Raw genomic sequence first — 144179 nt, forward strand, 5'->3', positions numbered from 1 at the left:
TCTCTCTCTCTACACCCACCTCCCTCCAGACACTGACCTCTCTCTCTCTCCCTTTATCCAGTCAGTGACCCTCTTTCTCTCTCTTTCCACATTCTGGGCGCTGATCCCCACCTCTCTCTCTCTCTCTCTCTCTCTGAATACTAATCCCCATCTCTCTTTCTCCGGACACTGATCCCCATCCCTCTCAGAACTCTGTACACACATGAGCCTCTTTTTCTCTATCTCCAGAAACCAACACCACCAAGCACCCCTATCCCTCTGACTGTGGCGCTTTCTGAGTCCAATGATCCGGGGGCGGTGGCCTGTGCCCCTCTGCTGCTGATTGGGAGACGCCGAGGCCGAGCCTCCTTAAGAAGCGGCTGTTTGCAGCCGCCAAGCCTCTGGGTGCCGCGGCTTTGTCTGTTCTGATGTGCAGTTTGCAGAGTGCCTTCCTGCGGTGGGCTGTGTTCCTGCTGCCGCCTCCTCAGCGGGATTCGCTGCCGCACGGCGGCTTCATCTTCTGGGATAAGCCTAAACCCCAGGATCCATGGAACGGCCCGGGCCGGGCCCCGCCTCGGGGCGGGCGGAGGGAGGTTCCCGGCAGAATTGGCCCGCCCTCGGCAGCATCATCCGGCCTGGGCCTCGGAGATACGGCTCCCCACCCGCCCTCTGCCGACCTCCGGAGCCTGGGGAACCCCGAGCGGTCGCTGATGGAAGACGCTACACTTCCCCGGCTGCAGGGGCCTGAGCCCCCGGGCTCCCAGCTCTCTCACCCCGGGGATGTGAGTCCTTCCCCCACCGTCCGAATTCAAGTGGCGCCGGCCGAGGAAGAGCTGCTTAGCCCCGAGAAACCGAGTCCCAGCCGCGGGGAAACTTCCCGGTGAGGATAGAGGGGATGGGACAGTGAGGTGCTGGGCTGGGCGGGGAGGGGATGGGGATTTGGGGGGGGAGTGAAGATGGAGCTGACTGAGTTAGTCGCTACTACAGAAACCACTCCGTCTTATCTCACACCCCCGCCTTTATCTTGCAAATTTTCTTCTTTTCAGATCTTCATTCAATTCTCTACTGAAAGCCAAAAATGAATCTGTACAAGGCGGTCCATTCTCGATCCTGGCCTATTGCTATGTTTGTTTTTAAAAAAACTTCCGCTGATTCTGCCAGCTCTCTGGCAAATGGATTGAAAGTGGATGAAAAGGTGTGGGCTTAAATGGAAAAGGTGGAATAGATAGTTCAAAACGAAAGGACAGTGAGAAATATCGCTTTTGATAGGAGGACGAGCTAAAAGATACAATTTGATCAAACAGGAGCGAAACATTTAAAGAATTGAGCGCGATCTTCGACACATTGCGGTCTGGATCCAAAAACCGCTGTTGCGCACAAACCTTGAAGGACCGCACAGTGGCAAGAAATGATGTAGGGAACGTGGGTTGAGAATGTTCTTCATATAAACAAAGTATAGGGAAGAAATTGAGCGAGTTGCAACCGCAAATTCACCTTCAAGGCGAGAACATGGTAACTACTACAGAGACGGTTTCAAAATGATCAGGTCTAGAAATTAAATATACCAGGAGAAAATTCAGTGATAAAAGGTAATTTAATAAAGAAGTAGAGAACCGAGGTGGAAATGATTTCGCACTCAATTAGGAAGTGCACTCAGTCCTCTAGTAAGTGTGCATTATGTAAGTACTTTAAAAAAAAACTTGTGCAACAACGTAGTAAAGGCTGCATAGTTTTTTAAATACTTTGCCTTTCCTATAGGATAGGCAGACCAGCACCTAAGAAAAATAGGACCGTGTGCGCCCAGGCTCTTCTGCACCAATATATCTGCAACTGTGTGTACGCTAATGAGTTGGAGAGAGGAAACCAATGTTTAGTAGTCCGACTTGCAGATGAGACGAATGTAGGTAGAAAGGCAAGTTGAGAGGGATACAAACAATTTGAGATATTAATAAGTTGAGTAAATGGGCAAAAAGTTGGTAAATGGAGTACAAACGTCGGAAAATGTGAAGTTACCTTTAGTCGAACAATATAACAGAACATTATTTAAAAGAAACAAGCTTCAGGAAGCTGTAACACAAAGGAACTTGATGTTACTTGTGTATGAAATAACAAAGCGCACAAGTGAAGCAGGTAATCGGAAAGGCTAATTGAAGTTGGCCCTTATTTCAAAGGGTTGGAGTGGGACATCTTGCTACAAATGTACGAGGTCAGAAATCACATGACACCAGGTTATAGTCCATAAGACATAGGAGTGGAAGTAAGGCCATTCGGCCCATCGGGTCCACTCCGCCATTCAATCATGGCTGATGGACATTTCAACGCCACTTACCTGCACTCTCCCCATAATCCTTAATCTCGCAAGGAATTAAGGGATTAAGAATTTATCAATCTCTGTCCAACAGGTTTACTTGAAATCAAAGCTTTTGGAGCACTGCTCCTTAGGTGAAATTACATAAATGGAATGTGATCTGTAGCCTTTCCAGGATAATCTCTGCAGACACTTTCTGTTGATATGTATGATCATCTTGGAGATCCCCTCCACCTGATGAAGGGGCTATGTTATGAAAGCTTGTGGTTTCAAATAAACCTGTTCAACTAAAACTTGGTGTCATGTGACTTCTGACTTGTCCACCCCAGTCCAACATAACATCTCCACATCATGGCTAGAGCTGTATGCTGATGAGACCAATGTGAAGTACTGTGAGCAATTTTGGCCTCCTTTTAAGAGACTTTCATTGGAGGCTATTCAGAGAAGATTCACCAGAATAATTGCTGGTATGGACAGATTGTCCTGTGAGCAAAGATCAAATAGGTTGGGATTCTAGTCACTGGAGTTTGAAGAATGACAAGTGATATCAATGAAACACCGGATTCTTCAGGGGCTTGACAGGGTAAATGCTGAGAGAATGTTTTCCATAATGTCTTGAGACCAAAGGGCCATGGCCTTAGAATGGCACCAAATTAAGACCGATGAGGTATTTAAGTGTTAGGAATCTTTTGGAACAACTTGTCAGGGAGCTGTAGGGGCAAAGTCCTCTGTATATTTAAGGGTGACAAATTCTTGATCAGTAGGGTAGTGGGGAAAAGGCAGGAAATTGGAAGAGAGGAGTGTTGGATCAGCCATAGGCAGGCTGAACAGCCTACTCCTGCTCGTTCTTACGGTCTTTAAAAGTCAACATGGTGGCATGTGATATTACAGTAATAAGCAATGGGCCAGATTTAGTTAGCAAATACTTAGAATATTTCACTATATGCTCACTTCAACTGGATTGGAGAAAGACTAAGTTAGGTAGGTAAATCTTTTGATGGGTAAAATTACTGCTCATTTGTATTCGGAACTGTTTTGGCATAACCGGAGTTCTATTTGACAAAAGCAGCAGCGGTTGCTCACTTGAAGAGGTGTAGGCCAATATAAACCAAAAAACATACAAATAACTCTTGGCAATTGGAAAAGCAGCAAAAATGCAAAGGATAACCAAATGATAACTGGTACAACAAATAGTATTAAGCTTTTGCTAATAGTACAACATCAACACCTTTTTATAACTAATTTAAATAAGAATATGGTCAGGGGAAATGTGACCACCTAAAATTTGTAACTTTGGTAGTTAATGAAAATGAGGAATTCTATATTTATAGTAAGGATGTCAATATGCTACATATCCAAATTTGTCCTCGAATACTGACAGCTTGGAAGTGATGGTTGGTTGTCTTTTGAAGCATCTCTAAATCCGTTAAAGTATAAAGTTGAATATTTAAGTGAAATAATTTGTTTTTAACTTAAAACAAATCCAAAGAACTACAAATATTGGAAATCAAACCAACAAATTGATGGGAAAACCAGGTCTGGCAGCATATGTGGTGCGAAAACACTATTATGACTCAAGACACTAATTCTACTTTCTATCCACAGATTCTGTCAGACTGGAATTTACCCAACAATTTTTCATTTGTATTTGTTTAACTCTGGTAAATTTATGTTCCATTGTTGAGTATATTACAGACTTAAACTCATTTTTTTTTGGATTGGAAGTTGAGGTTTGGGAAACAGGCAGAAAAGCAGAGTTGAGGTAGAAGTAGCCATGATCATATTGAAGTCACAGACTCAAAGGGCCAAATGGCCTCCTATTTATTTTCTCTCATTCTTGTGTGCTTCTCCAAGTGCCTCATTCAGTGGAGCAGAGGATGAACTGGACAGTGACTGGCGATCGCCTGAACCTGAGTTAATACAAAAACTAATTGCTCAGATTGAATATTACCTTTCCGATGAGAACCTGGAGAAAGATGCATTTCTTCTGAAACATGTGAGAAGAAATAAAATGGGATACGTCAGTGTTAAACTACTGACATCCTTCAAAAAGGTATGTTTCAATATTGGAGAATGGCTGAGGTAAAATAGAAAAAATTGTTTGTGATCAAAGTAGCGGTTTATTTTTGGTGATAAATACTGAACTGCAGTCCTTAGACTGAAATGGAATCTGTACACAGTACAAATGTAACTACTTGAATTAGGTTCAAGAGTCCAGCTCTCAGCTCAGGATGAATAATGTTGCATGCTATGTCACATCACCTCCACCATACAGGGAAAAAAATTCTTTAATCTCATCAAGTCTGTGCTGGTTAAAGACAAACACCTAACAATTCTAATCCCTCCTATGAATTAAGATTTTGGATTGCATTAGAATCTTAGAATTTTCTTATTCTTGACTAAATCATTAACTCTGCCTAAAACGAGTGGATGCTGGTGAATTTGTGTTCACAACTCTCTACAAATCAATGGGAAATGGTGGTCAGTAGTAATGTTATTAGGCAAGTAATTTAGACTAATGCTCCAGAAACATTAGTTCAAATGTCACCAATGAGGTGGGGGGAATTGAATTCAGTTAACACGGAAAATAAAGTTAGCCTTAAATGCCAAACTTATTTGAATTGCATTCACCCAACGATTTTTTCCATTCAAAAACACCATAAGACGGAGCAGAAATTAGGCCATTCAACCCATAGTCTGCTCAGCCATTCAGTCATGGCTGATAAGTTTCTCAACCCCATTCTCCTGTTTTCACCTTACCCTCCATCTCCTTGACAATCAAGAACCTATCTATCTCAATCTTTAAATATACTCAATGACCTGGTCTCCACAGCCTTCTATGACAATGAATTCCACAGATTCACCATTCTCTGGCTGAAGTTTCTCCTTATCTCTATTCTAAAAGGTGTTTCCTTACTCAAAGGCTGTGCCCTTGTGTCCTAGTCTCTCCTACCAATGGAAACTGTCCACAATATTCAGTATGTTCCAATTTGAACCCCTTCCCATCTCCATTGAATATAATGTTCAGGTTAAGCTTTTCATTCCTGGGCCATTCCCGTGAACCTCCTCTGAAAGTGCTCCAGGGCCAGTATATCCGTCCTGAGATATGGGGCCCAAAACTGCGCACAATACTCCAAATTTGGTCTGAGCAGAGCCTTATACAGCCTCAAAAGCTTTTATATTCAAGTCTTCAAAATAAATGTCATCATTGCATTTGCCTTCCCTAACTACTGATTCAACCTGCAAGTTTACCTTGAGAGAATCCTGGACTAGAACTCCAGTCTCTTTGAACTTTAGACTTCTGAATTTTCTCCCCATATAGAAAATAGTCCATGCCTCTATTCTTCTTACCAAAGTGCATGACCTCCGACTTCCCCATGTTGTACTCCATCTGCCACTTCTTTGCCCATTCTCCTAACCTGCCCAAATGCTTCTGCAGTCTCCCCACTTCAATGTTACCTGTCCCTCTACCTATCTTTGCATCATCTGTAAACTTAGCCAAAATGCACTCCGTTCCTTCATCTCGACCGTTAACGTATAAAGTGAAAAGGTGTGGTCCCAGCACAACCTTGTGGAACACCACTTGTCACCAGCTGACATCCTGAGAAAGACCCTTTTTATCCCTACCCTCTGCTTTCTGCCAGACAGCCAAGCTTCTAAGCATGCTAGCACCTCGTCAGAGGCCTTCTTGAAATCCACATAGATATTATCCATTGACTCCCCTTGGTCTAACCTGCTTGTCCTCAAAGAATTCTGGCAGATTTCAGGCATGACCTCCCCTTGATGAAACCATGCTGACTTTGCCCTATTTTGCCATACACATCCAAGTTTTCAGAAATCTCATCCTTCACAATGGATTCCAGGATTTACCAATGACTAGGGTTAGGCTAATTGGTCTGTAATTCTGACTTTTGCCTTACTCTTTTTAAACAAGGGCCTCATGTTAGTGATTTTTCCAGTCCTCTGGGACCGTCCGTAATTCTAGTGATTACTGAAAGGTCAGCTCTAACACCTCCACTACCTTTTCAGTTACCTCCCTTAGAATTCTAAGGATGTAGTCTATCTGGTCCAGGTGATTTCTCCATCCTTCGGGCATTTCGTTTTTTGAGCACCTTCTTGGTAATGGTCAATATACTTAGCTCTGCCCACCTCACTCTTGAAGTTTTGGGATATTACTCATGTCTTCTACTGTGAAGACTGGCACAGTTAAAACTCTAACTTCGAAAAGTAGTATTCTAAAACACAAACGATGAAGTCAATAAGTGCAACACTCTGCTCATGTAAAATGTTACTGCATATTTTCAATGGAGTTTAGGGGGCAGAACAAGATCTTGATTGCCATCTCCTACAAATATTCCTATTGAATTTCTTCAGCACTTTATCTGATTTTATCTTGATCATCCCTATACCAATTCAAAGTGGAAACATTTCAAATTCTCACATGAATGACTTATTAGTTGTAATCCTTTTATAAATTCAATGAATATTAATTGGTTCACAATGTCTTTATCCTTTCATTAGCCAGCATTTGTCACCCATCCCTAATTCCTCAAGGTGGCAAAATGCTACCTTGAATAGCTACTGTCTGTCTGGTGTAAGTACATCCATAAAGCTAGAGGGAAATCCAGGATTTTGACTTGGCAACTGAAGGAATATTAACAGTTATAGTTCCAAGACTGCATGGTGTGTGGCTTCCTGGGGAACTTGCAGGTGGTGGTACTGCCACACCTGCTGTTCTGTCCTCCTAAGTGGTAGAAGTTGTGGTGGTATGTATTGTACACAGTGAGCAGTTACAGCTATTAGGTGTGATCCTTAATTAGGAATATTTTAGTTACACTTCTGACCGTTTTTGGTGCTCTGATTTTGCAAATGATTCTCCAGTCCTGATGGAATTTGCGTAACATTACAAATTGACCTTCCAAATGTGTGTCAAATTACATTTGCGTGTCAAATGTAATCTGATTCCAATGTTCTTCTGCTAGTGCACGCCAGATTATTTAAACTCTAAAATAATTTTTCATCATTCCCTAATCCTCCAGTTACCATTTATTCCTACTTGCTCATTCATAACACTTCAATCTCATTAGGTATCCAAATGTTTCCTGCTCTGAATACCAGCTTCCCCAGTGCCTATGGCCTTGACAGCCATCCTAAGCTGATCTAGAATTGTACCCAATATCCAAGCTGACCCTTCAGAATCAGTAAATTTTGGGTTCCACTACAGAAATGAAACATTATCACTTCAAAAATTAAAGGTGTAAAGAAGTTGAGGGTATCTTCAGGTTGTGAAAAGTACAATATAAATAATTATGCTGTTGCAAAGCCTTAATGAATTGGACAGGTTCTCCAATGGTGCAGGTGCCATGACCTGTTTTGCAGTTGAAAGCCTAAGGTTACAAATATGTTAACTTTTTTGGAAATGAAATTTTCTAATGTAGAGGAGGCAATTAAAATTCTATGTTGACTGTTCAAGAATAGGAACAGAAATGTTCAAAAAGGATAGTACAGCACTGGACTTTTTTCTACAATAGAATAAAAAAGGAGTGAATTTAATTTGGCATTACAGGGCCCTGAGACCACAGCTGCAGTTCTGAGTACTTTTTATTCTCTCAGGAAACCTGGTTATCACTTGCTGACCAGTAATTATTGCCTGTCCTAAGTTGCCCTTGAAGGCTACTTCCTTGAACTGTTGCAGTCCACCTGGATCACATCTTCAGAAACACTTGGAAGTGCGTGTTGTGTAGATGACCAGAAAGTTACCTGGACTCCAAGGGTTACACCAAAAAACTTATAAAATCAAAATATAATGGGTTATAGAGACTTAAAATATAAACTGCAAATGCTGGATAAACTCAGGTCTGGCAGTATTTGTGGAAAGAGAAACAGAATGAATGTTTCAAATGATATGGCTCTTCAGACCTTTCTGAAACTATCAAATTCTTAACTGTCTCTCGACAGCTGCTGCCATACCTACTGAGTTTAACTAGCAGTTTGTTTATATTTGAGATCTCCAGCCTTTTGTTATTGATGTTAAAGTATAATTGCTGCTAGAAATTACAAAATGAGGGTGTATTGAGAAAGCGGTTTTCACTGCTCGGGAAGTCTAGGATGAGGATGTAGTCTCAAAATAATGGCCCCTTCGTGAATGAAATTAGACAACACTTTTACAATCAGTGGAATAATGGAACATTCTTCTTGAAACTGCATATTAATGCTAGGTCAGTTTTTAATTCTAAATCTGAGATGGAATTTGCAGTTAAGTATTAAAGGTGGGTGGAAAAGTTGTCTCCAGACACTCTCCTAATGCTAAATGAGTGAAATTCTTAATGAGTACTTTGCATTGGTATTCACCGATGAGAGGGAAAGGAGTGTTGTGGTTGGGGATTGATGTTTGATTACTCTAGGTCAAGTTGGCATTACAAGGGAGGAAGTGTTGGGTATTCTAAAAGGCATTAAGGTGGACAAGTATCCAGGTGGAATCTATCCCAGGTTACTGAGGGGGGTGAGAGAAGAATAGTTGGGACTTGAAAACTGTCCACATTTAGAGGAAGAAGTACTGGATGGCTTGAAACGCATAAAAGTACATGAGTCCCCCGGACCTGATCAGGTGTACCCTAGAACTCTGGGAAGTTACGGAAGTGATTGCTCGGCCTCTTACTGAGAAATTGGCACCTCACCTGTGACTATCGACGATACAAAAGACTGGAGGTTGGCTAACGTGGTGCCACTATTTAAGAAAGGTGGTAAAGACAAGTCAGGGAACTATAGACCAGTGAGCCTGACGTCAATGGTGGGCAAGTTATTGATGGAATCCTGAGGGACAGGATTTACAAGTATTTGGAAAGGAAAGGACTGATTAGGGATAGTCAACATGGCTTTGTGTGTGGGAAATCATGTCTCTCAAACTTGATTTGAGTTTTTTGAAGAAGTAACAAAGAGGATTGATGGCAGAGCAGTAGAAGTGATCTATATGCACTTCAGTAAGGCATGCGACAAGGTTCACCATGGGAGACTGGTTAGCAAGGTTAGATCTCACTGAACACAGGGATAACTCTCCATTTGGATACAGAACTGGCTCAATGGTAGAAGACAGGGTGGTGGTGGAGGGTTGTTTTTCAGACTGGAAGCCTGTGACCAGTGGAGTGCTAAAAGGGTTGGTGCTGGATCCACTACTTCATTTTATATAAATGATTTTGATGTGAGCATAAGAGGTATAGTTAGTAAGTTTGCAGATGACACCAAAATTGGAGGTGTAGTGAACAGCGAAGAAGATGAGACCCGGAGGCAACTTTTTCATGCAGAGGGTGGTACGTGTATGTAATGAGATGCTAGAGTAAGTGGTGGAGGCTGGTACAATTGCAACATTTAAGGCATCTGGATGAGTTTATGAATAGGAAGGGTTTGGAGAGATATGGGTCAGGTACTGGCAGGTGGGACGAGATTGGGTTAGGATATCTGGTTGGACCAAAGAGTCTGTTTCCATGCTGTACATCTGACTCTAACTGTAGCAGTGATAATCAAGGTAATTATAGACCAGTGAGTCTGATGTCAGTGGTAGGAAAGCTCCTGGAGAAGATATTGAGGGATAGAATGTTCCCATTTGGAAAACAATGGGCTTATCTGTGATAGGCAACATGGTTTTGTGCAGGGAAGGTTATGTCTTACCAACTTAATGGATTTCTTTTGCGGAAGTGACAAAGTTGATTGAGGGACAGGTTGTAGATGTGGACTTCAGTACAGCATTAGATAAGGCTCCCATGTTAGACTGACTGTCGCACAGGGTCCAGAGTGTACTAGCTAGATTGATAAAACTGGCTGGGCAGGAGGTCAGTATTGAAAAATTATAGGCTGATAATCTCTAAATTCTTGGAAGCGTAGGGTTAGATTAGAACAAGTCAGCATGGATTTAGTAAAGGGAGCTTGTGCCTGACACACTTTTATTAGAATTCTTTGAACAGAAAACAAGTAGTTTAGACCAGGGAAAACCAATGGATGTTATCTATCTGATTTCCAAAAGGCCTTTAAGGTGCCTCATGGAAGGCTACTGAGTAAGGTGAGCACCCATGGTATTCAAGGTGAGCTACTGGCATGGATTGAATATTGGCTATTTGGCAGAAGACAATTGGATAAAAGGTTCTTTTTTGGAATGGCAGCCAGTGACAAGTGTTGTCCCACAGGGTTCAGTGTTGGGGCTACAGCTGTTCACTTTTATATATAAAATGATCTGGATGAAAGGACTAGGGGCATTCTAAGTTGACAGGCAGGTGGTACTGAGGAGGTGGGGAGGCTGCAGAAAGATTTTGACAGTTTGTGTGGTCCAGGAAATGGTTAAAATTTAATGTGAGCAAATGCAAGGTCTTGCACTTCGGAGGGGGGGGGGGGGGGAAAGAATCTGGGAATGGACTATTTTCTAAATGGTGAGAAAATTTCATAAAGCCAAAGTACAAAGGGATCTGGGAGTGCTAGTCCAGGACACTCTAAAGGTTAACTTGCAGGTTAAGTGATTAAGTAAATGTAATGCTGTCATTTATCTCTGGTTGGAATATAAAGGCAGCAATGTGCTTCTGAGACTTAAATTTTAGTTAGGCCTCATTTAGAATACTGTGTCCAATTTTGGGCAACACACCTCAGGAAGGATAGACTGGTACTGGAGTGTGTCCAGTGGAAATTCACATGGATGATCCCTGGGATTGTATTCATTTGTGTTTATAAGGTTGAGGGGAGATCTAATAGAAACGTACAAGATGATAATGCATTGCTTAGAAAGGGTGGATGCTGGGAAGTTTTATTAGGTGCAGAGACTGTGCCTCACAGGCACAGCCTTAGAATTAGAGGGGGTCAATTTAGAAAGGAAATGAGATGTTTCTTCAGCCAGAGTGGTGGGCCTGTGGAATTCATTGCCACAGAGCACAGTGGAGGCCAGGTCGTTAAATGTCTTCAAAGCAGAGATTGATAAATTCTTGTTCTCTCAAAGAATTAAGAGCTATGGGGACAGTGCAGGTAAGTAGAGTTGAAATACCCATCAGCCATGATTAAATGGCAGAGTGGACTCAATGGGCTGAATGGCCTGCCTTCCAATCCTATGTCTTATGGTCTAAGGGAGTTTCTGAAAATGGAGACCTATGACCAATGGTGGTCCACAGGCATCCATGCTGGGACCACTGTTGTTTGTGATATGTAAGTGATCTGCAGGAAGGTATAGGAGGTCTGATTAGCAAGTTTGCAGATGGCACTAAGATTGGAGCAGCAGACTGTCAGAATACAGATTGGAGTGTTGGATGGAGAAATGGCAGATGGAATTCAATCTGCACAAATGCAAGGTGATGCATTTTGGAAGATCCAATTAAAGAGCAAACTATACATAAATGGTAAGGTCCTGGGGAAAATTGATGTACAGAGATCGGTGTTCAGGTCCATTATTCCCTAAAATTGACAATGCAGATCAATAGTGGTCAAGAAGGCATACGGTATGCTTTCCTTCAACAGATGTGGTATTGAGTACAAGAGTTGGCAGGTCATCTTAGTTGTATAAGACTTTGATTTGGCCACATTTGGAATACTGTGTACAGTTCTGGTTGCCACATTAACAAAAGGATGTGGATGCTTTGCAGAGGTTTCATAGGAGGTTTACGAGGATGTTTCCTAGTATGGAAGGTGCTAGCTAGGAAGAGATGTTGAGTAGGTTAAGATTATTTTCATTAAAAAGACTGAGGTTTGGGGGGGGGGGGGGGGGGAAACCTGATTTGAGGTCTACAAAATCATGAGTAGGATAGACAGGGTAGATAGCAAGGACCTTTCCCCCAGACTGGGGGACTCCATTACTAGGGGTCATGAGTTCAAATTGAGGGAGGAAAGGTTTCGGAAAGATAAGCATGGAAAGTTCTTTACACAGAGGGTGTTAAGTGCCTGGACCACATTACCAGTGGTAGTGGTAGAGGTGGGTACGATAACATCATTTAAAATGTATCTAGACAGATACATGAATAGGCAGAAAGATACAGACCCTTCAAAAATAGACAAGATTTGGATAGACTATCTGGATCAGCACAGGCTTAGAGGGCCAAAGTTCCTGTGCTGTAACTTTTTTCTAGTTAAACTACAGTATTGATATAGGTTTCTCTATCCTTGTAAAGCTGCAATTCTAGCTGCAGTGGAATCAGTAAATGATATAGTAAATTGTAACCTTTCCACGTCTCACTAAACGTTCACCTTTTTGTAGGTGAAGCATCTCACTCGTGATTGGCAAACCACTGCTTTTGCTTTGAAGCACTCAGAGCTACTAGAACTAAATGAAGAAGGAAGAAAGGTAAGAAGGAAGACTGCTGTTCCAGTGTTTCCTAGTGAAAACCTTCCCAGTCGAATGCTGTTGATACATGATTTACACATGTGTCCAGAATTTCAATTCTTAAACCAAAATCACGAATCTGAACATGGAGGATCGCAAGAGAAGGTAATGGAGTATATATTAAAAGTATTTGGCTCGTTTGGTACGATTTCTTCTGTTCGAGTTCTAAAGCCTGGAAGGGAGCTTCCTGCAGATGTGAAACGATTAAGTAATCGGTATTCCCAGTTGGGAGTGAAAGAATGTGTAATTATAGAGTTTGAAGATGTTGAATCTGCAATCAAAGCACATGAAACACTTGGAAAAACTGAGGGCATGAAAGTGGTGCTGATAGGAATGAAACCACCAAAGAAGAAAGTTGTCAGAGAGAAAACCAAAGAACCTGAAGATGTTGACAAAAATGGGTCAAAAAGCAAATCCACCAATAAGCGTGTTGAGGAGCTGCAGTACATGGGTGAAGAGTCCTCTGCATATAGCTCATCTGAAGCTGAAAGCAACCCTGCATCACCCATGCTGAGCCGTAAGCTTAAACCTAATAATCAGCTGAGCCCTAACTTCCATCAAAATCATCTGAGCCCCAACGTGTCACCTCGATCTAGCCCATGGAATAGTCCACGTTCCAGTCCTTCAATACAGCGTAAAAACACAATTCCCTGTAAATCTACACTTGGTGTCGATGCAAAACTCAATGTTGTAACTTCTGAAGTTGCAAGTAAGTGGACTGACTATTCATCCGACAGTAGCAATACACCATCAGGCAGTCCATGGGTACAGAGACGAAAGCAAGCACATGCACTATCACATGAGAACAGTCCTGTAGACAGCCCTATGCTTACCCGAAAAATGCATAATGCAGGTGGACTACCACGAGGAGTAATGCGTTTACCCAGAGGGCCAGATGGTACAAAAGGATTCCAAACTCATGCTGAAAGAAATAAGCCACTTGTAATCTGATGTGCTATTTTGCTTCTGTTCCCTAAAATGTACACCTTGCTATCCTTTAGAATAACTTGAGATATGTACACTATTATTGAAAACGTTATACCAAATGTAATGGGATCAAAATGAATTTCCTAAAATTTGTACCTTTTGCAGTAGTGAACTGCAGTTGTATTATTTGCCAGTATTTTGGAAAGTATTCTAACTTTTTGTTTGAACTTTTGTTCTGCAAGACAAGTGGAAGCTTTCTAATTCGAGATGAAACAAGAGTGGAGGAAGCAGGATGAGCTTGCAACACAAATTAAAGGAGCCACAAAAAAAGTTGGCTAACTTGACATGAGAAAGTCAGCTTCTGGCTGGTTAATAGCTTTAAAACCTGAGCTGTACTTTGAATAAATACAGTTTTTGCCTTGTGGTGTGTTGGTAGTCACATTTAGACAAAGGCTGTGTTACTGTTACAAATAAATGTAGATTAAGCAATTTATTCTGTTTATACATTTTAATTTGTGAAAAGTCAATTTTTTTCCCCCTAGTACTCTGACCTTCGTTTGAATTCCATGCCACTGTTTCTCACTACTTTAAGCCAAGTGGCTCTACCTGAGTCTGATCGCAGCAGCCACTATTTACTTGTGCTTGTAAGCATTAGCAGAAACTAGAGCTTGTACCTGGAAATATAATGTAGATTATATGTAGATGTGGTAAATTAGGAATTAAAACTGGAACAAGGAAGATAAAAGCAGAGTTGTGAAAATTGGGCTGAATCCAAGTGAAGTATCTTTTTCTTGCTTGTCAAGTAGGAACAAGGGTAGACAGCCATGAAATATTTTTCTAGATAGTAGTTTTTCAATGATTTTTTTTCCTAATTTAATGGAATTAAGATCTTGACGAGAAACCAAGCAGTGATCCAATTAGGAAAACTGTCAAAGGCACAACTGACTACATAGGTGTACACATGCCCTGATTATGACACCTTTCTTCTGAATTGGCACTAACTGCATTGCCTACAACTTACTAAACACCATATTGACTCAAAGGTTATCAGAATTGCATATTCAAAAGTGTTTAATAATGCTCTTCAAATGATAATGGTAAGCAAGCTGTAATACAGGAACCTCTTATTCAGATAACAATTATCTGACTTTATTGAAAGACCATCTTAAGGTCTTGCAAAAACATTACATCAAAGTGTATTGTGTATTGTGTATTCTGATGACCTGTACTTACAGAACATGTGAAAGTGCTGGTTGGCAAAGACACAAGCACCAAGATCAGTGTCTAGAAATTTTTTTTAGATAAAGGTTAGTTACACAGCCCCTTGCAAAAGTAAGTGTTTTACAGGGTATTACCATCACTTTACTGAAAAAAAAATGGATGAGAATGTAAATGCATGTACAAGGCCCTTCTGAGAAGGGAGCACAAGTGAGTTGCATATCAACTTTCTCTGTTAAGTTCACAGATTGTCAGCCTGTAGAAATTTAACACCTTTTTTAAAAAAAATATATAAATGCTAAGAAAATAAATCCATGCATGAGCTGATGCTTTTGTTTTTCTATCATAAGTGTTCACAGAAACTGACAAATGCTCATGTGATTGCAGCAGCTGTTTGGGACCTTACTTAATGCTGGGATTTCATACACTTTTGAGGGGGTAAGGGTTTAGTTCTCAGTTTAACTTGCAGTTTGCAGAATGCCAAGATTACTTTGTTTAAATAGCAGATTCATCAAAAGTATAAATTTAACAACTTCTTTGTTTAAGGTCAAATTGATTATCTGAATAATCAATTATTCATATGAAGGTGCCCACCCATCTTGTTTGGATAATCAAGGTTCCTCTGGAGCTTGGAGGTGTGTAGGGCTTGTGCACCATTTAATTGGCAAGCTGTACACACTTTGGTTGCTTAGAAATATGGGCTGGGTGCTGGTAGGTGGGACTAGATTGAGTTAGGATATCAGGTTGGCACAGACTGGTTGGACTGTTTCCATTCTGTACATCTCTATGACTCTAAATGAACATGAGATTTCATTATGATTCTGAAGAAAAATCTTCAATTCAGCTGCTTAAGTGCATCTGCTTAACAGTCACAAACGTTCAGAAACATTTACAGTCTAGTGAGGGGATGAAAAAGGATGTCCACGTAAGGCATTTAGCAAAAAATCAAATGTACTGCTGACCGAGAATCCAGTGTGATAACTAAGGGAGGCTGAGTTGAACCTGTCACATGCAATTACTTTGTATATCAGAGGTTGCCTAGCATGTACAATGAATCGCACTGGAAGCGGATAGTCAACCTGATTCCCCAAGGCACATCAGAAGCTGCTGTCATGTCACAGCAATCCTGGAACACCCAACAATATTCCCTATGTGCCCAAATGATTTGCAATCTTGCATAATTAAAACCATCTATATTAACATTCCACTTAAAGAATACTACAGTGCTAAACATTTTAGCTGTTTATATTTCACAGTATTCCATATTTTGTCAAATTCCACTTTGACAGCTTTGTTACTTTTAATAGCTTTTTAAGGAAAATATTGAATCCATGCCATATTAAATTGTCTACAGCCCTCCACAGAAGGAAATAATCAGGAAAAAGCAACAAACCACCGCAGGTTCTAAAGGATTCCTTCATTAATCATTTCAATGATCATCATTATAGCCACTGTTAGCCTGCAAATCCCAAAAGATTGCATTCTTGCTGAATTGTCTGCAAACCCTCGCCTTGGCAAAGGCAGGCAAAAATGATCCTGTACAAATATTGTACACAACAGCAGCAGATTTTCCGACTTATCAGCAACTAGTGTTCCATAATTCAACATGGTGCCGTCACTTATTAATTCAGGGCCATCATAAAATGAAGCTTCTTGGATAGTTCAGATGTAGAGAGAGCCATCTGCAGGTCCAACATACCCAATCCCAATCAGCAGAACATCAATCAAGGTCCATATTCCAAGCCCTCCGAAGCTGAAGAGTTTACCAAGACCTTCTTTCCATTGGCCCAAATAGAAGCGGTCAGCTCCAAACCCTCCCAATGTGATGCTGAAATCAAAATTAGAACTTCCATTAAGTAAGCAGGAAATGTTAGTCTGTGAGCAGTGTGATCTTGGCTTTCTTGTTCTCACTGCACATGCAAGAAAACTCATTTTATTAATTCAGCCAAAGCAAAATCAAAAAGTGTTTCTACTAAAGTTTCCACTTGAGCTCAAAAACACAGGTACAGGAGTAGGCCATTTAGTTCCACCATTCAATATGATCATGGCTGATTGAACACTTTTATTCATTCCCTTACCAACCCAATAACCCTGTACATCATTTGTAATCAGAAATCTATCAATTTCTATATTGAACATACTGAAAGATTGAGCTTCCACAGCCTTGTAGTACAGAATTCCAAAGACTGAGATCCCCTCATTTTTAAATTAAATTTTTTAATGGTTGAAGACTCCCCAACATACACCTGCCCTGTCTATCCCTTTAAGTATTTTATAAGTCTTAAATTCGTTTACCTCTCATTTCAAAACTTGACAATACAGGCCCAGTTTCCTTAATCCCTCCACAGGAAGCTGCCAAATTTCAGCAGACAATGCGCAAGTGACCTGTGTTCTGGGGTTAACATTTCTGGATTATGAATGAAAGAAAAATCAGCTCAAGTTCCTGCCATCAATCACTGTCCACTAACTTTTAGAACACACATGAAAGGACATGGGTGAGCTGAATCCGGTTCATTCCGCAGTTTAATACATAGAACAGTGCAGTACAAGCCCTTCAGCCTGTGATGTTGCACCAACCTGTGAAACCAATCTGAAGCCCATCAAACTTACACTATTCCTTTATCATCCATATGTTTATCCAATGACCATTTAAATGCCTTTAACTTTGGCGAGTCTACTACTGTTGCAGGCAGGGCGTTCATGCCCTTACTACTCTTGAGTAAAGAACCTACCTCTGACATCTGTCCAGTAACTATCAGCCCCTCAATTTAAAACTACCTCCCCTCGTGCTAGCCATCACCATCTGAGGAAAACGTCTCTCACTATCCACCCTATTTAATCCTCTGACCATCTTTCGTGTCTCTATTAAGTTATCTCTCAACCTTCCTCTAATGAAAATAGCCTCAAGTCTCTCAGCCTTTCCTCGGAAGATCTTCCCTCCATAACAGGCAACATCCTGGTAAATCTCCTCTGCAGCTTTTCCAATGTTTCCACATCCTTATATAATGCAGCGGCTAGAACTGTACACAATACTCCAAGAGCAGCCGCACCAGATTTTTGTACAGGTGCAGCATGACCTCATGGTTCCAAAACTCAATCCCTCTTCCAATAAAAACTAACACGGTACTCCTTCTTAACAACCTATCAACCTGGGTGGCAACTTTCAGGGATCTATGCACATGCACTGAGATCTCTCTGGCCATCCACACTACCATTAATCTTACCACTAGCTCAGTACTCTGTATTCCTGTTACTCCTTCCAAAGTGAATCACCTCACACTTTTCCACATTAAATTCCAATTGCCACCTCTCAGCCAGCTCTGCAGTTTATCTACGTCCCTTTGTAACCTGCAACATCCTTTGGCACAGACCACAACTCCACTGACTTTCATATCACCCGTAAATTTACTAACCTATCTTTCTATGTCCTCTTCCAGGTCATTTATATAAATGATAAACAGCAGTGGCCCCAAAACAGATCCTTGCAGTACACCACTAGTAACTGAACTCCAGGATGAACATTTCCCAGCAACCACTATCCTCTGTCTTCTTTCAGCTTGCCAATTTCTGATCCAGCCGCTAAATCACCCTCAATCCCATGCCTCTGTATTTTCTGCAAAAGCCGACCAGGAGGAACCTTATCAAACACTTTACTGAAATCCATTTATACCATATCAACCGCTTTACCCTCATCCATCCGTTTGGTCACCTTCTTAAAGAACTCAATTAGATTTTTGAGATATGACCTACCCTTCTCAAAACTGTGTTGACAATCCCTAATCAAATCATTCCTTCTAGATGATTATAAATCCTATCTCTCATAATCCTTTCCAACACTTGACCCACAACCGAAGTAAGGCTCACCGATCTATATCATTACCAGGGTTGTCCCTACTACCCTTTTTGAACAAGAGGACAACATTTCCTATCCTCCAGTCTTCTGGCACTATTTCTGTACACAGTGACAGCATAAAAATCAAAGCCAAAGGCTCTGCAATGTCCTCCCTGGTTTCCCATAGAATCCAGGATAAATCCCATCTGGTCCAAGGGACTTATCTATTTTCACATTTTCCAGAATTGCTAATACCTCCTCCTGATGAACCTTAATCCCATCTAGTCTAATAACCTGTATCTCAGTATTGTCCTCAACAATATTGTGTTTTTTCTGTGTGAATACTGATGAAAAAAATATTCATTTAGCTTTTATCCTATCTCCTCCGACTCCATGCACAACTTCCCACTACTGTCCTTGACTGGCCTTAATCTTACTCAAGGAGAAAGTGAGGACTGCAGATGCTGTAGATCAGAGTCGAGAGTGTGGTACTGGTAAAGCACAGCAAGTCAGGCAGCCTCAGAGGAGGAGAATCGACGTTTCAGGCAAGAACCCTTCCTGATGATTCTCCTGCTCCTCGGATGCTGCCTAACTTGCTGTGCTTTTCCAGCACTACACTCTAATCTTGCTGTAGTCATTCTTTTATTCCTGACATATCTATAAGAAAACTTTAGGGTTTCCTTTGATCCTACCTGCCAATGACTTCTCATGTCCCCTCCTGGCTCTTCTTAGCTCTCTCTTTATGTCCTTCCTGGCTAACCTGTAACTCTCAAGTGCCCTAATTGAGCCTTCATATCTCATTTTCATAAGCCTCCTCCTTCCTCTTGACAAGAGATTCAACTTCTCTCATAAACCACGACTCCCTCGCTCAACCACATCCCCCTGCCTGCAGGTACATACTTACCAAGGACACGCAATAGCTGTTCCTTGATCAAGCTCCACATTTCAATTGTGCCCATAACCTGCAGTTTCCTTCCCCATCCTATATCTTGCCTAATTGTGTCATAGTTGCCTTTCCTCCAGCTATAACTCTTGCTGTGCGGTATATACCTACCCCTTTCCATCGTTAAAGTAAACGTAACCAAATTGTGGTCACTATCACCAAATTACCCACTACCTCCAAATCTAACACGTGGCCAGATTCATTACCCAGTACCAAATCCAATGTGGCCTCGCCTCTTGTTGGACTATCTACATACTGTGTCAAGAAACCCTCCTGCACACAGTGGACAAAAACTGACCCATCACAAGTACTCAAACTACACAGGAACCTCGATTATCCGAAGTCCATGGGCAGGCAGGTTTTCATTTGGATAATTCATTATTCAGTTAATTGATTTGACCTTAAGCAAAGGAAGCCGCGCTGCCTAGAAGTGCAATAAAAAGCATGTTTACAGAGTTTTTATTTCACTCAATCGCTAAAATTTGTACAAACACTGGCTATCTTGTAACAGTGTATCTCCCAAAAATGCAATTGAACAAAGTCAGTGTCATTGATATCAAGTAGTGCACCAGCTGCAGAACCAGAAGTAATGTGCCTGTTCTTGGTGCTGCTCCCCACTGCCCTGCAGGCCATGCCATTAGCTACTGGATGCCCAACCATCTCCCTTGCTGCTGGCCACCTCAGCTGTGTTGTTGGCCAGTGCCTGAATCACCATTTTGCGAAGGTAGTGGGGCAGCGAGTGCGCTGGCAGGCAATGCACGGGTCAGCAGTATTGAAATCGATCTTCAGGGCAGCAGGATGCTATAAGGATGTAAGGATTCCAGAAGTTCTACAGCATTGCTTGAAGTGATGTCACAAGCACTGGGACCACATGGCTGTGAGTATGTTCTATGCAGTTGTAATACTAAACTTAAGCCCCTTTAAATTCCACTCAAAATTGCACAGACATAGAAACATATGAAATAGAAGCAGGAATAGTCCATTTGGCCCTTCAAGCCTACTCAGCTATTCATTACAACATGGCTGATCTTTCAACTCGCCAAATCCCACTTTTCCCCCATATCCTTTGACCCCTTTAGTTCCAAGTATTGTATACAAATCCTTCTTGATATCATACAATGTTTGACATAGCCTCAAATTCATACAACCCATCTGTATTAGTCTTTAACTTCATATCCTCTTTGATGTATCTTCCTACCCATCTTTATGTCATCTCTAAATTTAGTTATCAGATCTTTGTTCCATTGTCTAAATTATTGACATAAATTGTAAAAACTGAAGCTCTAGCACAGACGTTTGCAGAATTCCTGCCAATCAGAAAAAAGGCCCATTTATGTCTACTGTCTATTTTCTGCCAGCCAACATCCTATCCAGGTCTCTACACCACTGGCTTCTACTTTGTGCAATAACCTTTTTCTAAGTACAGAACATCAATGGGTTTACACTTAGCTATAGTGTATGTTCCTTCTTCAAAAAATTGGTTAAAACACAATTTTGCTTTCATAAAACCATACTGATTCTTCCTAGTTACCTTGAATTTTTCCCAAGTTCCCAGCTATAACGTCCCTCATGATCAATATTGATGTCTTCCCAACAATGCGACCCTTTCTTCAATCAGTATCCGGGTTCACTTCAGCCAGCTCAGCTTTCATGCCCACATAGTTGCCCTTATTTAAGTTTAAAATGCTAGTCTTCAACACACTCTTCTCCTTTATTTGAGGTAAATCAGTGTATATAATCAATTACCTAAAACTTTTATTCAAAGGCTTAATTTCCTTTTTTATATCCTTTATTAGTCTTAGGGCAAGACTAATGGTAAGCTGAACAAAGAGATTTTGGAGTGCAGATTCATAGTTCCTTGAAAGTGGAGTCGCAGGAAGAAAGGATAATGAAGGCGGTGACATTTGCTATGCTTTCCTTTATTGCTCAAAGCATGGAGTATAGGAGTTGGGAGGTCATGTTGCAGGTGTACAGACATCAGTTAGGCCACTTTTGGAATACTGTGTGGAATTCTGATCTCCCTCCTATTAGAAGGATGTTGTGAAACTGGAAAGGGGTTAGAAAAGATTTACAAGGACATTGCCAAGGTTGGAGGTTTGAGTTATAGAGAGAGGTAGAACGGCTGAGGTTGTTTTCCTTGGAGCGTTGGAGGCTGAGGGATGACCTTATAGAGATTTATAAAATCATTAAGGGTATGGATAGGGTAAACAGACAGGGTCTTTTCCCTCGGGTGGGGGAGTTCAGATCTAGAGGGCAGAGGTTTAGGGTCGGAGGGGAAAAATGTAAAAGGGACCTAAAGAGCAACTTTTTCCACACAGAGGGTGGTGAGTGTATGGAATGAGCTACCAGAGGAAGTGGTGGAGGCTGGGACAATTCTAATATTTAAAAGACATCTGGATGGGTATATGAATGGGAAGGGTTTAGAGGAATTGGGCCCAATGCTGGCAAATGGGACTGGATTAAGTTAGGATATTTGGTCATCACGGACAAGTTGGACCAAAAGATCTGTTTCCATGCTGTATGTTTCTATGGCTCTCAACTAAACAGTTAGCTTCTTCCCCTGAGTAAGAACCAATACTTGGAGGATGACTAAGTTGAGAAAAAATCACAAACAAAACAGCATCACCCTCCCCTCCATAGACAATGCTTCTAATCAGCAAATTCTCAGCACTCTGTTCAAAGCCTGACTTAGTGTCAAGTCACACTAAGATGCAGGACTTTATATATTTCTGAAAAGGAATGATTTGACCCCAGTTTCAACTGCTTTCCTTAATTACCTCACTTCAACTGCTCTTACAGTGGAGACTTTGTAAAACACAGTTTTGTAAACTTAGAATTGAAACAGTATTTTAATTAAATATTAAATAAACAAATTTCTTTTCTAAAATTAAGAGATTTAGACTCATGTTCCAGAACCTGGGGCAGCACGGTGGCACGGTGGTTAGCACTGCTGCCTCACAGCGCCAGAGACCCGGGTTCAATTCCCGCCTCAGGCGACTGACTGTGTGGAGTTTGCACATTCTCCCCGTGTCTGCGTGGGTTTCCTCCGGGTGCTCCAGTTTCCTCCCACAGTCACAAAGATGTGCAGGTCAGATGAATTGGCCATGCTAAATTGCCCGTAGTGTTAGGTATGGGGTAGATGTAGGGGTATGGGTGGGTTGCGCTTCGGCGGGGCGGTGTGGACTTGTTGGGCCGAAGGGCCTGTTTCCACACTGTACGTAATCTAATCTAATCTAATCTAAAAACCTGCCCAGCTGTAGCAAAGCTGTTCCAGTAATTCTAGAACACTGACATTATTGACAATATAGAACATTATCCATACATGTCCTCTCACAAAAGACAAGACAATTCCAATCCAGCCAATTAAGATCCCAGTCTACTCTATTATCAGCAAAATGATGGAAGGGATCATCAACAATGTAAGATGGTTGTGATTTTTGGTGGTCAATCATCTCAGTCTCAAGACATCTTTGTAGAAGTTTGTCAGGGTAGAGTCCTGGACCCAACCATCTTCAGTTGCTTCATTAATTCCCTCTATTATAAAGTCAGAAGTAGGGATATTCACTCATGACTGCAGAATGTTTGGACACTTGCAACTCAGTTGTTGGACCAGAAATAACAATAGATTCAGCAAATATCACTATTGTAGCAAGAGCAGAGTTAGAGGCTAAAAATTTTGTGACAAGTACTTTGCTTTTGATTCCCAAAGCCTGTCCAATAACTAGAAGGCATAAAATTAGGAGTGTGACTTTGCATTTGCCTGGATGACTACAACATCAACAACACAGAATCTCAAAATCAAACAATGCACTGTAACAACTCATCAACGATCCCTTAAACAGCAGCTTCCAAACATGGAACTTCTGCCACTAAGGACTGCAAATTCATAGGAACACCACCAATTGCAAGTTTCTCTCCTAGCATTTCATTCTAAATTGGAGCTACAAAAACAGTTTCTTTTAAGTCACTCAGTCAATATCCTGGAACCCCAATAAAAGGATTGTGGGTGTACCTACACTCTGTGGACTGCAGTGGTTGAAAAAGGCAGTTATAATTAAGATATTTCAGGATAGGCAATACATTTTAGCTTAAGCCAATAAAGCCCACATCAGTGAAAAAATAAATAACATGTTTCAGATTATTTAAACTATCAAATGCTTCAATTGAGAGATACTCTCCCCTCGAATGGGAGAGTCCAAAACAAGGAAGGAAAACATTATAAGAGAGTAGCAATTCAAGAATCATGCATGGAAGACTTCTTCACACAAATGGCAATGTAAGACAGCAACTCTGCCTAAAAGGCTACTGAGGTCAACTGAAAATGTAACCAAGTCAAATTCATAGATTTTTGATCGCCAAGTTTCCACTGGGTCTTAGAACTGAGGTTACTAGATGGAGTTAGAAATTAGATCAACAATGACCGAAATCAATGTTAGAACAGATCTGGGAGTCACTTTTATGAGTTCACAGTTCAGAATTGCTGAATACATTTGGGATCTTGAAAAGTCCTATCAAATGATTGGAACTGATGAAATACAATAAATGACACAAATGCAGTGATTTCCATTAAAGAAATCTGCACCAATTCCAGAAATAACCATTATATGGTTAACATGAGACTCAACAAATAGTTACTTTAAATCAATGTGTTCAACAATGCTATTATACACCTCCAGGACAGATAGGATTTGTACTCAAATCCTCTGGCCCAGAAGTTACCACTGCATTACAACACCCCCAAGACTCAGGAAATATACTGAGCTCAATCACCTAAACGAACGACTGCACCTGGAACCAAGCCTTAATACCCATTAATTGTCTCTAGGAGCCACTACAGATGGAGAATGGGAGGAAAGAAAGGGCAGATTAGGTCATACAAATGAATAAATACTTCTTTGTGAAAGTGAAACTATCTACAGAGGAACCTCGATTATCCGACATTGATCATCCAAACATTGGATTATCCGGCAAAATTCCAAGGTCCCCATGTTTGGCAAAACTATTTTATCCGGCATTCTATTATCCAAAATTCGATTAACCGAACGAAATACTGCCCGCTAGTGTCCTTTGGATAATCGAGGTTCCTCTGTATAAGCTGTAGATAAGTACAGGGCGTTATCATTCAATTTAAAGCAAATGTTTTTGTGGTACCATTGTGGGTACTGAACATCACAACTGCCTGTCAGCATTTAACAATAGTATGAAAAAGCTTTAGAAAAGTTTTCAGATAGAAGCTTAAATGCCTCTCCTTCTTCAGGCAGCTGAGTAAATTTGGCATGACGGTGAATACCCTTGCCAACTTTTAAAGGTGCACCATCGAGAGCATTCTGTCTGGATGTATCACTACCCCGTATGGCAACTGTACTGTTCAAGATCGGAGACAATTACAAAGAGTGGTGAACTCAGCCCGGACAATCACAAAGTCCAACCTCCCATCTACAGAATCCATCTACCAGGCCCGCTGTCAAGGAAAGGCCGCCAGCATTCTCAAAGATCCATCCCACCCTGACAATGTTTTCTTACAACCTCTACCATCAGGAAGAAGGTACAGAAGCCTGAATACACGGACTAGCCAGGTTTCGTAACAGTTTCTAGCGTACTGTTGTTAGAATACTGAATGGACTCACAAACTCTTAACATTCCCCAATACCTGTGTTTTTGTTTTTACCACTGTTCACCTATTATTTACTTATCTATGCTCCTTAACTATGTGATCTACCTGTATTGCTTGCAAGACAAAGCTTTTCACTGTGCCTCAATACACGTGACAATAAATTAAATTCAATTAAACCAAAAAATAACATATCATCACAAGTTCTCACCTCAGAGCTAATGCAGTTGACCACTTGTAACCTCCTGTCCAATTGCAATACATCTTCTTTTGAAATGTACGATTTCCTGAGGAACAATCATTTCATTCTGAGAATCAGACTTTACACATCAATTTCTCTCAGGTTAGCCTTCATCAATATGGTTGATAAATCATTGACAAAGGCATGGTTTACACTTGAAAAAAGTTAAATAAAATATATTATAGAATAACAGTCACAGAAACACACAGTCACCATCCACTTGTACAAAGCCTTCACATGACAGCTATCAGTTGCTCTAGTAACCATGTATACATCACAGAAAACTAAACTGACAAATCAGAAATTGCTGGAAAAACTCAGCAGATCTGGCAGCACCTGTGGAGAGAATGCAGAGTTAATGGGTCCAGTGATTATTTTTCAGAAGTGATTGTAGCTAGAAAAAGGTTGGTATATATGCTAGAGAAAGGGTTTAGTAGTGGGGGTGGGGGTTGGGGGTGGTGTGGAAGTGTAAATGATAGGTGGAGATGAAGCCCAGATAGAAAGAAAAACACTTGGGCAGATAAAGGAATGTGTAAAAGGTCAGCCTGGGAAAATAAACAGCTGCTAATGGAGACCGATAGCAGCTGACAGTGAGTTGTTTGTGCTAGCAGTCAATGTAATGACCATGCCTGGTGTAAGATGAGAGAAGATGCTCAGATTCTAAAATTATTGAATTTGATATGAGTTCAGAAGGTTGCAGAGTTCCCAATCAGAAAATGAAGTGGTGTTCTCCCAGGTTGCACTGAGCTTCGCTGGAGTACTATCGCAAGCTCTTTGTCTAGTCCCTTCCCACTTACATGCGCTTTATGCCAGTTTCAGAATTTCCAGTTTGTAGGCTCCAGCCACTACATCTTCACCATGGGTATGCAAACTCTTTTACGTGTCCATCCCTTATCAGGCTGGTCTAAGGGCTTGTGTTTCTTTTTGGAAAAAAGGCCTGAACCATCCTCATTCACCACCACTCTCCTCCACTCAACCTCACTTTGAACTTATCCTTTACATCTTCTCACTTTCTTCAGGTCAAAGGGGTGGTCTTGGGTAGTGTAATAAGCCCAGCTATTCTGGTCATTTTGTCTCTCTCTCTCTCTCTCTCTCTCACACACACACACACACACTTCCAATTTCGAATTCGCTGTCACCTTCACCTGATCCATCTCTGACTCCTCTCTTCTCTTCCTTGGCATCTATTTCCACTTTAGGGGAGAGGCTGGCCATCAATATCAACCATAAATGCTCACTGACTCCCACACAGTTACCTGAACTATACATCCTCACACCCTGCTTCCTGTAAAGACTCTTACTTCATTCTCCCAGGTCCTCCATTTCTGTCAATCTGTTCCAATGATGCCAATTTCGAGGAGGGTGCCTCCAAAATGATCACGTTCTTCCTCAACCAAGGATTCCCACCACCATGATTGATGGGGCCCTCAGCCATGTCCGACCTATCTCCCATACTTCAGCCCTCATTCCCTTCACTTCCTCCCAAAACAGCTTTAAGGTCCCCCTTGTTCTCACCTACCATCCCACCTGCATCTACATTCAAAGGATCATTAGCTGCCATTTCCTCCACTACAAGACACATATTCCCCTCCCGCCCCTTGTCATCTCTTTACCCCAACCTTCACACACCAGGCCCTGTCATCACATGGACTACCACCACAAAAAAATTTATTGTTAGCCACTAACAGTCCTCATTAGCAGCTGTTCATTCTTCCCAGCTGACCTTTACCCAGTCTGTTGTCTGCCCAACTGTTTTCCTCTGTATTGGGACTCCATCTCTGCCTATTGTTTACTCTTTTCCCCTCCCCCACCCCTTCTCGAACATATATAGAACAACCGCGATTATCCAAACGACACAGGCCAACAGTATTTTGTTCGGATAATCAAGTGTTCTGATCTGATGGCCGCGGGAATCGGCCTAAGCACGGGGACCTTGAGATTTTGTTCGGATAATCGATTTTCGGATAACGATGATTGTGCTGTATACCGATCTTTTCCTTGCGACAATCAGTTTCGAAGAGGAGTCACTGGACCTGAAACATTAATTCTGTTGTCTCTCCTTAGACACTGCCAAACCTGATGAACTTTTTCCAGCAATTTCTGATTTTGTTTCTGATTTCCAGTTTTTGCAGTTCTTTGATTTATTTTTGTTCTTAAAACTAAACAGACAAGCCAGCCAGCTTTTATCTCAAGTCTCTGTTGAATTAATTGACCTTAATGAACGGCACTGCTAAGTTTAGGATTGGTAATGATAGCTAGGGGAATCAAGGGGATAAAGCAAACTAGACATATGTCTTGTTGCCAGCATGACTACTATTTGTTCTAACTTTCTCAGCATAAAACTCAGCATGCCAGTTTTAAATTGATTTTCTGTATTTGTCTTAAAATGTTAATATCAACCCAAGTTATTCTGGGCTGTTTCTATCACATTATTCCAGTCAATAAAAAAGTGGAAACTAACTAGTTTTATTTGTAAGGACTGCCACAATTTAATCTCTCTCTCCATATATCTTTCTGAATACACTCACAACACCAACTGTCTATAAAAGGTCACTTACCAAGACAATGCACGTGCTCCAGAGCTGTGCAGTTGAAAATAAAATGTTTGCGTGGGCACTGTACCGTCTTGCATTTGGTCGTGTTTTTGCACCGGTATTCAGTAGGTGGCAGTTGCCAACAGAATTGACAGATCATTGCAATTTGAAATGTTTTCTGTTTCATCTTATTTTCATCCTGAGTGTGAAAACAGTATCATACAGAAACATAAGAGGTGAAAAATAATGATATAAAGGTTCCTATGAAGTCCCCAAGACCAAAAGAAATAGGAACAAAAGAAGGCTGTTCAGCCTCATCATTCAATTGCATCATGACTGATCAACACTCCTCACTTCCACTTTCCTATCTTATCCTCATAATCCTTGATTCCTCCGACTGGTCAAGAATCCATCTATCTCAGTTTTAAATATACACAAGGACTTGGCCCCCACAGCATTCTTGCAAGGAGTTTCAAAGACTGTCAACGTGCAGAGAAAAAATTCCTCCTATCTCAGTCTTAAATTAGTTCAGACTCTGGTCTCTGGTCTCTGGTCTCTGGTCTCCCATGAGGGGAAACATCCTCTCAAGCCCCTGAAGAATCCTACACAGAAAGCACGAGAGAGTGTGCACACCAGTGAGAGAGAGCACGCACGGAGAGACAGAGAGAGACCGCGCGAAGAGAGAGGGAGAGAGAGTGAGAGAGCGCACAGGAGAGGGCTCACAAGAGCACGAGTGAGAGAACGCAAGAGCAAAACAGCGAGAGAGACAGCGCGGGAGACAGTGAGCGCAGGAGTAAGCATGTGGGACAGACAGCAAAGCGTGAAAGCGCGTGCAAGAGAGCGTGAGTGCACGAGAGAGAGCAGAGAAAGAGCGCGAGAGATCGAGAACGCAAGAAAGAGCCAGCACACAGGACAGAAATAGAGAGCACGAGAGAGAGAGAGCACGCAAGACAGAGCGAGAGCGCGCGCGAGAGAGAAAGCGCTCTCTCTCTCGCACGCTCGCTTTCTCTGTCGCATGCTCTCTGTGTCACGCGTTTGCTCTCTCTGGCGCGCGTTCGCTTTTCCTGGCAGCGTTTGCACTCTCTGGCGCTCTCTCCGTCCCCCGCGCGCGCTCTCACTCTCTGTCACGCGCGCCCTCTCTCTCTGTTGCACACGCACGACAGAGAGCGCACGCGCCCGAGAGCGAGCGCGCACGGGCGAAATAGAGAGAGCATGCAAGAGAGAGCGCAAGTGGGGAGAGAGAGAGTGCGCGCGAGAGAGAGTGTGCGTGCGCGCGGAGAAAGAGCCCGTGCGCAGAGAGAGAGTGCGCGCACGAGTGGGAGAGAGCGCGAGAGAGAGAGCGTGCGCGTGGAGAAAGAACCCGCGCGCAGAGGGAGAGAGAGAGCGCGCGAAGGTAAGAGCATGCTCTCTCTGTCACGTGCTCTCTGTGTCCCGCCATTTCTCGCGCGCGCGCACTCTCTCTCTCGCACGCAAAGAGCATGGGGAGAAAGCAAGAATAGGGGGGACCGATTTGGAAGATCAGCCATACTGAATGATCATACTGAGTGGCAGAGAAACGTGAAGGAGTTAAAGACCTTTTCCTGCATCTATTTTCTATGTTTGCATGTATTCCAGTAAGAGTTAAGGGACTGAGTTGCCGGGTTTTGTTCCTAATGTTTTATTTTCACTTCCAGAATGATTTTGGAATAGCAAGTAACTTTGACAGAAGAAAGTTAAGTCCAAAAGCACCAAATGTGACAGATGAATGTTTAAACGTCAGTGGCAGATACATTCATGTCTGTATCCTTCAGATACAGTATAGAAAAAACTACTGTCAGCAAAGAGGAAGAGTGACAATTTTACTGAAGGCAATAACATCAAAGGAGGGCTTGGACAAATTGAGAGAAACATAACGTAAAATATTGTATCTTTTTATTCACTGACTGGTCTACAGTGCATTCAACCACTTTCCCACCTAACCCCCAATGATAACAGAAGCTCTGATGCTCTGTACATTACTAGTTCCACCCTAGGTACAAATGGCCTGCATTTCACCTATAGTCATCACACGTAATTATTCTACTAATATACATTGTCTCTTTCTAATGTGAAATATCAGGTAATTTTAACTTTTTTAAATATCCTATATTAGTAAGTTAAAACAACCTTCAAACAAAACTAAGAAGTTGGCACAAATTTAATAATCTATATCATCAAAATCTCCAGGCACTGTAGAAAATGTTTACTCACAACACACTGTACACCTGGCTTGACTGTACAGTTGAATAACGTTTCCTTTCCATAGATGCAGTTCCAATTCAGTGAACAATTCATGCAAACTGGAGGCAATTTCCCACAAAGTCCAGCACTGGGACAGTTTGACAGGTAGGACAGTTCTGTGGTTACTGCTAGAAATAGAGACAGAGTTGCACAGTTAAGATTAGATACTTTCTACTTCAGAAAATATTGTTACAATTAATCGATAGCAATAAACGTTAATAGAAGGAAAAAGATATAAGATGCACTTTATTGTATATATCCTTACAGTCTGCACGATAAGCAGGGGTAGTGCCCAGGGTGGCAGCCAGGCTAGTAGATGGAAATGCAGCATCTTTTGGTGACAGCATCCCGTCAGGTTCCTGTGTACCTTGAGAATCTGTTGGAAAATGTTTATACTGCATTCAGGCTGAAATATGTGTATCATACACCAAAACACCAGCAATAACTGAAAGAGGCCACAACGTTTAATAGTAAAGAAATGCAATCGTCTCAGTTAGATGTTCTTGATGATTAGGTGAGAGAGTCAGAAGGCTCTCGTGGTGCGATGGTAACATCTCGCCCTCAGGGCTAGAGAGGCCGGGTTCAAAGTCAGGAAGAGGAGACGGAAATGGAATCTGAGGCAGACGGTGGATTGGGGGAGTGGGGGTAGAAGTTGGGGGGCTGTGGGGTGGGAGGGGTGTGAATGGGGGGGGGTGGAGTGGACGCGGGGGGGTGGAGTGGAGTGGACGCGGGGGGGGGTGGAGTGGACGCGGGGGGGGGGTGGAGTGGACGCGGGGGGGGGTGGAGTGGACGCGGGGGGGGGGTGGAGTGGACGCGGGGGGGGGGTGGAGTGGACGCGGGGGGGGGGTGGAGTGGACGCGGGGGGGGGGTGGAGTGGACGCGGGGGGGGGGTGGAGTGGACGCGGGGGGGGGGTGGAGTGGACGCGGGGGGGGGGTGGAGTGGACGCGGGGGGGGGGGGGGGGGGGGGTGGAGTGACGCGGGGGGGGGTGGAGTGGACGCGGGGGGGGGGTGGAGTGGACGCGGGGGGGGGGTGGAGGTGGACGCGGGGGGGGGGTGGAGTGGACGCGGGGGGGGGGTGGAGTGGACGCGGGGGGGGGTGGAGTGGACGCGGGGGGGGTGGAGTGGACGCGGGGGGGGTGGAGTGGACGCGGGGGGGGGGTGGGAGTGGGCGCGGGGGGGGGGTGGAGTGGGCGCGGGGGGGGGTGGAGTGGGCGCGGGGGGGGGTGGAGTGGACGCGGGGGGGGGTGGAGTGGGCGCGGGGGGGGGGGTGGGAGTGGGCGCGGGGGGGGGGGGTGGAGTGGGCGCGGGGGGGGTGGAGTGGCGCGGGGGGGGGGGTGGAGTGGGACGCGGGGGGGGGGTGGAGTGGACGCGGGGGGGGGGTGGAGTGGGACGCGGGGGGGGGTGGAGTGGACGCGGGGGGGGGGTGGAGTGGACGCGGGGGGGGGGTGGAGTGGACGCGGGGGGGGGTGGAGTGGACGCGGGGGGCCGGGGGGGGGGAGTGGGACGCGGGGGGGGGGTGGAGTGGGCGCGGGGGGGGTGGAGTGGGCGCGGGGGGGGGTGGAGTGGGCGCGGGGGGGGGGTGGGAGTGGGCGCGGGGGGGGGTGGAGTGGGCGCGGGGGGGGTGGAGTGGGCGCGGGGGGGGTGGAGTGGGCGCGGGGGGGGTGGAGTGGGCGCGGGGGGGGGTGGAGTGGGCGCGGGGGGGGGTGGGAGTGGGCGCGGGGGGGGTGGAGTGGGCGCGGGGGGGGTGGAGTGGGCGCGGGGGGGGGGTGGAGTGGGCGCGGGGGGGGTGGAGTGGGCGCGGGGGGGGGTGAGTGGGCGCGGGGGGGGTGGAGTGGGCGCGGGGGGGGGTGGAGTGGGCGCGGGGGGGGGTGGAGTGGGCGCGGGGGGGGTGGAGTGGGCGCGGGGGGGTGGAGTGGCGCGGGGGGGGGTGGAAGTGGGCGCGGGGGGGGTGAGTGGGCGCGGGGGGGGGTGGAGTGGGCGCGGGGGGGGTGGAGTGGGCGCGGGGGGGGTGGAGTGGGCGCGGGGGGGGTGGAGTGGGCGCGGGGGGGGTGGAGTGGGCGCGGGGGGGGGTGGAGTGGGCGCGGGGGGGGTGGAGTGGGCGCGGGGGGGGGTGGAGTGGGCGCGGGGGGGGTGGAGTGGGGCGCGGGGGGGGTGGAGTGGGCGCGGGGGGGGTGGAGTGGGCGCGGGGGGGGGTGGGAGTGGGCGCGGGGGGGGTGGAGTGGGCGCGGGGGGGGGTGGAGTGGGCGCGGGGGGGGTGGAGTGGGCGCGGGGGGGTGGAGTGGGCGCGGTGGGGGTGGAGTGGGCGCGGGGGAGGGTTGGAGGGACGGGGGTACGGAGGGGTGGAGTGGACGGGGGGACGGAGGGGTGGAGTGGACGGGGGACGGAGGGGTGGAGTGGACGGGGGACGGAGGGTGGAGTGGACGGGGGGACGGAGGGGTGGAGTGGACGGGGGGACGGAGGGGTGGAGTGGGACGGGGGGGACGGAGGGGTGGAGTGGACGGGGGGACGGAGGGGTGGAGTGGACGGGGGGACGGAGGGGTGGAGTGGACGGGGGGACGGGAGGGGTGGAAGTGGACGGGGGGACGGAGGGTGGAGTGGACGGGGGGACGGAGGGGGTGGAGTGGACGGGGGGACGGAGGGGTGGAGTGGACGGGGGGACGGAGGGGTGAGTGGACGGGGGGACGGAGGGGTGGAGTGGACGGGGGGACGGAGGGGGTGGAGTGGACGGGGGGACGGAGGGGTGGAGTGGACGGGGGGACGGAGGGTGGAGTGGACGGGGGGACGGAGGGGTGGAGTGGACGGGGGGACGGAGGGGTGGAGGTGGACGGGGGGACGGAGGGGTGGAGTGGACGGGGGGGGACGGAGGGGTGGAGTGGACGGGGGGACGGAGGGGTGGAGTGGACGGGGGGACGGAGGGGTGGAGTGGACGGGGGGACGGAGGGGTGGAGTGGACGGGGGGACGGAGGGGTGGAGTGGACGGGGGGACGGAGGGGTGGAGTGGACGGGGGGACGGAGGGGTGGAGTGGACGGGGGGACGGAGGGGTGGAGTGGACGGGGGGACGGAGGGGTGGAAGTGGACGGGGGGACGGAGGGGTGGAGTGGACGGGGGGACGGAGGGTGGAGTGGACGGGGGGACGGAGGGGTGGAGTGGACGGGGGGACGGAGGGGTGGAGTGGACGGGGGGACGGAGGGGTGGAGTGGACGGGGGGACGGAGGGGTGGAGTGGACGGGGGGACGGAGGGGTGGAGTGGACGGGGGGACGGAGGGGTGGAGTGGACGGGGGGACGGAGGGTGGAGTGGACGGGGGGGACGGAGGGGTGGAGTGGACGGGGGGGACGGAGGGGTGGAGTGGACGGGGGGACGGAGGGGTGGAGTGGAACGGGGGGACGGAGGGGTGGAGTGGACGGGGGGACGGAGGGGTGGAGTGGACGGGGGGACGGAGGGGTGGAGTGGACGGGGGGACGGAGGGGTGGAGTGGACGGGGGGACGGAGGGGTGGAGTGGACGGGGACGGAGGGGTGGAGGGGGGGGGAGGGAGGGTGGACGGGGGGACGGAGGGGTGGAGTGGACGGGGGGACGGAGGGGTGGAGTGGACGGGGGGACGGAGGGGTGGAGTGGACGGGGGGACGGAGGGGTGGAGTGGACGGGGGACGGAGGGTGGAGGCGGGGACGGAGGGGTGGAGTGGACGGGGGGGACGGAGGGGTGGAGTGGACGGGGGGACGGAGGGGTGGAGTGGACGGGGGGACGGAGGGGTGGAGTGGACGGGGGGGGGGACGGAGGGGTGGAGTGGACGGGGGGGACGGAGGGGTGGAGTGGACGGGGGGGGACGGAGGGGTGGAGTGGACGGGGGACGGAGGGGTGGAGTGGACGGGGGGACGGAGGGGTGGAGGTGGACGGGGGGACGGAGGGGTGGAGTGGACGGGGGGACGGAGGGGTGGAGTGGACGGGGGGACGGAGGGGTGGAGTGGACGGGGGGACGGAGGGGTGGAGTGGACGGGGGGGACGGAGGGGTGGAGTGGACGGGGGGACGGAGGGGTGGAGTGGACGGGGGGACGGAGGGGTGGAGTGGACGGGGGGACGGAGGGGTGGAGTGGACGGGGGACGGAGGGGTGGAGTGGACGGGGGGACGGAGGGGTGGAGTGGACGGGGGGACGGAGGGGTGGAGTGGACGGGGGGACGGAGGGGTGGAGTGGACGGGGGGACGGAGGGGTGGAGTGGACGGGGGGACGGAGGGGTGGAGTGGACGGGGGGACGGAGGGGTGGAGTGGGACGGGGGGACGGAGGGGTGGAGTGGACGGGGGGACGGAGGGGTGGAGTGGACGGGGGGACGGAGGGGTGAGTGGACGGGGGACGGAGGGGTGAGTGGACGGGGGGACGGAGGGGTGGAGTGGACGGGGGGACGGAGGGGTGAGTGGACGGGGGACGGAGGGGTGGAGTGGACGGGGGGACGGAGGGGTGGAGTGGACGGGGGGACGGAGGGGTGGAGTGGACGGGGGGACGGAGGGGTGGAGTGGACGGGGGGACGGAGGGGTGGAGTGGACGGGGGGGGACGGAGGGGTGGAGTGGACGGGGGACGGAGGGGTGGAGTGGACGGGGGGAACGGAGGGGTGGAGTGGACGGGGGGACGGAGGGGTGGAGTGGACGGGGGGACGGAGGGGTGGAGTGGACGGGGGGACCGGAGGGGTGGAGTGGACGGGGGGACGGAGGGGTGGAGTGGACGGGGGGACGGAGGGGTGGAGTGGACGGGGGGACGGAGGGGTGGAGTGGACGGGGGGACGGAGGGGTGGAGTGGACGGGGGACGGAGGGGTGGAGTGGACGGGGGGACGGAGGGGTGGAGTGGACGGGGGGACGGAGGGGGTGGAGTGGACGGGGGGGTGGAGGGGTGGAGTGGACGGGGGGGTGGAGGGGTGGAGTGGACGGGGGGGTGGAGGGGGGGTGGAGGGGTGGAGTGGACGGGGGGGTGGAGGGGTGGAGTGGACGGGGGGGTGGAGGGGTGGAGTGGTCGGAGGGGTGGAGGGGTGGAGTGGTCGGAGGGGTGGAGTGGACGGGGGGGCGGAGGGGTGGAGTGGACGGGGGGGCGGAGGGGTGGAGTGGACGGGGGGGGAGGGGTGGAGTGGACGGGGGGGCGGAGGGGTGGAGTGGACGGGGGGGTGGAGTGGACGGGGGGGCGGAGGGGTGGAGTGGACGGGGGGGCGGAGGGGTGGAGTGGACGGGGGGGCGGAGGGGTGGAGTGGACGGGGGGGCGGAGGGGTGGAGTGGACGGGGGGGTGGAGGGGTGGAGTGGACGGGGGGTGGAGTGGACGGGGGGCGGAGGGGTGGAGTGGACGGGGGGGCGGAGGGGTGGAGTGGACGGGGGGGTGGAGGGGTGGAGTGGACGGGGGGGTGGAGGGGTGGAGTGGACGGGGGGGTGGAGTGGACGGGGGGGCGGAGGGGTGGAGTGGACGGGGGGGCGGAGGGGTGGAGTGGACGGGGGGGCGGAGGGGTGGAGTGGACGGGGGGGCGGAGGGGTGGAGTGGACGGGGGGCGGAGGGGTGGAGTGGACGGGGGGCGGAGGGGTGGAGTGGACGGGGGGGCGGAGGGGTGGAGTGGACGGGGGGGCGGAGGGGTGGAGTGGACGGGGGGGCGGAGGGGTGGAGTGGACGGGGGGCGGAGGGGTGGAGTGGACGGGGGGGCGGAGGGGTGGAGTGGACGGGCGGGTGGAGGGGTGGAGTGGACGGGCGGGTGGAGGGGTGGAGTGGACGGGCGGGTGGAGGGGTGGAGTGGACGGGCGGGTGGAGGGGTGGAGTGGACGGGGGGGTGGAGGGGTGGAGTGGACGGGGGGGTGGAGGGGTGGAGTGGACGGGGGGGTGGAGGGGTGGAGTGGACGGGGGGGTGGAGGGGTGGAGTGGACGGGGGGGGGAGAGGGGTGGAGTGGACAGGGGGGGGGGAGAGGGGTGGAGTGGACGGGGGGGGGGAGAGGGGTGGAGTGGACGGGGGGGGGGAGAGGGGTGGAGTGGACGGGGGGGTGGACGGGTGGAGTGGACGGGGGGGTGGAGGGGTGGAGTGGACGGGGGGGTGGAGGGGTGGAGTGGACGGGCGGGTGGAGGGGTGGAGTGGACGGGGGGGTGGAGGGGTGGAGTGGACGGGGGGGGTGGAGTGGACGGGGGGGGTGGAGTGGACGGGGGGGGGTGGTGGAGTGGACGGGGGGGGTGGAGGGGTGGAGTGGACGGGGGGGGTGGAGTGGACGGGGGGGGTGGTGGAGTGGACGGGGGGGGTGGAGGGGTGGAGTGGACGGGGGGGGGGGTGGAGGGGTGGAGTGGACGGGGGGGGGGGGTGGAGGGGTGGAGTGGACGGGGGGGGGGTGGAGGGGTGGAGTGGACGGGGGGGGTGGAGGGGTGGAGTGGACGGGGGGGTGGAGGGGTGGAGTGGACGGGGGGGGGGTGGAGGGGTGGAGTGGACGGGGGGGGTGGAGGGGTGGAGTGGACGGGGGGGGTGGTGGATGGGGGGTGGATGGGGGGGTGGAGTGGACGGGGGGGGGGGAGTGGATGGGGGGTGGAGGTGGGGTGGTAGGGTGGATGGGGGTCTGGGTGAGGTGCAGGGATGGATGTGGGTGGGGGTGTGGGAGTGGGGGGGTGGAGTGGTGGGGTGAGGGGGTGGAGTGGGGGGATGGATGGGGGAGTGGGGGGGGGGTTGGATGGGTGGATGGTGTGGGGGGAATGGGGGAAGGTTAGACGATGACACAATGACAGTTTATTTCGGCTGCCGGATGTGATTCCCCGCAGGCGAACAGCTCCCGAAGACCAGGCACTGGCAGCGAAACTTGACACTATCTGACAACCCCTTCAGCCTTCCGCCGACCCGCACTCACCGGCCTTTAAGAACCCGAACAACTGCCACAAAACCAGGGCCCAATCGAGAACCTTCCACACCGCCATTGCACCCAACCATCGACTAATCGGATCACGGGAACCACCAGCCAATCGGATCACGGGAACCACCAGCCAATCGGATCACGGGAACCACCAGCCAATCGGATCACGGGAACCACCAGCCAATCGGATCACGGGAACCACCAGCCAATCGGATTATCTAGTGATGAAGGGGCGGTCCTACTATTTCCAACAAAAACTGAAACCGAAACCAACAGCAGAAACGGGAAGAGAAATTGCTGGAAAATGTCTGTGGAGTGAAATCAAAGGTAATGAATCGGGTCGTAGACCCTTGTTCAGTTTTGAGGATCGGCTCAGCTTTTCCAGCGCTTTCTGTTTTTGTTTCTGATTTAAAGCATCTGTAGTTCTTTCAGTTTTTATTTAGAAACTCAGCAATTACAGTCATAGAGATGTACAGCACGGAAACAGACCCTTCGGTCCAACTCGTCCTCGCTGACCAGAGATCCTAAATTAATCTAGTCCTATTCGCCAGTTTCAGTAGCATCTGTAGAGAGAAAATAAAATTCACATTTCGGGTTCAGAGACTTTTTTTTCAAAATGCCTACAGTGCGGAGGCAGGCCACTCAACCCATCCTCCAAAGAGTTTCCCACCCAGACTCCACCTCCTACCCTATCCCTAGGAGAAGGTGAGGACTGTAAATGCTGGAGATCAGAGTCGAGTGTGGTGCTGGAAAAACAGCAGGGCAGGTTGCATCTGAGGAGCAGGAGAATCGATGTTTCAGGCATAAGCCCTTCAGGAACCCATTCCTGATGAAGGACTTATGCCCGAAACATCGATTCTCCTGCTCCTCAGATGCTGCCTGATCTGCTGTGCTTTTCCAGTACCCACTCTCAACTCCTACCCTATTCCTGTAACCCTACATTTCCCATGGCTTACCCACCTAACCTGCATATCCCTGGACACTATGGGCAATTTACCATTGCCAACTGTGAGAGGAAACCAGAGCACCCATATGGACACAGGGAGAATGTACAAACTCCACACAGTCACCTGAGGGTGGAATTGAACTCAAGTCCCTCATGCTGTGAGGCAACAGTGCTGTCTGTCGTGTAACCTTCTGAATGTGACTGCAAGAATGGCTGAGTTTCTCCAGCCTTGGCAGTATTTTGCTTTTGAGCATTAAGGGTAAGCAGAATCTGTAAGTATATATAGGTAGAGACAGATAGATTCTCGTTAAGCAAGAGAATTTTTTTTATTTCAAAAGTATACTTTATTCATAAAATTATTTTGATGTCTATACAATTGGTGATGCTATTCATACGTATACATTCCTTTTCTTTACATATAGAGATCGGACTTAATCGTATATACAGGTCTGTACATTGACCATTCAGATATTTAGCTGAGGTGTCAGCGGAGCCTGATTACTGAGTGGGCCCCCTGTTCTTGGGCAGGCAGATGTTACACAGTGGTCTTTCCCCACCATGCCTTGGCGGCAGCTGCCCAAGCTTCAGCACATCCCTCAACATGTAGTCCTGGACCTTGGAATGTGCCAGTCTGCAACACTCAGTCGGGGTCAACTCCTTCAGCTGGAAGATCAACAGGTTTCAGACCGACCAAAGAGTGTCTTTGACCGAGTTGATGATCCTCCAGGCACAGTTGATGTTTGTCTCTGTGTGCGTCCCGGGAAACAGACCGTAGAGCATGGAATACCGCATCACGGTGTTGCTTGGGATGTACCTTGACAAATGCCACTGCATTCCTCTCCAGACCTCCTTTGCATAGGCACATTCCAGAAGGTGGTGTGTGACAGTCTCGTCCCCTCTGCAGCTGCTTCAAAGGCAGCGTGCAGTGCGGCTGAGAGTCCGGGCGTACATAAAGGATCTCACAGGCAGAGCCCTTCTCACCACCAGCCAAGCCATGTCTTGGTGCTTGTTGGAAAGTTCTGGCGGTGAGGCATTCTGCCAAATAACTTTGACAGTCTGCTCAGGGAACCGCTCGATAGGATCCGCCCTCTCCTTTTCCCAAAGGGTCTCAAGGACACTATGTGCTGACCACTTCCTGATGGACTTGTGGTCAAAGGTGTTTTTTTCATAAACTTCTCCACGAAGGACAGGTGATACGGAACGGTCCAACGTCTCAGAGCGTTCCAAGGCAACGAGGCCAGGCCCATCCTTCGCAACACCAGGAACAGGTAGGACCTCAGTACATAGTGACACTTGATGTTTGCGTACCGGGGATCCACACAGCCACACACAAAGGTGGCCATCAGGGTGAGGGTGGCATTGGGTATGTTTTTTCCCCCGTGGCCCAGATCTTTATACATGGTGTCCCTACAGACCCGGTCCATCTTTGATCTCCATATAAAGTGGAAGATGGCACGGGTGACTGCGGTGGCACAGGTTCTAGGAATAGGCCAGACCTAGAACATAGAAGAATACAGCACAGAACAGGCCTTCGGCCCACGATGTTGTGCCGAACATTTGTCCTAGCTTAAGCACCCATCCCTGTACCTATCCAATTGCCACTTAAAGGTCACCAATGATTCTGACTCTGCCATTCCCACAGGCAGCGCATTCCATGCCCCGACCACTCTCTGGGTGAAGAACCTACCCCTGACATCCCCCCTATACCTTCCACCCTTCACCTTAAATTTATGTCCTCTTGTAACACTCTGTTGTACCCGGGGAAAAAGTCTCTGACTGTCTGCTCTATCTATTCCCCTGATCATCTTATAAACCTCTATCAAGTCACCCCGCACCCTTCGCCATTCCAATGAGAAAAGGCCCAGCACTCTCAACCTATCCTCGTACGACTTATTCTCCATTCCAGGCAACACCCTGGTAAATCTCCTCTGCACCCTCTCCAAAGCTTCCAGATCTTTCCTAAAGTGAGGCGACCAGAACTACACACAGTACTCCAAATGTGTCCTTACCAAGGTCCTGTACAGCTGCAACATCACCTCACGGCTCTTGAATTCAATCCCTCTGCTAATGAACACTAATACACCATAGGCCTTCTTACAAGCTCTATCCACCTGAGTGGCAACGTTCAAAGATCTATGAACAAAGACCTCAAGATCCGTCTGCTCCTCCAACTTGCTAAGAACCCTGCCATTAACCCTGTTTTCCGCATTCTTATTTGTCCTTCCAAAATGGACAACCTCACACTTGACAGGGTTGAACTCCATCTGCCACTCCTCAGCCCAGCTCTGCATCATATCTAAGTCCCTTTGCAGCCGACAACAGCCCTCCTCACTATCCACAACTCCACCAATCTTCGTATCGTCTGCAAATTTACTGACCCACCCTTCGACGACTCCTTCCAAGTCATTAATAAAAATTACAAACAGCAGAGGACCCAGAACTGATCCCTGCGGAACTCCACTTGTAACTGAGCTCCGGGCTGAATAGTTACCATCTACCGCCACTCTCTGACTTCGACCAGTTAGCCAGTTCTCTATCCAACTGGCCAAACTTCCCTCTATCCCATGCCTCCTGACCTTCCGCATAAACCGACCATGTGGAACCTTATCAAATGCCTTACTAAAATCCATGTACACTATATCCACTGCTCTACCCTCATCCACATGCTTGGTCACCTCCTCAAAGAATTCAATAAGACTTGTAAGACAAGACCTACCCTTTGAGGAGAAAGTGAGGACTGCAGATGCTGGAGATCAGAGCTGAAAATGTGTTGCTGGAAAAGCGCAGCAGGTCAGGCAGCATCCAAGAAACAGAAGAATCGACGTTTCGGGCATCAGCCCTTCTTCAGGAATGAGGAAAGTGTGTCCAGCAGGCTAAGATAAAAGACCTACCCTTCACAAATCCGTGCTGGCTGTCCCTAATCAAGCAGTGTCTTTCCAGATACTCATAAATCCTATCCCTCAGTACCCTTTCCATTACTTTGCCTACCATCGAAGTAAGACTAACTGGCCTGTAATTCCCGGGGTTATCCCTATTCCCTTTTTTGAACAGGGGCACAACAGTCTGCCACTCTCCAGTCCCCTGGCAACACCTCCATTGACAGTGAAGACGAAAAGATCAATGCCAACGGTTCTGCAATTTCCTCTCTTGCTTCCCACATAACCCTAGGATATATTCCATCAGGCCCGGGGGACTTGTCTATCCTCAAGTTTTTCAAAATGCCCAACACATCTTCCTTCCTGACAAGTATCTCCTCGAGCTTACCAGTCCGTTTCATACTCTCCTCTTCAACAATACGGTCCCTCTCATTTGTAAATACTGAAGAAATGTACTCGTTCAAGACCTCTCCTATCTCTTTCGACTCAATACACAGTCTCGCACTACTGTCCTTGTTTGGACCTACCCTCGTACTCGTCATTCTCATGTTTCTCACATACGCAAAAAGGCCTTGGGGTTATCCTTGATCCTACCCGCCAAAGATTTTTCATGCCCTCTCTTAGCTCTCCTAATCCCTTTCTTCAGCTCCCTCTTGGCTAGCCTGTATCCCTCCAACGCTCTGTCTGAACCTTGTTTCCTCAACCTTATGTAAGTCTCCTTCGTCCTCCTTATAAGACATTCAACTTCCCTCGTCAACCAATGTTCGCTCACATGGCCATCTCTTTCATGCCTGACAGGTATATACATATCAAGCACACGTCGTATCTGTTCCTTGAAAAAGTTCCACATTTCAACAACATCCTTCCCTGACAGCCTATGCTCCCAATTTATGCTCCTCAGATCCTGTCTTGCAGCATCGTATTTACCCTTCTCCCAACTGTAAAACTTGCCCTGTTGCACGCACCTATCTCTCCATAACCAAGGTGAAAGTCACAGAATTGTGGTCACCATCACCAAAATGCTCACCCACGCACAAGCCCATCACTTGTCCCGGTTCATTACCAAGTACCAAATCCAAAATGGCCTCCCCTCTGGTCGGACAATCTACATACTGAGTTAGAAAAGCTTCCTGGACCCACTGCACAAACACCGCCCCGTCCAATCTACTTGATCTAAAAAGCTTCCAATCAATATTTGGGAAGTTGAAATCGCCCATGACTACTACCCTGTGGCTTCTGCACCTTTCCAAAATCTGTTTCCCAATCTGTTTCTCCACATCTCTGCTGCTATTGGGGGGCCTATAGTAAATACCCAACAAGGTGACTGCTCCTTTCCTATTTCTGACTTCAGCCCATACTACCTCTAAAGGCAGATCCCCCTCGAACTGCCTTTCTGCAGCCGTTATAACATTTCTGATTAGCAACACCACCCCCCTCCTTTTTTAACACCCTCCCTAATCTTACTGAAACATCTGTAACCAGGAACCTCCAACAACCATTCCTGTCCCTCTTCTATCCACGTTTCCGTGATGGCCACAACATCGTAGTCCCAAGTGCCGATCCACGCCTTAAGTTCACTCACCTTATTTCTGATACTCCTTGCGTTGAAGTATACACACTTGAGCCCATCTCTGTGTCCGAAAGTATTCCCTGTCCGTGCTACCTTCTCCACAGCCTCCCTATGTTCTTGGACATCTTGAAAAACAGCTAACCTACTTGCTGGACTACAAGTCCGGATCCCATCCCCCTGCCAAATTAGTTTAACCCCCCCCCCCCCCCGAAGAGTGCTAGCAAACCTACCTCCCACGATATTGGTGCCCTTCTGGTTCAGGTGCAACCCGTCCTGCTTGTACAGGTCCCACCTTCCCCAGAATGCAGTCCAATTGTCCAAATATCTGAAGCCCTCCCTCCTACACCATCCTTGCAGCCACGTGTTCAACTGCACTCTCTCCCTATTCCTTGCCTCACTGTCACGTGGCACCGGCAACAACCCAGAGATGACGACTCTGTCCGTCCTAGCTTTTAGCTTCCAGCCTAACTCCCTGAGCTCCTGAATGACCTCCCCACCCCTCTTCCTACCTATGTGATGCCAATGTGCACCACGACTTCTGGCTGCACACCCTCCCCCTTGAGGGTTCTGAAGGCACGGTCCGAGACGTCTCAGACCCTGGCACCCGGGAGGCAACAAACCACCTAAAAGTCTCGCCCATGTCCACAGTAACACCAGGGTGTCCCTCTAACTATAGAGTCTCCTATAACTAGCGCTCTCCACCTCTTCCCCCTTTCCCTTCTGGGCCTCAGAGCCGGACCTCGTGCCAGAGACCCAGTCACTGCAGTTTACCCCTGCTAGGCCGTCCCCAATGGCAGTACTTCACACCTGATGACCTCAGGTTTTTAAGTGATGGAGAGCGACCGTTGGTCCCATCTGCCCAGTTTCTGCCTCACTTTACTGATACACCCCTCCCAAGACTTGGCGCATGCCCCAGCACCCCCGAACCAAATACCCAGCACCCTCAGGTGGTCAGTCTTGACACTGAAGGGGATAGAGGATTGGTCGGCCCAGTTCCCGAAGAGCATGGCCTTGCTCTTGCTTCGGTTTACCTTGGCCCTCGAGGCCCGTTCGAACTGGTCACAGATACACATGAGTCTGTGCACGGACAGCAGATCCGAGCAGAAAACGGCAACATCATCCATGTACAGGGAGACCTTAACCTGTATGCCCCGCTGCCAGGAATAGTCACCCCGCCCAGGCTCACATCCTTCCTGATGGACTCGGCAAATGGCTCTATGCAACACACAAACAAGGCAGGAGAGAGAGGGCAGCCCTGCCTGACTCCAGATTTGACTGGGAAGCTATCTGATTCCCACCCATTGATTGAGACTGCACTGACAATATTGGTGTAGAGCAATCTGATCCAGTTGCAGATTCCCTCCCCAGTGCTCATTTTGGAGAGAACATCCCTCATATATGTGTGTGATATCCTGTCAAAGGCTTTCTCCTGGTCCAGGCTGATTTGGCAGGTGTCTAACCCTCTGTCCTGCACAGAGGCGTTCGTATCCCTGAGGAGTGCGAGACTCTCAGTGATCTTCCTGCCCAGTACAACACAGGTTTGGTCAGGGTGGATCACCGACCCCAGAGCAGACCTGACTCGGTTGGCGATGACCTTTGACAAGAATTTGTAATCCACATTTAACAGTGAGATTGGTCTCCAATTCTGATTTCCCCCCTTACCCCCTTACGCTTGTAGATGAGGGTGATGATGCCTTTCCTCATGGATTCACTCATAGTACCTGCCAGAAGCATACTGACATACACCTCCCCCTGGTCCTGGCCAATCAAGTCCCACAGAGCAGAATAGAACTCGACCAGTAAGTTGTCGCTTCTGGGAGTTTTATTCTTTTTGAAGGACTCGAGGGCCTTGGTCAGCTCATCCAGAGATAGTGGCTGGTCTAGCCTCTCCCATGTCCTGTCATCTAAGACCTCCGTGATAGAGGACAGGAATGACTGTGAGGCCGCGCTGTCAGTTGGCTTTGTGTCATACAGATTGGCATAGAAGGATTTGTTGATCCTCATGATGTCAGCCTGAGATGGCATAACCGAGCCATCTTCTTCCTTCAGGCTGCTGAGCATGGAGCTCTCTTTGTGCACCTTCTGGAAGAAGAAACGTGAGCACGTCTCGTCCTGCTCCATGGAGCAGACCCTGGACCGGAAGATTATCTTGGAGGCATCCAAGGCAAAGAGCAAGGCTTGCTGGCCCTTCATCTGCTGGAGGTCCTCCATGACATCGACCACCATCATCTAAGAGAATGAAAGGTTATCAGGGGTAGCAGGAATGCAGATTTAACATTATTTCATGGCCACAGCAGGCTCAAGGGGCCTACTCCTGCTCCTCATTCAGGGATGTATGTTCATATATTAAAAATCACACAGATCATCACCAGACTCCTATCACTCAGCCAAAAACACTCATGCTGTTATTGTCCTCTTTGTTCCATAAGCTTCAATTTTAATAAATACCTTTTGGCAAGTTCATGTACATCACATGAACTTCTATTTTAATGAGGGCAAGTAAAAACCAGTGGCTTTTAACAATTCTGCATTGTCTTTAATTAATCCACATATTTTGCCAAGGCTTTTTTTTCTACAAACACTCATCAATTTTGGTAAATTGACTGATCTGACTGAATGCTTGAGTTCTGAAGTAATGCCCCCTCCACATACATCCACATTTTAAAACCTGAAATCGTGGGGACTAACAAACATTTTAAGTGGGAATATCAATTAGGATGGTGTACTAAATTAGACACAGGTTCATGTATCAGCTTTGTTCACCAAGTCCACTTTTCAGGGAAAGCACGGTCTAGGAGCACCATACAATAATTACTGTTGTACTGAAAGCAGTAGACAATCTGTACACATTTTTGTTGCATTTCTCTTTTACAAGTTTCATAGAATTTGTCAGCAAGTTGCCAGAGACTCATGAAAACTGTCCATGATATAATTTCCTACATGCAGTTACAATGTCCCCCACACTACAAGGTACCATACACTATCAATTTAATCCAGAAACCCAGAGCACAGGATGACAAGAGTCAGAGGTGCAGTCCCAAAACAGAACTGTTTTCATAACACTTGTAGGTTAAATAGATAAAGCATTAGAACTCAAGAACAGCCAGCCAAGGTTGCAGCCAGAAACAGACTAACAAAGCCATGGCACTTCTACCTGGTTCCAAATTTCCAGCAGAGATGTCAACCTGGAGACACTTACATGCCAAAGACTCTAATACCTTCTCCTTTCCCATCCCCTGCAGAAAAGCATACAATTGATTAGACAACAAATCACCATAATTTTAACATACAAAGCAACCAGTGCCAGTGGAAACTGAGTGGCTAAGCAAATTGCTCTTTAGTTTGGAGACTAGGAATAGGGCACCTTAAAAGCAAGATACATCAACTCAGAAGTCTCCATGCTGCAAAGATGTAACCTTTTTTCATTGAAGTGAATAAAAATGCTCCCAAGATCAATAATTTCTCCCACAAAGGGAGGGTGGAAGGAATGTTAAATAAGAGGCACAGCACTCTATTGAACACTTTTTTTTTATTCACTTATGGGTCATGGACATTGCTGGCTAACCAGTGTTTTTACTTTCCATCCTTAGCTGCCTTTTTGGACTGCTGCAGTTCACATGCTGTAAGTTGACCCCCAATGTCCTGAGGATGGAATTCCACGATTTTGACCCAATGACAATGAAGGAACAGTGATATATTTCCAAGTCATGGGATGGTGAGGGGTGCAGGCAGTGTGTTCCCATGCATCTGTTGCCTTGTCCTTCTAGCTGGAAGTGATCATGAGTTTGGAGCGTGCTGTCTCAGGATCTTTGGTGAATTTCTGCAGTGCATCTTGTGGATAATACACGCTGCTGCTACGGGTGTCAGTGGTGGAGACAGTGGATCCATGTGGATGTGGTGCCAATCCATCAGGCCGGTTTGACCTGAATGGTGTCAAGGTAGTTCAGTGCTTTTGGAGCTGCACCCATCCAGGCAAGTCCAGACCTGTGCCTTTGAGATGGTGGACAGGCTCTGGGGAGTCAGGAGACAAGTTACTTGCTGCAGTATTCCTAGTCTCTGAACTACTCATAAAGTCACTGTGTTTTTGGGACGAGTCCAGTTGATTCTGGTTAATGGTAACCCCAAGGATGTTGATACTGTGGATTCAGTAGTAGTAACACCATTGAATGTCAAGGGGTGGTGATTAGATTGTCTCTTATTGGAGATAGTCATTGCTGGCATTTGTGTGGTATGAATGTTGTTTGCCACTTGTCAGCCCAAGTCTGGATATTGTCCAGATCTTGCTGCATTTGAACATGGACTGCTTCAGTTGGACTACTTCTGCCCCTTTAAGGTCATACCAACATGGTACCAATCACATAGCATGATGAATAATGGTTGGTTCAATGATGAGTTATGCTTTCTAACCCAGGAACAGTGATATATTTCCAGGTCACTCTGGTGAGTGGCTTAGAGGAGAAATTACAGGTGGTGGTGTTCCCAGATATCTACTGTCCTTGTCCTTATTATGAAATCGATCACACTCCTGACTTGTGCCTTGTGGATTGGCTTTGGGAAGTCAGATGTTGAGTTGATCGCTGCAGTATATCCTAGCCTCTGACCTGCTCTATAACTATTGTATAAATTCAGGGAGCTAGGGTGCAAGCTTAGAGCTAGAAAAAACCGAGTTGTTACCTCTGGTTTGTTACCCATGCCACTTGCTAGCAAGGTGAGGAATAGGGAGAGAGAGCAGTTGAACACGTGGCTACAGGGATGTTGCAGGAGGGAAGGATTCGGTTACCCGGATAATTGGGGCACATTCTGGGGTAGGGGGGACCACTACAAACAGGATGGTTTACACCTGAACCAGAGGGGTACCAATATCCTCTGGGCGTAAATATGCTAATGCTCTTCGGCAGGGGGATGGGAACCATTGTACAGGAGGTTGGGAGGAGTGAGGTCATAAATAAGGTTTCAAGGTTGCAGGAGTGTACCGGCAGGCAGGAATGTGGTTCGAAGTGTGTCCACTTCAAATCAGAAGCATCCGGAATAAGATGGGTGAACCTGCATCATGGGTTGGTAACTGGGACTTCAGTGTTGTGGCCATTTTGGAGACATGGATAAAGCAGGGACAGGAATGGTTGTTGCAGGTTCCAGGATTTAGATGTTTCAGTAAAAACAAGGAAGGTGGTAAAAGAGGGGGAGGTGTGGCATTTATAGTCAAGGACAGTATTATGGTGGCAGAAAGGACATTTTATGAGGACTCATCTACTGAGATAGTATGGCTGAGGTTAGAAACAGGAAAGGTCACCCTGTTGGGAGTTTTCTATAGGCCTCCGAAAGGTTCCACAGGTGTGGAGGAAAGGGTTGCAAAGGTGATTCTGGATAGGAATGAAATTAACAGGGTAGTTATGGGGGGATTTAACTTTCCAAATATTGACTGGAAATGCTATAGGTTTGAGTACTTTAGATGGGTTAGTTTTTGTCCAATGTGTGCAGGAGGGTTTCCTGACACAGTATGTAGACAATAAGGGGTGAGGCCACATTGGATTTGATAAGACCATAAGACATAGGAGTGGAAGTAAGGCCATTCAGCCCATTGAGTCCCCTCCGCCATTCAATCATGGCTGATGGGCATTTCAACTCCACTTACCCGCATTCTCCCCGTAGCCCTTAATTCCTTGAGACAACAAGAATCTATCAATCTCTGCCTTGAAGACATTTAACGTCCCGGCCTCCACTGCACTCCACGGCAATGAATTCCACAGGCCCACCACTCTCTGGCTGAAGAAATGTCTCCGCATTTCTGTTCTGAATTGACCCCCTCTAATTTTAAGTCTGTGTCCACGGGTCATAGTCTCCTTACCTAACGGAAACAATTTCCTAGCGTCCACCCTTTCCAAGCCATGTATTATCTTGTACGTCTCTATTAAGTCTCCCCTTAATCTTCCAATGAATACAATCCCAGGATCCTCAGCCGTTCCTCTTATGTTAGACCAACCATTCCAGGGATCATCCGTGTGAATCTCCGCTGGACACGTTCCAGTGCCAGTATGTCCTTCCTGAGGTGTGGGGACCAAAACTGGACATAGTACTCCAAATGGAGCGTAACCAGAGCTTTATAAAGTCTCAGTAGCACAACGGTGCTTTTATATTCCAAACCTCTTGAGATAAGTGACAACATTGCATTCGCTTTCTTAATCACGGACTCAACCTGCATGTTGACCTTTAGAGACTCCTCAACTAGCACTCCCAGATCCCTTTGTACTTTGGCTTTACGAATTTTCTCACCGTTTAGAAAGTAGTCTATGCTTTTATTCTTTTTGCCAAAGTGCAAGACCTCGCATTTGTTCACGTTGAATTCCATCAGCCATTTCCTAGACCACTCTCCCAAACTGTCTCGATCCTTCTGTAGCCTCCCCACTTCCTCAGTACTACCTGCCTGTCCACCTAACATTGTATCATCGGCACACTTTGCTAGAATGCCCCCAGTCCCTTCATCCAGATCATTAATATATAATGTGAACAGCTGTGGCCCCAACACTGAACCCTGCGGGACACCGCTCGTCACCGGTTGCCATTCCGAAAAAGAACCTTTTATCCCAACTCTCTGCCTTCTGTCAGATAGCCAATCCTCAATCCATCCTAGTAGCTCACCTCAAACAACATGGGCCCTCACCTTGCTCAGCAGCCTCCCGTGTGGCACCTTATCAAAGGTCTTTTGGAAGTCTAGATAGACCACATCCACTGGGTTTCCCTGGTCTAACCTACTTGTCACCTCTTCAAAGAATTCCAACAGGTTTGTCAGGCATGACCTCCCTTACTAAATCCATGTTGACTTGTTCTAATCAGACTCTGCTCTTCTAAGCATTTAGAAACCTCATCCTTAATGATGGATTCTAGAATTTTACCAACAACTGAGGTTAGGCTAATTGGCCTATAATTTTCCATCTTTTGTCTTGATCCTTTCTTGAACAAGGGGGTTACAACAGCAATCTTCCAATCATCCGGGACTTTCCCTGACTCCAGTGACTCTTGAAAGATCTCAACCAATGCCTCCGCTATTTCCTCAGCCACCTCTCTCAGAACTCTAGGATGTATCCCATCGGGGCCAGGAGATTTATCAATTTTAAGACTTTTTAGCTTTTCTAGCACTATCTCTTTTGTAATGGCAACCATACTCAACTCAGCCCCCTGACTCCCTTTAATTGTTGGGATATTACTCATGTCTTCCACTGTGAAGACTGACGCAAAGTACTTGTTAAGTTCTCCTGCTATTTCCTTATCTCCCATCACTAGACTTCCAGCATCAGTTTGAAGTGGCCCAATGTCTACTTTTGCCTGTCAATTGTTTCTTATGTATTGAAAGAAACTTTTACTATCATTTCTAATATTACTGGCTAGCCTACCTTCGTATTTGATCCTCTCCTTCCTTATTACTCTCTTTGTTATCCTCAGTTTGTTTTTGTAGCCTTCCCAATCTTGATACTGGGCAATGAAATAGGCCAGGTGTTAGATTTGGAGGTATGTGAGCACTTTGGTGATAGTGACCACAATTTGGTTATATTTACTTTAGCAATAGAAAGGAGTAGGTATGCACAGAGGAACCTCGATTATGGACGGGCAGTGTTTCATTTGGATAATTGATTATTCGGTTAATCGATTCAATGCCTTTTCTCTGGAGCTCGGAGTTTTCTGGTAAGTCTGCTCTCCTGTTCAGGATATTAGGCAGCAGCACACCACAAGCAAGCCCCTACCACCGCAACCACACACCACCCCCCACCCCGCCACCACCAGACCCACCCGTCCAACCCCATGACCAACCCCCACTCCATTCGCCCCCCGCTCTCCCATCTAACCCAGCCGCCCTGCCCCCACCCCCCCTTATGCCCCCATCAGCCCCCTATCTGCCTACACTCCTCCCTCTGGGGCAGCCAGACTGGACACATTAAGACTGCTGCTGCTTTTGAGGAGGGTGAGTCTCAAAATAGAACACACACACATACATCTTTTTATTGCAACTTTTTGACAAGTTCCACCTCTGTCCTGTGTAGAACTCCAGGGTAAGTGTGGGGAGAAACAGGTAGCGAGAGAGCGAGAGCGAAAGACACACAGCGAGAGAGAGAGAGAGACTGTTTCTCAGCAGCATTTCAGTAAGCCGGGTTCATTTTTAATCATTGGAAACAAAAGACGCGATCAGTGTTGGAAACACGCCTTTGATGTAATATTTCTATCTGATCCTTGAGATCTTCTTCGGATAATTGATATTTGGATAATCGAGGTTCCTCTGTACCGCAGGGCAAGAGTTATAGCCAGGGAAAAGGCAATTATGATGCAATTAGGAAAGATTTAGGATGCATAGGATGAGGAAGAAAACTGCAGGGGATGGGTGCAATTGAAATATGGAGCTTATTCAAGAAATAGCTACTGTGAATCCTTGATAAGTACTTGCCTGTCAGGCAGGGAGGAAATGATCAAGCAAGGGAGCCATGGTTTTACTAAAGAAGCTTAATCTCTTGTCAAGAGGAAGAAGAAGGCTTATGTAAAGGTGAAACATGAAGGTTCAGTTAGGGCACTTGAGAGTTAAAAGTTAGTCAGGAAGGACCTAAAGAGAGAGCTAAAAAGAGCCAGGAGGAGACATGAGAAATCTTTGGTCGGTAGGATCAAGGAAAACCCTAAAGCTTTCTACAGATATATCAGGAATAAAAAGAATGACTAGAGTAAGATTAGGGCAAGTCAAGAACAGTAGTGGAAGGTTGTGAATGGAGCCCAGGGAGATAGGAATATCTTTTATCAGCATTCACACTGGAAAAAGACACTGTCAATGAGGATACTGAGATACAAGTTTAGACAAGACGGGATTAAGGTTCATAAGGAGGAGGTGTTAGCAATTCTGGAAAGTGTGAAAATAATTAAGTCCCCTGTACCGGATGGGATCTATTCTAGGACTCTGGGAAGCTAGGGAGGACACTGCAGAGCCTTTGACTTTGATCTTTGCATCATCATTGTTTATAGGAATAGTGCCAAAAGACTGGAGGATAGCAAATGTCCCTTTGTTCAAGAAGGGGAGGAGAGACAACCCTGGTAATTATAGACCAGTGAGCCTTACTTCAGTTGTTGTTAAAGTGTTGGAAAGGATAAGAGATAGGATTTATAATCATCTGGAAGGAATAATTTGATTAAGGATAGTCAACATGGTTTTGTGAAGGGTAGGTCGTGTGTAACAAACATTGAGTTCTTTGCGAAGGTGACCAAACAGGTGGATGAGGGTAAAGTGGTGGATGTGGTGTATATGGATTTTAGTAAGACATTTGATATGTTCCCCATGGGAGGCTATTGCACAAAATACGAAGGTATGGGATTGAGGGTGATTTAGCAGTTTGAATGATAAATTGGCTAGCTGAAAAAAAACAGAGGGTTGTGGTTGATGTTCATGCTGGAGTTCATTTTAGATTAGATGACTTACAGTGTGGAAACAGGCCCTTCGGCCCAACAAGTCCACACCGCCCCGCCGAAGCGCAACCACCCATACCCCTACATCTACCTCTTACCTAACGCTACGGACAATTTAGCATGGCCAATTCACCTGCCCTGCACATCTTTGGACTGTGGGAGGAAACCGGAGCACCCGGAGGAAACCCACGCAGACACGGGGAGAATGTGCAAACTCCACACAGTCAGTCGCCTGAGGCGGGAAATGAACCCGGATCTCTGGCGCTGTGAGGCAGCAGTGCTAACCACTGTGCCACCGTGCCGCCCACTATTCACTAGTGGTGTACTGCAAAGAGCTGTTTTGGGGCCACTGCTATTTGTAATTTTTATAAATGACCTGGATGAGGGCGTAGAAGGATGGGTTAGTAAATTTGCAGATGACACTAAAGTCAGTGGAATTGTGGACAGTGCTGAAGGATGTTGTGGTTTACAGAGGGACATAGATAAACAGCAGAGGCTGACAGGTGGCAAATACAGCTTTATGCGGAAAAGTGTGTGGTCATTCACTTTGGAGGGAATATAGAGTACTGGGCTAATGGTAAGATTCTTGGTGATGTGGATGAGCACAGAGATCACGGTGTCCAAATACATAGATCCCTGAAAATTGCCGCCCAGGTCGATAGGATTGTTAAGAAGGCGTGTGTTCGGTTTATTGGTAGAGGGATTGAGTTTCGGAGCCACGAGGTCATGTTGCAGCTGTACAAAACTCTGGAGGTTCCTGGACCTGTCTATCTCCAACTCAGGTGGATGGAGATGGAGGGGTTTGGGAACTCGTGGATGGAGATGGAGAGGTCTAGGAACTCATGGATTTAGGCCGACTCAACACTTACATTTTTTACAAACCCATCGACTCCCACAGCTACCTGTATTACACCTCCTCCCACCCTACCTCCTGCAAAAATGCCATCCCGTATTCCCAATTCCTCCGCCTCCGCCACATCTCCTCCCAGGAGGACCAGTTCCACCACAGAACACACCAGATAGCCTCCTTCTTCAAAGACCGAAATTTCTCCTCCCACGTGGTTGGAGATGCCCTCCAACACATCTCATCCACGTCTCAAACCTCTGTCCTCGAATCCCACCCCTCCAACTGCAACAAGGACAGAACCCCCCTGGTCCTCACATTTCACCTCCGCATAAATCGCATCATCTGCCGACATTTCCGCCACCTACAAATGGACCCCACCACCAGAGATATATTTCCCTCCCCACCCCTATCTGCTTTCCGCAAAGACCATTCCCTTTGCGACTACCTGGTCAGGTCCACATCCCCTAACAAGCCACCCTCCTGGCACCTTCCTCTGCCACTGCAGGAATTGCAAAACCTGCACCCACAACTTCCCCCCCCCCCCCCCCCACCTCCCCCCCACTTACCTCTGTCCAAGGCCCCTAAAAGAGCCTTCCACATCCATCAAAGTTTCACCTGCACTTCCACCCATGTCATTTATTGTATCCGTTGCTCCCGATGCGGTATCCTCTACATTGGGGAGACGGGACGCCTTCTCGCAAAGAGAACATCTCCAGGACACCAACACCAATCAACCCCATCGCCCCATGGCTGAACATTTCAACACCCTCTCCCACTCTGCTGAGGACATGCAGGTCCTGGGCCTCCTCCATCACTACTCCCTCACCACCAGAGGCCTGGAGGAAGAACACCTTATCTTCCACCTCATGACCCTTCAACCCCATGGCATCAATGTGGAATTCACCAGTTTCCTCATTGCCCACCTTACCCCAGTTCCGACTTTCCAGGTCAGCACCGTCCTCATGACCTGTGCCAACTGTCAATCATCCTTCCCACTGATCCACTCCACCCTCCTCTCAAACCTATCCCCTTCACCCCCACCTCCATTCACCTATTGCGCTCTCAGCTACATTCTCCCCTGCCACACCCCCTCCCATTTATATCTCCATCCCGAAGACTCCCAGCCGCATTCCTGATGAAGGTCTCTGGCCGAAAATGTCTATTTTCCTGCTCCTCAGAATGTGCCTGACCTGCTGTGCTTTTCAAGCAACACACAGATCATATTGAATATGAATATAAGTTGCTTCAGTATCTGAGGTGTTGCAAACATTCCCAATTCTGACCTTATGAAGGAGGGAAGCTCATTATGAAGCAGTTGATGATGATTGGGCTTGGGACACTACCTTGAGGAACTCTTGCAGAGATATCCTGGAGCTTAGATGATTGATCTCCAACAATCACAACCATCTTCCTCTGTGCCTTGGCTGGCTCCAAAGAGCAGGTGATTACAATTTAGCTCGGACTCCTTGATACCACACTCGATCGGACATGGTCTTGACATCAAGGGCTCTCACTCTCACCTCCTCTCTGGAATTCAGCTCTTTTTTTAGATTAGATTACTTTACAGTGTGGAAACAGGCCCTTCGGCCCAACAAGTCCACACCGACGCGCAAACCACCCATACCCCTATATTTAACCCTTACCTAACACTACGGGCAATTTAGCATGGCCCATTCACCTGACCTGCACATCTTTGGACTGTGGGAGGAAACACGCAGACACAGGGAGACTGTGCAAACTCCACAGAGTCAGTCGCCTGAGGCGGGAATTGAACCCAGGTCTCTGGCGCTGTGAGGCAGCAGCACTAACCACTGTGCCACTGTGCCGCCCACAAATGAGGTCTGCCTCTTGTAATGAGGTCAGGAGCTGAATGGCCCTGGCAGAACCCAAACTGGATTTCCATGAGCAAGTTATTGCGAAGCAGGTGCTGCGTGATAGTACTGTTGATGACACCTTCCATCACTTCACTGATGATTGATAGTGGTAATTAGCTGGCTTGGATTTGTCCTACTTTGTAGGTCATGGATATACATTAGGAACTTTCCCCATTGTTAGATAGATGCCAGTGTTGCAGCTGTACTGGAAGAGGTCAGCTGGGGAGTAGCAAGTTTTTTACATTAGATTAGATTACTTACAGTGTGGAAACAGGCCCTTCGGCCCAACAAGTCCACACCGCCCCGCCGAAGCACAACCCACCCATACCCCTACATTTACCCCTTAGCTAACACTACGGGAAATTTAGCATGGCCAATTCACCTGACCTGCACATCTTTGGACTGTGGGAGGAAACCGGAGCACCCGGAGGAAACCCACGCAGACACGGGGAGAACGTGCAAACTCCACACAGTCAGTCGCCCGAGGTGGGAATTGAACCCGGGTCTCTGGCGCTGTGAGGCAGCAGTGCTAACCACTGTGCCACCGTGCTGCCCAAGTTCTGGAGCACAAGTCTTCAGTATTATTGCCTGAATGATGTTAGGGTCAGTAGCCTGAGCAATATCTAATATCATTGAGGCCTGTCCATCACTTTTTGCTTATGTTATTTGGTATGCAAGTAGTCCTGTTTGGTAACATTATCAGGTTGACACCTCATTTTAAGTATTCATGGTGCCTCTCCTGTCACCTTCTTCTGCATTCTCCAATGAACCACAGTTGATTGATGGTAATGATTGAGTGGGAGGTACACTGGACTTTAAGGTTGTAGATTGTGTTGGAGTACAATCATGCTGCTGTTGATGATGCATTCTAGAGCTCAGAGTGATTAGGAGATAGTGAGGACTGCAAATGCTGGAAAGTTAGATTTGATAAAAAGAGGTGCTGGAAAAAGCACAGCAAGTCAGGCAGCATCCAAGGAGCAGGAGAGTCAACTTTTCAGGCAGGACCTTTCATCAAGACTGGGGAGGGGAAAAGAGGACTGAGAAATAAATGGTGGGGTGGGGCTGGGGGAGGCTAAGTGGGATGGTGATAGATGGATGCAGGTGGGCGGTGATTGTGATAGGTTAATGGGAAGGGTGGAACAGATAGGTGGGAAAAAAGATGGAGAGGTAGGTCAGGTCAGGAGGGCAGTGCCAAGACATTCTGGGCCTCCTCCACTGCCTAAACTGGAGAAAGAGCACCTCGTCTCAAGACCAAATCAAATGTATGTCTCACACACTACGCCATCAGAAAATGAGTCGTAAAACCAAGAAACCAGAGAACTGCACAAAATCATGGGACATTTTAATCAATAAAAACAAACTTTGGTTTTTGGTTCTGTAATTACATTTACTTTTATTTCCTTCATGCAATGGTCTTGAGAGCAGCAGCTATGAAAGCGATTTCCACAAGTCACTGAATCTTTGTTAGTTTCGCTAAAAATTTATATTTCACACAGTTTCATTAAACTACAGATAAATACAAAAATTGGATTAACCATGTTTCACACTTGTACAGAATTCTTTCCAGTCCAAAACATGAGCATTGAAGCTTTAATTAATGAGGTTTATTTTAAATAGCTCCTAATGATAGGTTTCTCTCAATGTTTTTCACTGTTGACAATCATCCATTAAACATAAAGGATGGAAAGTTAAAATTCCTCTTCGGCCCTAATTTTACGCATTTGCTGCAGACACTTCATTTTCTCTATAGTTGCAGCCAAAGAGTGTTCACCATGTACCTTGCTGTCTCTTGTTTGGACAGTCACCGAATGATTCACTTTTTCCTTTTCCCCGACCACTACAGGCAGAGAGATTTTACAAAAAAATTACTCAATTTCCAGTCTAGGTCACTGATGATGCAACAAAATTTCTGCAGCAAACATTTAAACAAATCAAGACAGAGTATAGGTTCCAGTGTTCAAGGGTGATTGCGTTGCCATTTCTTGCAGTAGCTAAAAGCTTTAACATAATTACTCTAGTTGATTTCATCTTCACACACACACACACACACACACACACACTTGTGTAAGTCACAACTTCAGAAACCTCTACTGAATTCTACCCAATTTTATCTCCATTATACAGGTATCCCTGGTTTAACACTGCCCCATTCCATGAAAAGACTTTTGAACTTTTTTTTATAAGCAGCCTATTTCACTGTTAGATTGGTATTTCTGGTTTTACATAGTGTATTCCTCATATCAGCAGCCCTGATCATAGCTCGCTGGTAATCTAGTATGACGTGATCATTGCATTCAGACATGTGGGTAAATGGAAAAGGTAGATTTCAGCTTGTGTCTTTCCTGCTGGCGCCACATAGGAAGTACAACTATCAATTCAATGATTATCCGAGAAAACAATTGCTCAGATATCATACAGAGGAATCAACAGAAATATCCCAACAACCTCATATGTAGTGCAATTAAACAACCGGTTATATGACAGAGGGAACGTAATTATGGAAATGAAGTTATACCAACATGGATATAATTTATATTAGCGTAGATTGACTAGCACTGATTCAGTGCTAACATATTGAGTGCTGTGGTATAGTTTACAAATTATGGGATCGTAGTTGGAAATACTTACATGGTATATCCAATACCATTTTCAAACAAGATTACTTATGCAGTATTTTTCTTACATTCAGTGGTTTACTTTACTTTGCAAGATGAACTATTATTTAAGTAATTGCTTTTTATCCTTATTGTACCTAATGTAGTTGGCTAACTTGGTGCTACTATTTTAAAAAGGTAGTAAGGAAATGCCAGACAACTAGAGACCGGTGAGCCTGACATCGGCAGTAGACAAGTTTTGGAGGACATTGTGAAGGACGGGATTTACATGTATTTGGAAAGGCAAGGACTGATTGGGGATAGTCAACTTGGCTTTGTGCATGGCAAATCATAACTCATTAATTTGATTGAGTTTTTTGAAGAGGTAAGAGGACTGATGAGAGCTGTGGATGTGAGCTATATGGCCTTCAGTAAGGCATTTGGTAAGGTTCCTCATGGTAAACTGCTTAGCAAGGTTAGTTCTCATGGAGTACAGAGTAGAACAACTATTTAGATATAGTACTGGCTTGAAGGCAGAAGACAGAGGGTGGTGGTGGAGGGTTACTTTTCAGACTGGAGGCCAATGACCACAAGGATTGGTGCTGGGTCCATTGCTTTTCATCATTTATTTGGATGTGAATACAGGAGGTATAGTTAGTAAGTCTGCAGATGACACCAAAATTGGAGGTGTAGTGGACAGCGAAAAAGGTTACCTCAGTACAATGGGATCTTGATCAGATGGTCCAACGGGCTGAGGAGGGAGTTTTCTGAAGTTTCCTTTTTCCTCGCTCTGCCTGCCTTCCTCCCTCAGTCTGTCTCAGGGTTTGTTTCTGAGCAGACGCACACTTGTGTGTAAGGGACTTACAGCATTGCGGAAACCTCCCGCACCTCACCCACACCACCCCCCGAATGAGTGGTGGTGTGGGTGGTGTGACACAGCGAGCACTTGGTAAGTCTGTTCCCTGTTCAGACTAGGCAGTAGCACGCCGTGCGCGAGCCCCTATCCAACAACCACCCCCGAAACGAACAGCAAAATTGCTGCTGCCTTTGGGAGGGGTGAGTCTCAAAATAGCATGCACATACACACACAACATTTTACTGCAGCTTTTTGACAAGTTCCACCTTTGTGCAGAACTCCAGGGAAAGTGTGGGGAAAGAGAGAGGGGGCGATAGGTCATTTGGAGATGCAGCCTGGGCTCCCATCCATGTCCAGGACAGTTCTCGGCAGCATTTCAATAGGCCAAATTCACTTTTAATCATTGTAAACAGAAGACATGATCAGTGTTGGTAACACCTCTTTGATGTAATGTTTCTATTGGAATCTTGAGATCTTCTTTGGATAATCCGAAATTCAGATACCTGATATTTGGATAATTGAAGTACCTCTGTGGAGGTTTATAAAATCATAAGGGGCATCAATAGGATAAATAGACAATGTCTTTTCCCTGGAGTGGAGCGAGTCCAGAACTAGAGGGCACAGGTTTAGGGTGAGAGGGGAAAGATTTAAAAGGGACCTAAGGGGCAACCTTTTCATGCAGAGGTGGTGCGTGTATGGAATCAGCGGCCAAAGAAAGTGGTTGAAGCTGGTACAATTACAACATTAAAAAGGCATATGAATAGGAAGGGCTTAAAGGGATATGGGCCAAGTGCGGGCAAATGGGACTAGATTGGATTAGGATATCTGGTCAGCATGAACGAGTTGAACTGAAAGGTCTGTTTCCGTGCTGTACATCTCTGTGACTCTATAAAAAAATTCACTTTTCACAGTATCTTAAAGATATATGCGATAATAAATAAATAAATCATTCATACATCAAGTCATCTCAGCTGGGAATGCACTGTGCTGCACCTCTCTGGTAAAGTAACTCAACTTGTACATTAGCTTTTTTGGGCAAGATAATATCCAAAGGAATACAACATTAGCATAAACAGATTCCGATGAGAGCCCATGATTCTCTGAAGACCATTCCAGTTAAAGTAACAATTCTGAAGAAACAAAACACTAAATAAGGGGTACCTTTTGATACTTCTGATTCAGTTGTGTTGTTGCAGATGGGGCAATGCTATCCTCTAGTAGCAGAAGCCTTCGAATCATGAACCTCTGAGACACCTCCCTCCTTCCATCCCAAAATTTGCATATTGGGTACACCCTCAGCTATTAGCCCCAACACTTCATTTTGGGAGATACACCTGTCCATCTATCATAGAGTCATATCCTTCAGTCCATGCCAACCAAGTTTCCCAAATTAAAATTAGTCCCACTTGCCTGGTTTTAGCCAAAAACCCTCTAGACCTTTCCTATTCATGTACAGGTCCAAACATCTTTTAAATGATATAACTGTACCTGCACTGTCATTCACCTGACAGTTCATTCCACATACGAACTATCCTCTGTGTGAAAATGTCACCCCCTCAGGTCACTTTTGAATCTTTCTCCACTCGCCTTAAAAATATGCCACCTAGTTTTGAGCTCCCCCACCTTCAGGAAAGGACAATTGCTATTTGCCTTATCTATGCCCCTGATAATTTTTAAATCCTCAATAAAATGTGACAGTGCTATCACTTTAATAGTTTATTTTGTCTGTTTTTTTTAAGAGAGCTTGTACGGCAAAGATGCCAAGCTGGCTAGTTAAGACCACTTGAGTATACAGCTTGGAGTTCTTTTCTCTTTGAAAACACCCTAATGGGTGTGGCCAGCTCTCTCAGATTAGAATTTCTGGGTTTTTGTGTTTCAGTAACATCAGAACCTATTGGGGTCTCAACAGAGTAGAAAGTTTCAAGGAATGTCTCCTGACTGCTGTTCTCTCTGAATCTGCTCTTGATCACTTTTCCTCCTGGTTGGGAAGATTGCATACACGAATTTATGTCTGAAACTTTCCTTTTTGCCAAGGGACATGTTTATAGAATGTTACTATATTCTAACAGTTAATGAATAATTATTTCTGTATCTATTATTCTGTTAAGTTTCCAAAAGAGTTAAGTTATTTTAATTTCCTTTTTGTTTAGTTGTATTTTAACCAGAGAAGTCTGACCGATTGCACTGCATCTAGAACACACACATTACATTACAATCATACAGCTGTACAGCATGGAAACAGACCCTTAAGTCCAACTCGTTCAGGCTGACCAGGTATCCTAAATTAATCTTGTCCCATTTGCCAGCATTTGGCTCATACCCACCCACCACCCACCCACCATCCCCCCCTCTCCCCCCCCCACCCCACCCACCACCCACCCACCATCCCCCCACCCACCACAAACCTTTCCTAATCATATACCCATCCAGAAAACTTTTAAATGTTGTAATTGTACCAGTCTCCACCACTTCCTCTGGCAGCTCTTTCTATGCATGTACAACCCTCTTGTGAAGAAGTTGCCCTGAGGTCTCTTTTAAATATTTCCCCCTTACCTTAAACCAATGGCCTCTAGTCTGGCACTCCCCATCCCCAGAGAAAAGATCTTGGTTATCAACCTTTATAAGGTTATCCAAGAAATAAGATAGCTGCACCTCTGGCAATGATCTTTGCATCCTCACTCTCCACGGGAGTAGTAGCAGATGATTGGAGGGTGCGAACTTTGTTCCTCTGTTCAAGAAAGGGAATGGGGAAATCACTAGTAAGTACAGACCAGTCAGTCTTATGTCTGTGGTTAGCAAGGTACTGGAAAGGATTCCAAAAGATAGGATTTATGACTATTTGGAAAAGCATAGATGGATTAAAGATAGTCAACATGGCTTTGTGAGGGGCAGGTCATGTTTCACAAGCCTAATTAAGTTTTTTTGAGGATGTGACGAGACAAGTTGACAAAGGGTCAAGCAGGAGATGTGGTGTATATAGATTTCAGTAAAAGGCATTAGATATGGATCCCATGGTAGGCTCATTCAGAAAAGTAGAAGGTATGGGATACAGAGAAATCTGGCTCTCTGGACACAGAATTGGCTAGATAAAAAAAGACAGTGAGTGGTCGTGGATGGAAAGTATTTCACCTGGAGGTTGGTGATGAGTGGGGTCCCACAAGGATCTGTTCTTGGGTCTCTGCTCTTTGTAGATTTTATAAATGACTTTGATGAAGAAGTGGAAGGGTAGGTTAGTAAGTTTGCCGATGACATAAAGGTCGGTGGTGTTGTAGATTGTGTCGAGGGCTATTGCAGACTACAACAAGACATTAGGAGAAAATGAGGACTGCAGATCAGAGTCAAAGTGTGTGTTGCTGGAAAAGCACAGCAGGTCAAGCAGCATCCGAGGAGCAAGAGAATCGATGTTTTGAGCATAAGCTCTTCATCAGGAAATCCTGATGACCAGCTGTGCTTTTCCAGCACCACACTCTTCGACTACAAGACATTGACAGGATTCAGAGCTGGGCTGAGAAGTGGCAGACAGAGTTCAACCTGGATAAATGCAAGTGATTCATTTTGGAAGGTCGAATTTGAAACTTGGCAGTGTGGAGGAACAGCGGTCCATGAACACAGATCCCTCAAAGTTGCCCCCCCAAGTTGATATGGTTGTTAAGAAGGATATGATGCTTTCATTAACAGGGCAATTTTAGTTTAAGAGGTTTTGCTGCTGCTCCATAAAACCCTGGTTAGACCCTGGAGTATTGTGTCCAGTTCTGGTTGCCTTATTATAGGAAGAATGTAGATGTTTTAGAGAAGCTGCAGAGGAGATTTATCAGGATGCTGCATGGATTGGACACAAAAAAACTGATGCTGTAATACAAAATAGGCAGGCAGGAGGCTGGAAGAACATAGCAAGCCATGTAACAAGAAGGGTTAAACCCAAAATGTTGACCTCCACCTCCTGATGCTTCCTGTCGAGCCTGGATTGGAGAACATACCTTATGAGAGGTAGAGTAAGCCAGGGCTTTTCACACTGGAGAGGAGGAGGAAGAGAGGTGACTTGATCGAGGTATACAAGGAAATGAGAGGCATAGATAGAGTTGATAGCTAGAGGCTTTTCTCAGAGCAAAAATGACTGTCATAATTTTAAGGTGATTGGAGGAAGGTAAGAGGGCAGATGTCAGAGGTCGGTTCTTTACACAGAGAGGGGTGGGTGCCAGCTGTGGTAGTAGAGACAGAGACATAAGGATATTTAAGTGACTGCTGGATAAGCACATGGATCGCAGTAAATTGAGGGGTGCGTAGGTTAGGCTGATCTTACATAAAGACAAATGCTTGGCACACCATCGCAGGCCGAAAGGCCTGTACTGTTTATGTTCTATAAGGTCACCCCTCGTCTCCTACGCTCCAGGGAAAATAGTCCCATCCTATTCAGCCTCTTCCCATAGCTCAAATCCTCCAACCCTGGCAACATGCTCGTATATCTTTTCTGAACCTTTACAGGTTTCTCAACATCCTTCCTCTAGCAGGGAGACCAGAATTGAATGCAATATTCCAAAAGTGGCCTAACCAAGGTCCTGTACAGCCTCAACATTACCTCCCAACTCAAAATTAAGAAAACGTTTGGGTAAAGGCTACCTTCTGAAAATATTTTGAGGGGGTCTAGTCCGGTCCATAACAAAAGTCACCCCTCAAGCTCCAGTGAAAAAAAGGCCCAGCCTTTCTTTCGAACTCAAACCCTCCAGTCCTGGCAACATCCTGGAAAATGTTTTTCTGAACCCTCTCCAAAACTGTATTCAAAAACTGAATTTAATAACATCCTTGCAAAACAGGACAACCAGAACTATACACAGTACTCCAAAACTGATCCACCAACATCCTGTACAACCTCAACATGACGTTCCAACTCCTATACTCAATGGTTTGAGCAATGAAGACAAACGTGCAAAATACCTTAACCACCGTGGGCGGCACAGTGGCACAGTGGTTAGCACTGCTGCCTCACAGCGCCAGAGACCCGGGTTCAATTCCTGCCTCAGGCGACTCTCTGTGTGGAGTTTGCACATTCTCCCCGTGTCTGCGTGGGTTTCCTCCGGGTGCTCCGGTTTCCTCCCACATTCCAAAGGTGAATTGGCCATGCTGAATTGCCCGTAGTGTTAGGTATGGGGTAGATGTAGGGGTATGGGTGGGTTGCGCTTCGGCGGGGCGGTGTGGACTTGTTGGGCTGAAGGGCCTGTTTCCACACTGTAAGTAATCTAATCTACCTGTCAACCTGTGATGCAAATTTCAAAGAACTATATATCTGAACCTTGATACTACCCAGGGCCTTAACAATAACTGCGCAGGTCCTGCCCTTGTTCACTTTACCAAAATGCATTACCTCACATTTATCCAAATTAAACTTCATCTGCTACTCCTCAGCCCATCGGCCCAATTAATCAAGATCCTTTTGTAATCTTAGATAACCTTCTTCACTGTCCATTTCACCAATTTTGGTGTCATCCACAAACTTACTAACCATGCCTCCTAAATTCCCATATAATATATAAAAATAACAATGGACCCAACACCAATCCCTGTGGAACACTGCTGTTCACAAACCTTCTGTCCCAAAAACAACCCTTCATCACCACCACCCTCGGAATCTTACCATCAAATCAAATCCAATTAACAAGCTTTCTCTGAATCTCATGTGATCTAACTCCAAGCACAGTTAAGAAATGAAACTTACTGTAAAGGAGGCTCTCAACTTCAATCATTCCAGTCCACATTCCCAACATTACAATGCATCACACCAACTTTGTGGTACAATGGTTGACACACTGGGACACCATATGATTTACACATTTTGAATAGGGAACCTAAAGAGAATCTCTCCACATCCCGCAGCGAGAATGAACCAAATAGATACATGGATAGTACAGATTATGAAAGGGACCTTTTAGGATGTTCAAGACCATGCAGAGGGGGTGGGGGGGGGGGGGAGAGATGTAGAAACTGAGAAAATTGGATCTTCAGAGTCAAGTGGGAGCATCAGATTTTATTTACCCAGAATGAAATTATACTGAGCAAGCTGAGAATTTTGGATCTTCTTATTCAACAATACGTCAGGATCCAGATCCACATCGGCCATGAAACCTCTTTCAACAAACTCTTGACAAACCTAGAAGAAGAACGGTTAAGATTGCTTTACATAAAGATATGTGAAGACAAAGATATATCAAGTGCTACAATCAGCTCTTCTCACCCTCTGACCATACTCCTCACAGCCTGGTCCATCAGGTATTACCATAATCTGACGTGGAGACAGCCAGAATGGCCTACATTAAAACAAGAAGAAACAGTCAAAAGATTTCAACAATTAACAACTTTAGCTTTCCAACTTTTGGAATTTGCCCTTTACAGGATATTATCTCAGTTTCCTATTGTTAAAATGAAATGCACAAGGCTATGCTATGGTGATTCTTGGATCATTTGTTTACTTCTGGTCTTTCCCTTTCTTAGCCAGGGAACATTTAATCTTAGGACTGTCATTCTCTCCCTGACAGAGCCTAAAGCCTAAAGCTGCTTTCACTACCCCAGATTTAAATTGCTTTAATCAAACGTAACATGTAAGGGTATTCATATAACGTATTCTGAAGTTTTCCTCACAGCAAGTCTGGTTGTTTGGATTAATGGTCTTTAAAGGAATTTTTTTTTAGGAAGAAGGTAAAAAGTGCTGACACTTCAAAACAATGGCAGTAGCCTGTATGCTAACAGTGGATAGACAGAGTGTCTCTGAAATGTTATCTTGTAACATTGCAAAAATGTTATCTTGTAAACAGTTAGACTTTAATCAGTCAACTTACTTCAGATAAAAGAGTTGTTGTTTCAAGGATAGTTAATCTGTATTTCTAACTAGATACAATATCTTTGTGGTTCACATTGTCATGCAGATTTTTAAAAAAAACTTTCTTCAAGTCCAAGATATCCCTGAAACATTCAAAATTTTATCCAGGACATGGGAGAATGAAATCTTCGAGGAGAAAGTGAGGACTGCAGATGCTGGAGATCAGAGCTGAAAATGTGTTGCTGGAAAAGCGCAGCAGGGTCAGGCAGCATCCAAGGAACAGGAGAATCGACGTCTCAGGCATAAGCCCTTCTTCAGAAATAAGGAAACTGTGTCCAGCAGGCCAAGATAAAAGATAGGGAGGAGGGACTTGGGGGAGGGGCGTTGGAAATGCGATAGGTGGAAGGAGGTCAAGGGTGAGGGTGATAGGCTGGAGTGGGATGGGGGCGGAGAGGTCAGGAAGAAGAAATGTCCGTGTTGATTCAGTGGCCCGAGATAGAAATGGAAAGGTCTAGGAAGGGGAGGGAGGAGTCTGAGACGGTCCAGGTGAATTTGAGGTCGGGGTGGAAGGTGTGTGTAAAGTGGATGAACTGTTCAACCTCCTCGTCGGAGCACAAGGCAGCGCCGATACAGTCATCGATGTAGCGGAGGAAAAGGGGGGTGGGGGGGTGGTGCCAGTGTAGCTGCGGAAGATGGACTGTTCCACATGTCCTACGAAGAGGCAGGCATAGCTGGGGCCCATGCGGGTGCCCATGGCTACTCCTTTGGTTTGGAGGAAGTGGGAAGATTTGAAAGAGTTGTTCAGGCCCCCACCCCACTCCAGCCTATCACTCTCACCTTGACCTCCTTCCACCTATCGCATTTCCAACGTCCCTCCCCCAAGTCCCTCCTCCCTACCTTTTATCTTAGCCTGCTGGACACACTTTCCTCATTCCTGAAGAAGGGCTTATGCCCGAAACGCCGATTCTCCTGTTCCTTGGATGCTGCCTGACCTGCTGTGCTTTTCCAGCAACACATTTTCAGCATGGGAGAATGAAAGCAGATACAGATAGCAAGCCACTGGTTCACTGCACAAAAAGGTAGGTGGGAGCTTGTGCTTACGTCAAGACAACCAAATTCATGGGGAATTACAATGAGGCTGGAGGATTCACCTTGCCTGTGCAAGAAGAACCTCTAGCAAAAATGCAGACTCTGATAAAACAAAATAAAACTTAGCACACTAAGAGCTAAGAATCATCTTTGTCAGGTCCCAGAGGATCAAACACCTACTAAAACAAATGGGCAAAAACTTAGCAGATGGGATAAAATGTGGGAAAACGTGAGGTTGTCATGCAAGTACATCAAGTAATCAGGAAGGCAATTGGAATGTCAACCTTTATTGCAACGATTGGGAAAGTCTTGCTACAACTGTACAGAACCTTTTTGCAATCACATTTGACTGCCCAACATCGGCCTCCGCCTTTAAGAAGAGATGTACAAGCATTGAAAGCAGTTCAGATTTTTTTTTCATTCACAGGATGTGGACCTTCCTGGCTAGACCAGCATTTATTGCCCACCCCTAATTGCTCAGAGGGCAGTTAAGAGTCAATCACATTGTTTTGGGCTTGGAGTCATGTGTAGGCCAAGTAAGGTTAACAGATTTCCTTCCCTAAAGGACATGAGTGAAGCAAATGGGTTTTTCCTGACAATCAATAATGGCTTCATGGTCATCATTAGACTCGTAATTCTAAATTCATTATTGAATTCAAATTCCACCATCTGCCATGGCAGGATTTGAAACCAGGTCCCTAAAACATTAGCCAACTTTCTGGATTAAAATTCTAATGATAATACCGCTAGGCCATTGCCTTCCCATAAGACTCAGCAGTTTTAGATATATATTCCTTGGAATGTAGAAGTTTGAGAAGCGATCTTATTGAAATATTTAACATTCTGAAAGAGTTTGGAAGGGCAGGATGCTTCCCATGATGTGTTACAGAGAAAAATAACAACTTTCCCACCTATGACGAGGATGAGAAGTCATTTCTAACTTCTCCTCTCATTAGGCCGTTAGTCTTGGCAAATTTCTGCCAGAGAGAGCAGAAGAGGGTAGATCAACAGTCTATTTAAGGCAGATTCAGATTTTTGGTCAACAGGGAGGAAAATTGAGTTCTGGCCCCAATCAGATCAGTCCTGAACTTGTAAAATGGTGATCAGACTTAATTTGTGGATAGTTCAACTGAAGTAATCAGAATGTCAAAACCGCAGAACAATGGCATGTCTTATTGCCAGATTGGAAAGAACAGACAGTCCCATTGGAGTGAGGTGAGGGGAGAAAGGACATGGTGGCAGACAATGTAACAAGTAGAGCTAAAAGAAAGGGAAGGAATAGGTTCACAATTTGAAAGCGTTGAACTCAACCCAGAAGGTTGTAAAGTGCCTAGTTTGAAGATAAGCTATTGCTCCTCCAGTTAGATCTGCTGGAACATTGCAGCATGCCGAGGACAGACAAGTGGGCATGCGAGTAGAATGCTGTGTTAAAATAATTAGCTATGGGAAGGTCAGGGTCATGCTTGAGCACAGACTGGAGATGTTCTGCAAAGCGATCACCCAGTCTGCATTTGGTTTCCCCAATGTAGAGTCGCCCACGTTGGGTGCAGTGAATACAGGTGAAATGCCGCTTCACCTGCAAATCCCACATTCCAATTCTTAGCCTGTAGTCCTGAAAGTTCCTGCACTCTAAATATATATGAATAAATCTAGCTTACATACAATGAGGTTTCTATGTCTACCATCCTTTCAGGCATTTCGAACAGATACCATTTCATTTATAAAGTGGCTTTATTAAAGGTCAATAATGTTTGAACATTCAGACAATAAATCACTTTGATGCCTCTTCCAATTTCCTTCCAGAAAACAGATATGCACAATAAGTTTATGAAATATGTTTTAAAGTAAATAGCTTTGGGAACAGGTAGAAAGTATAACCATATGCAGCTGAAGTGCCAGATGGATGGTGATAATCTAATATCTTGCACCTTTCCTCCAGCATCTACATACTGCAAACTGCAAAGAACAGCTTAGAGGGAAAAGTCCTGCAGTTAATTAAAAATCTCAACAGTGAGTGCAGTCATGGAGCTAAGCAGGTCCTTAGTGTGGTTGACAAGATGGGATAAGGAGAGAAGAAAAGAGAGTGCCTTGGAGGAAAAACACCTTAGGAGGCAGTCAGAGTTCAGACGGGTAAATTAGAAAGACCAACAATTAAACAAATGTCACTTTTTCCCAGTGGTGGTCTGAAAGGAACACTGGTTCAGGAATAAATCATTAAAAGCTCTGGTCTAATCCTGACTGACCATTTGGTGACATTTTAAATGTTTGCAATGACATTAATAATTTCGTAATAGCATGTTTACTCATATGTTGCCTTCTTTCACCCAGCAGCATTGTTGCACTCAGATTAAAATAGCTGATGATTTCAGCAGCTTAGCCACTTCTACAAGTGATAAAGTTGGACAGGATCCAAAGAATATTTACAAGACCTCAAGATATCTGACTCTCAGCTCTAGGATCCAGTCCTGCTCAGACAGATGGGACTGAAGTGTTCTTGTCTGGAAATGTTCTGTGAAACAAGAGGCAATCGAGAAGAAGAATACACAGACTAAGATCAGAAAAGCTTCATGTTCAATATGAACAGGGTGAATGGACGGATCCTGAGAATGGGCAACATTTACAAGCGGGTCACAGGGCAGTATCAACCGGCCTTTGAAATCTGGATCAGGAACCCAATTCAATTCACATTAAGTGACTCATTCCAGCTCTATCCAGTCCCATGCACATGACTGCCTCGAGTGGATAACTTAGAATGGAGATATATACCATAAAGAGGCAGCCCTGCAGGTTCACAAGGGCAGCACTTGAGGAATTCACTCACAATGAATGGAGCTGATTCCGTAATAACACTCAAATTCTGAAACCAAAGAGGATAAGAACAGCACAATTTCCAAGTGAGACATTCACTCTGTAGCATCAGATATTTGAAACGTTACCATTTCCCAGCATAGTCTTCAGCAAGAATTGCAACCATGCGTTCCAGTGATCCCAGCACAGCACGATGAATGATAACTGGGCGGCTCTCATTTGTTCCATCTTTACTATAGAAAACAGGAAAGTGAACCAGCAACAGCATGACAAAATGAATGGCTTTTTCCACAATTTCAGGCAACCCCTCCCCAATCTCTTTATTGTCAAGCTTCTCTGAAGTCACTGATCTTACTGTGATACTGATCAATAGGAGTCGCTATTAACTAAAAGCTCAACCAAGTCACTATTATTCATACAAACTCGAGCTACTTACATATCACTTCAAGCTGGCGACAGTAGAGTAGCAGCATTCAGGCCTGGATCTCGTCCATTTCTTCTTTTCTTCCCCTCTTTCTTTCACCTTTGCTGTCTTATTCTATTCTGTTCTGGAAGCACTGGTCCTCTAAGAGTTTTAGGAGTATCAGTGGCAGTTCCCTTCACAGTGGACACCAGCGGTTCCTTCCCAGAGTGTCAGAAGCCTGTGGGGAGGGGAGGTGGTGGCTCCTCACCAGAGGAGTTGACAGTCAGGGGAGCAATTCCTTCTTGGAGCACAGCAGCCAAGGGGATGCGGTTCTTTCCCAAAGCGTCGTCAGCCAGGGGGGCGTGCAGTTCCTCACTGGAGTGTCAGCAGGACCATAGTTCAGGACCCAACTGCTTCGGTGGCAGCTGCGTTGCTGAGATTTGCCCAGTGCAGACATTTGGCAACAGTACAGTGGAGGTAAGGTAGCATTGAAGAATGGAGACACCATTCCAGCAACTGTGATGCAGATCCATACCATGGCTGGTCCTGGCTACCTGACAGCAGAGGTCCTGGTGTTCTCGCTGCACTGGCACGCAGGTTCTTGTGACACCTGAGTCCTCCTAGACTGAAGGATGGACTTTGTGGCTTTGCTTTGCTGGTGGAGGACTCATGGTAGAGGCAGGGAAGTGATCTAGACATTGTTTCCTTTTGGCTGTTTCTTTAATTTCTGCTTCTGTTTTCAATTCTGTCTTCAATATTCTACAATGGTGCCAGAGAATGGCGACTATGTATACTTTTCATTGTACTCCTGTATTCCTGTACTCGAGTACATATGACAATAAAATCTAAATCTCTAGGTACAGCATCTCATTATCAAATCTGATCCAACTCTAACATGCGAATTCTTATAAAAGTTGTTAAATTGATTTGTAGCAAGAGCTAACTGATCTCCTCCATGCCCAATAAAAGCAGAGGAGAGTTCCAACAGCCTAACTATTGTCCAACTTACAATCAGCACACCTAGCAAAGAGAAGAATTTGAATTGTCCAGTCTGTAAAGCTTGATCCTATATTATGTAATTATCTACAGAGTAACTGTTGCACCTGTTAACCCTACACAGAGTGCAGACATTACAGATGGGAAATCAAAGACAAAATTCTGAGAAGTCACAATATCAAAGCTGTACTCACCTAACATACGCTAGGTTAAACTGAATGGGCAGCTGGAAATCCAGCTGAATTGTGGCACATTGATGGTATCGGCCTAGAGCATCCTTTATCTCAATGTCGATCTGCGGTGAATCAGAGAATTAGAAAAAACATGGAAGGCTTGAGGGGATAAAAACATACTGCGTTAATACACTATACTAACCTTTGGTCCATAAAATGCTCCATCTCCAGCACTCAGTCGCCACTGCTCATCAAATGCATTCAAACAGCACTCCAACTGCTAAACCACAAGAAATAAAAACATGAAACTCAGTATTAATTTACAGCTTATTTTACTGATACATTTGTTTAAAACTGGTCTTTCACAGAGTTGATCTCACTGGAGATCAGAAATTCATGTAGGACAATGTACATTGTCCTGATGTCAGCATCAATTTTGCTGAGACCATGAGTTAAAAACAGAATAAGTTGTCTCTACAATGTCACTCCCAAGGTGTACAGCAAGAGTGCAGACAGGAGAGTTCCTATTTATTGTGCTGCAAGAAACAGCTTCCTTTTCAATTGGGGACATGATAGCTTAAAAATGTGGAATTGGTTTTATCAAGACAGTTTTGGTTTGAAAGGCTCTCTATAAAAACTAAACACAGTCTCCTTGTTGCAAGACTGAGAAAAATGGTGATTTCATCCACATACAGTTGATGTCAAGCCAACTCACCATCTGCACCAATTATTCTTTCCATGATTAGCCAATAGTCCAGCAACCACTTGCCTTTTCTGCCTGATTCCACAAATGCAGATCGCCCAGAAACTTTTCTGGTCGTGTGGAAAGAATGTACTGGAAACTGAAGCCAAACACTCCATACACTGAGCGGACAAAGTCCAGACATTCACTTATCTCCTCATCAACCTATAAAAGGAGAAGGAAGATAAGAACAGACACCAATTCCAAACCAATAAAGTAAAACAGAAACAGGGAGTATTGGATAAGTCAACTGCTTTTAATGGCCATGTGTTTTTATTTTTCTGTATTTCCAACTGTGGACTGAAATGGGAAAAGAACTGTTTGAAAAACAAAGCAAGCAATCTGACACTCATTGTAAATACACAACCGCTGGCTCTAGCAAAGAAAGATGGTTTGCAGATGAACTGGAGCCAAAGGCTGCATACGATTGTTAATTCAGCCAGTAACAAACAGTTGTTTAATCTGCGGATCAGTGATCAGTTACCAATGAAAAAGGACATCTTTCTAACATACCAACTGTGAGATTGGGGGAGATCTCATGTACCTGAACTGTTTAGGGCTGTGAACATGATAGCGAAAAGTCTTCCGATCTCCACTGCTCAGGAGTTCTCTCTATTCTCAATAGTCAAAACGTCTTTAAGCTTGAAGAAAACCAGTTACGTTATCTTCAGTTTCTGTAAGCTTTGACTTTTAACTAATACGTCAAAACTTCGAAAAGTCAGCACCTTCAAATATTGTCCCGACAATGATAGTCATCACCTTAAGGAGAATAATTTCAGATCAAAAAATAGATATTATAAAAGCATAAGATAGTGGAGCAGAATTAGGCAATTCGGCCCATTAAGTCTGTTCTGATACTTGATCATGGTTGATGTGTTTCTCAACTGCATCTCATGCCTCCTTCCTGTAACCCTTGAGCTCCTTACCAATCAAAATCCTACCTATCTTTATCTTAAATACACTCAACAATTTGGCCTACACAGCCCTCTGCAGAAAGGAGTTAACAGATTAACTACCCTCTGGCTGATTAAATTCCTAATCTACAGAAATTCACCAAAGACCCTCAGACAGCACCTTCTAAATCCATTATCACTTCCAACTAGAAGGACAAGAGCAGCAGATGTATGGGAACACTACCAACATCAAGTTCCTTCCAAGCCACTCACCATCCTGACTTGGAAACATATCACCGTTCCTTCTAGGTCGTTGGGTCAAAATCCTGGAATTCCCCCTCTAATGGCATTTTAGATCAACCCACAGCAAATGGACTGCAGCGGTTCAAGGCAGCAGCTCACCACCACCTTCTCAAGGGCATCTACGGATGGACAATAAATGCTGGCCAGCTAACAACACCCACATCACATAAATGAATAAAGAAAAAAAAAATCTCAGTTCTAAAGTCACACCCTTCACTCTGAGGCTGTGCCCTCTAGTCCTGGTCAATCATACTAGTGAAAACATCTTTTCCACGTTGAAACTTAGAGAATATTGAGAGGCCTGGATAGAATCTAATCCTTAATGATGGACTCTAAAATCTTACTAATGACCAAGGCCAGGTTAACTGGCTTACAGTTTCCTGTCTTCTGCCTCCCTCCCTTCTGTTATCACACAGCAGTGAATCCTTCTGTTAAATTAAACCAAACACCCGAGAAAGCTCACCTCGCCTCGTAATCTGTTAAAGTATGAGTGACAGAGTACTCCCAAATTCCACTATTTAAAGAGAATACCAATTTATTCTCTAAAAGTGAGCATTAAACAACAACTGTTCACAACACTAAACTTGCTTTCTCTTAACTACGTATTATCTGCCTCCAGCGCTATAACCATATACTGTTCCAATAAAACTCTTATTAAAATTACATCAACTTAATTTCAAAACCATACAGCAGCTGTTCTCTTTGAAGTCTTTCTTCCTTCGGTTGAAGATCTCTCTGGATCTTCTGCTTTCTGTTACTGCGAATATGTTTCATTTGAAAAGATCCCTTTGATAGGGAGGGTTTTGATGACAGTTATTCTGTTGAAGGCAGTTACTCTGTCTGACTTTAAAAATGCCTGCCTTTTTATACCCCCAATATCGGATCACCTCATTGGTTCGAGATTAGCAAAACAATAAATTGAAGCTCGACTGGCTTTTGGTATCCTGAGGCATAATTAAAACTGATTGGTTAAATTCGAATTGTTGTCAAAACAGCAACCAACTCAGGTATCCATTTCACAGCCAAATGTTACATATTTTCAATTTTCCAGTACACTCCGAGACTGCTAGCTAGCCATATAACAGGTGCTTGTACACTCTCAGTGAAAAAGAGCATTTACTCTCTCATAAAGAACAAAGAAAATTTACAGCCCAGGAACAGGACCTTTGGCCCCTGAAGCTTGAGCCAATCCAAATCTACTGTCTAAACCTGTCCCAAGCATCTGCATCCTTCTGCTCCCCACGCACTCATGCATCTGTCCAGATGCACCTGAAATGAATCTACCATGCCTGTCTCTACTACCTTTGCTGGCAACATGTTCCAGGCACCTACCACCCTCTGTGTAAATTACTGGCCGCATGTTTCCCCTTAAACTTTTCTCCTCTCACCTTGAATGCATGACCTCTCATTATTGAGTCCCTCACCTTGGGAAAAAGCTTATCTCTATCCAACCTGTCCACAAACAGTCCTAACCTACTCAACCTCTCTTCATAGCTTGCACCTTTTATAACAGACAACATCCTCGAACATTCTCTGCATCCTCTCCAAAGCGTCCACATCCTTTTAGTAATGTGGCGAGCAGAACTGCACACAGTATTCTAAATGTGGCCAAAACAAAGTCTTGTACAATTTTAATATGACCTGCCAGCTCTTATACTCCATAACCCGTCTAATGAAGGCAAGCATACCATATGCCTTCTTGACCATTCTATCCACCTGCGCAGCAACCTTCAGGGTACAATGGACCTGAACTCCCAGATCTCTCTGCTCATCAACTTTTCCCAAGGCTTTTCCGTTTGCTCTAGAATTTGACTTCCCAAAATGCATCACCTCACATTTGCCTGGATTGAACTTTATCTGCCACTTCTCTGCCCAACTCTCCAGTCTATCTATATCCTCCTGTATTCTTTGACAGTCCTCTATGCTTTCTGTTACTCCACCAATCTTAGTGTCAACTGCAAACTTACTGATCAGACCACCAATGCCCTCTTTCTGATCATTTATGTATATCACAAACAACAGTGGCCCCAGCACTAATCCCTGTGGAACACCACGGGTCACCTTTCTCCACTTCGAGAAACTCACTTCAACTACTACTGTATCTCTTTATCCACCTAGCTAGAACACCTTGTACAGCATGTGATGTCACTTTTTCCATTAGTTTACCATGGGGAACCTTATCAAACGCCTTACTAAAGTCCATTTATATGACATCTACATCCTTTCCTTCAACTATCAATTTGGTCACTTCCTCAAACAACTCTATTAAGTTGGTAAGGCACAATCTCCCCCACACAAAACAATGTTGCCTATCACTGATAAGACTATTCCAAATATGAATAGATCCTATCCCTCAGTACCTTCTCCAGCAACTTTCCCACAACAGATGTCAGACTCACTAGTCTATAGTTATCTGGAATATCCCTACTACCCCTGACAGGGGAACAATATTAGCAACTCTCCAGTCCTCTGGCACTTCACCTGTGTTTAAGGATGCTACCAAGATATCTATTTCCTCAACTATTTCCTCTCTAGCTTCCCCCAGCAACATGGGATCGATCCCATCCTCTCTCCTTATGTCAACATGGTCCAGAATAAACAAACTTCTATCTCTAATCTCAACATTTATCATGTCCCTCTCCTCAGTGAACACTGATGCAAAGTAATCATTCAGAATCTCACTTATTTTCTCAAGTTCGACACACAACCTTCCTTCCCTATCCTTTAGTGGACCAACATTTTCTCTAGTTACCCTCTTGCTTCTTCTATATGAATAAAAGACCTTGGGATTCTCCTTAATTTTGCTCACTAAAGTTATTTCATGACCCCTTTTAACCCACTTGATTCCTAGTTTAAGATTGGCCTTACTCTCCTGATATTCCTCCAAATCTTGTTCTGTTCTTAGCTGCCTGGACCTTATGTGCACTTCCCTTTTCCTCTTGGCTAGTTGCACAATTTCTCCTGTCATCCACGGTTCACAAAACTTGCCTTTCCTTTCTCTTGTTTTTAAAGGAACATGCCTATCCTGCACTATCTTTAACTTATCTTTGAAAGCCTCCCACATATCAAATGTGGACTTCCCTTCGAATAGCTATCCCCAATCCACATTTCCCAGCTGCTGCCGAATTTTGATATAATTGGCCTTGGCCCAGTTTAGTACTTTTCCCTTAGGACCACTCTTGTCTTTGTCTATGAGTATTCTAAAACTTATTACAGAATTGTGGTTACTATTCCCAAAGAAATCCCCGATTGCAACTTCTACCATTTGGCTGGCTCATTCCCCAACACCAGGTCCAAAATGACCCCTTCCCTAGTTGGACCATTGACATACTGCTCTATAAAACTTTATTGGATGCTCCTTACAAAGTCTGCCCCATCCAGACCTCTGACACTAAATGCATCCCACTCATTGTTGGGAAAATTAAAATCTCCCATCTTCACCACCCTGTCGCCTCTACATCTTTCCATAATCTGTTTACCTATTTGTTCTTCTATCTCATGCTCACTGTTGGGAGGCCTGTCGTACAGCCCCAACAATGTAACTGCTCCCTTCTTATTTCTCAACTCTACCCATAATGCCTCACTGCTCAAGCCCTCCATAGTGTCCTCCTTTAGCACAGCTATGAAATCATCCCTGACCAGCAATGTAACTCCTCCACCCACCCCCCCCCCCCCCACATCCTGCCTGAAGCATCTATATCCTGGAACATTTAGTTGCCAGTCATGCCCTTCCTTCAACCAAGTCTCTGTGACCGCAATAACGTCATATTCCCAGGCACCAATCCAAATCCCAAGGTCGTCTGCCTTATCCACTATATTCCTTGCATTAAAGCATATGCACTTCAGACCACCAGTTCCTTGGCGTCCATCTACTCTCTGCCTACTTTATCCTTGGTAATGCTAACTTCATGATCCTGTTCCTTACAGTCTCTAGTTTCCACCTCACTGTCTACTAGCCTTCTTTTCTGGTTCCCAGCCCCCTGCCACATTAATTTAAATCCTCCCCAACAGCAGTAGCAAAAACTCCCCCAAGGACATTAGTCCCAGTCTGGTTCAGGCATAGACCATCTAATTTGTACTGGTCCCACCTTCCCCAGAACCGGTCCCAATGTTTCACAAATCTGAACCCCTCCCTCCTACAGAATCCCTCAAGCCACGTGTTCATCCTGCCTATTCTTTCATTTCTACCCTGGCTAGCACGTGACACTGGTAACAATCCTGAGATCACTACCTTTGAGGTCCTCCTCTTTATTTCTCTCCTAGCTTCCTGAATTCTGCTTTCAAGACCTCATCTCTTTTTTTAATTATATCATTGGTGCCTATATACACAATGACAACTGGCTGTTCACCCTCCCCTTTCAGAATGCTCTGCAATTGATCGGTGACATCCCCAAACAGAGCACCTGGGAGGTACAGTACAAGCCTTCAGCTTCAAAACACTTCTTAAATCAAGAATGATAAATTATCCATTTTCCAGTCTTTTGTGATCCTCCCTGACTCCAGTGATTACTGAATGAACACCACCAATGCCTCTACAATCTCCTCAGCTACCTCCTTCAGAACACTGGGGTGTAGCCCATTCGGTCTGGGTGATATAGCCATCTTCAGATCTTTCAGCTTCCCCAACACCTTCTTCTTACTGACAGTCACTACACTCACCTCTATGCAGACTGTCTTGAAGTTCCAGTATGCTGCTGATATTTTCCACTGTGAAAACTGATGCAAAGTACCTATTCAGTTCCCAATTACTATTTCTCCAGCCTCATTTTCCAGCAATCCATCAATAAGCATTCTTGCCTCTCTCTTACCTTTTAGATAAAGAAAACTGGTGCAATCTCCTTTTATACTACTAGCTATGTTGCCCTCCTATTTCATCTTCTCTCCTCCTTGATGCTCTTTTAATTGTCCTCTGTTGGTTTTCTGGCTTCCCATTAGTTTTCATCACACCCCGATCTCCCTTGTCAGTCATGATTGACTCATGCTCCCTTTAGTATGTTTCTTCTTCATTGGGATGAATTCTGCCATGCCTCAGAAACCCTTGCCATTACTACTCCACCATCTTCCCTACTGGGTTCCCTTTCCAATCAACTCAGGCCATGTCCTTGTTCATCTCTTTGTAGTTACCTTTACTCAATTGTAATACCATTACATCTAATGCAAACTTTTACCTCTCAAACTGCAGGGTAAATTCCATCATATTATAGTCACTGCCCTCTGGGTTTCCTTCACCTTAAACACCTAATCAGGTCTGCCTCATTACGTCACCAAATCCAGAATTGTCTCTCTCTCTCACAAGCTGTTCCCAAAAACCATCTCATAGACATTCCACAAATTCCTTTTCTGGAGATCTGCTACTAATCTGATTTTCCCAGTCCACCTCCGTATCAAAGTCCCCATGGTGATTATAATAGTGCCTTTCTTACACACCTTTTCAACTCCTGATTTATTTCATCTCCTGGGAAGGTAGTGGCCCAGTGGTATTAGTGCTAGTGTTGATTCAGAGACCCAGAGAATGTTCAGGGGATCTGGGCTTGAATCCCACCATTAGATTCAATAGAAAATCTGGAATTAAGGGTCAAATTATGGCCAAGAAACAATTGTCAGTTGTCAACAAAACCGATATGGTTTGCTAAGATTCTTTAGGGAAGGAAACCGCTGTCCTTACCTGGTCTGCTTTACATGTGACTCCGGACCTCCAGCAATGTGGTTGATTCTTAACTGTCCTGTGTTATTATAGATGGGCAATAAATGCTGGCCTACTCAGTAATACCCACTTACAATGAATGATAAAAGAAAATTCTTCTCTACACACTGACTACTGCTAAGAGGCCTGTACACAATTCCTATCAGAGGTTTTTCCTTTTATGGCTCTTCAACTCTATCTATATATGTGTATATTATATAGAGTCAGAAGGCGTAAATCTCACTTCTTGCTATTGATTTAATTCCATTTCTTACTGAAAAGGTAACCCTGCCCATCTGCCCATCCTTTCAGTAGGACGTGTCCTTGGATACCCAGCTGTGATCCTTGCAGCCACGTCTGTGATACCCACAACATGGTACCTGCCAATTTTTAAACTGCGATACAAGCTTATTTGTCTTGTTTCGTATACTCCATGCATTCAACACCCTCAGTCCAGAGGTTCACTGCCCTCTCCTTCTCATACTTGTCCCCTTACCTGCTTTGGCTGAAGTTAGATTCCTGACACTTTCAATACCCTCTGTCCTATTACTTATTCAAATTCAACTAAAGTTCAACTGTTACTCAAGTTATAAGGGGCCATATCTTATTCAGATTAAAAAGAGGAGTGAGATTAGAATGTAACATTTCACTCACCTGCTCTACCATACAGAAGATGTGAGCATCATCCTGTTCAAACCGGCGTACTCTGCTTAATCCTGTTAAGGTGCCTGAAAACTCATTCCGATGAAGAACCCCAAAGTCAGCTAATCGCAAAGGGAGCTCACGCCAAGATCGTGGTCGATGGTCAAACATCAAACTGAAACAAACAGTATTTTAAGCATTCTGGCACTACCGGTCTGATACATCACTTCTCATGGGAACCAAATCTCCCATCATGTCTGAAACGGATCTATCCAAATTCACAGAGACGATTCAGTATTGGTGTTATTGGGCTCAGTCCCCAGTATCCCACTGGTATTATGGAGCTGTTGGTATAAGTTGGATATATGATGCAGAAACAGGCCTAGCTCAATCACCAATCTTAGTGAAATAGCTTTAAATCAAGCCTCCTTCCATCTTTCCACATCCAAATCTACAATATGAAACTATTTTCTTCTCCCCCATGTTTGTCCTGCTTCCCCTAAAATACATAAAATTATACACTCAACCACTCCCTGTGATACCTGTAAATTCTTACCACTCTTTCTGAATTCTATATTAGATTTCTTAATGACAGTCTGAGATTGATGACCTTTATTGTGTGTTTCCACATAAGAGAAAACTGTCTTTTTCAAACCTCATAACATTAACTGCTTCCATTTGGTTTTTGTTCAGCCTTTTTTTTAAAAACAGAAACCCATCTGATCTCATTTTCCTGATGTCGACCCACACATGTTTACTATCAACCTTATGAATGGTCTCTGCTCCTTTTCTCGTGCTTTCTTTTGCATAATGTGCCAACCACTCCGCACTCAGGACTTTTACATGATCTAGCCAGGAATTGATGCAGGTTGGGGAGACAATAGCACAGTGGTATTATCACTGGACTATTAAATCCAGAAACTCAGCTAATGTTCTCAGGATCTGGACTCAAATCCCACCACAGTAGATGGTGGAATTGAAATTAAGAATCTAAGATGACCATGAAATCATAGTCAGTTGCTGGAAAAACTCATCTGGTTCTTTAATGAAATCTGCAATCTGGCCGACATGCAAATCCAGAGTCACAACAGTGTGGTTGATTCTCAAATGCCCTCCTTAATGATATAGCAAGCCACACAGCTGTATTAATCACAAAGTCTCAAAGAAATGAAACTGGACATACCAGCTGGCATCGACATAGGAAGCAGAAAAGACAACAGCACAAACAGCGCTGCTGACTCTACAAAATCCTCCTTACTAACATCTGAGGGGGGGGGCGAACGCCAAAATTGAAAGTTGTCTCACAGACTAGTCAAGCAACATTAATCAAATCTGAAGAAAGCACCTTCCAAACCCATGACCACTTCCATCTAGTAGTACAAGGGCAATAGATACATGGGAATACCACCAACTGCAAGTTTCCCTCCAAGCCACTCACCATCCTGACTTGGAAAATATTGCCATTCTTCAGTGTCTCTGGATAAAAATCCTGGAATTCCCTCCCTAATGGCATTGTGGGTCAATGCCATTGTGGACTGAAGCAGTTCAAGCGATAGCTCACCACCAGCTTCTCATGGGCAACTAGGGACAGGTAATAAATGCTAACCAGTCAGCAAGGCCCACATCCCACAAAAGAGTAAATTTAAAGTATGTAATTTCCAAATAATAATGGTTTGTTAAATGGGCGTAACTTATAGTACAACCTTTAGTATTTGTACGGAGGTCTCTTTTACCCTCTCTACTCCACCTACATTTACATCTTATCAGTGATCTCCACATTCTTTCTACTAAAATGCACTTGCTCGCATTTTGTGTTGAACCTTTTTTGGCAATTATTAGCTTGCTCTGTTAGAGAGGGTGCGTTCTTGTATTGCAGTATCTGACCATATGTCTACTCATCACAATTTAGAAATTGTACTTTTGATTCCAAATCTAAATTGGGAATGTATACTATGAACAGGGATCCTTGAGAAACTGCTTCAGTTCACTGCTGGTCACTCAATATCAATCTTTTACTCCCAATTCTTGAGGTTTCTCTTGAAGCCAGTACTTCTTGTCCCCAGACTCCACTTCTCTAACCTTATTCATTAGGGTGTTATGGGTTACCCTATTGAAGGCCTTTTAAAAAAATCTAGATAACTACTATGTCAGAATTGTCTACTCTGTTCAATCCTTAAATGCAAGAAGGTTTAACAAGATTTTCCCTTTCCAAATCCACACAGAGTATTCATTTTTATATATTACTTTTCTAACTAATCTCCCATTCTCTCCTTTTGTAAAGTTTCTGACCTGTTGGACATTACTGATCTTAAGCTGTCCAGTCTAATAGTATTTCTTGAATGTGCTCTGCTTTTGGTATGCTCTCCTTTATTGGTCAGAGTATTGAGTACAGGAGTTGGGAGGTCATGTTGCAGCAATACAGGACATTGGTTAGGCCACTGCTGGAATATTGTGTACAATTCTGGTCTCCTTCCTATTGGAAAGATGTTGTGAAACTTGAAAGGGTTCAGAAAAGATTTACAAGGATGTTGCCAGAGTTGGAGGGTTTGAGCTACAGGAGAGGCTGAACAGGCTGGGGCTGTTTTCCCTGGAGCATCAGAGGCTGAGGGGTGACCTTATAGAGGTTTACAAAATTATGAGGGGCATGGATAGGATAAATAGACAAAGTCTTTTCCCTGGGGTCAGGGTGTCCAGAACTAGAGGGCATAGGTTTAGGGTGAGAGGGGAAAGATATAAAAGAGACCTAAGGGGCAACTTTTTCACACAGAGGGTGGTACGTGTATGGAAAGAGCTGCCAAAGGAAGTGGTGGAGGCTGGTACAATTGCAACATTTAAGAAGCATTTGGATGGGTATATGAATAGGAAAGGTTTGGAGGGATATGGGCCGGGTGCAGGCAGGTGGGACTAGATTGGGTTAGGATATCAGGTCGGCATGGGCGGGTTGGACCGAAGGGTCTGTTTCCATGCTGTACATCTCTATGATTCTATAATTACATTTGTATTCTGAAAGCCCTGTGACAGACACTATACTTTTTTCTAAGAGAATATTAAAAATACATTATTAATTTCAATAACTTTTATAGATTACTTTTAAAATAAAAAGATGAAATCTCTCTGGACCAGCCCCTTTGAATTTGTTTAGTTTCTCGAATTTATCCTCATTTTCTCAGTTTAATTTTAAATGATGTGGAGGTGCCAGTGTTGGACTGAGGGGGACCAAGTCAGAGGTCACACCTGATGAAGAAACAGTGCTCTGAAAGCTTGTGATTTCAAATAAACCAATTGTACTATAATCCAACATTGTGTGACTTCTAATTTTAAATGCACATCTAATTGCTCAACCCATCACTTATTATATCTACTTGTTAATTCTCCCTGATTAATTCCAAAGTGAAATCTTAATTTAAATTCCCAACATTTCTACAGTATTGCCTATGGTATTACCTTGGCAAAAGTGAGGACTGCAGATGCTGGAAACCAGAGTTTGAATCAGAGTGCTGCTGAAAAAGCACCATAAGACCATAAGACATAGGAGTGGAAGTAAGGCCAATTGGCCCATCGAGTCCACTCCGCCATTCAATCATGGCTGATGCGCATTTCAGCTCCACTTGCCAGCGTTCTCCCCGTAGCCCTTAATTCCTCTAGACAACAAGAACCTATCAATCTCGGCCTTGAAGACATTTAGCGTCCGGCTTCCACTGCACTCCGTGGCAATGAATTCCACAGGCCCACCACTCTCTGGCTGAAGAAATGTCTCCGCATTTCCGTTCTGAAATGACCCCCTCTAATTCTAAGGCTGTGTCCACGGGTCCTAGTCTCCTCGCCTAACAGAAACAATTTTCTAGCATCCACCTTTTCAACGCCATGTATTATTTTGTACGTCTCTATTAGATCTCCCCTTAATCTTCTAAACTCCAACGAATACAATCCCAGTATCCTCAGCCGTTCCTCATATGCTAGACCTGTCATTCCAGGGATCATCCGTGTGAATCTCCGCTGGACACGTTCCAGTGCCAGTATGTCCTTCCTGAGGTGTGGGGACCAAAACTGGACACAGTACTCCAAATGGGGCCTAACCAGAGCTTTATAAAGTCTTAGTAGTACATCTCTGCTTTTATATTCCAACCCTCTTGAGATAAGAGACAACATTGCATTCGCTTTCTTAATCACAGACTCAACCTGCATGTTTACCTTTAGAGAATCCTCGACCAGCACACCCAGATCCCTTTGTGCTTTGGCTTTATTAAGTTTCTCACCATTTAGAACGTAGTCCATGCTTTTATTCTTTTTGCCAAAGTGCAAGACCTCGCACTTGCTCATGTTAAATTCCATCAGCCATTTCCTGGACCACTCTCCCAACCTGTCTAGATCCTTCTGTAGCCTCCCCACTTCCTCAGTACTACCTGCCTGTCCACCTAACTTCGTATCATCGGCAAACTTCGCTAGAATGCCCCCGGTTCCCTCATCCAAATCATTAAGATATAATGCGAACAGCTGTGGCCCCAGCACCGAACCCTGCGGGACACCGCTCGTCACCGGCTGCCATTCTGAAAAAGAACCTTTTATCCCAACTCTCTGCCTTCTGTCAGACAGCCAATCCTCAATCCATCCCAGCAGCTCACCTCGAACACCATGGGCCCTCACCTTGCTCAGCAGCCTCCCGTGTGGCACCTTATCAAAGGCCTTTTGAAAGTCCAGATAGACCTCATCCACTGGGTTCCCCTGGTCTAACCTACTTGTTACCTCTTCAAAAAATTCCAACAGGTTTGTCAGGCATGACCTCCCTTTACTAAATCCATGTTGACTTGTTCTAATCAGACTCTGCTCTTCCAAGAATTTAGAAACCTCATCCTTAATGATGGATTCTAGAATTTTACCAACAACCGAGGTTAAGCTGATTGGCCTATAATTTTCCATCTTTTGCCTTGATCCTTTCTTGAACAAGGGGGTTACTACAGCCATCTTCCAATCATCTGGGACCTTTCCTGACTCCAGTGACTCTTGAAAGATCTCAACCAATGCCTCTGCTATTTCCTCAGCAACCTCTCTCAGAACTCTAGGGTGTATCCCATCGGGGCCAGGAGATTTATCAATTTTAAGACTTTTTAACTTTTCTAGCACTATCTCTTTCGTAATGGCAACCATACTCAACTCAGCCCCGTGACACCCTTTAATTTTTGGGATATTACTCATGTCTTCCACTGTGAAAACTGACGCAAAGTACTTGTTAAGTTCTCCTGCTATTTCCTTATCTCCCATCACTAGGCTCCCTGCATCAGTTTGAAGTGGCCCAATGTCTACTTTTGCCTGTCGTTTGTTTCTTATGTACTGAAAGAAACTTTTACTATTATTTCTAATATTACTGGCTAGCCTACCTTCATATTTGATCCTCTCATTTCTTATTACACTCTTTGTTATCCTCTGTTGGCTTTTGTATCCTTCCCAATCTTCTGATTTCCCACTGTTCTTAGCCACTTTATAGGATCTCTCTTTTTCTTTAATACATTTCCTGACTTCCTTTGTCAGCCAAGGTTGTCTAATCCCTCCCCGGTTAATCTTTCTTTTCTTGGGAATGAACCTCTGTACAGTGTCCTCAATTATACCTACAAACTCCTGCCATTTTTGCTCTAGTGTCTTCCCGGTTAGCCTCTGCTTCCAGTCTATTTTAGTCAGTTCCTCTCTCATGCCCTCATAATTACCTTTATTCAACTGTAACACCATTACATCAGATTTTGCCTTCTCCCTTTCAAACTCCAGACTGAACTCTACCATATTATGGTCGCTACTTCCTAAGGGTTCCCTTACTTTAAGATCTTTTATAGAGTCTGGTTCATTGCAAAGCACTAGGTCCAGAATAGCCTGCTCTCTTGTGGGCTCCATGACAAGCTGTTCCAAAAAGCCATCCTGTAAGCATTCCATGAATTCCCTTTCTTTAGATCCACTAGCAACATTATTTACCCAGTCCACCTGCATATTGAAGTCTCCCATGATCACCGTGACCTTGCCTTTCTGACATGCCTTCTCTATTTCCCAGTACATGTTGCGTCCCTGGTCCTGACCACTGTTAGGAGGTCTGTACACAACTCCAATTATGGTTTTTTTGCCTTTGTGGTTCCTCAATTCCACCCACACAGACTCCACATCATCCGACGCTATGTCATTCAATACCATAGATTTAATTTTGTTCTTAACTAACAAGGCAACCCCACCCCCTCTGCCCACCTCCCTGTCTTTTCGATAAGTTGAAAAACCATGGAGGTTTAACTGCCAGTCCTGACCCCCCTGTAACCAAGTCTCTGTGATGCCTACTACATCATAATCATTCACTATTATCTGTGCCATTAATTCATCGGCTTTGTTATGAATGCTACGAGCATTCAGGTAAAGTGCCTTAATGCTAACTTCCTTATTAGAGATGTTGTAAGTCATATGTCCTAAGTTATCCTTGCTTTTTTCTGCATTCTCAGTCTGCCTCAATTTTAAATCCGCCTGGAAACATGCTATCCTGCTGCTTATCTTTCCATTTACCTCCATACTCCCTGTCGCTTTCACTTTCCCTTCCCCCCAACCCAGAAGTTTAAAGTCCTACTGACCACCCTATTTATCCTCTTCGCTAGAACATTGGTACCTGATCGGTTCAGGTGGAGACCGTCCCAACGGTACAGATCCCCCCTGTTCCAAAACTGATGCCAATGCCCCATGAAGTGGAATCCCTCTTTCCCACACCAATCCCTTAGCCACGTGTTTACTTGCCTAATTTTCTTGTCCCTATGCCAATTGGCACGTGGCTCGGGCAGTAATCCGGAGATTATGACCCTTGAGGACCTGTGCTTCAATTTCCTGCCTAGTGCTTCGTAATGCCCAAACAGGTCCTCCACCCTAGTCTTGCCTATGTTGTTGGTATCAACGTGGACCACAACAACTGGATCCTCCCCCTCCCGCTCCAATATCCTTTCAAGCCGGTCAGAGATGTCTCGCACCCTGGCACCGGGCAGGCAACACACCATGCGAGACTCCCGATCCGGCTTGCAAAGGATACTATCTGTCCCCCTAATTATAGAATCCCCTATAACCACTACTTGTCTATTAGCTCCCCCCTCTTGAATGGCCTTCTGCACCATGGTGCCTTGGTCAGTTGGCTCATCCTGTCCAGAGCCCTTTTCCTCATCCGTACAGGGAGCAAGAATCTCGTACCTGTTGGACAAGGTCAAGGGCTGAGGCTCCTCCACTCCTGAACTCTGGTTCCCCCTACCTGCCTCACTTACAGTCACACTCTTTTGTGCCTGATCACTAGCTGAGTGGGAATTAATTAATCTCCCAGGTGTGACTGCCTCCTGAAACAAAGCGTCCAGGTAGCTCTCCCCCTCCCGGATATGCCGCAGTGTTTGAAGTTCAGATTCCAGATCATCAACTCTGATCCGGAGTTCTTCCAGCAACCAACACTTGCTGCAGATGTGGTCACTGCCGTTCACAATGGGATCAGCCAGCTCCCACATCATACAGCAACAGCACATCACCTGCCCAGCCATCAGAGGAGGAAAATCGATGTTTCGGGCAAAAGCCCTGAAGATTTTCCTGCTCCTCGGATGCTGCCTGACCTGCTGTGCTTTTCCAGCACCACTCTGATCTAAACTATGGTATTATCTTGTCTGTCCCTTAGTATTGTTATATCCATCACAGCTTTCTTCACTTTAATGATTTGGCTATAAAGTATTTGACTACTTAGCTTAATGTTCCCTGATAATTTGGTTTCAACTTCTTTATTTACTTTTCTTTTAACACGTTTCCTAACTTCTTTGAATTCCCCCTTATATATTCCTATCTATGAACTTGACATGTTTCATTCATAAATTGTTCCATTATACCTTTATTCCATCATGCAGTCTCGTTGGTGTTTAGCTTGTTCTTTACTTTCACAAGTATATATTGTTCCCCAAATTGTTGATCAAAGTTTTAGATGTTTTTCATTTGTTTGCCAATATTGCTTCTTTTTCAAAGTTTTGGAGAAGATTTATAGCTCGGATGCTCGTTGTTGTGTTTCTATTCGCCGAGCTGGGAATTTGTGTTGCAAACGTTTCGTCCCCTGTCTAGGTGACATCCTCAGTGCTTGGGAGCCTCCTGTGAAGCGCTTCTGTGCTGTTTCCTCCGGCATTTGTAGTGGTTTGAATCTGTCACTTCCAGTTGTCAGTTCCAGCTGTCCGCTGTAGTGGCCGGTATATTGGGTCCAGGTCGATGTGTTTGTTGATAGAATCTGTGGATAAGTGCCACGCCTCTAGGAATTCCCTGGCTGTTCTCTGTTTGGCTTGCCCTATAATAGTAGTGTTGTCCCAGTCGAACTCATGTTGCTTGTCATCTGCGTGTGTGGCCACTAAGGATAGCTGGACGTGTCGTTTCGTGGCTAGTTGGTGTTCATGGATGTGGATCGTTAGCTGTCTTCCTGTTTGTCCTATGTAGTGTTTTGTGCAGTCCTTGCATGGGATTTTGTACACTACATTAGTTTTGCTCATGCTGGGTATCGGGTCCTTTGTTCTGGTGAGTTGTTGCCTGAGAGTAGCTGTTGGTTTGTGTGCTGTTATGAGTCCTAGTGGTCGCAGTAGACTGGCTGTCAGTTTGGAAATGCTCTTGATGTATGGTGGTGTGGCTAGTCCTTTGGGTTGTGGCATGTCCTCGTTCTGTTGTCTTTCCCTTAGGCATCTGTTGATGAAATTGCGCGGGTATCCGTTTTTGGCGAATACATTGTATAGGTGTTCTTCTTCCTCTTTTTGCAGTTCTGGTGTGCTGCAGTGTGTTGTGGCCCTTTTGAATAGTGTCTTGATGCAACTTCGTTTGTGTGTGTTGAGGTGGTTGCTTTCATAGTTCAGGACTTGGTCTGTGTGTGTGGCTTTCCTGTAAACCTTTGTGGTGAATTCTCCGTTCGGTGTTCTCTGTACCATCACGTCTAGGAATGGGAGTTGGTTGTCCTTTTCTTCCTCTCTAGTGAATCGGATTCCTGTGAGTGCTGCGTTGATGATCCGGTGTGTGTTCTCTATTTCTGTGTTTTTAATGATTACAAAGGTGTCATCTACGTATCTGACCCAGAGTTTGGGTTGAATTTGCGGCAGAGACAAGCCACTATAAATGCCGGAGGAAACATCACAGAAGCGCTTCACAGGAAGCTCCCAAGCACTGAGGATGTCACCTAGACAGGGAACGAAACGTTTGCAACACAAATTCCCAGCTCGGCGAACAGAACCACAACAACATTGCTTCTTTTTGCCAATATTGATGTTCAGCTCCATTGTTAGCCTCTTGAAATTACTTTTTATCCAATCTCTCAACCTATGTTTTCATCATAATCTTGTATATTGTCGTGATCATTAATATTTTATTATGGCCACAATTTTCTAGATATTCTCCTCCTTTTACACATCTATTCTGATGCAGGTGGTGTCAGCTGGACAGCTGGTTTGTAATGTACAGTGATGCTAACTGCACAGATTTAAATGCTGTACAAGATGAGGTTATGAAGCACTCACCTTGCCTGAATAATAGTGATCCTCAGACTAAACTATTACCAGTTATCTCTGCCAAATGAGCAGCCCTCTGGTCTGCTAAGACCATGGCAACTTTACATACTCTGGCTCATTTTGCAATACGACATCACATTTTCCCTATTGGGGTCTTTACCTATTGGTTACAAATGTACCCCATATACACAAAAGGGAGCTTATTCACTTCTCTTTCTGTAACTTCTCTGCCGAGTTAATATGAGAATTGAAATTACCCTTAACCGTTTGCCATGATTATAAATAATTCCTTGAATTATCTATATTTCTTCCTCCAGTTCTGTTCCCCTATTAATGGTCTGTGGAGTATTCATGTGGTGTGTCCTTTTCACTCTATCCAAATAGATTCCATTTTGAGCTTACTGAGACATGTCTATTTTGTTGCCATGTGTGACAATGCTGTCACTTTAAGAGATTATTTTGTTCTGGTTTTCTTTTGAAGAGAGGTTGTAAGGCAGAGATTCCAAACTGAGAACAACTTGAGTAAATAGCTTGGGAGGCCCTTTTTTAAAAAAAAACATGAGTGTGGCCAGCTCACAGATCCAGATTTCTGGGTTTTGGTTTGTTTCAGTAACATCAGAAGATATTGGGATCTCAAAAGAATTGGAAGCTTCAGTGACTGCCTCCTGGCTTCTACTCACTGAGTCGTCTCTTGACATTTTTTCTCTCCTGGATTGGACAGCTGTGTGCGAGAATCTGTGTCTGAACTTTCCTTTTTGCTAAGGGGTGTGTTTATGGAATGTTACTATATTGGAACAGTTAATTAATAATAATTATAGAGTCATAAAGGTCTTCAGCATACAAAGAGGCCCTTCAACCCAACTTGCCTATGCAAACCAGTTTTCACAATTTAAACTATTCCCACTTGCTGGGTTTGGTCCATACCCTGCCATCCCTGTCCCATCCATGTACTTGTCTAAATGTTTCTTAAATGACAAAATTGTACTTGCCTCCACCACTATCTCTGGCACTCCATTCCAGATACTCACCACCGTCTGTGTGAAAAAAAAATGCCTCTCTGGACCCTTCTGTATCTCTTCCCTTTCACCTTAAACCCACGTCCTCTAATTCTACACTCCTCTATCAATGGGAAAATCTGCCACCTATCTTCCTTACCTATACCTCTCATGATTTTATAAACCTATGTAAGGTCACCCCTCAGTCTCCAAGGTTCCAGTAAAAACATTCCCAGCCCATCCAAGCTCTTCTTATAATTCAAATCTTCCAGCCCAGTTAGTATCCTAGTAATACCTTTTCCAGTTGAACGATATCCTTTCTACAGTAAACCAACCAGAACTGCATGTAGTACTCCAAATGTGGCCTCACCAACATCTTCTATCTTCTTATAGCATCTGTACCCCAGAACATTGAGTTGCCAGTCCTGTCTCTCCCTCAGCCAGGTTTTTCTCCTAGTTATAATATCCCAGCCCCATGTGCCCAGAGTTCCTTACCTGTCAGGCCTCTTGCATTGGAAATAAGTGTAGTTTAACCCAGACTTCCCACTGTGCTCTTGCCTGCCCTGTCTTAGTACTGAGATTACCAACACTGTCTTTACTGTTTAACTTGCTCTCATTAACCTCTATATTCTCCTCAATCTTCTCTTTTGTCTCCCCATTGCTTTGGATCCCAACCCCCCTCCCAGACTAGTTTAAAACCTCCCATGTGGCTCTTGCAAATCACCCTGCCAGGATATTGGTCCTCCTCCAGTTCAGGTGTAAACTGTTCCTCCTGCACAAGTCACGCCTGTCCCAGATAAGATCCCAATTATCCAAGAGTCCGAATCCATGTCCCCTGCACCAGCTCTCAAGCCACGCATTCATCTGCCAAATCCTCCAAATCCTACTCTCGCTAACACATGGCACTGGAAGCAGTCCAGAAATTATGCCCCCCCCCCCCCCCCCCCCCCCCCCCACCCCACCCCACTTTAAGAAGTTCATGCAATCGCTCAGTTATTGTATCCATTATTCTGTTCAGTTTCCAATCTGTTAAGCTATTCTAAATTCCTCTTTCTCTGATTGTATTTTAAATACAGCATTTAAATAAAATGTGTTTTTAACTTCAAGTAGTTTGACCAGTTGTACTGCACCTGAGACTTTACATTTGCCTTTAAAATAAGAAAAAGTTAGGGACTAGTCTACCTTAAAACATTCTTGAGGGGGTCTGATCTGGTTCATAACAAACTGGGGGGGGTTCTTGTTGGGCCGAAATCTATAATTCAAAGTTGGGTTTAGGATTGTTGAACTCGAAGGCTGCGAGTGGTAATTGTTGGGGTCTTTTATTCCTGGTATTGAATTCAGTTGGTTTAAACAGGGTGCACCTTGTGCAGGAATAGCTCTTTTGGCCACTAAGGTTTCTGAGGTGGAAGAAGTGATTGCAAAAGTTTTACAAAAAGTGAGCAAGGCAAAGCTGTTGGAATTGGCAGACCAGGTGGAGTTGGGGTTGATTTTGTTATGCAAAAATGGGAGATAATTCTATTTTGCTCAAAAAGCACACAATCTGCAGCAAGTCAATTTATGTAACATTTTATAAATTCCTATTTTGGAAATAGAACCTGTCTGACTCAGGATTGGGATACAGACAGACTCTAAATTCACACCTTTAATGCATTGTCTGAGCTGAGATGCCACTTTTTAAAAAATAAAACCGTAAGTTATCTCGAGAATGCGACCGGAAAGGAATTCTGAGATTTACATATTAATGAACCCATTCTAAAAGATGAAGGACTTAACAGCAATCTAAGTTTGTTCAATATATCGCTTCAGTTGCATGACATGTGATCGTTTGCTATATATTCTGTGCCCTATGATCCTGCTCCAAAGCTATATGATGAAGGAACAGCGCTCTGAAAGCTAGTGCTTCCAAATGAACCTGTTGGACTATAACCTGATGTTGCATGATTTTTAACCTCGGACTCTTTGGAAATATCTAAATTTTAATTCCAATTGAAGTAACTTGAATTAGAGGCAGAAGAATTGGAAAGAATAGCCATAGCAGAAGAAAAGTCGACATAAAAGAGCAGAAGTGAAGGTAAAAGGTAGGCCCAGTGAGGAAGATAGTGATGACTAACAAACCCATCATAGCCAAGATCTGGTGGGATCTACTTAAATATATGCAAGCATTGCTTAAATTCAATAAGGAAGCAGAAGCCTTTTGTTGATCCAAACAAAGTTGGTAGGTAATGTTATTGAGGTATTTGCAACACTATGAGAGGAGGTATCCAGGGAATATGAGGAGAAAACTACCTTAAGCATAAATAAGAGAGTACCAGAAGACAACAGACATTTCAGGAATCTAAGGATAGACCCTGGTTAGATGTATATTGAGTTTTAAAGGATCAAACAAAGTGATTCACAGCATCTGCAGTTTTTTTCGAATTTTATTTATGCATCTAAGACAATTGCATATACTAATCATAACCCATTAAAGCCGCTGAATGGCAGAAGTAAACAGACTATAGTAGTGAATGTTTGTGCATGCTGAGCTTCAACGAAATGTAGTGTACTAATAGACTAAGACTAAGGGTTTTAAAAATGAAGAGACCTTTGGATTTTGAAGCTTTTTTTAAGGGGATGGGAGTGTTACAATGCTGTCACTTTAAGAGATTATTTTGTCATTTTTTGGGAAAGAGGTTGGAAGGCAGAGATTCCAAACTGGCTACTGAGGACAACTTGACAGCTTGGGAAGCCCTGGGTTTTTTTTAAAATAGCCTGAAAGGGTGTGGCCAACTCTCTCAGATCTAGATTTCGGTTTTTTTCAATAACATCAGAAGATATTGGGGTCTTTTAAAAGAGTTGGAAACTTCAGTGAATGTCTCTTGGCTGCTAGTCTCTCTAAATCTTCTCAATGATTTGTTTCCTTCTGTACTGGAGAACTGTATGTGAGAATCTATGTCTGAATTTTCCTTTTTGTCAAGGAGTGTGTTTATGGGATATTACTATATTGGAGCGTTTAGTGAGGAATAGTTACTGTATCTATTATTCTGTCAAGTTTCCAATCTGTGAAGTTATTCTGAATTGTTCTTTCTCTGGTTGTATTTGAATGAATGTTTACATTAATGGTATTTTGCTCACTGTTGAGTAGTTTGGCCAGTTGCATTGCATCGGAGACACTTTGTATTTGCCTTTAAAATTAGAAAAAGGTAGGATCTAACCCTAACCTTCTTAAAATATTTTTGAGGGGGCAGATGTGTCATCCTTTAGACTCCAATATTGCAGCAGGACTGAGCATGGGCGTTGTCCATTTACAGCTGCTTTCTTTTTTATTTCTTTTTGCTTTCATACTTTATCTTTCTTGTTTTCTTTAAAAAGTAGAGAGCGATGGGTGGAGGAGGCGGCATCCAGTGGCAGCAGTGTCAGGATGAGTTCCAACTCCACACCTGCCAAGGGTATCCTGGCAGCAAGCAACAGGTCCCAGGCTAACTCGCCCAGCACCGACTCACAGGCCGAGGCGAAGTCCCACGTCAGTAGCTAGACTAGCTTCCAGAAGTGAAAGCACTGGTGGTGGACTCCAACGACTGATGACTGGCAGCAGCATCTGGAGGAGCATCAGATGGGGAACAGGAGATAGACAACCCCCACAACCCCAGGCCGATGGCTCCAACTCAGAAGTTGCAACTGCAGCATAGGCGGAGGCCCACAACAGAGACCCCAGAGATCATTACAAGGACTGCTCCAAAGACTGTCAAGCAGCGATGACAGGAGCAGTGGAGGAGGAACAAGAGGAGAGAAAGTAAAATCTTGCCACATGTTCAACGTTTCAAGATCGCGCTAAAATGTGGCAACACTGTATAACACGAAGTCACTTTTCACAATATTTTAAATTCATGTGACGATAAATCTAACCTAAATCTTGATGTATCGCTCCTCGTCCTTTGCAGTTAGCACCCAACTTCAACAGGTAAACATAGATCCACAATGTCTGCTTGACTCCCAAGGGGATTAGAATACCAAACACTGCCTCACCATGACTCATGTTCATTATAATTGACCTCTGAACATCTCTTCCAAAAAAACATACAATTTTGAAATACTCTAATAGAAGCCCAAGTGTTTAACACATACCAATGACCTGGGCAATTCATGGGCTTCAGCGCAAATATCTCCTTCTCCACCTGAAAGCTAAACATTTTCTCATGGTAGTGCTGCCAGTGGCCAGACATTTCCCACAGGCAACTGCTGTAGATATTTGGAGAGATCACTTCAGTGAATCCATGTCTATGATACTCCTCCTGTAACAGATACAGATAATAGTAAAGAACAAACTTGCAGTTATTTGCACCATCTATGACATCAAGCATCTTTTATGCATGACAACTATGGAGAACTTTTGAAAGCGCCATGGTTCCAAAGGTTGCAAACTACAATCCAGTAAAACCCCGCAAAATAGCCATGCGATTGAAGACCACAATCTGTTACTGTCACACCATTAGAAAAATAAATATATTCGATGGAAAAATGGAAATATTCCAGGGAAAAATGGAAAACATCTACGTATGACATGAGCATCACTCTAGCTCAATATTCATTAACCATTCTTAATCACCCTCAGGAAGACAGCAGTGTGCCAATCTTGAACCACTTATAATCATCTCACTAAAGTATTCGTATTGTTAGGGAGGAAGTTCCAGGAATTTAACCCAGTGACAGTGAAGGATGATGATAATTCCTAGTCAGCATGGTGTGGAGTTTGGAAGATGTGAGATTTTCATGTGATGGTGTTCTCATGTATCTATTGCCCTTGTCTTTCCACATGGTAGAAGTCATTTATCGTCGTCTTCATGTACCATGCTCTCTCTCTCATCCTACTGGAGGGGGAAAGGCAAGGTTGCAATTTAATAAATCATCCAAAGATCATCACCTATAACTGCATAACACTCCCTCAGAATTGAAATTGGCATTTTGTGCTCAACTCCTGAAGTGGAGTTGGAACCCATGACATTCTGATTCAAAGTACTATCCACGGAGACAAGCTGACATGAGACAGCACAAGCTCTTGTTCAAAAGGTAGTTTTGCCACCATTTGCTTCATGTTCTCCTTAAGAATGAAGTCTCACCATCCTCACTTATACCAAAAGGAAAACATTGCTCCTCATGGGAGACCAGGTAGTGCAAGTCCATATGTTATTTCATTGTGAAGTAACACAGCTGGAGCATATCCTCTTCACAAATAAACAAGGTTAGTGGAAATACCCAGGAATTGTATTCGCTGATCATTTTTCTTCCTTAAATCCATTAGCACAGAGGCTTTACGTTTCTGAGCAGATATCAGAGGATGATGATCTTTATACTTGGGCATGTGTTACGACAAAAGGTAAACAGCTCTGCTAATTTAAACCCAGCACACAGAAGCTCATTTCACACCGTAATTTGCTGTCAAATCTTCTCTTTGTATCTTCCTCTGCAGATTTTCCTCTGACGTCTTTTCTTCAGTATTCTGCTTCACAGGTTTTTCATTTGAACAGGTACCTTTCAGAGTGTTAGTCGGCTAGCATTTATACTTGTTGGTTTTCTTGGCCGTTCGCTCTCCTAACTGTTCAAAATGTCCGGTTTTATACACCAAAACATCGGATCATTTCATTGGTTTAATGTCATCCCAAACAGTAAAATTCAAATTCAATTGGACTGTGGTACCCGGGGCATAATTTAAACTGATTGGCCACATTTGAATTTGTTTTTGTTCTATGGCAACACAACTCCAGCTATTTGTTTCAACCAAGCATTACATTTTTCCCTTGTCCAGCACCCTGGGCTTTCAGTCATCCTTAAAAATCACACCACACCAGGTTATAGTCCAACGGATTTAACTGGAAGCACTAGCTTTCAGAGCGCTGCTCCTTCATCAGGTGGTTGTGGAGTACACAATTGTAAGACACAGAATTTACAGCAAAAGTTTACAGTGTGATGTAACTGAAATTATACATTGAAAAACACCTTGATTGTTTGTTAAGTCTCTCATCTGTTAGAAGGACCATGATAGTTTCACTTCTTTTATATGTAAATCACTAAACTTTTTTTTAAAAAGTCACAACAGTCTCCAACACATTGTTTGTGACATACACATTAAAATATTCTAAGGCCAGTACCAAACTTAATAGCTCTCTTTCGATCGTGGAGTATTTCTTCTGGTGGATGTTGAGTTTCTTCAAAAAGTAACCAACTGGCAGTTCAATCCCAGCATCATCCTCCTGTAACAGTACAGCTCCAACTATGTCACTAGCATCAATGGCAACTTTGAAAGGTTTCGAATAATTTGGTGTAGCTAAAACAGGTGAGGTGGTTAACATGGGTATTATGTGATCAAATGCCTCCTGGCATTGTTCTGTCCCCTGAAACTTTGCATTCTTCTTCAGCAAGTCAGTTAACAGTGCCACTACACTGCTTAATTTTGGAACAACTTCCAAAAGAATCCGCTTGGTCCCAAGAATCAAAGCACCTCTTTCTTCGAAGTTGGTCATGGAAATTCCTCAATGGCCTTCGTCTTTGCATTCTGTGGGGACAACCTTCCAAGGCTGATGTTACGTCCTAAGAACGTCACCTCTGTTTTCGCGAACTCAGTTTTGTTTAAGTTTATTACCTGTTTTTCTTCTCATACTCATTCAAAGAGTTCTGTCAACTGTACCATGTGATCTTTCCAGGACTTACTGAAGATCACTACATCGTCCAAATGGACTGCAGTTTGGTAACCCAGCCACAACTCTGTTCATGAGTCTTTGGAATGTGGCAGGTGCATTCTTCGTTCCAAAGGACATCACTCAAATTTGATGTAGCCCATTTGGGGTTACAAACACAGAAATTTCTTTCTCCGTCTCTACTAAAGATACCTGCCAGTTACCAAGCATCAAGTCCAACTTGATAATGTAACTGGCTTGTCCAACTTTCGCGATACAGTCCTCCAATCTCAATATTGGATATGAGCCTGATTTTGTAACAATGTTGACCTTCCGATAATCCATGCAAAATTGTTGAGTCCAGTCTAGTTTGGAAACTAAGACAATCAACAAACTCTACTCGCTTTGGCTCAGTTCAATGATATCCACATACAGCATAGCATCACCTCCTTCTGGACCTGTCTGGCTTTGAAAGGATTAAGCCGATAGGGGTGTTATTTTATCGGAGCAGTATTCCCTACGGCTACTTCATATACAATAGCATTAGTCCTCCCCATCTGATTCCTACATATGTCCTCACACTGCAGTAACAAACCTTTCAATTGTGTTCTGTGCTCCTGAGACAGACAGTTTATAAACCTATCCCACTCAAGGACTTCTTCATTTTTAAACATACTTTGGTGCGTATTGAAATTCACAACATCTGGATTTGATTCCTCACTCTGCTGGGCAGTAACTAACACCTGTTTCTCCAATTCTTTCTCTTTAGTATAATACGGTTTCAATATGTTCACATGACATACCTGATTCTGTTTTTTTTTATCTGACATCTTTACGAGATAGTTCACCTGACTCAACCTTTTCTCAATTTGATAGGGATCACTAAACCTGGCTTTGAAGAGATCTCCTATCACTGGGAACGTACTAACACATTATCCCCTCGGGAAAACATCAGAGTCTCAAAAGTTTTTATCTGCCTCCTGCTTCATTCTATGCTGGGCCCTCTTTAGGCACAGTTTAGCTAACTACCTACTTGATTTAATCTCTGCCTCATCTCCAATACATAATCTAAGTGTGGATCTCAGAATTTGGTCCCGACAATTTTTCTTTCATTAATTTCAAAGGGCCCCTCACTTCATGCTCGAATATTAACTCTAATGGAGTGAACTGAATAGATTCATTTGGGGCATCTCTAATGGCAAACAACACAAATGGGATACCTTTATCCCAATCATTCGGGTAATCCTGACAGTATTCTCTCAACATGGTTTTCAAGGTCTGGTGCCACCTTTCTAAAGCTCCCTGGGATTCAGGATGATATGCACTGGATTTAAAGTGCTGTATACCTAAGCTATCCATAACCTCCTTAAACAGCCTAGCAGTAAAATTTGACCCTTGGTCCGGCTGAATCTCTCTGGGTAGCCCGTACCGTGTGAAGAAAGCTACTCACTCCTCTACCACCTTTTTTGCCTTGATACTCCGTAATGGAATTGACCCTGGAAATCTGGTAGGCACATCCAATATGGTTAACAAGTACTGGTTCCTACTTTTAGTTCTCGGGAGGGGATCTACACAATCAATTATAACCCACGTGAAAGGTTCTTTGAATGTGGGAATTGGCAACAAAGGTACTGGTTTTATTACCATCTGTGGCTTACCTACCATTTAACATGTATGATACATACAACAGAAGTTAACCACATGCTTGTGCATTCCAGACCAATAAAAATGTTTTTGTACCTTAGCCTGAGTTTTTTTATACACACCTAGGTGATCTCCTATAGGTAGTTCATGTGCTACCTGTAACACCTCCTGCCTGTTTGCTACTGGCAACACAATCTGGTGCACTTCGGCCCATTGCTCCTCTGCACTAACCTGCCATGGTCTCCATTTCTGTCTTACGATTCTATCTTTCAGACAATAAGCCTCAGAAATATTCTCTATCTCCTTTTCAGAGTACGCATTCACCTGTATATCTTTTATCGTCTTGTCTTTCTGTTGCAAGTCCCTTGATCTTTCAGGACTAAACACTTCTGTCTGACCCTCTGCCTGTTCAGGATTTTCCTGCACTATTATGTCAAATACGCTGTCCACTAACAGAACCTCAACTCCTTCATCTTTCTCTTTAGTTTTTGATTCATGCTGTGACTTATGATAGTGGGATCTTGTTACTACACAATCTGGGAAAATACCAGGGATATTTTTCTTTGAACTCCTCAGTTACTTGGTCTTTTCCACAAGGGGTGTCATTCCCACCTTGGACCCTGCTAAATCATTCCCAAGAACAAACTGAATTTCTGAAACTGACATTCCGGTCAATCACTCCCACTGTTAGTTCCCCAGTCAAGTTGGCACTCCACCCTAATCTTACATAGAGGATCACTAAATTTCTGTCCATCTATCCCACAAATTACCACACTCTCAGTTAACAGATCAGAAAAAGTGCAAGTTCGCTCTTCTCTTACTATCAGCAACTGGTTAGATCCTGTATCTCTCAGAATTATAACTTCTTGCCCATCTCCCCCGGTTCTTTTTGAGTATGCTTTACCAACAGTAGAGAATTCTTTATAGAGATCACGTACTAACTCCATACCTAGCCCCTGTCCAGGCTGTGCACTCTCCTGCAGCTCCTCGGCTCTTTTTGGGATTTCCTTTATTACTTACGCTAACGCGACTGGCATAGCCTCTTTTCCAACAGTGCCTTTCTTTAATGACCAGCACTGTGACTTCATGTGTCCCACTTTATCACAATGAAAACACTGGAGGCCTTTCAACTCCTTTCCACCCTCCTGAGCTTCTTTGTTATCTTGTGGTGTAGGATCCTCCTTTCTCCCAACTTCTATATCTCACAGGATGGAATTCTGGCCAGAAGCTTGTCTTATGCACCAATACTTATTCATCTGGATGTCAAGTTTGCTTGCTGAGCTGGAAGGTTAGTTTGCAGACATTTCACTACCATACTGGGTAACATCATCAGTGAGCCTCCAGTAAAGCACTGGTGGCATAGCCCGCTTCTTATTTATGTGTTTAAGTTTCCTTGGGTTGTTGATGTCATTTCCTGTGATGTCACTTGCTGTTCTTTTTCACAGGGGGTGCTAAATGGGATCCAAGCTAATAAAGAACAAAGAAAATTTACAGCCCAGGAACAGGCCCTTCAGCCCTCTAAGCCTGAGCCGATCCAAATGTACTGTCTAAACCTGTCGCCCAATTCCTAAGCATCTGTATCCCTCTGCTCCCCACCTACTCATGCATCTGTCCGATGCATCTTAGATGAATCTACCGTGCCTGCCTCCACTATCTCTGCTGGCAACGCATTCCAGGCACCTACCACCTTTTGTATAAAGTACTTGCCGGGTGTATCCCCCTTAAACTTTTCACCTCTCACCTTGAAAGCGCAACCACTCATTATTGAATCCTTCACCCTGGGAAAAAGCTAACCTATCTAACCTGTTTATACCCTTCATGATTTTGTACACCTCAATCAGGTCCCCCCTCAAATCTCCTTTTTTCTGATGTAACCAATCCTAACCTTCTCAACCTCTCTTCATAGCTAGCACCTTCCATACCAGGCAACATCCTCATAAACCTTCTCTGCACCCTCTCCAAAGCGTCCACATCCTTTTGGTAATGTGGCGACCAGAACTGTACACAGTATTCTAAATGCCACCAACCATGTCTTGTACAATTTTAACATGACTTGCCAGCTCTTACACTCAATACCCTGTCCAATGAATACAAGCATACCATATGCCTTCTTGACCACTCCATCCACCTGCGCAGCAACCTTCAGGGTACAATGGACCTGAACTCCCAGATCTCTCTGCTCAGCAACTTTTCCCAAGGCTTTTCCGTTTACCGTATAGTTCGCTCTAGAATTAGATTTCCCAGAATTCATGACCTTACATTTGCCTGGATTGAACGCCATCTGCCATATCTCCGCCCAACTCTCCAGTCTATCTATATTCTCCTATATTCTTTGACAGTCCTCTATGTTTTCTGCTACTCCACCGATCTTCGTGTCATCTGCAAACTTACTGATCAGATCACCAATGCCCTCCTCCAGCTCATTTATGTATATCACAAACAACAGTTGCTCCAGCCCTGATTTCAAAAAACTTGGTTCAATACTACTCTTTGTCTCCTGTTGCTCAACCAGTCCTTTGTCCACCTAACTAAAACACCCTGCATAGTACATGATTTCACTTTCTCCATTAGTTTACCATGGGGAAACCTTATCAAATGCCTCACTAAAGTCCATTCGTATGACATCTACATCCCTTCTTTCATCTATCAACTTGGTCGCTTCCTCAAACAACTCTAAGTTGGTACGGCATGATCTCCCCCGCACAAAACCACGTTGCCCATCACTGATAAACCCATTCTTTTCCAAATATAAATAGATTTTATCCCTCAGTACCTTCTCCAGCAACTTTCCCACCACTGATGTCAACCTCATTGGTCCGCAGTTACTTGGAACATCCCTGGTACCCTTCTTGTACAAGGGGTCATGAGCAACTCTCCAGTTCTCCTGCACCTCACCTGTGGTTAAGGATGGTACAAAGTTATCTGTCAATCTGCATGTTGATAGAGTTCCGGTTGGAGTGCCATGCTTCGGGGAATTCTTCTGCATGTCTCTGTTTGGCTTGTCCTAGGATGGGTGTGTTGTCCCAGTTGAAGTGGTGTCCTTCCTTATCTGTATGTAAAAATATTAGTGAGAGTGGGTCATGTCTTTTTGTGGCTAGTTGATGTTCATGTATCCTGGTGGCTAGTTTTTTGCCTGTTTGTCCAATGTAGTTGTTGTTACAGTTCTTGCACGGTATTTTGTAAATGACATTAGTTTTGCTTGTTGTCTGTATTGGGTCTTTCAAGTTCATTAGCTGCTGTTTTAGTGTGTTGGTGGGTTTGTGAGCTACCATGGTGCCAAGAGGTCTGAGTAGTCTGGCAGTCATTTCCGAGACATCTTTGATGTAGGGGAGAGTGACTCGGGTTTCTGGAACTGGAACTCCATCACCAAACACATTGACTTGGATCCCATTTACCACCCCTTGAGAAAAAGAACAGGAAATGACATCATCACAGGAAATTACATCACCAACCCAAGGAAACCTAAACACAAATAAAAAGCTGGCCATATCATCAGTGCTTCACCGGAGACTCACTTATGATGTTACCTTGTATGGTGATGAAACATCTGAAAATGACCCTTCCAGCTCAGCAAGCAAACTTACATCCAGAACCTCATCCTGAGCTACAGATCTTCTCAAAACTCGTGAGTGTATTCCTCTGCTAGTTCTGCTGCCCTTTTCACTTCCTGAACTTTCTGTTCGTCCAAGTGAATTCTTATCATCTCTGGAAGTGAGTTTTTAAACTCCTCCAGCAGAATAATCTCTCTTAGAGCCTTATCGGTCTTATCTCTCTTTAAGGTCCTCACCCATCTATCAAAATGACTACATTTAATTCTTTCAAACTCAACATAAATCTGACCCGATTCCCTCTTTATGTTTCTGAACTGCTGTATATATGCTTCTGGTATCAATTCATAAGAACTTAAAATAACCTCTTTGACTTCTTCATATTCTCTTGACTGCTCATCTGACAGCACAGCAAGTATTCCACTAGCTCTGCCTACCAGTTTAGCCTGAACTTGCATTACCCATAAATCCTCAGACCACTCCATCTGCCTCGCCAATTTTTCAAATGAAATAAAGAAGGCTTCAACATCTTTCTCATCAAAATGTGGCACAGTCTTGACATATTTGTATCTTCTCTTTTAATCTTCATCCTGTTAACTTTACTTTGCTGACTAAGTTGCAACCTCTCAAGTTCAAATTTTCTTTTTGTCTCTCTCTTTCTTCTCTCCCTCTTTGCTCAGCTTCTCTCTCTCTCTCTCTCTCTCTATCTTCTAACTCCATTTTCCTCAATTGTGATTTAACTTTTTCTAACTCGACGGAATTGTCTGTTTCTCTGACAGTAAATCCCTTACAATTTCAGCTTTACTTTTGTCCTTGGTTAAACCCAATTCTAGTCTCTTTGTTAATTTTAAAAGTAGGGTTTTTTCTTTCTAAACTTTCTTGGCAAATTCGAGAATAATCTTCAAACCCCATAACCTCTTGAGCAAATTTTAAGAGCCATTTCTCTCACTTTTAATTTAACCAACTACAAGTAACCAAAATTAAACAAATTGTCTCATCTACGTTATATTTAAAGATCAAGGACACTAACCAGCAAGTGTTTAAATCTACTGGGCTTTTTCATACCCCAAATCTATTCAAATCTCAGACTGGATCTGTCTAAACGGTTCAAATCACAGACAAAAGCCCCCAACTTGTTACGACATGGGGTAAACCCCTCTGTTAATTTAAACCCTACACACAGAGAAGCTCACCTTGCACCGTAACCTGTTACATTCCGAGAGGCAAAGAATTGTCCCAGAGGTCACTATTTGAAGTAAAAATTAACAATTTTATTTTTTAAGTTCAAAAGAGAATATTAAGCAACTAGTTACAACTCCTTTTACCTCCCACTCTACAATAATGGTCCAATAAAAACCCCGAAAAAGATTTTTTTAAAAATTCAAACTTCAAAACCAGCCAGCTGTTGAATCTTTTCTTTGTATCTTCCTCTGCAGATTTTCCTCTGTCATCTTTTCTTCAGTATTCTGCTTCACAGGTCTTTCCTATGAACCTTTCAGAAAGCTATTTGGCTAGCATCTATACTTGTTGGTTTTCTTGGCGGTTCTCTCCTCTAACTGTTCAAAATGTCCGGTTTTATACACCAAAACATCAGATCATTTCATTGGTTTGATGTCATCCCAAACAGTAAAATTCAAATTCAACTAGATTTTGGTACCTGGGCATAATTTCAACTGACTGGCCAAATTTGAATTTGCTCTTATTCCATGGCAACACAACTCCAGCTATTTGTTTTGATCAAGTGTTACATTTTTACCTTGTTCAGCACTCGCTGTGCTTTCAGTCAGTCCTTCGTAGCTTCCTCTCTCTCTCAAAGGTACAATACACATCTACACTTTCATAACACATAACCCCACTGTGTTGAGAATGTAGTGCTGGAAAAGCACAGCAAGTCAGGCAGCATCTAATGAGCAGGAGAATCAACCAGGGAAAAGACCATGTCTATCTACCTATCCATGCCCCTCATTATTTTATAAATCTCTATGAGGTCACCCCTCAGCTTCCAATGCTCCAGGGAAACAGCCCCAGCTTGTTCAGCCTATCTCGACTACTCAAATCCTCCAATCCTGGCAACATCCTTGTACATCTTTTCTGAACCCTTTCAAGTTTCACAACATCCTTCCGATATGAAGGAGACTAGAACTGCACGCAATATTCCAACAGTGGCCTAACCAATGTCCTGTACAGCTGCAACATGATCTCCCCACTCCTGTACTCAGTTCTCTGACCAATAAAGGAAAGCATACCAAACACCTTCTTCACTATCCTATCTACTGGTGACTCCACTTTCAAGGAACTGTGAACCCTGCTTTTCAAGGTCTCTTTGCTCAGCAACACTCACAGGGCCTTACCAATGAGTCTAAGCCCTGCCCTGATTTGCCTTTCCAAAATGCAGCACCTCACATTTATCTAAATTAAACTCCATCTGCCAGTCCTTGGTCCATTGGCCCATTTGATCAAGATCCTGTTGTACTCTGAGGTAACCTTCTTTGCTGTTCACTCCACCTCTGATTTTGGTGTCATCTGCAAACTATACGTCCTATGTTCACATCCAAATCATATGACAAAAAGCATTCAATTAATACATGAATATGACCAATACCTGTATAAATGCTTTCAGCGTGTTGTAAATAAAAGCCCCTCTTGGCAGAAAGAAACAGCTCCCAGGACTGAGCTCATGGAAGAAAAACAATTCTTGCTCCTGTAAAGCACATGGAAGTACAATTAGGGTGATAAGTAATGCACAATCCAGGCAAAAACTGGTCAAAGACTCCGGTCTACATTAGGGCAACAGAAACACAAAGAAACTTGTTACTTTCTTTTCCCTCCACAGTCGATGTCTATTTTCGGCAACTCATGACAGTTTACTCATACCTAAGCTTGTCTTATTGTATGCATGGTTGCAACTACGGCAGCTACATTGCTAGTCCGCTCAGAGTGAGAATAGGAGACCTCCAGTATGCAAAGTAGGGGTAAATTTAAATATAGGAACACTCAAAGGACAGTGCTTATATAAGGGGGGGGGGGAAGAAATAGACTAATTGGTATTAACCTTCAACAAGTTTATTGAATAGAACCTTTTCAATAACATCAATTTCAGAGATCTTTGTAAAACGAGAAAAGGATTAAAATCAGTTTAATGATTTCATAAATGTTCAATAGCCGTTGGTCTTCAATGAGTGAAACTGCCCCAATCTGACAGAGTAGTCTGTTTATGAATGATTGCAAATAGACCTTACCTTCAGCTTATTGACCTTCCAGAATTGACCTGAAATTATCAGGATTGTTTGTAACCTAGAAAAAAAAATTGTGGGAATTGAAGCATCGTCTCCCCTATTTTCTGAGGGAAGTTTTGTTGATTTATATTAAACTTTGCAAACTAATATTAAGTTGAAGATCAACAAAGCCCCAGGCCTGATGACATGCCAGAGGGTCTTAAAAAGAGGCTACAGGGCAAGTGGGCGCTTTGGTTACAGTCTTCCAAAATTCCATAGATTTTGGAAACGTAACACAAGTTTATTCCAAATGTAACACCTCTATTCAAGAAAAGCAAGATGAAAAGACAGAAAGCAGGAGATTATGAGTTAGCCTATTTAACATCTGTCAGTTGCAAGATGTTTGGACTCATCATCGAAGTAGTAGCAGTAAAATGCTCAGGAAATCATAAAACAATGAGAGAAAATTAACCTGGTTTTGTGAAAGCGAAATAGTGATTGACAAATTGATTTGAGGATGTAAGCTGGGTAGGTAAAAGGAAACCAATAGATGCAGGTATTTAGATTTCCAAAAGGCATTTGATAAGGTTCCACCTAAAAGGTAAGAACTACTCATTGTGTTGAGGCGACATATCACAGAGTACGAAAATAGACCCATTGGTCATCCATGCCAAACAAGTTTCCCAAACTAAACCAGTCCCACTTGCCTGCATTTATGTATCCTTCTAAACATTTCCTCTTCATGTAGATGTCTAGAAGTCTGTTAAATATTGTAACTGTACCTGCACCTGCACCTACAACTTCCTCTGGTAGTTCATTCCACACACGAACCACACTGAAAAAGTTGATCAGGTTCCTTTTAAATTTTTCTCCTCTCACCTTAAAAACATGCCCTCCAGTTTCGAACCTATCCACCTTAGGGAAAAGTCCTTTGCTATTCACCTTATCTATGCCCCTCATGATTTTATAAACCTCTGAGGTCATCCCCTCAACTTCCTACCCTCCAGGCAAAAGAGTCTCACAGTTTATCCAGACTCTCAAATTCAGAATCATACAGCATGGAAGCAGAGTCAAAGAGTCTGGTTCTGGAAAGGCACAGCCAGTCAGGCAGCACGGAGGAGCAATAAAATTGACATTATAAGCATAAGCTCTCTGACCTGATGTGCTTTTCCAGCATCACACTCATCGAGTCTGATCTCCTGCATTTGCAGTCCTCACTTTCTCCTAGCATGGAAGCAGACTTTTGGCCCAATTAATCCATGTTCACAAATATTCCCACTTGCCTGCATTTGCCCTATATCCCTCTAAACCTTTCCTGTTCATGTACTTATTCCACACACGAACCACTCTCTATAAAAATGTTTCCCGGCATGTCCTTTTTAAAACGTTCTCCCCTCACCTTAAAAGTATGCCCTCTAGTTTTGAACTCCTCTATCTTAGGGAAGAGACTCTTGCTATTTACCTTATCTATGCCCCTCATGATTTTATAAATTTTTATAATGTCACTCCTCACCCTCCCAAGCTCCACTGAAAAGGGTCCCAGCCTATCCAGCCTCTCCCTATACCCCAGCAACATCCTGGTAAATGTTTTCTGAAGCCTCTCCAATTTAATAATATCCTTCCTATAACTGGGCGACCAGAACTGTACACATTACTCCAGAAGAGGCCTTACCATTGTCCTGTACAACCTCAACATGACAACCCAACTCCTATACTCAGAGTTCTGACCAATGAAGGAAAATGTGCTAATCACTTTCTTCATGCAAAGAATGATGTACCTGAGCCCTTAGGTCTGTCTGTTTGACAACACAACTCAGGGTCGTATCATTATCGTATAAACCCTGACCTTGTTTGTATTAACAAAATGTAATACTTCACAGTTATCTAAATTAAACTCCAAAGCCCACTGACCCATTTGATCAAGGACTCTGTAATCTCAGATAATAATCTTTACTGTCCACTATACCATCAATTTTCATGTCATCTGCAAACTTACTAACTAATCCCCTATACTCTCACCCAAATCATTTGTATAAATAATAAAAGTGGACCCAGCACTTAACACTGTGGAACATTGCTGGTCACAGACCTCTAGTCTGAAAAACAACTCTCACCACCACTCTGTCTCCTGCTGTTAAGCCAATTTTGTATCCAGTTGACAAGCTCTCTCTGAATCCCGTGTGATCTAATTTTACTAATTAGTCTACCATACAGAATCTTATCAAAGGCTTTAAAGTCTTTAAAACAATGTCTACCGCCTTGCCCTCATCAAATGCTTTGGTTACTTCCTGAAAAAACTCAATGGTAGGTTTGTGAGACACGATTTCCTATGCACAAAGCCATGCTGACTATCCCTAATTTGTCCCTTGCCTCTCCAAATGCATCTAAATCCTAACTCTCTGAATCCCCTCCATCTTGCCCATAACTAATGTCAGACTCACTGGTCTATAGTTCCCAGGGTCCTCCTTACAGCCTTTCTTAAAGGCACAACATTTGCCACTTCCAGTCATCTGGCATCTCATCCATGGCTGTAGGTGATACAAGTATCTCTGCTAGGGCCCCCACAAGTTCTACCCTAAACTTTGCACAATGCCCTGGGATATACCTGATCAGATCCCAGAGATTTATCCACCTTTCTGTTTTAAGATCTCCAGCACGTCTTCTTCTGTAAATGTGAACTGTTTCAAAGACATCAATACTTATTGCTCAGAGTTGCCTTGCCTCCATGTCTTTCTCCACAGTAAAAGCTAACACAAAATAGTCATTTAGTATCTCTCTCATCTCATGTGGTTCCACACAAATGACCTTGTTGATCTTTTAACAGGTCCTACTCTCTCTCTCTAGTTGCTCTATTGTCCTGAACGTACTTGTAGAATCCCTTTGGATTCTCCCTAACCCTATTTACCCTCCTAATTTCCCTCTTAAGTATACTTCTACTCCCTTTATAACCCTTTATGCATTCACTCGATTCCTTCTTTGACTTGACCAAAACCTCGATTTCTCTAGTCATCCAGCACTCCCTTCACTTACCAGCCTTGTCCTTAACACGAACAGAAACATACTGTCGTTAGACTCTCGTTATGACATTTTTGAAGGCTTCCCAATTTTCATCCATCGCTTTACCAGTGAACTTCCACCGCCCCCAATTAACTTTTGAAAGTTTTGTCCAATACCATCAAAATTGATCTTCCTCCAATTTAGAAATTGAATGTGTAGATCCGGTCTATCCTTTTCCATCATTATTTTGAAATTAATAGAATTATGATCACTGGCCCCAAAGTGCTCCTGTGGAAGATTAGAATGCTTTAGAAGCCAGCTTGAAGGATAGAATAGATTGAGGATTAAATTTCTCATTGTAAGTAACTAACATGCTTTTAGTCAAAAGCAGAAAGCTATAGTTTATACAAACAGAACTGCGTTAGTATTTACAGAGGAACCTCGATTATCCAAACAAGATTGGTGGGCACTATTTTGATCCGATAATTGATTATTCAGATAATCGATTTTAGCATAAACAAGGGAAGCCATACAGATCTAACGCTGTGCTCTACCGAAGAATTTGTTTAAATCTATAATTTTATGGGGTCTGCCATTTAAACAAACTAATCTTTGCAGTCTGCAAATTGCAGGTTAAAATGAGAAGTAGTAAACCCTTAACATGAAATCCCCGCATTAAACAAGGTCCCAAACAGCTTCTGTGATCGCATGACCATTTACAGTATCAGTTTCCAGGAACTCAGTCTCATGACTGAAAGACGGAAGCCCCACCGCGCGCATGTGTTTACATTCTCGGCCTTTAATTTTAAATCAACGGCCCAGTAAAGTGCCTGGAATACTGTAAAACATTTACTTTTGCAAAGTGCTGTGTAACAACCCTTACCTAAAAAATATCCAGTCGCTGATGCTTGAGCTGTTTGCGTTTCTTTGTTTTTGCCAGTGTTTTCACATGTTCTTCAGTAAAGGCAAATTGATGCAACCTTTTTGTGGGACTTTGAAATTTTCTTAGGATAATCTGATATTCAGATAATCGATATTCAGAAAATCGAGGTTCTCTGTATTTCCTATGTTATCGCAACTTTGTACTACTGCTTTTCTGAATAAATGTAGAGATTTTCCTATGTTTGTTATAAAAAAGCTGTATTTTGAATCACTTGTTGGAGTTGTTACCTATTACCTGAATGGGCACTTTCTCCCCTTGTATGTATGCAGGAAAAATAAAGATTTGGACAAATGTCTGAGCCTTGTTTCAGATCAATAAAAGACTTCAAGACTCCCCCACCGACACACCTCAGTAACCTGTCCTGCCTTATTTCCCAAGAGAAGGTCAAATTTTACTCCTTCTCTAGTACGTGCATCTACATACTGGATCCGAAAATTTTGTAGTACACACTTAAATTCCTTTCCATCCAAGCCCTTAATGCTATGGCAGTCCCAGTCTATGTTTGGAAAGTTAACATACCCTACCATTACCACCCTATTATTTTAATAGATAACTGAGCTCTCCTGACAAATTTGCTTTGTAATTTCCTGCTATTAGGGGGTCTAAAGTACAATCCCAATAAGGTGATCATCCTTTCTTATTTCACAGTTCCACCCAAACAACTTCTCTGGACTACTCCCAGGAATACCCTCTCTTAGTAAAACCATTATGTCATCCCAAATCAAAAACATCACTCCCCTCCTCTCGTCTTCCTTTCTATCCTTCCTATATTGTCTATACCCTGAAACATTAATCTGCCAGTCCTGTCCATCCCTGAGCCACGTCTCTGTAATTGCTATGACATCATAGTGTCATGTTCCCAACCATGTCCTGAGTTCATCTGCCTTCCCTGTTAGTCCTCTTGCATTGAAATAATTGCAGTTTAATGTATTAATCATAAGTCATGCTCTGCTTTGTTCCACCTGCCCTGACTGTTTGACTCATTCCTTTTCCCACTTCTATCAGTCTCAGACTGATCTTTCCTTAACACCGCCCTGCCAGTATATTAGTCCCCTTCCAGTTCAGGTGCAATCCGTCCTTCTTGTTCAGGTCACTTCTACACCAGATGAGATGTTAATGATCCAAAAATGTGAATCCTTCTCCCCTACACCAGCAACTCAGCTACATATTCATCAGCTCTATCCTCCTATTCCTACTGTCACTAGCTTGTAACAGCAGGAGTAATCCAGATATTACTACCCTCAAGGACCTACTTTTAAAATTCCAATTAATTCCCTTCACTCTCTCCACAGAACCTTGTCCTTTTCTCCTATGTCACGAGTTCCAATGTATACATCGACCTCCTACTTGTCCCTCTCCCCTTTGAGAATATGCTGCACCCTCTCAGAGATATCCTTGACCTTGGCACCAGAGAGACATCATTCTGATGTCTCATTGTCAGCCACAGAAACTGCCTCTGACTAGAGCGTCCCCATCACAATCAATCACTTGGAACCCAGCATTCTCATTACATTACAGCCATTCTAGTACCAGAAAAGTGGCTATTGGTGCTACATATCCTCTGCATTTTCTAAAACAGCATACTTGTTTGAGATGGGGATAGCCACAGGCGATTCCTGCACAACCTGCCTCCCTCACCTACCTTTCCTGATGGCAACCCATCTACTGGACTGTATATATAGTTGTTCTCCCTTTCTGAAACGGTCATTTATCACATCCCCTGGCTCCTGTAAATTCCTCATTGCCTCTAACAGCCGCTCCAACTGACCCCATTGGATTTGCAACCAAACACACTTCCTGCAGCCATAATCATCAGGATCGTTGAAATTTATAAATGAACTGTCAAAGCAAGTGGTAGATGCAGGTATTATAACAACATTTAAAAGACATTTGGATAGGTACATGAAAAGAAAACATTGAGGGGAATATGAGCCAAACACAGACAAGTGAGACCGGTTTAGTTTGGGAAATTTGGCCAGCAGGGACAAAGTCGTAAAGTCATTCAATACGGAAACTAGGTCTGCAACCCAACTTGTTCATGCCAGTCAGATTTCCTAAACTAAACTAGTCCCATTTACCTGTGTTTGGCCCATATCCCTCTAAACATTTCCTATCCATGTATCTGTCCAAATGTCTTAAATTTTGTAATTATACTTGCTTCTATCACTTTCTCTGGCAGATCGCTGACACAAAGTTAGTGAGAGTTGTGAAGTTGTAGGTTGCAGTGGGACATTGACAGGATGCAGAGCTGGGCAGATGTCGTCCTGTTTCTCTCCCCCCCCCCCCCTCTCAGTCAAAGCAAAACATTCATTCAGAGACGCAGAGTAGTTTTACCTCCTCCATCTTTATTCTGGGCCCTGGAAGGAGAGAGAATGATCACCCATGTGCACAGAGCCATAAGTTCACGGTGTTCTCTGGAACAGCAGTTTCTCAATGAATTTTACAGGGAGGAGCATCCAGCTAAGGCAACATATATATTGACTGGGTGCCCATTACAATCAGCAAGTGTCAATAATAATGATTAAGTCATCTGCTGTTACACAATTAAGAATTGACTTCACATAATGAATACTTTACACCTCGTTAAACTGACCTCACATACTGATTGCTTGCAATATTGTTAAATGGCCCTACATTATGAATGCTTTTCAACCTTGTTAACCCATTACCCTTCCTGCAGCATCCCATTATTAACTAAGTTCTTATCTGATCTGATTCATGCTCAGCTGAATCTCTTGTTTCACAAACTCAGAACTTAACTATTTCCCTGCCTGTTTATACCCTATACACATTTTCATTGAGAAGTGACAGACAGAGTTCAACCTAGAAAAATGTGAAGTAATTCATTTTGGAAGGTCAAATTTGAATGCAGCTTGTAGTCCTCTGCCTGGACTGGAGGGGCATGTCTCCTGAAGAAAGGTTGAGGGAATTAGGGCTTTTGTCATTGGAACAAAGAAGGATGAAAGGTGACTTGATAGAGGTGTATAAGATGTTGAGAGGTACAGATAGAGTGGATTGACAGATGTTTTCATGGCAGAAACGGCTATCACAAGGGGGCATAATTTTAAGGTGATTGGAGGAAGGTTTAGGGAAGATGTCAGAGGTCGGCTCTTTACACAGAGTGGTGGGTGCATGGAATGCAATGCCAGCAGAATTAGATATATTAGGAACACTGAAGCAACTCTTGGCTCGGCACATGGATGATAGTACAATGTAGGGTATGTAGGTTAGCAGGGGATGGGGACAATCAAAATGTGGAGATGGTTTAAGGAACAGATACTGCGTGTCCTTGATAGGTATGTACCTGTCAAGCAGGGAGGAAGTGATAAGGTAAGGAAACTGTGGAAATTGCATCTCTTGTTAAGCAGAAGAAGGAGGCTTATGTCACTATGAGAGGAGATGGTTCAGATAAGGCTATAGAGAGTTACAGATTAGCTAGGAAGGACTTAAAGAGAGTTAAGAAGAGCAAGGAGAGGAAATGAACAGTCTTTAGCAGGTAGAATAAAGGAGAACCCTAAAGCTTTCTACAGGTATTTGAGGAATAAAAGGATGAGTAGGGAAGGAATAGGGCCAGTCAAAGGCAGAAGTGGGAAGTTGTGTGTGGACTCTGCGGAGATTGGAGAGGTGCTAAATGAATAATTCACATCTGTTTTCACTCAGGAAAAGGAGAATTTTACAGGAGAAGAATGAGATACGAGATATTAGACTAAAAAGGATTGAGGTTAATAAGGAAGAGGTGTTATCAATTCTAGAAGGAGTGAACATCAACAAGTCCCCTGGGCCAAATGGGATTTATCCGAGGATTCTCTGGGAAGCTAGGGAGGAGATAGCAGAGCCTTTGGCTTTGATATTTGAGTCGTCATTGTCTAGGTGTAGTTCCAGAGGACTAGAGGATTGCAAATGTTGTGCCCTTGTTCAAGAAGGGCAGTAGAGATGACCCTGGTTATTATAGACCAGTGAGCCTTACTTCTGTTGTAGGAAAGGTTTATAAGAGATAAGATTTGTAATCATCTAGCAAGCAAGTTTGATTTCAGATAGTCAACATGGTTTTGTCAAGGGCAGGTTGCGACTCACAAACCTCATTGAGTTTTCTGAGAAGGTGACCAAGCATGTAGATGAGGCTAGGGCAGTTGATGTGGTATACATGGACTTCAGTAAAGCCTTTGATAAGATTCCACATGGTGGGCTGTTGGAGAAAATGCAGAGGCATGGGATGGAGGGTGATATAGTAGTTTGGATTAGAAACTGGCTTTCTGAAAGAAGGCAGTGAGTGTAGTTTGATGGAATATAGTCAACCTGGAGTCCAGTTAGTTGTGCCACAAGGATGTGTTTTGGGACCACTGCTGTTTGTCATTGTTATAAGTGACTTGGACGTACGCATAGGTGGATGGATTAGTAAATTTGCAAATGACACTAAAGTCGGTGAAGTAGTGGACAGTGTTACAGGTTGCAGGGGACTTGGATAAACTGCAGAATTGGGCTGAGGGGTGGCAAATAGAGTTCAATGCAGCTGAATGTGAGGTGGTTCACTTTGGTAAGAACAGGAAGGCAGAGTACTTGGCCAATGGAAAAATTCTTGGTAGTGTGGATGTGCAGAGGAACTTCGGTTAGGCAAGCAAGTCGGGCAGGCACTATTTCGTTTGGATAATTGATTATTCGGTTAATCGATTAAATGCCTTTCCTCTGGGGCTTGAGTTTTTAAAGTCTGCTCCTCATTCAGGAGGCGGCAGCAGCACACCATGCAGGGGCCCCCCGCCCTGCCCTAAACCCCGTCCAACACCACCTCCCCCAACCACCCTAATACCGCCCCCTCCCCCCATCCCCAAAACTGCCCCAACCCCATCTCATCCCACCCCCTTCCTGTGCCCAAACCCATCCCCCAAACCCCGCATCCCTCTTGTCCCCAACACCGTCTAACCCCAGCCCCCGACTCCCCCAAGCCCATCCAACCCCTCCCCCAAACCCTTCCAACCCCGCACCCCTCCCGCCCCCAAACCCCATCCAACCCCACCCTGACCCCCCCCCAAGCACGTCCAACCCCGCTACCCCAAACCCTTCTAACCCTGCACCCCTCCCACCCCTTCCCATCCCCCAATGGCCCCCCCAATCCCGTCCAACCCCACCCCCCAAGCTCTTCCAACCCTGCCCACCTCCAACACCCCAACCCTGTCCAATGCCACCCCCAAAACCCACCCAACACCCTCCCCCCCACACATCCTATATCCCAACGCTTTATAGGACAATGTTGGAGAAATGAACTGGGGAAGAGAGTTTAGGTACACCTCTCTGTCGACCTCCAGGGAAAGTGTGGAGAGAGAGTGAGTACGGGAGGTCCATCATTTGGAGACGGTGCTTGTTTAATCATTGTGAACAAACGACGCAATCAGTGTTGGAAACACGTCTTTGATGTAACGTTTCTATCGGGACCTCGAGATCTCTGTCGGATAATTGATATTTGGATAATCGAGGTTCCTCTGTGTTCAGTTAATCAATTCAATGCCTCTCCTCTGGGACTCAGTTTTTCTTTAAGTCGGTTCCCCATTCAGGAGACTGCACCACACTGAAGGCGACCCCCCCCACCCCCCACCCCCCAACCCCCCAACCCCCCACCCCACCCCACCACCCCCCCCACCCCACCCCACCACCCCCCCACCCCCCAACCCCCCACCCCCCAACCACCCCCCACCCCCCCCCCCCACCCCCCCACCCCCCCCCACCCCCACCCCACCCCCCCCCCACCCCACCCCCCCCACCCCCCCCACCCCCCCCCCCCACCCCACCCCCCCCACCCCCCCCACCCCCCCCCCCCCCCACCCCCCCCCCCCCCCCCCCCCCCCCCCCACCCCACCCCCCCCACCCCCCCCCACCCCCCCCCACCCCCCCCCACCCCCCCCCCCCCCCCCCCACCCCCACCCCCACCCCCCCCACCCCCCCCACCCCCCCCCCCCCACCCCCCCCACCCCCCCCACCCCCCCCCCCCACCCCCCCCCCACCCCCCCCACCCCCCACCCCACCCCCCCACACCCCCACCCCCACCCCCCCCACCCCCCCCACCCCCCCCCCACCCCACCCCCCCCACCCCCCCCACCCCCCCCCCCCACCCCCCCCCACCCCCCCCACCCCCCACCCCACCCCCCCACACCCCCACCCCCCCACCCCCACCCCCCAACCCCCACCCCCCACAGGCAGGTTCTTTACTCAGAGTGGTAACGGTAGGGAATGCCCTGCCTGCCAATGTAGTTAACTCAGCCACATTAGGGAGATTTAAACAATCCTTGGATAAGCACATGGATGATTTTGGGATAGCGTAGGGTGAAGGGCTTAGATTAGTTCACAGGTCGGTGCAACATCGTGGGCCGAAGAGCTTGTTCTGCGCTGTATTTTATACCTTCTGGGAAAGGTGGAACCTGTACAAGGGCCTGTACTGTTCTATTTTCTACATACACACTGAAAAACTTACCCCTCCTTACAGTGTGGAAACACACCCTTCGGCCCAACAAGTCCACACTGTTGGCAAAAATGGTGCCACTGTTTAAGAAGGGCGGTAAAGACAAGCCAGGGAACTATTGACTGGTGAGCCTGACCTCGGTGGTGGGCAAGTTGTTGGACGGAATCCTGAAGGACAGGATGTACATGTATTTGGAAAGGCAAGGACTGATTCGGGATAGTCAACATGGCTTTGTGCATGGGAAATCATGTCTCACAAACTTGATTGAGTTTTGTGAAGAAGTAACAAAGAAGATTCTTGAGGGCAGAGCAGTAGATGTGATCTATATGGACTTCAGTAAGGCGTTCAACAAGGTTCCCCATGGGAGACTGATTAGCAAGGTTAGATCTCATGGAATATAGGGAGAACTAGCCATTTGGATACAGAACAGGCTCAAAGGTAGAAGATAGCGAGTGGTGGTGGCGGAGGATTGTTTTTCAGACTGGAGGCCTGTGACCAGTGGAATGCCACAAGGATCGGTGCTGGGCCCTCTACTTTTTGTCATTTACATAAATGATTTAGATGTGAGCATAGGAGGGACAGTTAGTAAGTTTGCAGATGACACCAAAATTGGAGGTGTTGTGGACAGCGAAGAGGGTTACCTCAGATTACAACAGGATCTGGACCAAATGGGCCAATGGGCTGAGAAGTGGCAGATGGAGTTTAATTCAGATAAATGCTGCATTTTGGGAAAGCAAATCTTAGCAGGACTTATACACTTAATGGTAAGATCCTAGGGAGTATTGCTGAATCAAGAGACCTTAGAGTGCAGCTTCGTAGCTCCTTGAAAGTGGAGTCACAGGTAGATAGGATGGATTAGAAGGCGTATGGTATGCTTTCCTTTATTGGTCAGAGTATTGAGTACAGGAGTTGGGAGGTCATGTTGCGGCTGTACAGGACATTGGTTAGGCCACTTTTGGAATACTGCGTGCAATTTTGGTCTCCTTCCTATCGGAAAGATGTGAAACTTGAAAGGGTTCAGAAAAGATTTACAAGGATGTTGCCAGGGTTGGAGGATCTGAGCTACAGAGAGAGGCTGAACAGGCTGGGGCTGTTTCCCTGGAGCGTCGGAGGCTGAGGGGTGACCTTATAGAGCTTTACAAAATTATGAGAGGAATGGATAGGATAAATAGACAAAGTCTTTTCCCTGGGGTCAGGGAGTCCAGAACTAGACGGCATAGGTTTAGGGTGAGAGGAGAAAGATCTAAGAGACCTAAGGGGCAACTTTTTCACGCAGAGGGTGGTACGTGCATGGAATGAGCTGCCAGAGGAAGTGGTGAAGGCTGGTACAATTGCAACACTTAAGAGGCATTTGGATGGGTATATGAATAGGAAGGGTTTGGAGGGATATGGGCCGGGTGCTGGCAGGTGGGACTAGATTGGGTTGAGATATCTGGTCGGCATGGACGGGTTGGACCGAAGGGTCTGTTTCCATTCTGTACATCATAGAATGACTCTATGGTCCTCTGAAGAGTATCCCATTCAGACCCATCCCGTATTTATCCCTAACTAATGTTGGGCCTATGAGTCTGTTTCCATGCTGTATAACCTATATCGTAGATTTCTGAGACAAGTTGCAAACGAGCAGAAAAACAGGACTTTGTGATCTGGAGAAAGGAGAGGACAGCCCAATGAGTGGGTCACCGGTACCTGGGCTTCGGTCCATCTCTCTTGCGGCGTCTTGCCCAGCTCAGCCCGAAGGCTACGCTCCAGATGCAGCCGCCGGTATTTGAGCTTCTCGTTCTCCTCTCTGAGACACTGCAGTTCCGGACCGCCCAGAACCTCCTCACACTCCCGCTGCAACCGCTCCAAGGTGGCACTGAGTTGGTACAACTGCACCTCCTGCGCAGACAGGCGCAACTCAACCTCCCACAGGGCTGCCATTGCACTGCCGGCACAACGCAACCGCAATGGCCACTGACGGCACAGCGCAACCGCACTCACCTCCGCCGGCACGGCACGGCGCAACCGCAATGGCCACTGACGGCACGGCGCATCCGCACTCACCTCCGCCGGCACGGCACGGCACGGCACGACGCAACCGCAATGGCCACTGACGGCACGGCGCAACCGCACTCACCTCCGCCGGCACAGCACGGCGCAACCGCAATGGCCACTGACGGCTCGGCGCAACCGCACTCACCGCCGCCGGCACGGCGCAATCGCTTTTGTGGTGTATAAGATCATGATCGGAATTTATACCAAGTTTACAATGTGATGCAACTGAAATTATATAATCAAAAAGACCTGGACAATCCAATATATAATTTCAGTTAAATCATACTGAAAGTTTTTGCTGTGTTTTATGACCTTATTCTTCACAACCTCCTGATGAAGGAGCAGCGCCTTGAAAGCTCGTGTTTCCAAATAAACCTGTTGGACCATACCCTGGTGTTGGGAGGTTGTTGGGTGATTGTTGGGTGGGTGTTGGGTGGGTGTTGGGTGATTGTTGGGTGGTTGTTGGTGGGTGTTGGGTGGTTGTTGGTGGGTGTTGGGTGATTGTTGGGTGGGTGTTGGGTGGGTGTTGGGTGATTGTTGGGTGGTTGTTGGTGGGTGTTGGGTGGTTGTTGGTGGGTGTTGGGTGATTGTTGGGTGGTTGTTGGTGGGTGTTGGGTGGGTGTTGGGTGATTGTTGGGTGGTTGTTGGTGGGTGTTGGGTGGTTGTTGGTGGGTGTTGGGTGGGTGTTGGGTGATTGTTGGGTGGTTGTTGGTGGGTGTTGGGTGGTTGTTGGTGGGTGTTGGGTGATTGTTGGGTGGGTGTTGGGTGGGTGTTGGGTGATTGTTGGGTGGTTGTTGGTGGGTGTTGGGTGGTTGTTGGTGGGTGTTGGGAGGTTGTTGGGTGGGTGTTGGTGGGTGTTGGGTGATTGTTGGGTGGTTGTTGGTGGGTGTTGGGTGGTTGTTGGTGGGTGTTGGGAGGTTGTTGGGTGGGTGTTGGTGGGTGTTGGGTGATTGTTGGGTGGTTGTTGGTGGGTGTTGGGTGGTTGTTGATGGGTGTTGTTGGGTGATTGTTGGTGGGTGTTGGGTGGTTGTTGGTGGGTGTTGTTGGGTGATTGTTGGTGGTGTTGGGTGGTTGTTGGTGGTTGTTGGTGGGTGTTGGGTGGTTGTTGGTGGGTGTTGGGTGATTGTTGGGTGGTTGTTGGTGGGTGTTGGGTGGTTGTTGGGTGGTTGTTGATGGGTGTTGTTGGGTGATTGTTGGTAGGTGTTGGGTGGTTGTTGGTGGGTGTTGTTGGGTGATTGTTGGTGGGTGTTGGGTGGTTGTTGGGTGATTGTTGGGTGGTTGTTGGTGGGTGTTGGGTGGTTGTTGGTGGGTGTTGGGTGATTGTTGGGTGGTTGTTGGTGGGTGTTGGGTGGTTGTTGGGTGGTTGTAACCACAGTAAAGCGTAACTGGAAAGGACATTACCGACATCGCGCAGCCGCTGGTAAAGAGTAACTGCAATAATCCCCCAAACCAGAATAATCCCCGGGGGGTGATCGCAGAAAGAACCACTTGATGCTGGAAATCAGAAACAAAACCTGACGTCTCTGGAGAACATTAGCAGGGCTGACAGTATCTGTGGAGAGTTAACGTTTCAGGTTTAGTGACCATTCTTCACAACAAAGGATCTTGCCTCTGGTCTCATGAGACTTTTCCAAATTTTATTTGCAATTTTTTAATCTCAAAATTTTTGAGATCCTATCAGCTTTCCTGCACATAATAACACCACATCTACTGTGTCCGTTGCTCGCGACATGGTCTTCTGTACACTGGGGAGTAAGGACACCAATATGTGGAACAATTCAGGGAACACGTCTGGGACACACACACCAAACAACACCATCGCCCTGTTGCCAAACACTTCAACTCCACCTCCCACTCAGCCAACAACATGCAAATCCTGGGCCTCCACCACCAAACCCTAGCCACCCGACACCTGGAGGATAAAATGCCCCATCTTCCACCTTGGGACCCTCGAACCACATGGGATCAATGTGGATTTCACCAGTTTCCTCATCTCTCTTCCCCCCACTTATCCCAGATCCAACCCTACAACTTGGCACTGCCCTCTTGAACTGTCCTACCTGGCCATCTCCCTTCCCACCTATCCACTCCAATCTCTGCTCCAACTACCTTCCTCCACACCCCCAACCCCTCCCATTCATCTCTTAGCCCCCTTCCCCACCCCTAGACACACACACACACCCCAACCCCATCCACATTCCTAATGAAGGGCTTATGCCCAAAACGTCGATTCTCCTGCTCCTCAGATGCAGCCTGACCTGCTGTGCTTTTCCAGCACCACATTTTTTGTCTCCAGTTGCCTCGCTGATCAACCCACTGCAAAAGGCTCTAAAGAGAAGAAAAACAAAAGGAAAAAACTAAAGGAAAAGAGCAGAAGTAAAATTTTAAAAAGCATGCAAAAGTGGATGAGCCCACATGCAGCCTTACCACTCCACACAAGTTCACAAAGGAAAAGGAAACAGTATCCAGAACAAGAACTTCCAGTTTCCTGGCTATACCCTAATGCAGACCAGAGACAGGGTGACCACTCTTTGCAGATAAGGCCATCACAATTGAGTTAAAGTTTGCTGAATGGAGGCTCAATATTGTGTCAGGGAATAGGCAACACCATGTTTTCAATACCCTGGGCAAAGTGCAGTTTCTCCATGTGCATGAATGTTTTTATGGGACAAAAAAAAACTGCAGATGCTGGAATCCAAAGTGGGCAAGCTCAAGGCTGGAAGAACACAGCAAGCCAGGCAGCATCAGGAGATGGAGAATCGGCATTTTCTGTCATGGAATTTGGACAGTCCAGAGAAGACTCACTAGGTTGAGCCTGGATATGAAGGGACTGTCTTATCAGGAGCAATTGAGTGGGTTGGTCTGTACTCCGAATATAGAAGAATGAGATGCAACCTTATTGATAAAGATCAGCTTCTTAGGGAACTTGTCAGGGTAGTTTCAGAAAGGTTGTTTCCCCCTTGTGTAAGCGTCTAGGTCCAGAGAGCATAATCTCAGCATATGGGTTGCACATTCAATATAAAGATGAGGAGGAATTTCTTTTTTGAGGGTAGTGAATCCATGGAATTCTTTATCACAGAGGGCTATCAAGGCTGCATTGTTAAGTAAATTGAAGGCTGAATTAAACAGATTTTTAATCAGAAAGAGGATAATGGGCAAGATGGAAAGGTCAGGGAAGTGGAGTTGAGGATTATCAGACCAGGCATGATCTTATTGAAGAAACAGATCCAAAGAACTGTGGTTGCTGAAAATCTAAAACAAAAACAGAAATTGCTGGGAAAACACAGTAGGTCTGGCAGCATCTATGGAGAGAAAGCAGAGTTAATATTGTGGGTCCAGTGATGCTTCAGAAATGATTGTAACTAGGAAGAAATTGGTATATGTGCTGAAGATAGAGTGGGAGATGGTTGGGCAGGGGGGATGCTGCTGATGAGTAAACAATAGTTGGTTATGGGGGTAACCTTGGTGATGACACAGCTTGGTGTGTAGGGGTCAGGGTAAGGACATGGGAGAAGATTCTCATGGCGCCAAATTATTGAACTCTGATTTAAAATTAGCAGCTGATCTAGCATCAGCTGCTGTTTGTGGAAGAGAATTCCAAATCACTTCCACCCTTTGTGTGTAGAAGTGCTTCCTCACATCTCTTCCGAATGGTCTAGCTCTAACCAGTGAAAATTCTTTATCCATCCTGTCTTTCCCTGTTAATATCTTGAAGACTTCAAACAGATCACACTTTAACCTTCTAAATTCTAGAGAAAACCGGCCTAATATGTATAAAACTTTTTTTTTATTCATTCCCATGATGAGGACCTTATGACTAGGCTAGCATTTATTGCCCATCTCTAGTTGCCCAGTGGGCAATTAAAAGTGAATGACATTGCTGTGGGTTTGGAGTCATATGTCGGTCTGACCAAGTAAGGACGACAGTTTCCTTCCTTAAAGGGCATTATTTAACCAGATGGGTTATTCCTCATAATCTCTCCTCAAACTTCTGAAATCTATGTATTATTCTTGTAAACCTAGCTTGTGCTTCTTCTAAGGCCAATATATCCTTCCTAAGGTATGGTGCCCAGATCTGCTCTCAGTACTTCAAGTGGGGTCTAACCAGGGTTTTGTAAAACTGCATCATAAATTCTGGCCTCCTTGTACTCCAGTCATCTCAATGTAAAGCCAATATTCCACTTGCTTTTCTGATTTAAATAAAAAGTCTATTTGTGGCATTTTAAAGATCTATCACATGAACCCCAAGTCTCTTTGGTGATCCACTGTATTTAACTGTACTGATTGTAAAGAAGTCAACCAGGTGGACCTCATAGAATAGGAGTTCCCTGATTGAGTCTATTAATCTGATCCAATCGGGGAGGCCTGGCTGACAGATATAAACAGGTGCATCAGAGGTTCTGCTCACTCTGACAGCTGGCTCTGGGGGAGCTGGATCAGTTTCAAGGACTCTCCACAGGTAAATAAAGGAGAACTTAGTGATGGGATACTGGCCTCTGTGGAGTTTATTTCAAAACAATCTGGATGGTACCCTGATGTATTCCTTTTTAGTCCAAAATGGATAACCTCACACTTGTTTACATTGAAATCCATCTGCCACTGTTTTATCAACCTAGTCAATCGATATTACTTTGTAATCTTATGCAAGCGTCTATGCTGGCTACAATGCTATGAACTTTATTTCATCAGCAAATTTTGCTATATAGCTTTCTATATTATTAATAAATAATGTGAATAATTGAGGCCATAGCACAGTTTCTTGTGGGACACCACTATCATGTCCTGCCAACCTGAGAACTCACCCATTATCCCTACTTTCTACCACCTGCCATTTAATTGGTTTCCCAGCTATGTCAGTAATTTGCCAACCATTCATTAACAGACTATTATGTGAGATTTTATCAAATGCTCTGGAAGTCCAGACATTCCACTATCTTAGTGCCTCTTCAAAAAATTAAAAGAGATTTGTCAGGTATGACCTATCTGTCATGAATCCATGCTGGCTCTCCTTGATTAAATGAAACTTTGAGATGTTCAGTTACCCCATCCTCAGTGTATAGACGTTAATAATTTCCCCATCACATATGGTAGGCTTACTGGTCTGTAATTCCCTGGTTTTCCTCTTTCGCCCTTCTGAAAACTTGAAGTGACGTGCAATTTTCCACTCCAGAAGGATGATTCTAGTATGGAGGAAACTTTGAAAGACTACATTTAGGTCATCTACAATACGCTCTTGTACTTCTTTTAACACCCATTTTGTACCTAGGTACTTTGTACTTAAAATAGCACCATTTGAGGTGACAGTGTATACTTTTCGCTGTACTCTTGTACCCCATACTTGAGTACATATACAACAAAACCTAAATCTAAATCTCAGCTCGAAACTGTAAAGATTTATCACTCCTTAATTCCATTAATTTCTTCATCAACATCCTTGACATTCAACATTGTTCAGTCCCTATCTCCAATTCATTAGTAATTTTCTCAGGACTTCAGACAAGCTATTTTCCCTTTCTACTGTAATACATAGGCAAAGTAATTCTTCAACATGTCTGTCATTTCCCCATAGCTATTGACAATATCCCCACTTTCAGTCTTTAGTGGGCCAATATTGCTCCTGACTACCTGCTTTCTCTTTATCTAACTATAAAATTTCTTATTATTGATTTTGATATCCTTTGCACATTTCCTTTAATAATCTCTTTTAGTAGTTCTTATAAGCTGGTTTGCAGTCCTTTGCTGGTCATTGTATCTTTCCCATTCATAGAATCAATGAGTTATACTGCATGGAAGCAGACCCATCGGTTGAACTCATTCATGATAGCAGATATCCTAAGCTGATCTTGTCCAATTTCACAGCATTTGGCCAATATCCCTCGAAACCCTTTGTATTCATATATCCATCCAGATGCCTTTCAAATATTCTAATTGTACCGGACTCAACCACTTCCTCTGACAGCTCATTCCATACACACACCTCATCTGGTTCTTTTTAAAATTTTAGTCAGCCCTTTCTTTTACTTTTATGCTGTCCATTTTATTTTCAGTTGCCCTTGGCAGTTTTTCTTTTCTGTGAAGTGTTTTGTTTTTCCTTCTCAGAAATATAAACTGGTTCTGAACATCTTCTACTAGTCTTCAGGTATTTGACCCATTAGCAAGTTTCCCATCTTACAGTCTCTGTCTCATCCCATTAAATTCAGCCTTACCTAAGTCTAAACTTCGAGTAGCTGATCCGTGCTTTTCATTTTTAAATGTTGCATTGAATTCAATCATGTTATAATCACTATATCATAAATGTCACACAATTAGATTACTTATTAAATCTGGCTCATAATTCATTACTAAGTACAATTGCGCTTATCTAGTTGTTGCATCCAGGATATGTTGTTATTGGAAACTGTCTTGGACACACTTCAGAAATTCACTATCTTTCTGACAGTTGGTTTGTCTGCCTCTTCAAATCTATATTTAAGTTAAAATCGCCCAATAATATCAGAAGTCAGATGACACCAGGTTGTAGTCCAACAGGTTTATTTGAAACTCACAAGCTTTTGGAGTGTTGCCCCTTTGTCAGGTAAGGTCCCCCAATAACACAATGGCTTTGCTATGTACTTGCCTCATTTCTGCATTTTTGCAATCTTGCACCTCAGCAATGTTACTAAGGGCTCTAATACACAATACTTCTTACAGCTTTAGATCCATTATTGTTCCACAATTCCACCTATACGAGCTCCACTGGATATTTTCCACTCATTAAATCCTCCTTCTCCACTGAAATAATTTGTTTCTAATCAGCTTCTAACCACTCTCTCCAACATTATAACCTGGCATATTTAGTTCCCAATCCCACCAACCCCGCAGTCATGTCTCAGTAATAGCTATTATAGTTTGAACTTGTGTCTGCAGTTCATTTAGTTTGTTTCTTGCACTCTCGGCATTTGTATATAGGACTCTTATTTTGGCCATACACTGTAACCTGTCCCACAGCATTGATGCTTTATTCAAACATTTATTATTTCTTTTTTCTGGTTTAATCAATACACTTCTAATAGTTTTGCCATTATCTCCTGTACCTAAAGAAGGATTCCTGATTGCCTCTTTACTCTTTGTCCTGTTACTTGTTCTTGAAACAGTATTGCCTTGACTTGAGCCCTCTTCCCCATTAATTCATTGAAACTCTTTGTGATCACCCCATCTAGCCTTTCCAGTAAGACATTGGTTATCAATTTAAATGGAATTCTTTGCTTTAAAATTTTTTAAATTTCAAAATATATTTTATTCATAAAAAGATTCTATCTATACACATATACACATTCACAAATTCAACTCAGTTCTGTACAGTAGCCTAACAAAGAAACAAACATTGGACACAAAAACAGAAGGATCTGCGGATGCTGTAAATCAGAGGCAAAAACAGAAATTGCTGGAAAAGCTCAGCAGGTCTGGCAGCATCTGTGGAGAGAAATCAAAGTAGCATTTTGGGTCCAGTGACCCTTCCTCAAAACTGTTCTGAGGAAGGGTCACTTGACGTGAAACATTAACCCTGATTTCTCTCCACAGATGCTGCCAGACCTGCTGAGCTTTTCCAGCAATTTCTGTTTTAGTCTCTGATTTACAGCATCCACAGATCCTTCTGTTTTATTAAGTTGTTTAATTGTCCACCACCATTCACAACTAGATCTGGAAGAATTGCAAGGCTTAGAGCTGATCTGTTAATTATGGGATTGCTCAACTCCATTCCATTGCTTGCTGCTTCTGCTGTTAGCCCTGAGTTGTAGAAACACCAGGTTGACACCTCACTTTTAGACATGTCTGCTGTTGCTCCTGGCATCCTTTTTCACTCTTCATTAAACCAGGCTGGATCCTGTGGCTTAATGGTCATGATAGATTAGATGATGTGCTGGGCCATAAGATTGCAGATTGGATCTTTTCATACTCTTCCAAAACCCATAAATAACCAACAACCAATGATCAAGATTGACAAGTTTAAAGTTACTTAAAGAGGCATTGTTATTGAAAATAAATATTAGAGGATGATAGAATCCCTACAGCAGCCATTCAAGTCCACACTGATTCTCAGAAGAGCATTCACCCAGACCCAATCGATCCCCATAACCTCACATTTGCCATGGTTAACTCACCTCGCCTGCCCATCCCTGACCAATTTAGCATTGCCAATCCACCCTACCCTGCACATCCTTGGACTGTGGGAGGAAATCCACAAAGACATGGGCAGAATATAAAAACTCCACAGTTTCCAAGGGTAGAATTGAACCCAAGTTCCTAGTGTTATGAGGCAGTAGTGCTAACCACTAACCACCGTGCCGAACACTAAATCTCCCTTCCCTATTGTGGAAAGACATTTTTTTAAAAATCTAAATGAAGGTTCCACTCCCAGAGCTGGTGATGTACTCCAGCCCTTACAATACTTACGGATTTGCAGAAGGCCTCTAATGTGCCAGTTGATACAACTTACCCCTTATCTAGGGACACCATGTTGTGGGTCACTTTACCACAAAAGAGAGCAGGCAGTCAGTACCAAACAACCCTACTCCACTTTAAATGATGTGGACCTATTACTGGTTATCTTAGCCAGGCCTGCATATTGAGTCTCTGACTTTCCCACCCCATCACTGACAGGTAACAACATGGAAAGTCTGGTCTTCCATGTGACAAGCAGAGATACTAGACAGAATATTAATATCATTTGATGTGTTCAGTTAAAATTCCAATAATACAAATGCATTTAATTCAACACAATTGATGTATAATTAATACCTGGCCTCAGTTAATTGGCCTTAATTGAATAACATAGAACATCAAACAATACAGCGCAGAACAGGCCCTTCGGCCCTCGATGTTGCACCAACCTGTGAACTATTCTCAGCTCGTCCCTCTACACCATCCCAAAATCATCCATGTGCTTATCTAAGAATTGTTTAAATCTCCCTAGTGCGGCTGAGTTGGCTACATTTGCAGGTAGGACATTCCACGCCCTTACTACTTTCTGTGTAAAGAACTTTCCTCTGACATCAGTCTTAAATCTGTCATCCTTCAATTTGTAGTTATGCTCTCTCGTACACGCTGACATCATCCTAGGAAAAAGTCTTTCACTGTCTACTGTATCTAATCCTCTGATCATCTTGAATGTCTCTATCAAATCCCGCCCTTAGCCGCCTTCTTTCCAAGTCTCTCAGCCTTTCCTCATAAAAACCTTCCCTCCAGACCAGGCAACATCCTGGTAAATCTCCTCTGCACCCTTTCCAATGCTTCCACATCCTTCCTGTAATGGGCAACCAGAACTGTACACAATATTCTAAGTGTGGCCGCACCAGCATTTTGTATAGTTGCAACATAATATTGCGGTTCTGGAACTCAATCCCCCTACCAGTGAAACCTAACACACCGTATGCCTTCTTAACAGCACTATCTACCTGGGTGGCAACCTTTTCATGCAATTCGCATGGATGGGATGGTGCCAGCAATCTGTCTGCTGGGTGATGGCAGTAGCCTTTGTGTCTGCCCAGCTCCAGATATGTGATGATACACCTCCAGGACAGGTGAGATCTGACACTAACATTGTGTCTCAAGAGCTCGACAGAGATACTTTTAATCAGCCTGTTCAGACACATCTCTGTGGCAGGCAGAACCTGAACCCAGGTCTTCTAGCCCAGATGTAGGGACACTAACACAGTGCCACAAGAGTCTGCCTACCCAATTTGATGTTCATTTTCCCAAAAATTCTTTCTGCTTTCCGGTATCATAGTTCAGTAATAGTCAGTGTCTGTGAACTTTGTACTCCAGATCCTTTCACGGAGAATTTCCCACACTCTTCTCAAAACTGTAAAGATCGGATTCAGACCAGATTGACCAAAGAGCACAGAAGGTGGGACCTGTACATGAAGGGCGGGTTGCATCTGAACTGAAAGGGACCAATGTCCTGGGTGGAAGGTTTGCTCAAGTAGTTCGAGAGGGTTTAAATTAGTATGGCAGGGGGATGGGAACCTGAGCTGTATACTGGAGGTGAGTGTTGATGCAGATGTGGCAATAGCAAGAGGTAGACCAGCTAGTGGGAAGGATTTTCCAGGGAAGGAACCAAGAGATCAGTTAAAGTGTGTTTGCTTTCACGCAAGGAGTACCAGGAATAAAAGTGATGGATCAGTACCTGGTGCTATGGTGTTGTGGCCATAACAGACATGGGCTTCTTAGGGGCAGGAATGGTTGCTGGATGTTCCAGGGTTTAGAGCATATAAAAAAGAATAGGGAGGGGGGGATAAAGAGGAGGGGGTGTAGAACTACTAATCAGAGAGGGTATCACAGCTACAGAAGCTTCCATTGTTGAGGAAGATCTGCCTACCGAGTCAGTATGGGTGGAAATTAGGAACAGCAAGGGAGCAGTCACCTCGTTAGGGGTTTACTACAGGCCCCCCAATAACAGGATGGAGATGGAAGAAAGCATAGGTCGGCAGATTTTGGAAAAGAGTGGACGTAGTAGGGTTGTTGTAATGGGTGACTTTAACTTTCCCAATATTGTTTGGAACCTCCTTGGCGCAGAAGATTTGAATGGAGCTGTTTTTGTAAGGTGTGTTCAGGAGGGTTTCCTAACTCAGTACGTTGACAGGCCAACTGAGGGGAGAGGCCACTCTAGACTTGGTGCTCGGAAACGAGCTGGGGCAGGTATCAGATCTTGTGGTGGGAGAGCATTTTGGTGATAGTGACCACAACTGCCTCACATTCTACATAGCTATGGAGAAGGAGAGGATTAGGTAAAATGGGAGGATATTTAATTGGGGAAGAGGAAACTATGATGCAATTAGACATGAGTTAGGAAGCATGGACTGGGAGCAATTGTTCCATGATAAAGGCACTATAGACATGTGGAGACTGTTTAAGGAACAGTTGTTGCGAGTGATGAATAAATATGTCCCTCTGAGACAGGCAAGAAGGGGTAAGATAAAGGAACCTTGGATGACGAGAGCGGTGGAGCTTCTCGTCAAAAGGAAACAGTAGCTTACATAAGGTGGAGGAAGCTAGGGTCAAGCTCAGCTCTCGAGGATTACAGGCAGGCGAGGAAGGAGCTCAAAAATGGTCTGAGGAGAGCCAGGAGGGGGCACGAGAAAGGCTTGGCAGAACGGATTAGGGAGAATCCAAAGGCATTTTACACTTATGTGAGGAATAAGAGAATGGTCAAAAAAAGAGTAGGGCCGATCAGGGATAGCATAGGGAATTTGTGTGTGGAGTCTGAGGAGGTAGCGGAAGCCCTAAGTGAGTTTTTTGCTTCTGTCTTTACGAAATAAATGAACTTTGTAGTGAATGAAACCTTTGAAGAGCAGGTGTGCATGCTGGAATGGATAGAGATAGAGGAAGCTGTTGTGCTGAAAATTTTGTCAAACATTAAGATTGACAAGTCGCCAGGCCCGGACCAGATTTGTCCTCGGCTGCTTTGGGAAATGAGAAATGCAATTGCTTCGTCACTTGCAAAGATCTTTGCATCCTCGCTCTCCACTGGAGTCATACCTGAGGACTGGAGAGAGGCAAATGTAATTCCTCTCTTCAAGAAAGGAAATATGGAAATCCCCGGCAATTACAGACCAGTAAGTCTCACATCTGTCATCTGCAAGGTGTTAGAAAGGATTCTGAGGGATAGGAGTTATGAACATCTGGAAGAGCATGGCTTGATTATATACAGTCAGCACAGCTTTGTGAGGGGCAGGTCATGCCTCACAAACCTTATCGAGTTCTTTGAGGATGTGACTAGAAAAGTTGATGAGGGTCGAGTTGTGGATGTGCTGTATATGGATTTCAGCAAGGCATTTGATAAGGTTCCCCATGGTAGGCTCATTCAGAAGGTCAGGAGGAATGGGATCCAGGGAAACCTAGCTGTCTGGATACAGAATTGGCTGGCCAACAGAAGACAGCGAGTGGAGTAGAAGGAAAATATTCTGCCTGGAAGTCAGTGGTGAGTGGTGTTGCACAGGGCTCTGTTCTTGGGCCTCTACTGTTTGTAATTTTTATTAATGACTTGGATGAGGGGATTGAAGGATGGGTTAGCAAGTTTGCAGATGAAACAAAGGTTGGAGGTGTCGTTGACAGTATAGAGGGCTGTTGTAGGCTGCAGCGGGACATTGACAGGATGCAGAGATGGGCTGAGAGGTGGCAGATGGAGTTCAACCTTGATAAATGCGAGGTGATGCATTTTGTAAGGTCGAATTTGAAAGCTGAGTACAGGATTAAGGATAGGATTCTTGGCAGTGTGGAGGAACAGAGGGATCTTGGTGTGCAGGTACATAGATCCCTTAAAATGGCCACCCAAGTGGACAGGGTTGTTAAGAAAGTGTATGGTGTTTTGGCTTTCATTAACAGGGGGATTGAGTTTGAGTCGTGAGATCTTGTTGCAGCTCTATAAAACTTTGGTTGGACCACACTTGGAATACTGCGTCCAGTTCTGGTCGCCCTATTATAGGAAAGATGTGGATGCTTTGGAGAGGGTTCAGAGGATGTTTACCAGGATGCTGCCTGGACTGGGGGGCTTATCTTATGAAGAGAGGTTGACTGAGCTCAGACTTTTTTCATTGGAGAAAAGAAGGAGGAGAGGGGACCTAATTGAGGTATACAAGATAATGAGAGGCATAGATAGAGTCGAGAGCCAGAGACTATTTCCCAGGGCAGAAATTGTTAACACGAGGGGTCATAGTTTTAAGCTGGTTGGAGGAAAGTATATAGGGGATGTCAGAGGCAGGTCCTTTACACAGAGAGTTGAGAGAGCATGGAATGCGTTGCCAGCAGCAGTTGTGGAAGCAAGGTCATTGGGGACATTTAAGAGACTGGACATGCATATGGGCACAGAAATTTTGAGGGTGTATACATGAGGATCGGTGGTCAGCACAACATCGTGGGCTGAAGAGCCTGTTCTGTGCTGTACTGTTCTATGTTCTATGTTCTATATTCCTGCTGTTATGAGTATAACTTAATCAGTCAGTGGTGACTTAGAATGATTGAAATTCTCTAACTTGTCTTAACCATCTAACCCTTTTGAGTAGCAGTGTGTTTCGCTGCTTCAGCCTCTGTGTCAGAGATCTACCATCAACACATGCCAACAATGTGGTACTCTTGACAGCTGCCAAATAATGTGCATTTTATTTGCTGATCAGGATATTGCTAAAGCCCACAAATAAATTTTTGTTTCATTTCTGAATGACTATATGTCTTGTGACACTATACTGTACTCACTGGGCAAACAAGAGAGAAAATATCAAACAGACAGCATGGAACATTGGACTGCTGAGACATTGCCGTGAAAGAGTCAGGAAAGAGTTGGATATCAGCAAAATCCTACTGCAACTTGTGAATCACAAGATATTCTTTCTCGCCGTGTACCCAGAAATCATGTCCCACAAGGACAACAGGCAGAAGCTTTCATGGAGAAACTTTGTTTGAAAGGTCCCCACGCATCCTCTTTCTTCTGTTCTGCTTTGGAAGATGTCTGTCCCACTTTAGTTCTGAGCTTCAGGCTGAATGGTAAAGGTAAGAACTTGACTGTTCAATAATCATTTCAGGTTACACAGATGCAGCACAGCAATCACCCAACAGTGTAAAATATGGTAATTCGGTTTGGGTGGGACTCTTCAAAGCAATGCAAACTGATCACTGAATTGTTAACCAGTTAAATTGTTAGTTATAAATCTATTATCTCTTTGAGACACTAACCGATGTGAATTTTAAGTGCTCGTTGTCTTGTATCAATTCAAACTAAGGTCTCGCTGCCTAATGTTCAAGCTCGAACAGTTACGTCCAACTATATGACTCTGTAGCATCAGATTATTTTACTGTTAATTGTATAAATTATATACAGAGGGGAGACACAGAGGCAATTGGGGATGGCCAAGCCAGCAATGCTCACATTTCATGAGTAAACAAATAACAAGTATAAAATAACACTTTTGATATTGGTACTGGGAACTTCTTCAGTTTCTAGGCTCAACCCACTGTGCTATGGCCTATTATGGGTGGGGCAAGGAAACAAGTGTCAAATTCATCCCAGCCAGATTGAGGATCAAAACCTATGCTGTTGGCACCAAATGATAGACACCCACATATGCCCAATTGAGCCAACCCACTCTCCAAAGGATCTAAATCTCTGCAAATACTTCTCTGTTCATCCTGTAACCTGGAACCATTTATCATGGTGGTAGGGGGTTCAATTTCTTTCCATCACGTGTCTGACCAGCAATCTCTTTCACTCCGGGCACCTGCTATTAGTATGTCTTGAAAGGATTCACAAATCAATGATGAAGTTGTTGGGCCACGTAACAAATGTAACTTCCTTGGCTAACAAATCTTGAAGTGGGATTTGAACCTTCTGGCTCAGAGGCAGAAATATTACCACTGCACCACAGGACATTCTTGGTTGGGGCTGATTTGGCATGTCTCACTTTGAGTAAGGCTTGACCTCAGGGTTATTCCTTCACCAAATGGCTGTCAGAACTTAACATGTATAAAGCTCTTACAGGAGAAAGTGAGGACTGCAGATGCTGGAGATCAGAGTCAAAAAATGGAGCACTGGAAAGGCCCAGCAGGTCAGACAGCATCAGAGGAGCAGGAGAGTTGACTTTTCGACATCAGGAATGTTGAAGAATTTATGCCCGAAACATCAATTCTCCTGCTTCTCAGATGCTGCCTGACCTGCTGTGCTTTTCCAGAGCCACATTTTTCAACCTAAAGCTGTTACACTCAACTACATAAAATCATTATATTGGACCAGATGACACTACTACACAGAGCAGTGACACAATTCCATCAGGCTGTGTGATGCTCTTAATTGCTGCATTTCACTGAATGACACTTACACCTGTGCAATACTGTTACAGTATAGAAAGTACTGTAAATTCAAAACAGGCTTATCAGGAGCAAATTACTGCAAATGTTGGAATCTGTACTGAAAACAACAAATGCTGGAGATCGGAGTGGGTCAGTCAGCATCCATGGAGAGAGAGCAAGCTAACATTTTGAGTCTGTATGGCTCTGGTGAAGTGTCATCTAGACTCAAAACATTAACTTGCTCTCGCTCCATGTGACTCCAGCATTTGTTGTTTTCACTACAGGCTTATCAGATTCTGAAACAGAAACAAATGATAACAGAGTGATGTTATTGGGCTGCATGTTACTACAGACCTATACATTGTATGTGGAGTGACAGCAAAGCTGAGAATAAGCAGACAATTCAGTGCAGCCATTTTGAGGAACCATGGTTAGGAGTGGGCCAATCACAGACTAAATGCAGTTGATACACAAATAACTACAAACTACTGGAAACTACCCATTTAATAATTCTACTATTATGTTGATTTTCGTTGATGACTACCAAAATAGTTCTGCGCTTAAATGAGTCTGCGGCAAAAGCGCCAAATCGCTCGTGCCAAAATGGCTGCGCCAAATGGTCCTAAATCCAAGAAGAATCCCTTTCATAACACCTAAGCTCCCAGTTTTCAAATCTTGGTGTAAATCAATGAAGCAAAAACATGGTGTGTGTAGAATGAACACAAATTATGATAGTTCCATATAATGTGTGTGATTTTGGGTTGTAAGTGCCTTGGGCTGGTGCCAGAACACCTCTGCTTTGACCTACATAACAAAACAATCAGCCTCTGTGAATTATTCAATCCTGTTCCTGTCTGAGGATTTAAAACTCTTCATCCTTACAGGATTTAAAGGGGTCTGTGCCCTAATCGCACAGCAAACTTGACTTTGTACAAACAGCCTGAGGCAGGGTATCAATCCTCTCAGCAGATGCATGAATGTTTCCAGTAGTACATGTTTTGCATTACTTTGTAAACGTTCTGAGGAAAAAAAATCTTTGTAGTGAGATATGCTGTGGGTAGCAGGCCTAAAAGTGAAAGAGCAGAGATTGTGGTTTGTATTTATCAGTAAATGGCCTCATTACATCACATTTAATTAAATATCAATCTACTGATAAATTATTCAGACCTGCAATTTGCAGTGCAATCATTCATTGTGAAACTGTTGTCAAAACCCACACAGCTTACAAGGCTGCCAGTCTCTATGTCTGGTGGTGAAGGTCCCAGCTGGTTGTTGCATTCTCAGGTCCAAGGAGGCTAAGCATAAACCCAAATGTTGCATGAATCAGTGTCACCATCAGCCACTTGCAATCAGCAGGGAATGACTATGAAAACAAGATCTATAGCTGTGGAAACTTCTTGTGCTTCCAGTCTATACAGTTCTTCCAAAACACAATCTCTGATAGGACGGGAGCCAATACTTATTCTAAATTGAAGAAATGCAATCAGAATCTTTGCCAAATATTTCTGCTACCAGAAATCATTAGCTTTAAGTAATATAATCATTGCACGATGCAAACTTTTTCCCATGTTCTCCCAAAGTTCTGCATTTTGCTGTTCTCCTGGATTAAAGAACACAATCTGGGAGCAGGATTAAGCAATTCAACTCCTCAGTACTGCTCTGCCATTCAATATAATCATGGCTGATCTCATCTTGGCCTCAACTCCACTTTTCCTGCCCACTCTCCATAACCCTTCAACCCATAATTAATTAAATATCTGTCTATTTCTTCTTTAAATTTACTCTAAGTCCTTGCATCCACCGCAGTCTGGAATAATGAATTCCACAGTTTTGCAACCCTTTGAGAGAAGTAATTTCCCATCATTCCTGTTTTAAATCTGCTACCCTTTATTCTGAATTGCTCCATAAGAGGAAACATTCTCTCCAAGTCTGCTTTGTCAATTCCCTTTGGCATCTCAAGTAGGTCTCCTCTCATTCTTCTAAACTCCAGAGAGTTTAGGCATAAACTGCTCAATCTCTCTTCATAAGACAAAGCCCTCTTCTCTGGAATCAATCTTGTGAACTTCCTCTGAACTGTCTTCAATGGCATTACATCCCTCCTCAAATAAAGGGACCAAAATTGTATGTAATACTCCAGGTGGGGTTTCCCTAATGCCTTGTTTAGTTGCAGCAACACTTCTTTACTTGTATCCTCTATTCCTTTAGTGATAATTGCCAGAATTCCATTTGCCTTCCTTATAAGCTGCTCTAGCTGCCTCTATTTTTCAGTGATACATGCATGAGGACACCTAGATCCCTCTGCACCAAAGCACTCTGAAGTTTCTTTCCATTTCTCATATTCTCACAGAAGTTTCTCTCCTTCATAAGGGCAAATAGGGACAGGAAATAAATGCTTGTCAAATCGCAACACCAAGTGTCACAAGATAACTTTTTAAAAGAAATTGATAATAAATTGCTTTTCTATTCTTCCAACTAAAATGAATAACCTCATACTTAACCATGTTAAATGCCATCTGCCAAATTTTGGTCTATTCACCTATCCTATCCATATCCACTTGTAAATCTCTTCCTTTTTCATTTCAATGTACTTTTCCATCTATTTTGGTGTCATCTGCAAATACGGCTACAATACTTTCTATCCTGCGTCCAAGTCATTAATATAGATTATAAATAGTTAGGCCCAAGGACCGAGTCCTGTGTCACCCCAATTGTTACATCATGCTAATCAGAAAAAGACCCATTTAGTCCAACTGTTTGCTTTCTGTTGGTTAGCCAATTCTCTATCCAAGTGAATAAATTACCCCAACCTCAGGTAATTTTACCTTATATATTAACTTTTTGTGTGGCATCTTATCAAATGCCTTCTGCAAGTTCAGAAAAATTGCATCAACAGGATTCCCATTAACCATTTTGCTTATTGTGATTGTAATGAAGTTAGCCAGTTGGGAGTCATTGAATATTATTTTCCTGGTTGGGGCTGTTAATCTGGTTCAATCAGGGAGACCTGGCTGGCATAAAAGGATGAATATCAAGAATATTTAGCACCTGGAATGCATGACTCAGTGAGAGATAGTGATATTAGCGAAGGCTATGCATTTGGAAATAAAGGGTGATTGGTGATGGTGTGCCAGCCTCTGAGTTATTTCAGCACGTTACATCTTTGAAAAACTCCGAAGAGGTAGGAATCTTTCTGGGACTTCAGTGTGTAAGCAGTGTGCATATGTGAACAGTGAGCACAGAGAGTAGAGATTCGTTCTCAGGATCTTTTCTGAAGTTCCAGCTTTACCATGTATCTCAATGAGTTGAATGAAAGAATGAAGAGTTTATTTTAGTTTATTGATGACATAAATTTAGGAGGCATTTCATGTTGTGTGAGTTGGAATAAGAAGTTAGAAATAGACAAACAGATCGAAGTAGTGGATAAAGTGATACCAGAGAGTTTCATGCAACCAAGAGAGAGCTTATCTACTTTGAATCTAAGAAAGCCAAATTGGGATGTTTTTTGAAAAGATGGAATCTTATAAATTATAAAGGAGAAATAATGAAAGGCTAGTGTTCAGATATATACATCATTAAAATCCTGATAAAGTGATAGCTTTTACCTTAATAAACTGCAATACAGAGGAAGTTTTACTTAAGTTGTACAAGTTCTGCTTAAACTCCATGTAAGTGGAATTTGAATTCCATAAAAAAATTCAGAATTAAGAGTCTACTGATGGCCATGAAATTGTCAATTGACAGAAAAACATATCTGGTTCACTGCTGTCCTTCAAGGAGGGAAATCTGCTGTCCTCACCTGGTCTGGCCTACATGTGACTCCAGACCCACACCAGTGTGATTGACTCTTATTTGGCCCCTGAAATGGCCTAGCAAGCCATTCAGTTGTATCAATCAGTACAAAGTCTCAAAGAATTGAAACTGAACAGATCACTTGGCATCGAAAAGACTGGCAGCAACAGCCCTGTCAACCTTGCAAAGTCCTCTTCACTACCATCTGGAGGCTAGTGCCAAAATTGGGAAACCTCTCTCACAGACTAGTTAAGCAATAGCCTGACTTGGTCATACTCACGGAATCATACCTCACAATGTCCCAGACACTGTTCAGGTCCGAAAGGGCAGAGCTGCGAGTTTGGGTCTGTAGCAGGTGGTAAAGGGACCAACAAGCAAGGAAAATATGCTTGCCATTATCTTTACCAATCTGCCAGCTGCAGGTGCATTGTCCATGACGGTATCAGTGAGAGCGACCACCGCACAGTCCCTGTGGAGATTAAGTCCCACCGTTACATTGAGAATAATCCCATTGTATTGTGTCACATTATCATCGTGCTAAATGGGACAGACTTCAAACAGATCAAGAAACTTAACACCTAAAATCCATGAGGCCATGTGGGCCATCAATAGCAGCAAAATTGTACTCCTACACAATTTGCAACTTCATGGTCCGGCATATCTCCCACTCAACCATTACCATCAAGCCCATTTCAATGGAGACTGCAGGAGGGCATGCCAGGAGCAGCACGAGGCATACTTGAAAATGAGATTCAGCCTAGTAAAACCACCAAACAGGACTACTTGCATGCCAAACAGCATTAGCAGCAAGCAGTAGACAGAGCTAAGTGAATCCACAACCAACTGATCAACTCGAAGCTTTGCAGTCCCATCCAGTTGAGAATGATGGGCAATTAAACAACTCACTGGAGGAGGAAGCTGAGTATCCCCATTCTCAATGATGGAGGAGCCCAGCACATCAGTGCAGAAGGTAAGGCTGAAGCACTTGCAGTGACCTTCAGCCACAAGTATCAAGTGGATGATCCATCTCGGTCTCCTCCAGTGGTCCCCAGCATCACAGATACCAGTCATCAGCCAATTCAACCCACTCTGCGTGATGTCAAGAAACGGTTTTAGAAACTGCAAAGGCTATGAGCGCTGACAACATCCAGCAAAGGTACTGAAGACTTGTGCTCCAGAACTTGCCACTCCCCTAACCAAGCTGTTCCAGTACAGTTATAACACTGGCATCTACCGAACAATGAGGAAAATTGCCCAAGTATGTTCTGTATACGAAAAGCAGGTCAAATCAAACCTGGCTAGTTCCTACTCAATCAGTCTATTCTCAATCGTTAGTAAAGTGATGGAAGATGTTATCAATAGTGTTATCAAGCAACAAACTCAATAAAGCCCCCAGTTTTGGTTCCACTAGGGTCACTCAGCCTTGGTTCAAGCATGAACAAAAGAGTTGAATTTCAGAGGTAGAGTGAGAGTGGCAGCCCTTGACATCAAGGTCACTTTTGACGGAGTGTATCATCAAGAAGCCCTGCAAAACTGGGTATTGGGGGCAAACTCTGTACTGATTGGAATCATACCTATACATAGGAAGACAATATTGGCTGTTGGAGATAGCCAATTGTCTCAGCTCAAGGATATCTCTGCAGGATTTCCTCAGACTTGTATCCCAGGCCCGAACCATTTTCAGCTATTTCATAAATGACCATCCCTCTATCATAAGGTCAGAATTGGGGCTGCTCACTGATAATTGCACAATGTTCAGCACTGTTCGTGACCTCTCAGATACAATTGAATAGAACAGAATCCATACAGTATGGAAACTGGCCCTTCAACCCAACAAATCCACACCGACCCTCCGAAGAGTAACCCATCCAGACCCTTTCCCCAACCTTATTATCCTATATTTACCCCTGACTAATGCACCTAACCTACACATCCCTGAACACCATGGGCAATTTAGCATGGTTAATTCATCTAAACCTGCACATCTTTGGACAGTGGGAGGAAACTGGAGCACCTGGAGGAACCCTACACAGACATGGGGAGAATGTGCAAGCTCCACATAGACATCGCCCAAGGCTGGAATTGAACCTCGGGTCCCTGGCGCTGTGAGGCAGCAATGCTAACCACTGAGCCACTGTAGTGAATCAGTCTATATTCAAATGCAACAAGATCTGGACAATATCTAGGCTTGGGGTGACAAGTGGCAAGTAACATTTGTGCCACACAAATGGCAGGCTATGACCATCACCAATAAAGTGCAATCTTAACCACCATCCCTTGACATTCAATGGTGGTACAATCACTGAATCCCTATTGGGGATCACCATTGACCAGCAATTCAACTGGACTTGCCACATAAACACAGTGGCTGCAAGAGCAGGTTCGAGATTAAGAATACTGCAGTGGGTAATTCACCTCCTGATCCCTAACAGCCTATCCACCATCTACAAGGGGCAAGTCAGGTATATGATGGAATACTCCCCACTTGCCTGGATGGATGCAGCTCCAAAAACACTCAAGAAGCTTGACACCATCCAGGACAGAGCAGCCCGCTTGATTGGCACTACATCAGAAGCATCCACTCCCTACACCACCAACACTCAGTAGCAGCAGTGTGTACCTTCTACAGGACACATTATAGGAATTCACCAAAGATCCTCAGACAGCACCTTCCAAACCCAAGACCACTACCAACTAGAAAGACAAGGATAACAGATACATGGGAACACCATCACCTTCAAGTTCTCCACGAAGCCACTCCCTATTTTGACTTGTAAATATATAATTATTCCTTCATTGTTGCTGTATCAAAATCTTGGCATTCTCTCCTTAATGGCATTGTGGGTCAACCAACAACAGGTGGACTGCAGCAGTTGAAGAAGGTGACTCATCACCTTCTCATAGATAGGGACGGGCAATAAATGCTGGCCAGCCCATGTCCCATGAGTGAATGAAAGGAAACTAAATATTTCGTGCTTTGAAGAGTTTCTATTCAAATTCACTGAAATAATATCAGAACTATAGGGTTAAAATATGAAGAAAGGCAACATAAGGATATCTTGTATTCTATTGGCTTTAAACAGTTGAGAAATGACTGAATGAAGCTGTTTAAAATAATGTCCCAATGAAATAGATAAAGAAACAGATTATCATAAGTAATAATGGATACATTGGGTTTCATTTTTAATTTTCCAAAAGTCTGCAATGGTCCCATTAGGTTTAAAAATAGCAAGTGTAACTCCTCTGTTCAAAAAAAAAGAGACAGAAAACAGAAAACTACAGTTAGCTTGACATCTGTCAGTGGAAAATTGTTGGAATCTATTCTTAAGGAAGTTCCAGTGGGACACATACAAAATCTCAAAGCAATCAAACAGAGTCAGCATGGTTTTGTGGAAGGGAAATAATGTTTGACTAATTTATTGGAGATCATTTAGGAAGAAACAAACAGAATGCATAAAAGTGAACCTGAGGGTGTTGCGTACTTAATTTTTAGAAACGATTTAGGTGTCACAGAAAAGTTACTACACAAAATAAGAGCTTAGGTGCAGGGGCTAACATAGCATGGACAAGGATTGGTTTACTAACAGTAAGTAGGCATTAATGAGTCATTATCAGGTAGCACAATGTAACAAATGGAGTACCAAAGGGATCTATTACCTCCAAATCATATTTATGACCAATATTCATGATTTTAGGTAGTGAGGTTAAATGTAAGCTTGCTAAACTTGCTGATGACACAGATATGTGGGAAGGTAAATTGGAAAGATGATATGAGGATTCTGCAAAGGTATAAGTTAAATGAGTGAACAAAACATTGGCAGTTGGAGTATGGTATGGGAATATGTGAACTTGTCTACTTTGCCAGTAGGAATAAAAATGTAGCATATTATTTAAATGAGGAGAGATTGGAGCAGCACAGTGGCTCAGTGGTTAGCACTGCTGCCTCACAGCACCAGGGACCCGGGTTTAAATCCAGCTTTGGGCCAATGTCTGTGTGGAGTTTGCACATTCTCCCTGTGTCTGCATGGGTTTCCGTTGGGTGCTCCAGTTTCCTTCCACAATCCAAAGATGAGCAGGTTAGGGTGAATTGGCTATGCTAAATTGTCCATGGTGTTACGTGCATTAGTCAGGGGTAAATGTAGGGTTGGGTCTGGGTGGGTTACTTTTTGGAGGGTTGATGTAAACTTGGTGGGCCAAATGACCTGCTTCCACATTGTGGGTAAGCTAATCTAATCATTCAAAGATTGCAGAACTCTGAGGTGCACGTGGATATGGATAACCTAATACGTGAATCACAAGAAGCTAATGTGCAGGTACAGCAAGTTATTAGGAAGGCATATGTAATGTTATTGTCTATTGCAAGATCAGTGGAATATGAAGGTAGGGATGTTTAGTACAATTGTGTAGGATATTGGTGACACTATGTAACATGGAGAATTTTAGTCTTCTCATTTTAGAAGGGATGTGATTACATCAGAAGCAGGACAGAGAAGCTTCATTGGACTCATTCCTGAGTTGGCAAGTTTATCTTATGAGGACAGGGGGTGCCTATATCCATTGCAGTTTCAAAGAATGAAAGTGATCTGACTGAAACATAATGGATCTTGAGGGGATTTGACAGGGTTTATGCTGATAGAATGTTTCTACTAGTGGAAGAAAAGAGTGCTAGGTGACACAGTTCAAAAATAAGGTGTCTCCCATTTAATGCAGAAAAACAGAGAATTTTTCCATGGAGCGGCACGGTGGCTAGCACTGCTGCCTCACAGCACCAATGACCCGGGTTCAATTCCCGCCTTGGGCAATTGTCTGTGTGGAGTTTGCACATTCTCCCCGTGTCTGCGTGGGATTCCTCTGGGTGCTCCAGTTTCCTCCCACAGTCCAAAGATGTGCAGGTTAGGTGAATTGGCCATGCTAAATTGCCCGTAGTGTTAGGTGAAGGAGTAAATGTAGGGGAATGGGTCTGGGTGGGTTGCTCTTCAGATGGTCGGTGTGGATTTGTTGGGCCGAAGGGCCTGTTTCCACACTGTAATCTAATTTCTATCTGTCAGAAGTTCATGGAGGTATTTTCTGTATGGAACGGTGGAGACAGGGTCAAAAAATGTTTTTAAGGCAGGAGTAATTAGATTTCTGACTAATAAGACTAAAAGTCTCTCAGGTTAACGAAGCATGTGGAGTTGAGGCCACTATCAGATCATTCACAATCTTGCTGAATGGTAGAGTAAACTCAAAAGGCAGAATGGCCTCTTCCTACTCCTGATTTGCATGTTCATATTACTGCTTGGAGAGCAGAACCTTCGAATGAATATGGAAGAGGGAATCTATTTCAAGTTTTCTCAACGTTTGTGGAGTGGTTTGCTTAAAAGAGGTCTTTGAAAGTTCACTGTGGACATTGGAGTTCTTTTTAACTAAGCTTCCTATAAATCACATGACTGGTCTAAGTGCTTACTTTGCTGTAAAGCCTACAGTTTGGACAGTGACTTGCTTGGAGAAGATCTTGATTTATCTGGTTCAGTTAGAGGAAAGCCTGCCAAGAACAAATTGAGTTGGAAGAAAATTTGCTCTGAACAAACTTCATGAGTCCATTCCTGATAAAGAAAACCCTCTTGTTGATTTCAGGATAAAATATACTTGTTCTTTTGAAGGAACTTTGAGTGAGCATCAAAACTTTACTTCCTGAGCAAGCTTATGCTTCCAAGTTTTAAGAGACATTGTGCATCGTTAGTGACTTGACCACTTGTCACAATGTCACAGCAACTGACTCTGATGTTCTCTGAAATGTTCCACAAGTTGGCATCCTGTCTCCCCAATGGAGAGATCATATGGAGAGCAACAGGCACAGTAGTTGAGGTATTTGGATGTACAGGAAAATCTCTGCCATATGTGAAGGATCCGTTTGGCCCTTGGATGGAGGTAAGGGGGGGAGGTGTGGACACAGGTTTTACACCTCTTGTAGTGGCATGGGAAAGTGCCAGGAGTGAAGGGTGGCTTGGTGGGGGGTATGGACCTAATGAAGAAGTTGCAGAGGGAATGTTCTCTGTAGAATAGGAGTGGGGAAAGAAATTTATCTCTGGTGGTGGGGTCTGTTTGTGGCAGAGTATGATGCGATGTATCCAGAGGTTGGTGGGGTGGAAGGTGAGGATAGGGGGTTCTGTCCTTGTTGCGATTGGAGGGATGGGGTTCAAGGGCAGAGGTATGACAAGTGGAGGAGATGCACTGGAAGCCATCTGGGATGTTCTGGAGTGGAATTGGCCTCCTGTGAGCAGATGTGGCAGAGGCAGAGGAATTAGGAGTAAGAGATAGCAATTTTACAGGAGGGAGGAGTGGGAAGCGGTGTAGTCCAGGTAGCTGTGAGAATCACTGGGTTTGAAGTAGATGTCCATATTGAGTTGGTCACTGGAAATGGAGATGGAGAGGTCCAGGAGGGGAAAGAAGGTGTCCAGAATGGTCAGGGTGAACTTGACGTCAGGGTGGAAGGTGTTTGTGAAGTTGATGAACTGTTCAACCTCCTGGTGGGAGCAGTATGTAGGTAATGCCAGGTTTCCCATCCAGTTTTGTTCCTCTGTTTTGTCTCTGTAGCAGGGTTAGATACAATGGAGTGATTTTAAGCAGGCCGGTCAAGAGTCCATAAAACATTAGAACAGAAATTAGGCCATTCAGCCCATTGAGTCTGCTCCACCATTCAATCATGGCTGATAGGTTTCATAACCCCATTCTCCCGCTTTTTCCCCATACCTCTTGATCCCCTTCATCTTCAAGAACCTATCAATCTCTTTGTTAAATATACTCATTGACCTGGCCTTAATAGTCTTTTGTGGCAATGAATTCCATAGATTCACCACTCTTTAGCTGAAAATGTTTCTCCTTATCTCTGCTCTAAAAGGTCTTCCCTTTACTTTAAGGCTATGCCAATGGGTCCTAGTCTCTCCTGCCAATGGAAACATTTTCCCAACATCCACTCTGTCCAGGCCTTTCAGGACTCTGTAAGTTTCAATTGGATCACTCCTCATCCTTCTAGACTCCATCAAGTTTAGACACAGAGTGCTCAAATGTTCCTCTTATGTTAAGCTTTTTATTCCTGTGACCATTCCCGTGAACTTCCTCTGAACACTCTCCAGGGCCAGTACCTCCTTCCTGAGATATGGAGCCCAAAACTGCTCACCATACTCTAAATGTGGTCTGCTCAGGGCTTAATAGAGACTCAGAAATACATCCCTGCTTTTATATTCAAGTCCTCTCAATATATATACCATCATTGCATTTGCCTTCCTAACTACTGACTCAATCTGCAAGTTTACCTTGAGAGAATCCTCGAACTCCCAAGTCTCTTTGTGCTTCAGAATTCTGAATTTTCTCTCCATTTAGAAAATAGTCCATGCCTCTATTTTTCCTACCAAAGTGTATGACCTCATACTTTCCAATGTTGTACTCCATCTGTCACTTCTTGGACAACTCTTCTACCTTGTCTAAATCCTTCCGCAACCTCTCCACCTCCTCAATGCTACCTGTCCCTCTATCTATCTTGTATCATCTGCAAATTTAGCCAGAATGCCCTCAGTTTCTTTATTTAGATTGTTAATGCACAAAGTGAAAAGTTGTGGTCCCAACACTGAGCCTTGCAGAATACCATTTATTACTGGTGCCATCCTGAAAAGGATTCTTTTATCCCCACTTCTTGCTTTCTGCCAGACAGCCAGGCATCTATCCATGTTAGCACCTTGCTGCTAACACCAAGGGCCCTTACCTTACTCAGTAGCCTCCTCTGCAGCACCTTGCCAAAGGCCTTCTTGAAGTCCAAGTAGACAACATCTATTGGTTGTCCTTGGTCTAATCTGCTCATTACTTCCTCAAAGAATTCTGTCAGATTTGACAGGCATGACCTCCCGTTGATGAAACCATGCTGACTTTGCCCGATTTTACCATACACGTGCAAGTATTCAGAAATCTCATCCTTCACAATGGATTCCAGGGTTTACCCATGACTAAGGTTTGGCTCATTGGTCTGTAATTTTCCGGCTTTTGCCTTACTCCTCTTTTAAACAGGGTTGTCACTTTTGTGATTATTCTGTCCTCTGGGACCCTCCGTGACTAGTGATTTCTGGAAGATTACCACTAACACTTCCATTATCTCTTCAGCTATCTCCATTAGAATTCTGGGGTGTACTCCACCTGGTCCAGGTGATTGATCCACCTTCAGGCTATTCAGTTTTTCTAGCACCTTCTCCTTGGTGATGGCCACCACACTCAGCTGTGCCCCCTCACTCTGTTGAGTCGTTGGAAAATTACTCGTGTCCTCCACTGTGAAGACTGACATGAAGTAATTATTCAGTTCCTCCACCATTTCCTCGTTGCCCACTACTATCTCTCCAGTCTCATTTTCCAGTGGCCCAATGTCCACTTTTGCTCCCCTTTGCCCTTTAAATTTTTAAGAAACTCTTATGGTCTTTCTTTATATTACTGGCTAGCTTATCCTAATATTTAATTTTCTCTCTCCTTATTTCTATTTGTGTTGCTCTCTGTAAGCTTCCCAATCCTCTGGTTTCCCACTGCCCTTTGCCACATTATATGCTTTCTCTTTTGCTTTTATGCTATCGCTGACTTCCCGAGTCAGCCATGGTTGCCTCATTCTCCCTGTACCATGCTTCGTTTTCCTTAGGATGAATCTCTGCTGTGTCTCCTGAATTGATCCCAGAAACCCCTGCCATTTCTGTTCTACTGTCTTTCCTGTTAGGCTCTTCACCCAGTAGATTCTGGCAAGCTCCTCCCTCATGCCTCTGAAGTTGCCTTTATTCAGCTGTAATACCATTATCACAAATTCTATCTTCTCCCTCTCAGATTGCAGAGTAAATTCAGTCACGTTATGATCACTGCCTCCTAAGGATTCCTTCATCTTAAGCTCCCTTACCAAGTCTGCCTCATGTCTCAACACTAAATCCAGTATTGTCTGTTCCCCAGAGTGGGCTCCAGCACAAATTGCTCCAAAAAACCATCTCATAGATATTCCACAAA

At 44.7% G+C, this 144179-nt stretch overlaps 3 protein-coding genes across 6 annotated transcripts; 1 reads left to right on the forward strand and 2 right to left on the reverse strand.

The window, feature by feature from the left end:
• Nucleotides 1-374: 374 nt before the first annotated feature.
• larp6a (La ribonucleoprotein 6, translational regulator a) lies at nucleotides 375-14542 on the forward strand. The gene is made up of 3 exons (XM_072552734.1): nucleotides 375-859; nucleotides 4142-4340; nucleotides 12507-14542. The coding sequence occupies exons 1-3, from the start codon at nucleotides 408-410 to the stop codon at nucleotides 13581-13583; spliced, it is 1728 nt and encodes a 575-aa protein (XP_072408835.1). The 5' UTR covers nucleotides 375-407; the 3' UTR covers nucleotides 13584-14542.
• A 1464-nt stretch (nucleotides 14543-16006) lies between these two features.
• Nucleotides 16007-37162, reverse strand: tm2d3 (TM2 domain containing 3). Of its 3 annotated transcripts, XM_072552739.1 has the most exons (7): nucleotides 37047-37162; nucleotides 30463-30573; nucleotides 30168-30325; nucleotides 27963-28137; nucleotides 25375-25450; nucleotides 17073-17184; nucleotides 16472-16605 (listed from the first exon to the last, which is right to left on the reverse strand). In XM_072552739.1, exons 1-6 carry the CDS (start codon nucleotides 37111-37113, stop codon nucleotides 17076-17078), a joined length of 696 nt encoding a protein of 231 aa, XP_072408840.1. In that variant the 5' UTR covers nucleotides 37114-37162; the 3' UTR covers nucleotides 16472-16605; nucleotides 17073-17075. The 3 variants fall into 3 exon arrangements, with proteins under 3 accessions (XP_072408839.1, XP_072408838.1, XP_072408840.1); XM_072552738.1 differs by lacking the exon at nucleotides 17073-17184 and having other exon boundaries at nucleotides 16007-16605; nucleotides 30168-30322; XM_072552737.1 differs by lacking the exon at nucleotides 17073-17184 and having other exon boundaries at nucleotides 16007-16605.
• Nucleotides 37163-55920: 18758 nt separating this feature from the next.
• Nucleotides 55921-116485, reverse strand: LOC140458346 (threonine--tRNA ligase 1, cytoplasmic-like). Of its 2 annotated transcripts, XM_072552735.1 has the most exons (11): nucleotides 116220-116485; nucleotides 103530-103628; nucleotides 93190-93356; nucleotides 78597-78759; nucleotides 71091-71228; nucleotides 70524-70601; nucleotides 70343-70443; nucleotides 68878-68982; nucleotides 64271-64343; nucleotides 64072-64186; nucleotides 55921-56431 (listed from the first exon to the last, which is right to left on the reverse strand). In XM_072552735.1, the coding sequence occupies exons 1-11, from the start codon at nucleotides 116451-116453 to the stop codon at nucleotides 56283-56285; spliced, it is 1422 nt and encodes a 473-aa protein (XP_072408836.1). In that variant the 5' UTR covers nucleotides 116454-116485; the 3' UTR covers nucleotides 55921-56282. The 2 variants fall into 2 exon arrangements, with proteins under 2 accessions (XP_072408836.1, XP_072408837.1); XM_072552736.1 differs by lacking the exons at nucleotides 78597-78759; nucleotides 93190-93356.
• Nucleotides 116486-144179: the final 27694 nt, after the last annotated feature.

The sequence above is a fragment of the Chiloscyllium punctatum genome, chromosome 33, assembly GCF_047496795.1.
Source record: "Chiloscyllium punctatum isolate Juve2018m chromosome 33, sChiPun1.3, whole genome shotgun sequence".
Lineage (NCBI taxonomy): Eukaryota > Metazoa > Chordata > Chondrichthyes > Orectolobiformes > Hemiscylliidae > Chiloscyllium > Chiloscyllium punctatum.

What these genes read in the sequence shown, in the direction of transcription:
- larp6a (XM_072552734.1), top strand. Translation starts at nt 408, where the DNA reads ATGTGCAGTTTGCAGAGTGCCTTCCTGCGGTGGGCTGTGTTCCTGCTG. An exon ending in AGCCGCGGGGAAACTTCCCG is followed by an intron (nt 860 to 4,141) that starts GTGAGGATAGAG and finishes TGCTTCTCCAAG; the next exon opens with TGCCTCATTCAGTGGAGCAG. An exon ending in TACTGACATCCTTCAAAAAG is followed by an intron (nt 4,341 to 12,506) that starts GTATGTTTCAAT and finishes ACCTTTTTGTAG; the next exon opens with GTGAAGCATCTCACTCGTGA.
- tm2d3 (XM_072552737.1), bottom strand. Translation starts at nt 37,113, where the DNA reads ATGGCGGTGTGGAAGGTTCTCGATTGGGCCCTGGTTTTGTGGCAGTTG. An exon ending in GTTCGGGTTCTTAAAGGCCG is followed by an intron (nt 30,574 to 37,046) that starts GTGAGTGCGGGT and finishes ATTTTCCAACAG; the next exon opens with ATTCTCAAGGTACACAGGAA. An exon ending in GGAGCACGTGCATTGTCTTG is followed by an intron (nt 25,451 to 27,962) that starts GTAAGTGACCTT and finishes ATTGTTCCTCAG; the next exon opens with GAAATCGTACATTTCAAAAG.
- LOC140458346 (XM_072552735.1), bottom strand. Translation starts at nt 116,453, where the DNA reads ATGGCAGCCCTGTGGGAGGTTGAGTTGCGCCTGTCTGCGCAGGAGGTG. An exon ending in ATGAATTGCCCAGGTCATTG is followed by an intron (nt 78,760 to 93,189) that starts GTATGTGTTAAA and finishes TGTTTGTTTCAG; the next exon opens with TTTGATGTTTGACCATCGAC. An exon ending in TCTTCTGTATGGTAGAGCAG is followed by an intron (nt 71,229 to 78,596) that starts GTGAGTGAAATG and finishes CTCCTTTTATAG; the next exon opens with GTTGATGAGGAGATAAGTGA.